Source organism: Melospiza melodia, chromosome 4, assembly GCF_035770615.1.
Source record: "Melospiza melodia melodia isolate bMelMel2 chromosome 4, bMelMel2.pri, whole genome shotgun sequence".
Classification (NCBI taxonomy): domain Eukaryota; kingdom Metazoa; phylum Chordata; class Aves; order Passeriformes; family Passerellidae; genus Melospiza; species Melospiza melodia.
Genome location: NC_086197.1, coordinates 55,502,638 through 55,636,948, shown reverse-complemented (window position 1 = coordinate 55,636,948; position 134,311 = coordinate 55,502,638). Strand labels below are relative to the sequence as shown.

Below are 134,311 nucleotides of genomic sequence, written 5' to 3'. Positions count from 1 at the left end.
CTGCAGAATCACCTCAGTATCTCCCTAGACATTTCAGCTCCACTGACCCTGTTTTGGAGGAGGTCATGAGCATATCTGAGCTCCTGCAAGTCTCACCAAAAATGCTGGTGGTAAAGGAAAGAAGTCTTGGTGTCCCTATGGACATGGGTTTGGTTTTGTCCATGGTCCTAGAGGCAGGAGCCATCTGGCCAACAGAACATGGCAGTGTTCTCTCTCTGAGGAGAGGGAACACCTGACCAAAGGTCTTCTGCAGCCAAACCCTTAATGTCTGCCAAACCCTTCTCAATCCCATAGGCTCCCCAGACTCCAAAGTGAGGCTTTCCTCCCTCACTTGCTCCTCTCCACTCCCATTACTGGTTCACCCAGCAGTGTAGACTCCTGATAGTTCACCCACAGGCCAAACTACTCCAGCCTAAAGTCCCCCCAGGCCCCCACAGACCCAGCTTGCCTCTCCCTGGGCAGGCCTTAACAGCAGGCAGGGCAGGCAGGGCAGGTGGGCACCATTTCATCCCATACACAAAGTAATGCCCCGATGGCAGACGTCCAACAGGGTCCGTCTGTCTCTGGGTGCAGCCTCTGATCCCTCCCCTTGCTGCAAGGACGGGGCTGTGGGGCCACCCCATCGTCTGCTTGAGGAACATGGATCTCATGCCGTCCCCAGGAACCCTTCCCACTGCTCATTCCCAGCGCCAGCCATGGCACAGCGACGCGTGGGTGCCCCTGCCATGCTCGGGGGGCACGGTGGGAGGCTGCGGGAGGAGAGGAGAGCCCAGCGGTCCCGGGGCGCCCGCCACGAGGTGGCACTGACACCACACACGGCAGGGCGTGGTGGCCGCAGGGCCCGTGCCCCAGGACTGCCAGGGACACCAGGGACAGCCAGGCCCCAGCGCCACGTGGGCCAGACGGAAGGGTGACAGTGGGGCCTGGCTCTGTGCGACCACACAGCCTCTGGCTGCCCAGGAGACACGGTCGCTGGTGGCTGGACACCTGTGGGGCAGCCAGAGGCACAGAGAGCTGCTGCTCCATCCCCCAACAGCACTGGGCACATCGACCATCGTCCTGCTCCCTGAGCAGCCCATTCCCAGCGTGTCAGACCTTTCTGAGCATTCTCCAGGACAGAGACCTGCCACCCAGCACCTCCCTTCTCCATCCCCTCCCTGTCAGCCCCTGCCAAAAAGGAAAATACTGTGCTAGCCACAAGCTCCCCAGGTGGAAAAGGCCAGGGCTGGAGAGAAAGGGCTGGCCAGCTCCCTGTGCGATGCTGTCAGGGGACCACAGCCTTCCTGATGCTGCTCATCAGCATCCCTCCCTAATTGCTACCCAGTGCCTAATGACAGTAATTAGGAAGAACGAAGCTGCCTGGGGACTGGAAGCGCTGACGGAGTTGGGGGAGACAGATGGTGTTCGCACTTAAAGAAAGATTGAAAAAAATTTCCACTCAGCTTCGATCAGCCTCCTTTTCCTTTGCTTAGTGTCAGGATCACTTCGGTCCACAGGCACACCAGGGAGAGGCAGAGATGTTGCCCTGGTCATTTTCCAGCACAATATCTGCGCGCACACACACACACACACACACACACGCAGAACCGCCGGTATTTTCGAATGCCGAGGGAGCTGTGGGAGGGGGCGCAGTGCCTGCCTGGGTACCTGGCACGGAGGGGATTTCCTCACTGCCTTTGTGGGCTGGCACTCTCCCCTGGGGCCGCCCCCACAGCTCCCGGCTTTGCTGGCTGTGATCAGTGAGCAGCTTCCCAGGGGTATCAAGTGAGGGAACAGCCCAAAACCACCTGAGTGGCTGTGGTGAGCAGACAGAAGCTCTCCTGGCAGAAAGAGCTGGCCGAGGGACAGCCCCACATTCTCCCCATCACTGTGGAGTGAAGACACAATACTGGGCTTTCCAGGGAGCACCCAAAACTGTACCTCAGCATCCAGAGCAGTTGGACAGGGACTGCAATGCACTCAGCTTTACCTGCCTGGAGAAACCTCACCTGCAGGAAACCCCACTGGCAGAAACCCCCCTCCAAACCCTTTCACAGAGCCCCTTCTGCCCAAGTCCTGGGGTGATGCCACCTCCCTCCAGAGCTACCTGCCAGACTGCAGCTGCACCTGTGCACAGAGATGATACTGGGCTGTGAGGGAAACCCCCTTCCTGCCCCTTAGCAGCTGTCCCAAATGCTCTCAGGACGCCCAGGACCTCCATTCCCCAGAGCACCCTGGGGATGCAGGGTCAGGGTAATGCTAGGTAGGGAAGAAGCTCAGCCTCATGGAGGAGGATGCTCAGCCCTGCACTATGGCATCAGCCTGGCCCCATTCAGGGGATGCTCCAAGGAAAGGCCCAAGGCAGGCATAGGGCAAACCTGCACATCCCCTGGGCCTTTGGGGGGGCAACTTCTCCTTCTCCCACAGCAAACGGGGTCATTCAAAACCCATTCTGCATCCTGGCCACAGCTAGCGAGGCGAGTGGAACCTTGCCGAGTGACACAAACCTCATGTGACACCTGAAGTGATCGGTGGTGACAGGCAGATTGTGCAGGGAGAGCCTCTGCACTCCTTTCAAGGTGCTGCTGTGACAGGGACTGACCCCTCTCTCTCACAGGGACACCTCCAAGGAATGCAGGGCTCTCCTCCTGCTGAGAAGCTGGCATTCCCAAAGGGCTGTGGAAGTGGACACAGGATGTGGAAGAACCCCAAAAGTAAGGATCCAGTTTTGGACCCCCCTCGAAAGGGTCATCTGGGCAGCAAGGTGGCTGGTGCCAGAGCTAAAGCACATGGTGCAGCCTGCCCTGCTCCAAGCTGCATTGCATCCTCCCCTCCCTCTCCTGCCATACATTATTTCTTCTTTTTTCCCTCTTTTTCTGAGCGTGGGGCTGTGATGAGAGCCCAGGGTGCAGCCACAGGGGTCCAGAGGGAGGAGGTCACCAGCAGTGGGGTGCTATGGGGACGGAGCCTCATGTCCTTCACTGTTGTCTCCAGTGTCAGCTGGCCACAGCTCCCTGGCTGCTGACAGGAGCTATTCTGAGCCCGGATCAATGGGCAAGTGTGGGGGTTTGGGTGACAGCCACGGGAGGCATGTTGGGAGGAGGGCTGCAGGCAGGGAAGAGCAGGTGGGATTTCTCAGGAGATTCCCCCATCTACCCCCGCAACACACACACTCTGCTGTCCTGTAAGGTTTCAGTGATGCAGATGTCTTTCTCATTTCCTTCCCTACGGGGGTTGCAGTCTGACTGGGTCCCACTACCCAGATGTCGCTTCCTGATTCGAGAAGCGCCGGCATTTTGTGGAGTGGCAAAACTCCAGGATGAAGGCACCTGCAGCCAAAAACTGCGGCCAAGACTGAGCTCAGGATGGCAATTTAAATAGGGTTTTATAGTGGGGGTGACACACAAAGGATCATCTTCCTCCCCCGCCAAAAATAATTGCCATTCTTATTCTGTGACAATAATAATATTTGGTAAGGCTGTTAATTCTTTGTGAAGTGAGGATAATTTTAAAGCTGGTGATTTAAATTCAGCACTGCAAAAGTTTTTGGATAATAATAATAATAAAAAAAGCTGTTTTCCTTAACTGAAAGGTTTGCCTTCTCCATTAGCATTTCCAGTGATGTCCAATAGTTTCCCATTAGCAAATTTGCAGATGATACCAAGTTGGAGGGGAATGTCAGTCTGCTGGAGGGCAGGAGGACTCTGCAAAGGGACATGGACAGACTGGATAGAGAGGCTGAATCCAACAGTATGAGGTTGAAAAAAACCAAGTGCTGGGTCCTGAACCTTGGCCACAACAACTCCCTGTGCACTACAGGCTGGGACCGAGTGGCTGGACAGGCAGAAAGGGACCTGGGTGTGTGGTTTGACATCTGGTTGAATATCCAGGTGTCTGAGTGGCCAAGAAGGCCAATGACGTCCTGGCCTGTATCAGGAATAGTGTGGCCAGCAGGACTAGGGAAGTGATCCTTCCCCTGTACTTCGCATTAGTTAGGCCACAGCTTGAGTCCTGTGTCCAGTTCTGGGCCCCTTAATTTAGAAACAATACTGGGATGCTGGAGTGTGTCCAGAGAAGGGCAATGAAGTCGGAGAAGGGGCTGAAGCACAAGTCCTGTGAGGAGCAGCTGAGGGAGCTGGGATTGTTTGGCCTGGAGAGGAGAATGCTCAGGGGTGACCTGATCACTCTCTTCAAATACCTGTAAGAAGGCCGTGGCCAGGTGAGGGTCGGTCTCTTCTCCCGGGCAACCAGCAACAAAACAAGAGGACACAATCTTAAGCTTCACCAGAGGAGGTTTAGGTTGGGCATTAAGCAGAATTTCTTCAGAAAAAAAGGTGATTGGGCATTGGAATGGGCTACCCAGGGAGGTGGTGGAGTCACCATCCCTGGAGGTGTTTAAGGAAAGACTGGAGGTGGCACTCAGTGCCACGGGCTGGCTGACATGGTGGCATTCGGTCACAGGTTGGACTCGACAATCTCAGAGGTCTTTTCCAACCTCATTCATTGGGTGATTCTGCGACAAGGACCTCAACCCTCGCAGAAGGGATCCAGTCTCCTTTCCTGGAGAAGAATGAGCACACGAGGGAGGCTGCAGCTGGTCACCCTCGCTGGCCTCTCATGGCCACCACTGCCCTCACTTGATGGTGGCCCTAGTTTATTTGCAATGTGAGCTGATAAAAACTTTTCCTTCCCCAAATGAGAGGGAGCATCATTTTGTCACTGGACAGTCCTGTCACTGTTTTGTCACTGACTGTCCATAGTCAAAAAGAACTGGAGCAGTGGATTGGAATGAGGGGGAAGGAGAGACCTGTTAACTCCCTCCCAAACCCCTTTCAGAGCCACAGCCTCGGCCTCTCTACCCCCTTAATACACTCCTGATGCATTCCCTTTTGTCTTTCTTCCTGTCCCTCACCACTAATATAAAAATTAAATCTATAAATGCTTCTGGGGTGACACATTTCCCAGTGTATTCCCAAGAGTGGTCTCTCTGGGTTTGCTCTTCAGCTCCTCAATTATTTATCTCTGCAAGGGAACAGGAAAACAAACTCAGCAAAGCAAACTTCATGCCCTGTAGTGACACCATGAGTTATTAAAAAATATAATAAAAATTCCCCAGTGAGTCATTTAAGAGGCACTTAAGCAGCTCCAACCACAGAGATGACAGTCATGACTAACTGTTTACAGCCAGCATTGGCTGGGGAGGGCCAGGGGCAGGACAGAATCTGGATCCCCTTATGGCATTTCCCAACAGGGATGTTGGGGGGAACCCTGCTGGTGGACAGTAAACATTAAATGTCCTCATTTGCAGTCTAAGGTAATTGCAAGCCCCCTGTAAGTTTCATATGTTCTGGGGTGGCAGAATGAGGTGATGCAGAGGATGTGGGGGATGTAGGGGATGTGGGAAGTAATAGAAACTGTGGTGGGATGCAGGGGATGAAAGAATGCAGGACCATTTGAGGGATGCAGAGCAACGTGCGGGATGTGGTAGAAGGTGAGGAATGTGGTCGGAGGTGAGGGATGCAGAGCACACAGAGGAATACAACAGACGCAGGGATGAAGATAGAGGGGACTGGGAGGATGCAGTGTAGAGGGATGTCCATCTACTTGGGCAGATTGTGCCAGAGGGCTGCTGGGAACCCTCTGCCCCAGCACTCCCCTGCCCCCCTGAGCCCCATTCCAGCTGCAATGCCAAACGGCCACAGGGGCAGCAGGGAAAGAGCCCCCTAAACACAACCTCCCTGTGCCAATGAGTGTCCACTGCAGCCAGTCGAGCACTGAGCCCATGCTCAGGAGAGACCTCCTTGACCTCTCCACCTGCTGCCTCTCTCATCATGGCCAGTCCCCTCTGCTCCTCAGCCACAGGGACCTGCTGGGGCACATCCAGTTCTCCTGCTCCCGGCCCAAAGAGCAGCGTGGCAATGCAGGAGATGGCTGAATGCTGTGCAGGGAGTGTGTACAGCCCAGCATGGGTGGGCTCCAGCAGAGAGAAACTGTGGGGGAACTGCTGGCCTTGGAGGTGTTGAAGAGGAGCTTATCTTGAGCTCATCCCTTGCTTTCAGCCCAAATCCAGAGCCCTCCACAGCTAAAATGCCCATGCCTCAATTGTGACGTGCTTTGAGCCCAGGTTTACGTGCGCTGTCACAGGGGCAGTGCTGAAGCCCGTCTTGCTTCAGGGCATCCTGAGATCCAGCTGGCGCTCCGGGAGCGCAGGCAGCAGGGTGGGTCCGTGCGGATCCCTGCTGTCCCCGCTGTGCCCAGGAGCCAGCAGGCAGCGAACGCTCACTTGGGCAGCGCTTAACCCCTCGCTCCGCTGCCCCGCAGCCCCGCACGGCCGGCTCGCTGCTCTGCCTGCATGCCGCTGGCACACCGGGCTCTGTGCAGCTTGAACGCCGGGAAAAGCAAAGGGCATAATTTTAGGAGAAGCGTGTGAAATGTGTTCTGGCAGATCAGCCGAAGAGCTCTCCAGCGCAAGGAAAGCATTAACATTTGCAAAAGGTCCTTGCAACAAAGCAACAAATTCCCAGCAGGCAAATCCAGATGTGGGGATGTCCGAGCCCTGGGATGCAGACGGGGATGGGACAGGTCCACTGGTTTGGGAATGGTTCAGGAGTGTCCTGGGAAGGAATGTGACACTGCAGGGTTGAAATGGTGGAGGCAATCAGAGTGGGAGGGACTGCTTGCTCCTGGCTGGGATTGACAGCACAGAGACGTACAAGGGGATGGATTTAGGCTTGGCTGGGACAGGATCTCCCCTGGGTCTGAGCTCCTTTTCTCCATCAGCCCCTCTCCCCCACACGATGGATTTGCAGAGAAAGGATGGGAAAAAAACCCTGAAGCCTGCAGCCTGTGATTCATCCTTACTATATTTGCACATATTATTAGAAAGATGAAAATATAGCCAGAGCTGGAATTACAGATTTAGTAAGCAGGACTGCCTATTTCAGCATATACTGCTTCTCCCAATGACTGTAACTCTACAGGGGACCAATTTACACCCTCACTAGCATTAAGGCATTGCCCTACACAGTCTACTTATATATCTGGGTAGATATATTCAGCAAGCAAGTCCTTCAGGGACAACAGTGTTTGGGTTCTGGTGCTGCCCACTCAGCATGCTATGCAACTGGCTGGTGCCCATAAACCTCTGCCTCAACCTCTGCCAGTCTCCTGCTAATACTCACCCAGATTTTGGGGATATATCAGTCCGTGAAACCCATAGGCAAGAGAGACTTGTTTGCTTGCTGTTTTGCAAGCCTTCTCCTTGGGATGAGCGAAGAGGGAGAAAGCCAGAGCTTGCCAGCTCTGTGCTGTAACTCCCCCCAAGCCCCCATCTTTTTATGAACAAAATATCAGCAAACTCCACAAGTTTGAACCCATGCCTGGCCCACACCCACCCTTGTCCCCAAGCCTGGCCAGTGGGCTTTGTGCCCAGCAGGTAGGGAAGGTGGCTGATACCTCCCTGTGACACCTCTCTGTGCTATCCCACGTGAGGAGATCTGGTGCCCCCTGTGAGCCTGGGCACAGCACTCTCCTGCATGGGTTGTTCTTCCTTGCTAACTTGTTAAATGCAATCAAGTGGATGGGTTATCTGCTGGAGTCCACTTGCTTGGTTTGAGACATTTTGGTCTGCTAATAAACCAGGTTGATTCAATATTCTTCTGTCTGCAAAAGATGTCTTTTAAGGTTTAGTAAGGCAGCAGGCAGCTGTGTGACCTGAAGAAGACCAAATAAAATATGAGGTACCAGGTGTGGTTGCTGGTCTCCAGCATCTTGCTAGCAAAAAGACTGTGTACTGGGCCCTCTCCAAGTGCAAAAGCTCCCAGGTATGCCAGTGTGGAGGGGCCAGGAAGGCAGCACTGGATCCCTGCTGCCGACCCAGAAAATTGTGTGTCTTTTCCCATGAGGTGGCAATGCAGTGTCTGGAGGAGTTTTTGCCAGGGAGGTGAGGAGGACTCCAGGATCTGTCTGCTCTGGCTTCAGTGGGACATAGTTCCGCAGGGATGTGACCCCAACAGGGTGAGCAGTGCAGTGACACAGATTTTGGCAGCAGTGCAGTGACCTGCATGGCTGAGGTCTGCAGGGAAGATTTCCTTGTGTGATGTTTTCCTCTTTTTGCTGGAAGCGAGGGAGAACCTCTGCTTCTGGGGTTTTTCCTGTTTGTTTGCTTGGTTTTTTTCTGATTGCTTCAGCCCTAAGAAAGGAAAGGGAGGTTGCCAGGGAGCTGACTCTAGGGACGGTGTGTGACAGGATGCTCTGAGCAGAGGAGACCCCACTGTGGTTGTGTTTGCTGTGAGAGACGCTGGAGACTCCACTTTTGGGATTGCAAAACACTGTGTGACCCCAGCCACTCACCAGAGAGGTGATGGCACCCCTATTTCTGTCCCTGGCCTCCTAGGGAACATGTGGGAGGTATTTTTATCATCCTGCCAGCTCCCTTAGTCCCCGGTGCTTGCTTTAAATGGGTCAACAGGGAATAAAGATGCAGCAGCCCTTGCTCCCTCGCTGTCTGTCTTGGAGCACATTTACTGGCAGCACTGACTCTTCCTCCTCTTGCACTCCATCCTGGGCAAGTGTTATGGAGACCCAGGAGAGAACTCCCTGGCCCAGGCAGTGTCAGCTGCAATTAACTCCTCATTAAAGGCAGGCCCACTGCAGAGCTGCTGCCAGGACAACAAGGGCTGTCTCCGGGACAGTGGCTGCCCTGATGGTGGCAGAGGCTGTGTGTTGGGGAGGACAGATGTGCAGCAGAAAGGGGCAGCAGGAAAACTGCATCCATCTCACTTGCCCCAGATGCACGGGTACAGGGTGGCAGGGATGGCTTTGGGGCATCGGGGCAAGTATGGCCCCTCTGAGCCATTTTGGGAAGGAGATGAGGTTCACTAGGACAGTCCATAAGGTTTACATCTGCTGCCAGCAAGGTCTTGGAGCAGATGCAACACTCGATGACATCATTTGACAGCAATGACCCCAAAGCCATGGTGATCTGCCTGGACAGTGCCAGCCACTGGTGTGACTCCCAGTGCTCACTGCCTCACACGTCTGTGCACCTCACGGTCATTGTGCCAACACAAGCTCCTATTTGGTGACCATCCTGGGAACTGTAGCAAAACTTGAAGGGTTTAGAACCAGGGCTCTGCCTGAGCACTCCGCTGGCTCCAGCCCCACTGTGCTGGTGCAGCCCAGCTGATTCTGGGCAGAGGGAGCAGTGATCCCTCTTCCAGAAGCAAATCTAGCTGGCCACCATTTAAACCATTTAAGATGGTTTGTTCCTGAAGGGTGACAAGAGAGCTTCACATCTGCTCCCTCCCGCCCGGCGTTGCAAGGGTGAGATTTCTGCTGCAGCCGCCTTTGTGGCCAACTCCCGGCTTAGAGGGGACAGCGCTCGACTTCAAGGTGACCTCAAGAGATGAGCATGGGGTGAGTGCATCACCCAGGGAGATTTGGGCCTAATCCTTGTGACATCTTATAGCCAGAGAGGGAGAAAAACAGCAGGAGACAAGCTGGGTGCGGGGAGGAGGGGGGCAGAGGGGGCAATGGCTGACAGAACCAGGCAGTCGCCTCCATCACATTTAAGGGAGTTCGTTTTCCTCCTGTCTCCTCAGATCTGTCCTCCTGCTGCACTTGCACAGAGCCACGCGGCTTTGCTGCCCTGGGGAAGAGGCGAAGGGAGGGGGACCTGCTCATCGGGAGATGTCCCAGAGAGGAGCCACAGCTCCAGGCACACTGTGCACAAGGGATTGCTCACCCTGGTGTGAGCCAGATGGAGAGCGAGGGGCTGGCAGCCTGCCTGGGACCCCCAGCACATGCAGGGGGAGCGGGGTGGGTGCCAGCCCACTTCTCCCACTCCAGGAGGAAAGCATCTTTGCTGCAGAACGAGACTGCAAAGCCCTCCCAGAATACCAGCAGCTCTCTCAGGGGGCCCTGGCACAGCGTTACCCTCAGGCACCTCAGGGCAGGAGCCAGGCCTGCAGAAAGCCAAAAACTGGCATAAAGATTGTGAGAGTAGAACAGAAAGGAGGAAAAAAGTGAAGATTTGGAACTTTTCTTATTTCATCTCAGGCTCCTGAGCCTCTAGGCTACGCTCATTTTACCTTTTCAAGTCTTTTCTCTGTGAGAAGGATGACTAGAAACCCACACCTTGCTGATGAAGGCAGAGCCCCACAGGCACTTTGGTGGGTGGGGAACCTGGCAGGGCCTTTGGAGCTCCAGCCCCTTTGATTTCTAAAGCTACAGAGCCTGCCTGGCAGGTCAGGGAGGGGAAAGTGGCATGAGAGTGGCAGTGAGGGCAGCATGGCCTGCAGTGGCATCCGTCCCCTGAGGTAAAGCTGGTGCAACGGGGAAATGTCTCTGGCGATGATGTGGAAGACAGCAGAAGGGCCACTCAGGTGTTGCTAATTTTCAAGACCGAGCTTTTTTTGTCTTAGCAATTCTGTTGCTCAGCAAGGCATGACATTTCCCTGCCACCACAACCCGGCCACCCCTTCTCCCACTGGTCCTGCTGCCCAGCAAGCTCCTATTCAGAGCTGAAGGACAATCTGGAAATGTGAGCCAAACATCTAAATGTGAGATCAATACTGAAACATCCCCTGCCCCTCCAAAGAGCCATTCGGTATCTCTGATGCACGTACTACCTTCACACTGCAGGATGGTGCAAGTGTCAGGGCTTTTTCCCCTTCTCCTGAAGTGTTGGAAGGACTTTACCTAGAGCAGCCTTGAGCTGTCAGTGTTCCCCATGAAACAGGGGCTCAGCCCTCACTCAAGAGGGACAAACTGAGGTAAGAGAGCTCCTGTTTGCAAATCTTTATCACTCTGCATCCTTCATGCTTCCCAAAATCAGAGGCCCGGGGTCTGGTCAGTCTCCTAGATGCCAAAGGAGCAGAAATCAGGAGATCTTCTGGCCATGCTGTGCTCAGTGACACATCTGCGCTAACGTGGACATGGCATGGACATGGCTCTCCATGCACTGATAGAGCAGAAACCCACTGCTGGTAGATGCCAAGAGTTTATTTTTCTCCTCATATTTGCAATTACCTCCACTAGTTGTTACAAATATTGGGAAGTTTTAAAAATGATCAAGGCAGCCACCTCCCTGCATTTACCCCCCTTGCTCCAGCAGCCACATCCCATCTCCAGCCAGGGCAGCACCATCATCATTCTCTGACTGCAAAAGGCTGATGGTACATCTTGAAACAGAGCATGAGGGGCAGAAAGCAAAGGATGAGGCCACGAGCAGCACCAGAGGGCAACCACACATTGTGTCACAAGGGCTCTTGTGACAAGATGAATATCCAGCAGTGAGAGGCTCAGTTGGGGGACATCAGGGACATCTGCCTCTGCCAGAACTGAGACTCTGAACTGGTCCTCCAAGAGGAGTGATGAGTGAGGATTAGTACCTGGGAGGCTTGAACACAGCTCTCCTCACTCGGTCACATGTCTTCCCTGCCCAAGTATCAGCCAACTCACAGGAATTTTCACAGGCCACTCCACCTGCACCCTGGTGCTGCACTTAGACAGCTGCAGAAGTGAGAGAAGACCTGTCACATCCCCCACCCTGATCCCTCTCTGCTGCTTTTGGCATGTTTTTAATGGTGCTTCTCTTGCTCCAGTCTGAGGCCTGTCTATAGCTACATACATCTCTCTGTCTGGATTTTCAGTTTTTCTCCTGTTCTGCTTAATTTACTCCTATTTCCCTCACTGTATATTATGCCCCTTACCCTGTCCTTTGTGGAGCTGCAGGTAGTTACTGAGTCCCTCATCCAGCCTCAGCACTTTGCAACCTCACACAGACCTTCAGAAATTATTTGTTGGGAGCCAATATCTTGCCTTTTTCCTTTTCCCTTTTTTTCCCCAAGATTTGCCATGGATCCTCCTGCATCCCTGGTCACAGGAGTTTTCAGTGTGCCCTGGTCCCTTGTTCCCCTTGGGGGAATTGGTGGGCGCACCCACCAGCTGTCCTTGTATTAGTCTCAAAGCTATTCACTAATTTGCTCTTCCTGTGTGGAAAACACAGAACCTTTTTCACCTAAAGCTCTGCTGCTGGTAGCATCTGTCCTGTCCTTGGGCTGGGCTTTGGGAGGCAGAAGGAAAATGACATCTCTGGTAGGAGCATCAAGGTGACTCCTGCTTGCTGCAGCGAGGCTGCTGCCGGCGTGGCACGGGGACAGTTCCTATGTGGGAAAGCTTGATTTTTAGTCTCCCAAAAGACAGAGGCTTATTGCACAACAAAATGTCATCAGGGTAATGGTAGGAGACCTGAAGCAAATCCCTGCCACTAATAGGATTGGGCCATCTTCAGCAGGTCTCACTCGCAAAGGCGGATCATGCCAAAATGAAGCTGGCTCAAAAGCCCAAGGCTCCCGGCGGGCAAGGGAGCTCTGCTCACAGCCAGCCCTCTGATAGCAAAGCCCTCTCCTTCCTCTTTAATCCACTGAAAAGAGACATCAAAGGACAAGTACATCCATCCTGGGACACTCTTGGGAAGCCAAGGGCACAGAGAGCCTGCAGCTTGCTGCTACAGAGGGGAAGAGGCAGCTAGGCACATACCAGTGCCTGTGGAAGGGCAGGTGGAGGAAAGTGATGGTCCCAAAGGCAGCACAGCTCGCTGCTCTGTGCAGAGGTGGTGTATGGGCATTGCACATCCACACCTCTGTGTTCTCTTTACCTTCTCACCCTTGTTCTCTTCCATTGGAAAAGCAAAACTGATTCTCTGGGCCTTCCCTGGTTTTAATTAAAAGTCTTCCCTGACCCATTCTGCTCAGAAGCCTTCCCTGGTCTAGCTGAAGCTCCTCTTTCTCAGGACACATCCCTGATTTTTTTTCTCCGCTTAGTATCTCAAGAAAGGGCAGGAGCCCAGCGGATTGGGAGCCTTTTGTAGAGCCAGCCCTTGCTGGAAAAGGGTTATCATGAGAGGAAGAGTGTGCTGAGCCCCTTCAAGTCTCTGCTGGAAGAGCCTGTCCCCTCACACAGGGAAGAGCTAGCAGAGCGGGAGGTGGATGTGCTCCTGCTGCCAATGTTCCACCAGTCATCCTCCGTTTCCATGTCAAAATGTTGGCCTTGTAGAAGCAAAGACTTCATCAACATTCATACCCCACCACAACCACATGCACAGTCACATCCACCTGGCCCAAACTTGTGCTGGGTGGGGGTCATGAGCCCCTCCACGTCTCCTGGTTCCAGGGGATGAGGAGATGAGGAGGGACAGCTGGTTTGCACAGAGGCATCCTGCCCTGCTGGCCGTGCCGTGCTGCCCTGCGGGCTCTGAGCCGCCCGCAGCACCTGAGTGTACCTGGCAGCCGGCCGGCACCTGTGCCAGAGCCTGCGCTTGGCACGGCCGCCCTTCCCGAGGAGAGGCTGTGCCCGCTGCTGCCGGTCTGACGCCGGGGCGGCACGCAGCACGCTGCTCCCGGCCATATGGCCTCCTCCTGCACACCCTGCCTCGGCCGCCGGAACAGGCACCCTAAATCCCCATCCCAGCAAACCCAACAGCTCACTGCCACCAGCACCTCAGGTACTCAAGCACGGGAGGGGAAACATGGGTCCCTTTTGCTGCCACGGTCTGGTTTTTATTGCTCCACAGTTGGCTAAAGCAGCTTGGGGCTGGCCCCGCTGCCTCCCGTCCTCCCTGCAGCAGACCCCCTTCACACCCAGCTGTTACACTGAGCCCTGAGGATGCCCTGTGCTGCAATGGCTGCTCTCATCCTTTCTCTCTTTGGCTGTGTTTTGCCCTAAATGATTGTCGTTTGAATCAGGAGGGGTGGTGAGGGGTGAGAGCAGAGGGCGTGAAGAGAGGGAGCATAGCCAGAGATGCCACTGCACTGCTGAGTAAGCTGGGCTGTGCATTACTGCTTCCGGGTATTATATGGCTTTTTAATGCTTGAAAAACTAGTAGAAACTTACTTTGAAGAGGAAAGGAGAAAATACTCAGGCTCCACCCAGGATAGCAGCAGGGACCTGCCACACAAGCCCAGCATAGAAGGTTTGAGGCTGGGGTGCTCCTGCTCAGCCTGCAGGCATCAGTGAGGGGACAGTTTTGGGTCAATGTCCCACTGACTGCCCTGAAGCTCAGATGAGTGCAAACAGGGCTGCAAAGGCTCTGCAGCCATCCTCAACACAACCTCCAGACTGCTCCAGCAAAACCCCTGGGCTAACGAGCTGATGGGTACCAAGTGCCTGCAAAGGGGGAGCATTTACCAGCAGGGTCTCCCAATTTAATCCTAAATGCAAAGTCCATATGCAGACAGCCTGGGGGGCTGGGGGTCACAGCAGATGCTCACGGACCTTTGTGCTGTATGTGGAGGCATGGCTGCCCTCTAACAGTGGCAGCTGAGGGAGCTCGGGCTTCCAGCCCAGATCCTGCTTGCCCATACTGCGACATAAATTAAAAATAAGCCCTTGCTTTGAGCTGATTTTCTCCTCATTCCTCTGGATGTCATTTGGATTCGAATCCAGCTGCGTTTGGGAAGCTGGAAGCTCACAAATCTCAACTTTTGAATGTTTGCAGTTATGATGGTAATGGTAAAGCACATATGCTTCTGTATTCTCTATAAGCCGTTATGAGGCACAGTTGTTCTTTTACAGCCATTTTACAGCCAGAGCATCAAGCACAGGCAGGAGAATAAAACCCTTGTGCACATTGTGCTGGAAATAGGGTGGATGGTGGCTGCTCTGGGCTCAGCCACCTCATCTCTGTGCCTCCCCCAGTGCATTTAACTATTCCCTGCTTTAGTTTTCCAATGCCAGTAGCCCAAGGTCTGATTTGGTTTCCCTAATCCAATGAGCCTATAATAATGTGAGGAGGGGAGTAGCATCTTATTGCACACTAGGCCAGCACTCGAGCCCAGGGATCCCTAATCACAGTCCAGGGGTCCCTTCTCCCAGTCCTAGACAATGGGTCTGAGAAAACTCAGAACTTACGAACAGGATGCTGATGGCCAAAGAAATTTCCCTCATAAAGACAAAGGCAAGGGGAGACTATTCCCTGGCTCTATCGCTGGCTGGAACAAAACCAGCTTCAGCAGCTAAAGTTTTGGAGAGAAGCACGTTTCTCTGATGTATCCTGGGGAATGGTGGGAGGTGTGGGGGGATGCACACACCCCGTGTACCCCCAGGGATAGTGGCAGGAGCTCTGCCCCTCCTCTGCCTCCAGGCAGGGGACGGTGTCGCAGCGCATGCTGGAAGCTCTTCCTGACAGTCTTCCTTCGCCTTCAGCTCTTCCTAGATGATGATGTCGGGTGTTAGCTGCTGATTTGCAAGCAAAACCCACTCTGGCAGCACTCCTCAGCACACAAACATGAGGCGCTGGAGCCCTCCTATTGCAGCACAGCCCTTCAAGATGGGGCATCATCCCACAGCAGCACTCTTTCCCTCATTCACCCCTTGGCCCTGAGCCCGGCTCAGTCCTACATGGTTAAAATCACTTTTCTGGGAGAGGGAAGTGTCTCTGATTCTCTGGGTGGGAGGGAGGGGGAGCTGGCTGGGTAGCTTTGGGGCTCCAAACATCCACTGCCAGCTTTTCTCAGGAGCTGACTGCACCCCAAATCCTTCCACATTCAGGAAGGCTCCCAGGGCTTTACTTCACACTGATGATGGTGATGGCTCCCTCCTCCTCCTGCTCCTCGGGCAAGAGCCTGGCAGCTCTGCTAGTCTTGCACCCCCATGATCAGCAGGGATCTGGGTCTGTCGGGCTCTCTGGCTGTGACAGAGAGGATCTTCTCCAGATCACCGTGCCCTGCCAGAAACAATCTGTTTACAGTGTCAGTGCTCGGCGCATCCCTCCTCGCTCGGTGTTGAACCGCCCGAATATCCTATTTCTGCAGGCACAGAGACACCCTTCTGTAGTCCGGGTGGCATTGTCACTACAGGGAATATTTCCATGACATCCTCCAAGGCTGGTGGTCAAAGTCTAACGGAGCTCTTCTCCCAAATCCCCATCCCTAGAAGTGTCCGTGGATGTTGCAAGCATGTTCTTTGATTTTTCTCCGGAGGTCCCTGCTGACCTGAATTTTCCTGCGGGTCCTGCCGCTGCTTGCCGGTGATGTGAGAGTGTAGGTGCCGAGCTGCAGGATTTCCCTCTCACAACCCCCTCCCTTTGGGGATGCAGCTAGAGGCCGGGTCACTTATTTGACAAAGATGAGCTGACGGCTCAGCGGGGCTGCGGGCTGCAGCCCCCGGTGCCAGCACCGCACGGAGCCAGGCCCGGCCGGCCCTGCGCGCCGGGGACGTGCCGGGCGGATGCTCCTCCAAACCGTGCCCTTGGCTTTGCTTTCCTTCTGGGTTGATGCACGCAGCTAGCGCCTGCGAGCGGCTCTTCCTCTCTCCTTCTCGCTCCCAGAGACCCTTTAATTCGGTTGCTTCACACTCAGTAAACACCCTCCTCCGCTCCTCAAAACCGTTCCCTTTCTCCCAGGTCACGCCAGGCAACCATTTTCCAGCAAACTCCCCGATTTTGGCCAGTTTTTCGCTCTGCCTGTTAACAGTCTGTTAAACCCTGCGGGCCCCCGGGGCGGCTCTGCTCGCACACACGTCGGGAGCGATCAGCCGGGGCCTGGGAAACGACTGCTGGCGTTACCTGGGCAGCCGCAAACTTTGCTTGCGCAGCTTCTCTCAAGGCCGATGCTGCTTTCGGCTATTAGAAGTAACGACCCCCATGTCTGCAACTTCCAGACGATGGGGCTTTTCATCAGAGAGTCCTCCGAGAGGCAGGGAAAGTGTGGCTTTTCCGCCTCACTACATTTTTATCTCTTTCAGGAAGCTCTGGAGGCTACAAGCTACCTTACCTAATGGATCTCTATTAGGCTGAGGCACTTGGGACCGATGGACACGTCCCGGGCTCCAGCTGCTCTCCTCATCCATGCTTTCAATGTCTTTGACTTTTGCCAGACTCCAGATGGGAAGCAACCGGGGGCCTGCAGGGCTCAGGCTTGGTGAATAGGGAAAGGATATTTTATCCTCTAAATCCATCCCCCAGAAAAACACACGAGTGTTTCACCCTCGATGGGGTGGGAAGTTTTTTGTGCAAAGCTCCAGCCTGAAACATCAGATTGCCATGATGCACAGGGAGGATGATGACAGTGCTTCATCCCATGTGAGACCCTCAGCCTGTCCCCAGTGGTGTGGCAGGTAAGGCATGGCTCCTGAGGACAGGCTGGTCCATGGGGCTTCAGTGTTGGCCTGAAGGAGGCATCTGCCAGAGGGAGGTGAGCCTCCCCAACCTGTTTAATCCCACCTCCATTAGTATAATCTTTTTGTATCACCACTTGCCTGGGGGCTGGGGTCTCCTGTGCCAGCACTATGCAGCCCAAGGGCAGCCACATCCCCCAGGTTAGAGTACAAACAGGGCAAGACAGAACAACGCATTATTCATCCTCTCAAAGAGCATGGAGGGAATGCATGTCCAAGAACACAGTGGTGATGCCAGATTTGCTGACCTTCCCTGCTACAGGATTTAGGTCTGTCTGGAGGTGATGAGGCTGCAGCCACAGCTCCCATATGTCACTGCCCCTCACCCCAGCCACCCTTGTTACAGGCTGTACAACGTGTTAGTGCTGGGCAAGGGGCCCAACAGCCCTTCAGTTCGCCCCATCCTGCTGTTATCACAATGGCCCCAGAGCAGGAAAAGGAAATCATGCCCTTTTGGGAAGAGGAGCTGGCGGTGAGGATGAATACCACCTTTGTGGGTGGCACCAGCCTGGGACCAGAGCAGTGGGTGCGCATTCCTCACAGAGTCTGAACTTCGAAGTCCAAACACATGGCCAGCCAGTGGCTAGTTGAAAATCATCCCGACTCTGCGGAGGATGACTTTCTAGGGGTGCCCCAGTAGCCCCCCACTTTGCCTATCCTACAGCCCCCCCGTAGACAGCTCCCCTTGGGGGATGCTCTGATGTTCACAAGGGACTGGGACTGCTGCTCTCCCTCCTTCTCTAAGCGTCCCCTTCGCTGAGGGGCTGCAGAAGGGCACCCCACCACTCCGGGGGCTCTGTTCCCTCAGCATACACCTCTCCTGTACCACCGAGCGCCCGCCTGCGGCCCCGCAGCTCCCGTCCGGGCGAGTGGGGGTCCCGCGGCGGGGCTTGGGGTGCTCGGGGGCGGGCGGGCAGCGCGGGACCGGTGCCACGCGTGTCCGGCCGCCCGCGGCTGCTGCCCGACGGGGAGGGCGGGTGTCCTGCCGCCCGGTGGCGGCGGGGAGCCTGGCAGAGGACTCGGTGAAGGACCTTCTCCGGTTTCCTCGGGAGGCTGTCAGGCGGCGGGGGAGCCGAGCCCCCTGCGCCTCGCTGGACGCGCCGGCTCCCTCCCCCTCTCCCCCGCACTCCTCCTCCTCCCGCTGCTGCTCCTCCTGCTCCTCCCGCCCTGGTGCGAAGGGCTTTTGCTGCTTTTCCATTCTCTCTCCTCCCTGTCGCCTCGGCGGAGCGCGGTGCCGGGAGGCGCGGGCAGAGCGCGGGGATGGGGCGGCCGCCGGCGCCCGACCCGCCCGCCCGCTCCCGCCGCCCGCCGCCGCGTCCCCTCCCCGGCCGGCGGGAGGCGGCGGCTCTCCCATGCCGCCCGCCTCGCCCCCTGCTCTGAATCTCTGCCTGTCGGCCGATCTGGAGAGAAACGGGGAAGGGGTACGTCCCCTCGCACTTTTATTTTTCACCCACTTCTTTTTTTCTACCCTTTTTTGCCTTCCCTCCATTACGCCCCCCTTCTCTCCAGCCCGTTTCTCCTCCATCGGGGCTCTTCGGCGGCCATGCGGCCGGTCCCGGGCGAGCGGCTCTAACTCGTCTCCTCGCCCGGATGGCCCCCCGGAGCCGCGGGCGCATGGAGCCGAGCTACGTCGTGGGTATCTGCTGCCTGGTGCTGCTGGAGCCGGGCCGGGTGTGGAGCGGCGAGCCCAGCACCGGGGGGCCCGGGGACAGCGGGAACAGCAGCCAGGCTCCGCCGCCGGAGACCACGGTCCCTGCGCCCACCGGAGCGGCACCACCGGGGGGGGACCGCTGCCGCGGGTACTACGACGTGATGGGGCAGTGGGACCCGCCGTTCAACTGCAACGCCGGCATCTACCAGTACTGCTGCGGGACCTGCGGGTACCGCTTCTGCTGCCAGTTCAAGCCCGGGCGGCTGGACCAGAGTGGCTGCTCCAACTACGACACCCCCAACTGGGTCAACACGGGCCAGCCGCCTGCCCGGGTGGACGAGACCCCCGAGGACCCCACTCGTGACAAGACCAACATGATCGTCTACATCATCTGCGGTGTGGTGGCCATCATGGTGCTGGTGGGCATCTTCACCAAGCTGGGCCTGGAGAAGGCACAGGGTCCCCAGACAGAGATGACCGTCTCCAGGTAAAGGGGTCCAGTGCCCCCACCTTCCCTGCTTCATCTCCCCAAGGGTGGCAGCTCATGTTCCTAGCTGATTGCATAGACTCCTTGGAACTGCCAAGGGGGTGAGGTGATCCCTAAAATCCCCGTCCAGCATGCTGAAACACCAGGGGGTGGGTTGGCTGTAGCCCACTAACCTAGTAGGGAGGGCTGGCAGCCAGGACAGCCTCCAGGAGAAGGGGTGGTTGTACACCCATCTCCTCTCAAAATGACCTGCTCTGTCTCTTGAGGAGGCATGTCCCTGGCTCAGGAGTGCCAACCCACCAGGCAGTGGGGTGGGTGACATGTGAGCTATAGGATGTGGCTTCCCCCCGCCCCCAACAAATGTGTGGTTCCCAATGTCCCAGGAAGGTGAGAGCAGGTCTGACTGTGTGTGGGGTGACTCTGGACTGCAGTCTCCTTGATCTCAGCCTTGCTTGCAGTGCTGGGGGAGACGAGGTGGCAATGACAGTTCCACCGTGGCTGCTGCGCCAGCTCTGTGTGCATGTGTGCACACACGTGTATGCGTGTGCCCGGGTGTGCCCTGGTCTCTGCTCTGTGCACCAGCGTGGGACACCGCCCTTGCAGGGGGTGTCCACACTCTTGTACCCTCTGGAGCACACCCTCCAGCGGAAAGTTGGGCAGCTTCTTCTTGGAGCCCATGCCCTGTGGCTCCAACCCCCGCTTTTCAGCCCACTTCTGGGGCTGAGCACAGGGCTGGCAGGGGGAAGGTCAAGGTGTCAGACACACCTGAGCACTGGAGACCCCCTGCGTCTCCTCCAACTCCTGTGCTGCTGCTGTGGCTGTCCTGCATCTTCCCCTCTCCCTCCTGCTGCCAATGCATGCTTCTCTCCCCATCCTGGGGCTCTACTTTGCATTTTCCTGGTGAGGACATCAAGCCTGGAGAGAAACACATTTTCATGCCATTTTGTTGAGGGATTTTAGCTTTTAAAAAAAGGAAAAGCAGGGCTGGTGGAAATTATTTCATCAGGACGATCAGGCAACTGTCCTGATTGCAACCCCCAGCACCAGCACCGTCTCTCCTTCCCCTGGAGCACCCTTTTCCCCCTGCCCATTTGGGACTTATGCAGCCACTGGGTGCTGCACCCCAAATCCAGACCCATCCTACTTCTTGCACCCACCCAAGGGAGCAGAGGCTGATCACCCCTGGTTGGAGGAGGGGTCATATACTGAGCCATGGAGGAGGGTCACAGGACCCTCCTGAGACACAGGAGGCAGTTTTGGGGGGATCCATGCTGTGCCCCCACCTTGGTAGGGAGTGTGGCTGTGTGCTGCTCCATGCCCACGCCTCCCCCCGTGTTGCCTGAGGAAGTGCTGGCACCTTGACAGGATCAATACGGCCTCCGCCAGCCTCCTGATCCCCTTCCACTCGCCTGCCGCCGTGTCTTTTTTTGGTCATTCCCCCCACCTCCTGGGAAGGAGATACTGTGCTCGGGGAGGGGTCAGATCAGACCCTGGGACACCCAGACCCGTGTCCTCATCCCCTGCCTTTGGGTATTGCCCTCTCCCACCACCAGACACTGGTGGGACTGCTGCCACTCACCAGGGGCTGTTTTCTGTGGGTAGCCTCAATTCTGCGCTGCTGGAGTCGGGTGATTCCCCTGGTTCCCCCCTCCCTCTGAACTCATGCAAGCCTCAATTTTCCCACTGAGTTTGGAGAGATAGGTGCCTATTCTCCATAAAGCCACAGATCTTTCGGGCACCAGCATACAAATCGGGAGAAGATGAGTTTTTCTCATCCACCTTTGAGAGGCAAAATCAGAAGGGCACCTCCATTACTGCAGAAGTCAGGAGAAGTCTTGCCCTCTTCTGTGCCCTGTGTCCTTCAGTGCAAGTTGTGAGCAGCTCGGGTTCCTCAGGGATGGTGACTGGAAAGCTGTGGCAGGGCAGGAGTGGTGCATCAGGTGCAGAGCCCCAGGAACCAGGCAAGACACCAGGCTGACATGACTTCCTAGGTGCTGGGCTGATGGAGACAGTGCCAAAGCCTGGGTACACAGCATCAGCATCCTGAAAGGGACACTGTCACCTCCATTCCACTGTGCCTGGGCAGCTGGGGGAATATGCTTCATCTTGGTGCCTCTGAGACAGCAGGGCTATTTCTACCTGCCTTGCCACTGAGCCCACGCATGGTCCGAGGCATGGGCAGTGCCACCTTGCCACTCTCCTGGCGCCTCAGGTAGGAGCTTCTCATTTGCTCCTTGGGCACCGCATCATGGCCTTGGGCCAGCTCCCTGTTGCACGGTTGTCTTGATTTCCATTCCTGTCCCTCCCTCCTGCCGGGGTTTTTCCGCTCCTGGGGAGCACTTTGTGCTGCCCTGGACAGCTCCCATTGCTGCTGCTTGCAGGTTTCTCGCTTGGGGGTTAAGGTCAACCACTTCTGCACCTCCAGATGTTGTTTGTCATGGTTCTGGTCCTGGTCCAAACCCAAGAAGAGTGACCAGGTGCAAAAAGTCCATTAGCTTTTCTCTGATGGAGACACCTGAGTCTGTGTCCAGCTTGTCCTGAGACCCCCACACCTTGGCCATCTCCAACATGTCTTTATCTCCTCATGGGTTTGGCTGCTGGTCCACCCAGGGAAGTGGGCGCTCAAGTGACTGCAGCTACCTGGTTTGTCTTCCCGTCCTCATCCGCCTTCCTCCTGCAGGACCTTATGGCAGCTCCTGCAATCCCCTCTCCTTCCTGCTCGGCTCATGCTTGGCATCTGTCCCCGGCACTCGCTTAGCCTGGCCAAACCCCGCGTTGAGTCAGGAACACCTGCCTGTGTTTTTCTTCAGTCCCCAAATCTCCGAGGACGTTGGGTCCTTGGGGGCCTCTGGGATCTGTCTGTGCCCATTACACTGAGAGCACGCACGTGCCCCAGACCTCCCCCACAAAACCTCCTGGGTGGGAATTGCAAATTGATAGCTGGTGTGAACAACCCTATGGGAAGAACTGGGCAAGGAGCAGCCTCCTAGGGAGTAGGGGGGATTCTGGAGAGGGGCAAAACAGCTGTTAGGAGCAGGTGCCCTGGCAGCTGCAGTAGGTGAGTGCTCAGCTCTGGCTTTTTACTCCTTGGGTCTCCCTGTGCTATTTGGGGTCCCCAAATTTGGCCCCACTGTTCCTCCAGCTGTGCTGGCTGTTTCTCTGGCAATGCTCAAGTCCAGGGCCGTGCCTGCAGTTGATGTCCATGGTAGCAGGTAGTGGTGAAGATGTAGAAAAAGTGTTTGCAGGCAGCATGGTGTGCTATCACATGCTGCCCTGGCTCTCTGGGGGATGAAAGAGGATCCAGCTCCAGTAGGGAGGGAGACCTGGAGGTCTGTCCCTAGACTGAACGTAATGTTTGGGGATGCTCATTTCCACTTTGCCCAAGTTCCAATACCCACCACTGCAATTCCCATTTTGCAAAGACACCTTGATAACCCCACACCTTCCTGAGCATCCCTGGGTGTACCAGCCCCACTGGGCAGGCGTCCCACAGTGCCTATGCCGCTCAGTGGCATGGATGGGCACCCCTGCCCTGGGCAGACACGCTATAAGCTGTGGGAAATGTCTCCCGCGGGAGGTGAAGATGAGGCTCTCACTGGGCACAGAGGTAGTGTGAGCAGCCAGGATGCTCACCTGTGGCTGCAGCGTGCTCTGTGCCTCCTGCAACGCTGCACCTCTGCTCCAAACCTCATCACGCCACTCATCCAGTGGCTGCCACCTTCTGTGTCCCCACCAAGGGTTCAGCTCATGGCAATGTCACTTGTCCCCATCAATTCATTATCTCTCCTCTCTCCTGGAGGCTGTGCTCCTGTCTCCCCGCATTGCTCCCTGTCCCCTTGACAGGACTTCCATACTCTTTCCTAGTGGGCTTGCCAGGTAGGGGGCTTGGGCTTCCCAAAAAGTGGGTCAGGCCCTGGGCTGGGCTGCTGTGCCAGGTCAGCATCCTGTTCCCACACAAGCACCTCGGGGATGGATCAGGAACACTGAGTGCTTCATGCATGGCTTCTGCTGCAAAGATCTCTTGGCCTCCATCATTATTGCTTCTGTATCTGCCTCTGTAGTTGGTATCAGGTCTTGTACTAGGCTAGTTTGCAGCATCCTTGTCACACCCTTAAGGAGAGCTAGGCTCACCGTGGTGGTGGCTGCATGCCTGTCCAGTTGATGTCCAAGCAAGCTGGGTGGCAAGCCACCTGCACACATGGCCTCATGTTCTCTGCATCCATGACCAGAGTGTGAATGGAGGCCTCAGCAGTTCCATTCATCAGGACTTTTTGCAAATGAGCAGTGCAGATCTGAAGCTACATCTGCTCTTTGTTCCCTTCCTCCATCTGCACTCCCAATCCATCTTGGTGCTGCAGACCACCAGGTGACCTAGGGAGATGTGGCTTGACCTTCTTCCCACCCCCGAGCCACAGAACCAGACTGAGGCTCAAAACCCCCAAGGTGATGTTCAGTGAGAGAACTCCTCCATAGTGTCACCTTCCACGTCCACCTTTCCTGCACTGCATCAGCTGGGGATAAGCCAGGGAAGGGGTGCAGTCCCTGAGAGCCCTACTGGCAGCCCTGGCCAGTGGTGCTACTCGTGGTGCAAGGGCAGGGTGAATCCAAGTGTTGCTGGTGCTGGGGACTCGTGTACTTCTCACCTTAGCAAAAGAGCTCATTAATTGCTGCTCCAGCCGTTGTTGTTAATTGTTTCTGTCCACACGCCCCAAGCGGCCAGCACGGAGGGCACGTTTGTGAGAAAGAGCATTGATGGATTTATGTGGAGAGAAGTCATAGATAAAGGATTGCTCAAGCTTCATAAATAGACCCGAGGAAAAGAAAAAATAATGTTAAAAATAGGTCAAATCGCATTGGACTTTCTGTTGAAACAAGCCTGTTTGAGCGCTGGCCCCGGGGACAGGCAAGAGCAGGCAGCGTCCAGTGGGGAGGGACTGGTGAGCAGTGCACCCCAGGGAAGGTGGGAGTTGACAGGCCAGCAGCTCCCCGAGTTGACAGCCCACACCCATGGCCTCGGGGGACCTGCCTCCGCCTGCCCTGCCTAGGCACAGCCCCTGCCTGCCTAGGCTTGTGCCCAGAGATTCTCTGACTGCAGCATCCATGGCCCGAACCCTGGTTGGGTCCGTCTGTTGCAGGAAGGTTCCTGGGAAGGTGCAGGTTTTGAACAGCTGCAGGATGGAAATGCCACAGTCTCCCCAGGGAGTCTAGTCAAGCATTTAACTACTCCTGCAGGAAAAAAAAAAAAAAGTTTCTTCTGTTTAAACAGTATTTCCCATTTCTGTTTGCACCTGTCACCTCTTGTCAGCTTGACACTGTCCTTGTTGCACCCTCCCTTCAGCTACTCATGTACATTGATAAGTTCCCCCAAAATCTTCTGTTCTCCAGGCCGAACAGTCTCCACTTTCTCAGCCTCTCCTCCATACAACAGATGCTCCAGTCCCATCTTTGTGTCCCTTCCCTGGGCTTCTCCTGTATCGAGCTGGAGCCAGCTCTCCAGAGATGTGGCCTTACCAGTGCCGAGCAGAGAGGAAGGATTGCCTTCCTAGGCCTGCTGGCAACACTTTGCCTAACGCAGACCAGGAAACCATTCAGCGCCTTTGTCCCAAGGGCACTCTGCTGGCTCATGGTCCACCAGGATCCCCAGGCCCTTTTCCGCCAAGCTGCCTTCCAGCTGGTCAGCTGCCAGGGTTTGTTCCTCGCTCGTTTTCAATTTCTTCAGCTCTATCGGGGTTCTCTTGGCCCATCTGGAGATTAAGTGATCCCAGAGGGATTGCTACACAAAGCTTCCCAAGAATGATGTGAAATTAACCCACAGGGCAAGTGACTCTTCCTTGTAGCTTTGCTCTTGCCCCTGCCCTGTTATGTTGACTGATTCCAAACTGGGAGGGAAAAGGCTTCCTCAGGTCCCCACAAGGATAAGCATCCTCCAGGTACAATTCATTGCTTTCTTCCTTGCTCTCACTGCTTTTCCCAGAAATTCTGAGCATCATGTTCATTAGGTTTTTGAGCACTCTGGTGCCATGAGCTGACACATCTACCAAGTCAGGATTATTCCCCCCTTCCTCTCCAATTTGCATTTATGCATGTTGAGTTTAATCTGCTGTTTTATCGTCCAACCACTCGCTAACCGTCAGCTCACGGTGCGCGTCTGTGAGCCAGCCAGAGCCTTCGAGGCGCAAGGCATGCTGACAGTGAGCTGGGGATTAGCGAGCCAAAAAAAGCCCTGAGTGGACACCCCTGCACTCTCGCAGTCATGGTCTCTGCAGGGGGAATGGTGTGTCTTCTCATCACAAAGCCCTACCCCAGCAAGAGGATCCCATCCTGTTCTGGGACTTGCTGCCAAAGGCTGCAGTGGCACGTGGCTAGGTCCTGCTCCAGCACTGCCAATGTGCTCCCTCTGTCACTGCTGTTGTACCCTCCTCTGGCACCGCCAGCACTGGTGTACCTTGTTCCAGCATTGCTGGTGTGCCCTGCTCGGGCACCACCAGCAGGCCTCGCTCTGGCATTGCCAGCGCGCTGTGGTGGGACTGCAGAATCTCTGCCCATGAATGTTAAACGAAATAGGGCTCTATGTTATGTAATGGTGTTTAATGTTTAATGCTGTTACTTACAAGGAGGGTGTTATGCACAGACAGCGCCTGCGCCAGAGGCTGCCACTAGTTTATTTCCTTCCCCAAAGGGGCACAAATGGCCTCTCTAATCCCTTCCTTGGGGTCTTCTCTGTTTCAAAGGGACCTGAGTGGAGGTGTTGCTTCCTCTCCCCTGTTCCACCAGGCTCTCGCTCCAGGGGAGGATCCCAGAGGCGTTGCTCCAGCTTCCATCAGATCAGTTTCCTCTGCCTCAGTTCATTGTTCCCTTGCAGCCTGCTCCAAACCATGCATCTCCCTCACCACTCTTAACCACTGATGGTCCCGGCTCTGGGAGGGCTCAGCCCCAGGCAGATCCCAATTAGCTGTTAGACTCGTTAGCCCAGGCTGCAAAAGCCTGGAGGCACTCTGGGTGCATTGCTCCCAGTGGCTCTTTCCTAGCCCCAGGCTGCCTAGCTCTGCCTTCAGAGTGGAGTTCAGGGCTGGGACGAATTAGGGGTCCCAGGGGAGCAGGATATTGTTCTAACAGCCCTTCACCCCCTCTCCAGGACACTGACAGATCTGCTGAAGCAGCCAGGCCACAGCCCCTCTGAGAACATGGACAGCCTCATGGGGGGTGTGCAGGTCCCACTGAGTGAGGGGCTGGCTCGGGGTCCCCCCAGAAACAGCACAGGTAAGGCACTGGTGTGGTGGGGAAAAATAAGTTCCTTTGAGTGAATAAAGGTAGTGGGAGGGCACAGCCTACAGCTGAGCCCCCACCCGTCTCTGCCCCTCCAGACAAGCCACCCCTGAACAACGCAGTGGCCATTGCCCCCTCACTGGGGCGGCCCCACAGCCATGGCAAACGCCTGCCGCTGGCCAGCAGCCTGGCCCTCTCAGCCCCGGACTACACTTCCTACACCACCCTCAAGGTTGGAGGTGAGTGCCGCTGCCGTGGGGGGTGGGATGGTGGCTGGGGGCGTGCACCCTGTTAACCCCAGAAACTAAGTGAGGAGGGGCATGGGGCCCACAAAGGGGCACAGGCAGGACAAGCATCCCAGTTTCCCAATGCTCCTGGGGTCACTGCTCACAGCAGAAAGCCTGCAGCTCCTCCACCACTCCACCAGCCAGCTGTGCCACCCAGCCAGTCAGTGCCCAGGGTCCTCCATGGATCCACTGTGCTTCCCAGTCAACCAGCACCCAGGATCCCAGAGAGCCCTCAAGCACTGCCCACCCCATCAGGGTTCAGGATCCACACGGACACTCTGCACTGCCCAGCAGTCGGTGCCCTGGGATCTCCCAACAGCACTGCCCAGCCAGTTTATTGCCAGCATCCCTCCCTCAGCACCCGGAATCCCTCCTACAGCCCCCTCCCAGCCTTCTCCACCACTGCCCCCTCCCTGCTCCCCCGTGCCAGCAGAAAGGGGTGTCCCTGCAGGGGTGACACTGCACTGTCCCCACAGAGAGCACCACCGAGGACTTCTACAGGCGGTTCGGGGGGCTGGAGCCACCCCCTGCCAGCACACTGACCTTCCCAGCCGAGGCCCCGGTGCTGGCCGAGGGCTGCCCCCTGCCCAAGGCCAAGGGCCCCAAGGTGCCAGGGGGTCTGGCCTTCCCGGGGGGCTGGGAGGGGGGCCCCCATCGCGGCCCCCGCCGGCCGGGCCTGGCCACCCTGCGCCCTGAGGGGCCACCCGAGGCCTTCGGCCCCTCCACCTCGCTGTACGGGCAGCACTCCCGGCACCTCGCCACCAACAGCAAGACCGAGGTCACCGTCTGACGGCCGGTGCCAGCGGGGACCGGGGCTGCCCCTCAAGGGGGAGCTGCGGCCATCGGGGGCAGCCCACCGGAGGAGGAGAACACCACAGGACTTACACACACTGCGACGCTGGCCAGAGCGGGAGACACGCCGTCCTTCCTGGCCCCAGGGATCGGCTCTGCCAGCTGCACTTCACCATCGAGGAGGCATTGGGGACTCATCCGGACAAATTTCAGGCGTTCTCAGCCCACGTCTGGAAGAGGCTGAGCCGGGGACACACTGGCCATACCCCGCTCAGGGGATGGGGGCCAGTGCTGGACAGACTGGGAACAGATCCTGCTGGGGCCAGGCACCTCCACCTGGCTCCTCTGACGAGGTGGGGGAAGAGCAATTGTCTCAAAGCAGCGCCCCCATGCTGCCTGCACAGCCCCAGCAGCCCCCTGCCCTCCCCAGCCTCCTCCCTGCCCCACTGCCCCAGCCTCCACCTTGTCAATAAATAACACATTAAACTGTATGGCCTTGGCCTGAATTGGCTGGGGAACTTCACACTCCTTACAAAACCTTCCCCCGGGGCAGCAGGGCTCAAAGCCCACTCCCCCACAGGGCCTGGGGAACCCTCTGCAATGGGGGATGTAGTGGGAACGCAGCTTAAAGGGCCAACTGCAAAACCCTTCAAGCAGCTGCACAAAAACCAGATCTCCTCTGTCTGAAGTTTAATGGTTCTGACAGAGTTTTACCAGGGGGAGCAGAGAAACAAAGAGATGGAGCGAAAGGACATTGTTCTAAAGCAAGGTCAGGTAACAGCCTTCCTCCCCTAGAGAAGCTCCTAAAATTGCAGGCTTCTGGCCCAGCTCCACCTTGCTTGGCTCTGCTCGAGCCATCATCCTCTTGAGCTGCTTCCAGAGGAGCATGGAGACACCACACTTGCTCCTCCAAGGGACTTTCACTGCAAACGGTGCCGTTCTGTTCTCTAGGTCATCCGGACAAAGGACTGACAGCTTCACGAGACGCCTCTGAGGTTTTATGTCTCTAAAGGACTTTTCAAGCTCACCTCTGCTTAAGAGCAGCTGCTGGGTGGGATGAATAGAGCTAAGAGAAAGAGGGCAGGTGGGAGGTGGTGATAACATTCATCTTTATTAGTTAACAGATGCTCAGAAGCCCTGGAACAGGGTTTTCAGACAGCAGGTATGTTCCCTGGGGAACTTCCCCACCACCAGTTGCATCTCATATCACAAAGCATCCCTACTCTGAACTCCATGTGGATAAATAGACTTTCTTCACATAATCCATAAAACAATTTCCTCCCACCCACAAACCAAAAAGTTACAGTATATACACACACATATAAAAAAAGTTGTAGGGACAGATGGACAGCAAATTTTTGAACAGTGTAGAAAAAACATGGCAAAGATCCCTCACTCTGGAGGGGGCAGAGACATACCAGCCATGCTAGGACCCTTGGTACTCCATGCTATTCACTACCTGGGTTTCAGCCCAACAGCTTCTCCCAGCTCCTGGCCCAGCCAGTACTCCCTGCAGCCCAGCCCCCAGGGCTCAGACTACCATAAGTGACAAAGTGAAACCTCAGCATCGCTGCTTTCCCAAAGCCTCACCTCCCATTTTACTGAAGCACAGAACTGCCCATGTGCTGCACGCAGACCTGGAGAAATGCAAGGTAACTCAGAGGTTGCCATAGGCAAGGAGTTTCTGTATTTTAGGAAAAAAACTCCTTGACAAGGAAGAAAGCATGAGAGCCACAGAGGAGGGGAAAAAAATCAGGAGGAGGCAATCTACTTCCCCAAAACAGGATCACCAGTAAGCTCGTGAACTTGGCAATGAGCAATCAAAATGTGTCCAAATCAAGAGCTGTTCTGCACACTTAGGGCACCTGCTCAAAGCTGAAGTTGCTGCCACCAGAGTGTCATCAGACACTCTTGAGAGCAACCTCTCCCCCTCAAACAATGCGCTCCCCCTCCAACCACTGACTCCAGGAAGCAAGGGACACCCCAGCCAGTAGGACAGTACTGGCTATTGCAGCTGGGTGTCCACCAGCTATTCCCCAAATAAAGTGGGGGAGACAGAAAAACACCTTCTGGTCCCCATGCTTTTGTCCACAGCTACAGACCACAATTCCTACTGGGAACAGGCTTTGCTGAGAGACAGGTTTCTCCTGGCCCCAGTTTCCATCTCCTTGAAGCCAGGCAACTCCAGAACTAGCATTACCTGTGTTCAATTACTGCAGCACATGAAATGGCCCTCCCAAATGCCAAAAGACCCTGTGCAAAGGGAAACCACAAGCCCCTATCTTTCTCCTCTTATTCTGAAGGAGCTCATGCCTCTCTGCAAGAACTGGACACATGTAAAAGCTTCTTGCAAAACAGTCCAAGTTTGCAGGAGCTGGGCAGTACAGGCTTGATTGGGACAGGATGGGTTTGGATGGCTGCCTGTATCTAAATGCTTTGAGCTGCCAACATGGAGAACATGCCGGCCATACACATGGCGGAACAGCAATGCCCACTTGCCAAATGCTGGTTTCCACTTATGCACATGTGAGAGGGCAACCACTCTGCACCTCTTCTTTGGAGAGATGCAACAGGAAAGGCAGAGAGAAAGAGGGCAAACCATTCTCTCCCTGTCCCAAATCCACCTCCCACTCCTGGAAAGTCACAGGCAATTCAACACCTGCAAGTCAAACTGCTCGGAATAACAACAGTAAGAAAGCTGGGAGACTTGCACCCTAAACCAGTGCCTCCCAAATCCTGCAGGAGTTGTGGAGGAGTTAGAGAAGGTAAGGAGAAACACCTGAAGACAAGTTCTGGGACTGGGAGTTGAGTAACATAAAAAAAAAACTGTTTCTAAAAATTGTTTCTGCGTCAACAAAAAGGCACCAGAGAAGTATTCACCCTTCATGCCAAGTGCAGGGCACTGCATGTCCGCCTCTGCTGCCACCCAGCACCAGATGACCAGGGATGCCAAGGTCTTCTATCAGGCTCTGCTTGTTGCAGTCTGCCACAAACCCACCCCCTGCTGAAAACTGGAGGCAGCTATCACAGGAAAAGATGCCTGAAGCAGAAGGGAAGGGAAATCTGCTGCATTGTTTCCCATGTTTTTGTAAAGCCACAAACATTCCTATAAAAAAACCTGTATAAAAACCGTAGAGAAATTTTCCAGGCAGTACTGGCCCCAAGCGATACTCCCAGAGCACCTAGGGAAGTTGGGTCTAGAGGGCTTCAGTTTCCTGACACACAACTCTAGGAAAGCTGGTGCCTTCCCCTCTCTTTTGGCCTTAGGCCCCAGCAGCCCCACAGGACAAGGCTTGAACAAATCCTCTGCCCTCCCCAGAGATTTCCTTTCTGCAGAGGTGTTTGGAAAGGGAACAAAATATCCCTGAGGACAGACACGGGATGTGCCACTTCTCTATGCCGTGGGCTTGTGGGCTTCTCTCCCAAGCAGGGATGGGTGATTTGTGTCGGGGCAGCGCTTCTCAACAGCCCCGGGCATAGTGACAAAAACCACAACTAGACAGATTCCTGCTGCAGTGCCTGAGAACAAGCAAGGAAGCTAGTAAAGCTAAACCTGGGGCAAGTTTAGAAAAAAAAAATCAAACCCAAAACCCTCCCTCCCTCTCCCACCCCATCCTGATCCCACCAGCACAGCCCTAACCTAGCACTTTTTCTAAGGTCCAGAAGGGAAGTCCAGGCCGATGCTCAACCAGGCTGTCTTTGCACAAAGGGAACCCCTGCCGGCATTAGGAGGCAGCGATGGCCGTGCCCCCACTGAGCTTGACGATCATCTGCTGGCAGTCGTTGCAGGAGCGCTTGTCCCCCACCTTCTCCAGGGTGCGGGCAGCCTCGGCCAGCAGCACCGCGCGCTGGCCCGGCGACGACAGGAAGGACAGGGGGAGGTGGCGGCAGGCCAGCAGGATGGCCGTGGCTCGCTCCCTTTGGCCCGGCAACGTGTCCAGTTCACCTAGGGGCAAACAGTGAAGAGAGAAAACTCAAAACAGAGCAACCACCTGCATGAGAAAACCCCACCACAGAGGCCGTCAACTGCTTCTCTGGCTGGCATTCCCTGGCTGACCCATGAGCAGGGGGCACCCTGAGGGCCTTTGGGCTAGCAGAGGAGAACACTGAGCTAGAGTCAGGTAGGAACTGCCAGTCTGGTCTTCTACAGAGGCAGTTCCTTTCAGCTCACTTCCTAGGGCTCAACCCAACATTGGCATTCATGCTTCCCATTCCCTTATATCCTTCATCTTTTGGCTCTTCTGTTTAGAATTCCCAGCTTCTGCCTTTGCACTGACTGCTCCACACCCCAGACTGCCAAGTTCTGTGCACCTGTAGCTTCATGAAGGCAAATGTTTTCCAGTCTGTTCGCCAACACCTCCAGCCCAGGGCTCGCAGCTCATGTTAGCTGGCTTGTAGAGAACATGGCAGAAGCATTGCCTTGAGCCACAGGCTGACGGCAGCTCATTATCCTGACACAGCAGGAGACACTGCAGGTTGTATCTATGCCCCCCACACCTTGCCCAAGCACTGCCCCCTCCCAGTCCCACATGCAGTGGGTCACTGCCTGGGCCCCAGGGCTGACCCTGTTTGCTGCTCTGGGGCGTGCGCCGCCTCAGGCTGTGCTCCAGCAGCTGGTGGGTGCGGGTCGGGCTGGCCCCTGCCATCAGGCGCACGGTGGCCTCGTGGAGGAAGACCTGGAAGGGAAGGCAGGATGGAAGATGAGAGGTGGGCTGGCACAGGGACGATGCTGTGGCTGAACTGTTATCCCTCAGCCACGACATTTCAAGAGCAGAGCACTGACACCTTGACAAAAACAGAGACCCATTTCCACGCTCCTCCCTCATCTTTCCACCTGTCTCTGGGGAATTTGCAGGTCAGGGCAACCATGAGGAAGGGGAAAAAAATTGACACCTAACTGTGAGTGGCCTGGAAAGGGGAAGGATTGAGAGCAGGGAACAGGGTAGAAAAATCTGAGAGCAAAATTTGGCACTGTGGTCCAGGCAGGATTCTCAACCTATGCTGCTAGTGCTTTGGTAACAGCATCAAACTTTGAAATCTAGAGTTTGGACAACACCAGGACAACTCTCACGTCCAAGTATTAGACTCTACTTCCTCTATAGAGGCTTAAAACTAGATGAACTGAAGAGAAGTGGGGAAATGCCAAGGAAAGCACCTGGGGCTCTACAGATGCAGAAGGCATTTGACCCTGCAGCCACTCAGCAGAGCCAACACGGCTGAGGAAGCTTCCTTCCACACTCCCTAGAGGTGTGAAGCCACCTTAATAGGATGCGATGGTTTTGGCAATACACATGTGCTGATGGTTTTCCATGCAGAAACTAAAGTGGATACTTCCCCACATGCACTGAACTCCCACAGGAGCCTCCGTCATCCCCCACCAACAGGAAGTACAGAGGCTGGTAGAAGAAGAGCATCCCACCCCAAGTATCCAAACCACGCAAGCTCAGATACACCCTGTGTTTCCAAGGGCACCAGCTTCCCATCACCCCAGGAAGGGCTACAGACAAGCCGGACGTGGAGCAGGCAGGGAGGCGAGCCATCACCTTGCGGTAGGCGGGTCTGAAGCTGTGGGCCAGCTTGCGCAGGCTGCCCAGGTCGCGCTGGAAGCCCGTCAGCTCGGGGGCCGAGGCGTGGTAGGTCTCCCCCAGCGCCTGGCTGGCGTTGGCCTGCTTCTGCCACAGGCTGGTGCGCAGCGAGAGCAGCAAGTCACAGGCCAGCAGCTGGATCATCTGCAAGAGCCAACATGCCCGGGCACAGGCTTTCAGTAACACATAGCATTGGGTGAGTAACAAACTACATGGCTGCTGACACAGCCCATGGGAGGGAACCACAGCACCTCCTGTGGGGTTCCTCTGCCCTCCCCGCTGTGTCACCCTACCACAAGGCACCAAAGGCAGCAGGCTTTTGCATTTTGCCCAAGTGGCATCTCTCGACCAAGACAAGGAAAGGTGCTAAGGGCACATTGTATCAATGTTACATGCCCTTGCCTGCACCTTTCACTGAGATCGATGCTAACAAACACAAACTGATCCCATGGAAACACAGCCTCCTGCAGAGGTGTTCCTGCCCAAAAAGTGACACTAACTAGGGGAAAAACAGCAAAGACAGCCATGCCACCTGCAGAGAAAAAAGAGGCAGTCACGGCACAGCCAACAGCGGCTGCCAAACCCCCTTTTCCCCATCTGCTGCTGCCCCCTAGCACCACTCCCGGCTCTGGGAGGGCTCTCTGCCTGTGCTGCTGAACAGAGAGTGCCTCTGTACTGCACTGCAGAAACATTGCACAGTCACTGCCACAACATGCAATGCAACTACAATGCACTACAGCTGCCACCCAGCAACGACGAAAGGGACCAGAATCACGTCCCATATGCCATGGAGGGAAGCTCCAGTTTTATGTAATCCTGGAAAGAAGAGAAACAAGCCCCACACAAACTCAGGAGTAGCACAGCAGTCACACTTCTGTGTCAGAGGATTCAAACATTCGTGAGTGTGGCCTGAAACAAGCAGACTTGACTTAGTGATGTCCTGTTTTACAGGTATCACCAACTTGACCTGGAGGAGAGAGATGGATGCTTTCCATCTATGCAGGGCCAAATTCAAACTGGTCAAAGCACCAGAAAGGGGTGACAGCTATTGGCACAGGAGGAGCGAGAGCTGACACCTTGCCCAGGGAGATGACACTGTACTTGTGGCTCTGCTCCCCCATATAGCAGAAACAGAACAATGGCAATGCCCTTTCCAAGGATAGGGAAGAAGCCTCCCCTCTAATCCCATGATCCACAGAGTGAATGGAGAATGTAGCTACAACAGAGAAGTAACACACCTGCAGCAAGACCAACCTTACAACCAAGACAGACCATGTGTTATCTCAGGGCTTACAATGCTTACATTGTTGAGGACAGTGCTGGACGTGCCACTGCTCATGTTGAGGCTGTTCCACAAGTGACTGCTGGCCCTCTCACAGTGACCCAGGGAGCTCTGCTGTCCATCTGCCTTTCCAGACAGAGAGGCCTGCATAGCTTTACACATGTAGAAGGTAGCTTTCACCAGGGCATTCCTGAAAGAGAAAGCAGGTTGCTTTCAAGCAATATCATGTCATGCTGCTACAGCATCAGCTTTCACTCTCCCACCTTCAAGAGATATCATCACTCCTTAGACAGAAAAAAGACGGCAATTGTTCCTCACCTACACAGACAGAACAGAGAAATAAGAGAAAGCTGGCAAAGATTCTTTAGTGCAAAAGAACAGAGATGGTGACACCATCCTTTCCATCATCACGTGAGTTTTGGTTGATTTTACAAGGTGGGAGACTGTGTAATTAGAACAAAGCCAAAAGACATCCCTAAAGAAGCAGTTATGACTGACTTCTAGTCCACAGCTTTCCTATCAGTATGCAAGCCTTGACCGACACGTGAACTACGGAGCACACTGGTACTTGCAAAGCACAAGAGACATGCAGCTCCAGAGCACAGGTAGGCGTGACTCCACAGAACAGCATTAGGGGAAGGGGTCACCCCTGTTTACAAGGAGCAGCAGTTTGAAAAGTGTATGAGGCCTACGCACTCTGACATCTCCAGGGACTTTGGCATGCGCTCCACTTCTGCAAAATGTGACCTCACAGCTGCATCGTCCCCTCTGAGCCAAGCGATGGCCATGGCCACGGCTGCCGACCACCACCGGCACACCACGTCGGGACCTGCAAAACAGAACCAGCGCCTGCAGCCCGGGAGAGCACCTGGCTCCCTCACACCTGGGGAAGTGGACAGGTATCACAGGCCCTTGGCAGTGCCTTCCTCTGGGATTGATGCTAATGAGCCCAAACTGATCCCATGGGAACTCAGCCACCCATGGGAATGCTGAAATGTGCTGCAAGAACACAAAAGAACTTGGCAGCATGCAGACACCCTACATCTGACTGCAAGCAGAGTTTTGGATGGCATGTTTGTACCTTGTCAACAAGAAAGTATCACACCATCTTGTCTAGAAATTTGTTGACTTCCTTCCTGACAATGATCTCCACTCACCACCCCAAAATAATAACTCCACTCATATATACACTCATGATTGGCACTGATCACCATTAAGACAGTACATTGGGTTCCCTATAGAATTGCTCTCATTATTTAACATCCCCTCAAAAACTTCCCAAAGCCTGCTTAGGGCAAAAGGATGTTCTGCAACTCTAACCTGCTTTTCAATTCTACGGCAAATACTGACCCAAGCACAGACTTCGCTTTTAAAAAATAATTATTTAGTTCTCCTACTATGTTTGCTCTATACATTTTAGGTACAGCAGTTAATCTGTGTCTAAAGCTGCACCAGCATCCCAGTGAGCTGCCAGGTGCTGTCTGTACCAACACCAAGCCAAACAAATACTGCATCACCCTGTTAGCAACCCAGCCCAAATGAACACATGGCTCAGAGGGATTCTGCAGCCCTTGCTGTCCCACTAAATATACACCAAGGGACCAAAACAAGCCTTCCCAATATATGCCCAGAGCTTGCATACAGCAGAGGCTGCAGGTCTCTGGAGATTGAGAAATATATCTTGACAGCCACTGTGAAAGTGGGGGCAACCCAGTTCAATAGGTAATTAAATTGAAAAAAACCCTTCCTGTACTTCAGCTGCAATGCTGCTGTGTTTGTTTACATGCTCCACCCTTCCTCTCGCTTTGCATTGCTAGGAGCAAGCTCTCAGGCAAGGGCACAGGGTTCAGATTGGAAATAAAATATTGCTCAACAATACAAATAGCAGCAGTCCCTGGCTGGGCACTCAGCATTATAACACAGAGCCAAAATTATAAGCCTTCTTAATCACTTTCTTCCACTCCGAGCTGTGGTACCACACTGGTGTGCAATCAGGACTCACTCCAAGGATTGCATTTCTCCTTGCCTAGAGTTTGAGAGGTGGTAGGGAGAGGAAATTTGTATTGGCAGTAAATCCTGCATCTGAAAGAGCTTCAGTTCTGCCAGACTTACCCAGGGCAGACTTGAGTACAGAATTGCTGGCAAAGGGTGGGGCTCCACTTCCCATTGAGTCCAAGAAGGAGTTAAGCAACTTCAGGTACTCCATGGCACCTGAGAATTCACTGAAACAAGGAACAAGGCAGATTTTTGCTATGCTGTCAAACAGAAAATACCAAGGCACTTCTCGTTCACAAGTCAAATTTAAACAGTGCTGAACCTTTAAGCCCACAGAAAGCTCAAGCTCTGCAAGTAAAACAACACTGGTGGACTGAAGAGACCACCCCATGATTAGAAGTGCAGAGCAATGCTCTGAGAGGAACAGCTTCACATCTCCCCTTTCATGACCACCAGCACAGAACTAGACTTAACCTCAAGGCTCATGTCAAACATAGACATACATTACAAGATGATTATAGGCTCCTTTTCAGTGACTGCCTCCAAAAGAGGCTGAATAAACTTCTCTGATTATTTGCATATATGCAAATATGTAAGAATGGAAGTGACAGCATGTTCTCAGTACTGGTCAGAGAAAATAGCATAGGCAGCAATGACCTAATTTAACTGGGACATGCTACAGATGAAGATCTTGAGCTCCCACCCCTAGAGTGGGACAAAAAAAGCTTGCTGTTGTACTAGATCTAGTCCTTCCCATGAGGAGACAGGACTCCCAAAGCATAGTGACAATCCACCTCTCTTCTACAAATCCTTTTACCTTCTCTCAACAGCAGCATCTGATCACCAGCAATTAAACCAAACTCTTCCTCATTCTCTGCCAGGAAACAGATTGGGAAAAAACCCAGAGCTACAGAATATTTTTCCTACAGAGGTAGGGAAACTGGATTATCTTCCCATCTGAGGCTTTTACCCACACTTTCTGGGGACAGGATCCTTACAGAGCTTCCCATATATGTATGTAACATTTGCCTAGCACAGCATATCTGGAGATCAGCAAGAAACAGTGCTGAATTACTAGCAAAGGCTGGGTTCCGGCTTCCTGCAGAGTCCAAGAGAAAGTTGGACACAGTTCAATACAAAAAGCTGCTGTTTCCCACCTATTTTCTCCTTTCATTTGGTCAAAGAGCTTAGAGACAATGACAATTATGTTCAACATCATCTTTCCTCCTCTTGCCACATGTCTGTTTGGTTCTTTACTGCAAGTAGATATCACACTCAGTCAGAAGAACACTCATGCACAAAGTAGCAAGCTGGTGGGTTCACTCTCTGACCTGCCAGACCTTCATGCTCTAAAAGCCCTGGACATAGGTCCTGGTTGAAAGACGAGGTAGGTGCACACTCATTTTTGTCCTCCTGAACATTAAACTTTGTCACAGCAGAGAAAGTGCCATCTATTTAGTTGAGCAATCAACCAGTATTACCCCAGCTAACACCAGAAATCCCCACCACTCCCAGGTTCACCTTTGACTTGAGAGGTTTTAATACCAAGAGGCACAGCTTGCTCTGCTAATAAACAGTGGTGGTCAGACTAGCATTGTCATTCCAAGCCTTTAGCAAGGACTAACCAAGCATTTTGCCCCACAGCACTGGGTCAGTGGTTATGAGCTCTGCCTCAGAGCCTGCTGCTGCGGCCAGCAGTGCCCAGTGGGCCACACATACTCACCATGACTCCTCCTCCTCTTGTCCTGCTACCTCTTTCCTAGTCTGAGGCTTCACAAGTGAATCCACTGCTCGCTCCAGCAGGTTCTCACAGAATGCCTGATGGACCTGTGCAATGGGATCCGCTAGAGAAGAAGGATACACCAAATCATTTAACTTGCATATTGCCCCAGACACCTCCCAATACACTCAGAAAGAATAATCAAAATGTAGGAAAGAACATGATGAAGAATAGTAGAAGGAAATTCTCAGGAAACTAATTGAATTATTTAGAGACTAAGTTTTAGGGCTTTTTTATCCTTTCAATCCCCTTGTAAAGCTGCAGCCTTTGACCAAAGATCCCTCTTGCACTTCAGCCTCTCAGCAGAACAGTGAAAACACTGCTCTGCAGATGATAAACCTTGGCCACGCCAAAGTCACTCCCCAGACATTCAGGGCCACCTTTGGATTGTGTTCCAGCAGGTAAAGACACAAGCAGTATGACACAGCACAGAATACAAAGGGTGGCAAGCCAGACCCTGCAGGCTGAGGAGGCATCTCAGCTTCTCATGCCCTCTCACCCATCAGAACCACAAGCAGGATAGGGATAAAAGAACACACTCTGAAACATGACACCTGCTTTTGCCCCAGACAAGAGTGGAGAGACTGCCTCAAAGCACTGGGATGCCCCACACTTGGGAAATGAGTGTCTCTCACCAGGATTCCTTTGCGTGCAGTACAGGCTCTCCTTTGCAGCAGACTTCACCATCCAGCTGCGCTCCACGAAAAACTTCTGTCCCAGGGGGTGGCACAGCCAACGCAACGAGTCAGGAATGGCACTGCGCTCCGAGCTGCACAGGCTCTGAGCCTGGCTGAGAAAGTAGCTCTGGTGAAAGGAGAGGACAAGATTGAGAACACTGAGGAAAGAGCAGCAACAACAAGGACAAAGATCGTATCATAACTGCAGGTCATATTGTAATTGTAGTGCTAGTAGATGCCCTCCCCAAGATACAGCAATGCCAGTTTCCGGGCTTTCCTAGATCTCTGCTTGAGGGTGTGATCAGGGAAGATAACACAACTCACCGCCAGGAAACCAAGCTTGCCTCCACAGCGGGTTTTCAAGCCAACTGCTGCCGTCAGGTGGATTTCTGCCATTGTGCTGGGTGGGATTTTTTCTTCTGCACACTCAGCCAGATTCACAGCACACAATGCCATGTGCAAGCCCGAGTAAGCTGAGCTGGAGGGAAGTTTACCTGTATCAGCAGGAGAAGGAAAAGTGTTAATTTTTAATCAGTAGTACCAGCTACTAAATACTACCATAATTTGCAGGGCTACTGTCCTAAAGAAACAATAAGAACCTGTTGATATGAGAAGCTTACACTGCTGTTGCTTCAGCTGCTCTTACAGAGTTTTTTTACTGCATGAACCAACAACTAAACCAAACAATAAGCCTCAACCAATAGCTGTTGCTACCAGCACTAGAAGTAAAAAGTGCACAAACGAGACAATCGACCAGTAAATGATGATGATGATGCAAAAAAAAGACCCTCAATGCTTCCTGACATAAAATTGAAAGTCAAAGCAACATGCATAAGATCAGAAACCAGTACTGAGTCCTTTTCCCTAAAAGACCTTCATGGCCTACAAAAAAAATTACACTCAACAATCTAAGAAATCCATAATTAATTAGTTAATCCAATTTTGAAATGCTGCAGGCGAAACTACAATTCTAAACAGCACTGAAATAAAACATTTGAAATCTCTGTCATATAATCCTGTCATCGACCAATGAACCTGTTGTGTTTTATTAAGTGGCTCCTAGAATTTGTCAGGCTAATTTCTAACAGCAGCCCTCCCGGAGGAGAGGGGCTGTAGTGCTCTCCACGAATGCTCCAGGATCAGCTGAGTCTCCTCATTCAGTAACACCAGACAGCACATCTGCCACCTCTGCTCCCACCTGTTATGTGGAGCTGATGGAGTTTGTGATATGCTAGGGCAGCATCCCGAGCGCTGGTCTTGGCCTCATCCTCGAACCCAGCGGTGGCCTCCCTCGCCCGCCACTGATGAGAAGTCCTCTTCAGCAGCCACCGCACCAGGGCCAGCTTCTGCAGGCTGTAGCGGATCACATTCCAGGACAGGCTGCAGGCCAAGTCCAGGCGGGAAGCTGGCAGCGCTCGCCCGAGTACTGACAGGCAAGTCTGCAGGTTTGACGCAGCTGCAGCAAAATCACCCTGCAAATGACACAACCAAAGGTTTAGCAACAAAAGTCACTACCAGAGACACTTTGGGACCTCCTTGGCACTGGGAGCAAGGCAAACTCATGTGCAAGTCCCTCTTCAGCAGAGGGACATCAACACAGAAACTGAAAACATAACAGCAGTTTACCCCAGCTTGAAATCTGGCCCTAAATACACTTTCTACACATGGTTCTGATCCTGTACTCTCTGAGAGACACATCAGCACGAGATGAAAAGAGCTTCCTGCTTTGTCAAACGCCATGGAAATTTCAGGGTCCCTCAACAATATGTTGTATATAATGTTATAATGTTGGAATGTTGGAGGACACAAGAGAGATGATGGACTTTGGACCCGGTTAACATAAGAGATTTGATAACAGGATACCTTGGCAAAAGCAAACGGAACTTTGAAAATTAGACTTACATTGCAAGAAGATTAAATCAAACAGGTTTACCAGAAAAAGAAAATCCCATTAAACTCTGCAAGCAAGAGATGATGTTATATGCATAACTTTGTGTATGTGATATTAACCTAATCATTGTAGTACACATTACTAGTCTCCCTGAAATAGTATATAAATGTTTGTATCCCACAATAAAATCGGATTCTGATCACCAAGTCAGTCTACACGTCCCTCTCCATCGCCAATATTATAATATAATGTTTCCTCAACAATAAAGAGGACTTCCAAGATGCTAGAAGATAGCAGACAGACATAGCAGAGGCCAGACTCTGGATAAAACCCAAGATGTTGCTGCCAAAAACTAATACAAGATGCAGTAGCTAGCAACAAGGACAGAAATTAGGAGCCTCTTCCTCTGCTTCCATGCCTCACTAACTTAGGCTGAGTAGGACAGTAATCTGCTCAGAACAACTTGGCAACAGCTTCTCTGAAATCACACAGGATGATCCACTCAAGGAATACACTATCTAGCAAGTGCCAAGCCACTGCCTCATTGGGAAACATTTACCCACAATCCCATCTAAAAGATGCATTTGATGCAAAACAACGAGTCAGCTTTACCCGTGCCAAATCCAGGTCCGCTTGCTTGCGGTGCCTCCAGAAGGTGACCGAGGACCTTGAGTGCAGCCGGGTCACCGGCTCTCCGTGCACGAGGAGCTTTATGAACACACTCAGTACAATCACTCCATTCACGAGCCACAGGATTAGGGTGGGCATCACCCAACCGAACCAACCAGCTGCATCTACAAAGGATGTCCCAAAAAGGAAAGTTAAAATCTAACCTGGACACCAAAAGCCTGGCAATACAACAAGGGCAGACTCCAAAGGGTGTCTTGCTATGCTTGCCACATGTTTAATCAGCTTTTGCAAAGAGTGCAGCTCAATCAGGAAACACCTATACCAACACCTCTTAACCCAAACTCCAACCCTCAACATTCCCAATTAAATGATTATTTTTACAATATTGTTGTATTAAAAAAAAGATCAGCACTTAGTTTTCCAAGAGCTGTCTTCTGATTTTTCTGTAAGACACACCCACAGGTACTCAATACTCCAGTATAATTTTCCAATCTTTTTAAATTTGCAAAGCAACACTGAGGAACCATATTTACCAGTCAGGAAGACAACTGCATGCCTACAGCATCCCCCCACCCTCTCCTAAGCTGAACTTTTAACTATGAATTTTAGGGAATGAGTGTATCAACAAGCCCAGTTGCAAGACTCCATAGCAACAGTGTAGTAATACTCAATCATGAAGTGACAAAAATCAGTCAGTTACTTTAAAACCAAATACAAAGTGAACATGCCTCAAAGACTGGTGAAGACAGGAAGACGCCCCTTACCCTGAACTACTTTTCAAGGGTCTATGCCAAAAACCCAAGCTGCTGGGCTACAAATAGGTGCCACCTCAATCTCACCACACTGAGCCATGGTTGGTTTACGCAAGAAGAACCCTGGATGTGAATTGGAGCCACATCCAAGCTGGCTCTCCTTCCATGCCCTGCACTGCAGTTGCTGCCCTTCCCCACCCACTAAACAAAGGTCGTACAACTCCCTGAGCACACAAAGCCATCCTGCTGAACCACAGCCACCCTTCACTTTGTGACCAGGTGGCTTTTAGGGGGACTGTAAGGCTGGACGTCCCCATGGCCCAAAGCATGCCAGCCCTTTACCTGAGTCGATGGCCAGCACGCTCCTGCCGGAGCCATGGCGCACCAGGCTGTCGGACTCGGGGCTCCCGCGCACCTCCAGGAGGGACGTCAGCGGATTGAAGGAAAGGCAAAGGAATGTGAGAGCACACAGGAGGATTCGAGAGCGATCCACCATACCAAGCGCCACAGGAGGAGAGTCAGGGTCATCTTTAACCTTCAAGGGAATAGGAAGGGAGAGAAAAAGGAGAGAAAACCCAGTGTTTACCATTCTGGAGCACAACAAATGTTTATGCCAAGGAAGGGATAGGGAAGAAGGAGAAACAGAACATGTATAAATTTGCTTTTGAGCTCCAGATAAGCAAGAACTAAGCTTTTCTTAGCTTAGTAAGATAAGGCTGAAATATTTGACTGCCTTCAACTTCCTTCTGTGTTCAGTCATGTCAAGTATTAACTGTAACTGTATCCCTGGGTTAGGCTAGGATTAACCTTTGCTGCCCTTACTCTTTCGAAGATCTCCCAGAAAACCCACTTCTGTGATATCCATAAAACAAACCCATAAGCCCAAGACAGCTAACAGCTTTTTGTTACTCTGATTACTTTTGGTCTCATTAACCACAACAGATGTTATCATCCATTTCCAAGTTCTCCTGCTTTACTCACTGGACATACATATGCTGGAAAGCCATGGGCTCCTTGGGTAATGAAGATGCACTTTAAATCCACAGAGACTGTACAGGGGCTGAAGGAGAAGTACAGTTCTTCCAGCAACTAAAGGTACAGCTCGGGTAATACAGTTCAGGAAATAGTCTCAGTAATTTAAAGAAAGACAGAACACAAAGATGCACCCTCCTCACCCTTACAAAGGATCTCTAAGCCCTGCAAATCTGCTTGCCAGATGTCTGCTGGTTCCACTCTTGAGAATAAGAACTCAAATTCTGGCTCTTCAATATCCTGAAGAAGATAGGTTATATTTGACAGTTCAAGTCACAACTACCTTTGCATCATCAAGGAGAGGGCTTCCTGGCTCTGAATCAATGGAATAGGGAGAGAAGCCAGCCGGAGATCCTGAATCAGACGCTGGAGGAGACATCAGCAGCACGTTCTGGTTGAAGTCATCAATCTTCAGGTCTACATCGTTGTCAACCAAACTGCTCAGGTCAATGCCCTTCAACAGCTCTGAAAAAAATCAGAGTGCATTATGGACATGTTACTCCATCCTGACTCCTGTCAGTAGCTCTCAGATTGGCTCAGTCATCTGGAGTAACACTGGCCACTATCCATACAACCTCTCTGAAGGATAAGCAACTGCAAGATAACATCCTACATCCATGCTGACTGCCTCCCATCTGCTACAGAGCCTCCACAACTTACTGTTTTTTTGGTTAGCCAGCTTCAGAACCATGTTCTCCTGCCTCAGCTTATGGTTAGCTTGCTGCAGGTATTTAATGTAGTCAATGGCTTTTCTCAGGACTCCAGACTTGTGCATCTGTAAGGAATTAAATGTACAAAAAGCAGTTTATATTAAGAGCATCAAAGGATCACTGCTGCCTGTAGGAATACCACAACCCTTTGTATTATGTGATGAAAAAATGGTATAAAGGACTCTCAGCAGCTGCAAAGGAGCCATTAGCAGAGCATGCTCTGTGGGCAGGGTATCAAAGATGGACAAGGATGAGGTCTCTCTAAGATCTTTTAAAAACAGTACAAGAGAACCTGATTAACATCCAAATAACAGTGGAGTTCACACTTAGGTTTCAGCCAGAAACAGTCCCTTGAAAGTACCACAGTTTGTAAATGAAGTGGATCAGTTCAGGGACAGAACAAGCTGCCTAATCACCGATAAATTCTGAGATTAAGTAGTTCCCTCCTTGCCTTACTCACTTGGCCATCTCCATGCAAATTCCTGCTTCCAGCAGCAGTGGGCAAGTTTATCTTCTAAACATAAGCCACAAGTACTATGAAGCCACTGCATAACATACATGTTTTCAAAAGCTTCCACTTCCAGCAATAGGAGGTGACTTCACTAGTGCACTTATTTGTGCAGTAGTCACAGGAGGTATCAAGAATACTACTGCCTGCCTCACCAGCATGAGGTAAAGCAAGTGGGAACAAACCCTGAATATGTGGTGCAAGAAAGCTTCCAATATTTGAGCAAGCAGGAGTTTTCACAGCTCAGTGTCTAAAGGAAATAAACTGGAAAGCTCTGTAAACCCTCATCCTTACTGCAGTCACATGGAAAAGGAAACAATTGAAGCAAGATCTTGTTTAGCTGAGCTATCAAAACGTCCACTTGGATATTCTACCTAGAGGGCCTATTTTAAGTTAGATCTAATTAATATAATAACAAATGCATTAGGTATAGCTTATTTTCAAGAAACAGTACCACTAGCATAGTAAAATTAGTATTTTACAGGTGACCCTTCCTGAAAACAATTTGGAACACAAGTGATTCTCACCAGCCTTACCCCAATACACGTGTGCATGCTACTAACAGCTGCATGTACCCAAATGCTTCATTTGGTAGAGCAAATGAGCACCTGCAGACTAGTATTTGTGACACCACATTTGCACTAATCTCCCATCTTTACCTTGGCATCTGTCCCCATGACCAGGTCCTTCAGCTCAATTATTTTGTCATTTATGGACGACCGGTAGCGCTTTTCAATGATGTTGTGAGTTGTTCTCCTCTCTCCTTCTTTGGGTGGTTCAGGTTGCTTGACACCCCCAGGAACTTGTTTAATAGGCACCTTTTCTTGTCCCACCATCACTGGCATTGTGGTCAAAATGGTCCCATTGCTCCCAACAAGGGTCTACAAAGACAAAGACCACACATACCAAGTGTCAAAAGCAATCAGCCAATTTAGATAAGGTTTATGATGGCAAAAGAAGGAGTAAACAGGAATCAGGAAAAGTTGGAACAGCTCAGAAAATGTGTGAGATGCCAAAATCCTTCAATCTTTCTTGGCTGGCACAAGCACTGGCACAGAAACACAGGAAAAATCTGTCACTCTGGCTCCCACACTGGTCACTGTGGAATAGGAACATCTCTTGTTCTCCAAGCACATCAACATTTCTGCCAGTACTACGCTCTGTTCATCCATTTAAATAGAGAAAGGGACTAAAGCTCCCCCTTGTTCCTACAATCTTTACACTCCAAGTGTCAAAATCCACCTTTTCTCTGGACAAATAATCATGAAAACAACAACAGCCTACACTGCTTCCACTGACACAACAATAATGCTGGAAAGGATCCAACTATGAAAAAACAACCTTTGGCTTAAGGAACACAGTTCAAATTGATTTGAATTTCATTAGATGAAAAAAAAAACAACAACCCATAAGCTATAAAAATGCCTTAATATGAGGAGCTAAGACTAATGAGTGATCTACAGCAGAATGGAAAGCTCAAACTTGGGCATCTAGATGTAGGACAGACCGTCTAAGCAAACCAAAGCAGTATGTACTCAGAAATAAAAAATTATGAATCCCACCAGAACAGCTGCACAGAGGGCTCCTAGGACAGCTGTAATGAAAGAAAGTTTAGACTGCTTAATCCAGCAAAGCAAGATTTAGAAAGGTACACGTGCTCTCTGAAGTACACCAAGGATCAGAGAAGCAAGTAGCTAGGGAGAGTAAGAGTTATTTCTGTCAAGAAAACAAACATAGTAACTAGCCTAGAACAGCTAGCCATGAGAATAAACTAGCAATGAGCAATTTCAGAAACAATTACAGCTGAAATAGTCTCCTAATTAGGATACAAAAAATTAATTCGGTTTCACTTCAAGCTGGAACTTGACAAATAAGTGAATTTAAGTCCTATACCTTTCCTTGGTTAATATCCACCTAATTTCAGTGTGTTCAAACATGCCTCATATAGACACAATCTCGTAAGCCTCAAGTTGTGTAAAAACGTCATCTAAAAGCAAGCAGATTATTGAAGATTTTAGCCTGGCTGCTAATAAGTATCTAAGAAGCCTACCATGCTATTGCAAAACAAGTCAAAATTTAGGTCCACACTGACAAGCTTATCTCCCCCAGTAAATATTTATACAAAGATATCTGTTCAGAACATACAAGATCATAATAAATGTTTCATTGGGGGCATAAATTTCTAAGACTTGATTAGAAGTGGAGGCCATGAAGTACAATTGCCACCTCCAATGAATATGACAAATCCTCCCTGCAATGCCTCTGAAAAGTAGTTTAATTAGTTGTCACAATTAATGTATTACTATTAGACACTACTGAGGGGCAAAAGGAAGTTCCACAGGTACTCTGAGCAAGTCAGCTTTTGGCTTCAAGTTAAAAACTAGACTGAGTTTTTAGGTCATATTCCTCATAGTACCAGAAAAAGTTAAACAGAAATGTGCCCTTGATCTTTGCTTACTGGCCATGGGAAGGCAGCCAAACAATACAATCTGTGTGCTTACCCTTGACAGAAACAGGGTATTACTTGCCCTGGACGTGTGTACAACAGCCCTCAAATCCCCCTCTTGTCTGTGCCACTGCAGAACACTAAAGCACAAATCTCTTCCTTGTGTTAATAGCAAAGGACAACAGCGAGGAGAGGGATGGAAGGACAGCCATAGGGTACCTGCAGAGCTGTGGTCTGAATGGGAGCAGTGAGTGCTGTCAGTGCTGGGTTCTGTACTGCAGCCATAACAGGATTGCCATCTGTTTTCAGGGTTGTCAACACCAGGGAATCCGTTTTTATGATCTGAGGTTGGACGAGAACCTAGGTTGAAAAGAGTTACAGGTGAAGAGGAGAGCAGGCTCAAATTTCCCTGCTGATCTCAGTAGCCAGAGGTAAGCACTGACAGAGCTTTAATAGCTTTACAACTTGGTGGCTGGCAAAAGAGCAAGGTATTTCTTTGACTTGTACCCTGCATCACCTGGATGCTTTCCAATACAAGCCCTGAGTAGGAGACACGCTGAACAGCAGTGGATAGAGCGGGGCAGAGGAACCACCAGGACAGTGGTTTTCAAATCAGTCACCAGAAGTAAACAAGTATATAAAAACACAAAAGAGCTGATGGAAAAGCTGCTTTCCCCTCTCCAGTTACACCTATAATTAGCTCTCTACATTAACTGTCTGAGTATTCAGTCTAACACAGCTAGGACAGTCTGCTCTGGCAAACACCCATAGTAGCTTCTCCTGCGATTTCACTGAAAGGATCTGTGCCTTTAACATCAAGCAGACCAAAATCCACTCTAGGTTATTTTGCTCTTATTTCTTTCAAATACCTTTTTGACTCTCTGAGAACACCAGAGATGGCATAATACAACTGAACCATAGTAACTTTGTCATACTGCGTCTCATAGACAAACATTTTTCTTAAATACAAAGATGCACAACAGTGAAAAAAAAATCACATGGCACAGTAAAACAGTAAAACAATTAAAAAAACACGACAGAAGAATTAAAAGAACACATTCTACTATCGACCAGTCTTTGTAAGATTTGTAAGGTAGAGGTGATGGACGCGCAAAGAAGGCAGCAAAAGTCAAAGAAAGTCTGTTCAAGTAAAGTTTCCAACTGGGTTTGGCAGTACCAAGTTAAAAAATAATTTTAGACTGCATTTAGTTACGGTTTTACTGAAAACAGTTGCTGAGCATTGCCCAGAAGTCACATCACATCTCACAACAGGAACTCTCACATATGACCTGCATGAAGTAAAATGCTTCTGGGACACAGGCTGGCTAGAACCTCTCAGGTTTCTAAACCTCTCAGGTCTAGAAACATTTGTGCAGAAGCAATCCCAGCCAGGATCACCAGCTCTACAGCTTCACCACTTCTCCCCAGACGAGCCAGGGGACCAGACACACAAAAGCACTTTCTTGTTCTACTGGATCCCCCCATCATGCTGCATTTTTACTTACTGGAACTTGCTGAACCTGTGGTGCAGCAACAGTCTGGACCGTGGCAGGCGTTAAGGTCTGGAGGGTGCCGTTGGCAGCCTGTGTCAGCACTCGCTGGGCCTGCACCGTCTGCACCTGCTGCTGGATTGTCACCGGCTGGACCTGCGAGGATGTCACCAGGCTCTGGACCTGAGGCTGGAGAACTGAAAAGCAGAAGCGATGTCAGAAATGGTCAAGAGACACACATCTCCCTCCTGGAGCCCGGAAATGCTCCTAGCATCACTCTTCTTCTTCCCACTGCTTCTTAGTAGGCAGCATTCATCTAACACATCCCACATGTTGGGAGACTTCCAGCTGCTTTGGTGCTTTCTGCAAGAGGACACTGCACCTAGAATAGCAGCTTTCCAGGAGGCAGAGGATCAGCTAAGAGAAAATAGAGCCAAAACTCTTTAGGCTGATAGCACAGCATTACACAGGCCATCCAAACTGCACTTTCCCACTCCCCCTGGTCTTGGTGGATCATGGAGCCTATCTGTCATGTAAAGAATCAAAACCTACTGAAGAGGATCAAATCATCCAGCATTCACAAAGGAAGATTGCTAAATATTCCTACAGGTGTGTCTGCTCAGTGCAAGCACTGAGCTCCATAGTTTGGTAGATAAAATGTGCCTTCATTCCAGACTGCTGTGTGGGACAGACTGGATCTGCCCAGTGTACTCATCAGTGGGAGGACAGGGTTGCCAACAATGATGTTTTAAGACATCTTTTCTCAAGCCTCCCAAGAGCCATAGGGCAGAAGGCCAGGCCAGAGGAGAAGAGCAAGACAACAATTATGGTAAGAGGTTGCACAAAAACACTTAAGATCTCATTCCTGACAATTTCTTATGCTCCCCAACTCCAAAGCCACACAGGTAGGAGAAAGGACACCCCACAGGCAGCATCACAAGAAAAGGATCATCAGGCTTGTCATGGCTGAGGATGCACTTGGAGTTTGAACACTGATGCCATTTACTGCAAGTGCACCAGGCACATCCACAGCCTGAGCATCCTGGAATCTCGTGTGCACCAGGCACACCCGTAGCCTGAGCACCTCAAGCACTACCTTGGAAGCTTGTAGCTGCATTCTGGTAGATGACTGGCTGCTGGATAATCCTGGTCTGGGGAGCAGAGCTGAAGGTTGGTGTGATCATGACGGCCTGCTGCTGGAGCTGAGGCTGCACCGAGGGCCGCGGCTGCAGGACCGGCGCCGAGCGAGGAGGGGCTGCAGGCGCCGTCTGCGCCGCTTTCACGGGCAGGCTCTGGAGCTGGGGGGATGCAGGGGGTGCAGGGAAGGTCTGCAGCTGCACCTGGCTGAAGGGCTGCTGCAACTGCGGCTCCAGGGTCCCGCTGCTGCTGCCACCGCCGCTGCTGCCCTGGAAGGTGCTGGACAAGGGATCCATAAACAGGTCCGTGAAGTCTCCTCCCTGGTTATTGACAAACTGCAGCATCTCTGCAAAACAGAAGAGAATCTGTCCAACACTATTCCGTCACCTGCATACTTTGACACCTGCCATTTATATCATGGAATTATGGTGTGTGCACAGAAGGGAGCTCTGGGTCCTTCAAAACCTTCAGAGAACATCACACCAATGTAACACCTCCAGAGAGACCAGGACGTGGCCAGCAGCAAAGCACTGCTGCTGCTGTTCAGGGCAAAAAGTAAGACCCTCCCTCAACACTTTCCAGACAACGAGATTCAAGCACAGACTAGAATTTAAAACCACCTCCAATATATATCTAAAATATTAGAGTCTTGTTCCATCACTCCTTCAGTCTAACCCTTGCAGAAGGAAAAAACCAAGCACCTCCACAGTTCCAGCACTAATCATTTTCCCACCCAACTTTTGGGAGCTTTCCTGTCTGTACTGCCCCACGGAGTATCTGGAAAAGGAAGAGACAGGATAAGAATTCTTCTTATCTCTCTTTTACTTATAAGCATAACAAAAATTCGGGAAAAACCATAAAAGGAAACACTACTTTATAAAACTGTACCAGGATAAATCCATGCATGTGTTTAAAACATCAGAATAACTTTTTCTGTTGGTTTTATGCCTGCAATCACTGCACAACAGGTTTTCTCCATCCCACCTTCTCCAGGATTTTATGAACCCACATCAAGAAGCTCCTACTGCAACACTATAAGCCTTTCCCCTAGAGGTGAACATTTCACAACCAAGAGATCATTGCTCACAAGCAGAGCTTCTTCTTCCCTCCATCTAATCCAACTAAATACCTTAAGACATGTGAATGCTTTCCCTGATCTGTGTGCAGACAGTGGCATGAGGAATCAGACATTCTTCCCCACCCCAGGACCTCTCCCTGCTGCACTGGTTTTTCCATGGTCTTCTGAAAGTCCTGTATCTTTTTTTCAGGAAGCATGAAAAGAGGGGACCCACAAACCTAAGAGAGATTATAACAAAATAATAAATATGGGTGTAGGAAGCAAAAAATAGGTCCTGGTGTAAGAAGCCCTTTGCTGTATTTTTTCCTATAAATAAGAAATCTTTCTCATTCACAAACCCCAAAGGATGTCATTGCTGTGATTTATGAAGCAGGTTTGAAGCAGTAAACTTTTGACAAGAAGTTTCCACGGATTATATCCCAGCAATAGGAGGGCTATTAATTTGTTCAGCACTCTGAAATGCCACCCACACATTATCCAATTAATTTGTCTGACACTCCTTTGGCTGAAACAGAGCAAAGGGATGAATCCTCCTCCAAGCCTCCTGCTCCCTCAACACACATTTCAACATATTTCTGTGATACTACCACTCTTCCCTTTGGATAGCAATCCCTCCACACCCTGACACACATTTAAGCACTGGCCATGACCACTGCTCTCAAGAACTGGAGTCTGTTGGAGGGAAGAGCTTGGGAGGAGATGTGTCCTCCTGACCTGTTCACAGCCTGACACTAAGTGGGGACGCACAGCTCCCCCAGCATGAGGTACAGCCAGCCTCAGGGACCAGCTGGACCAAACCCTTGTCTCCACTCTTCACTAGAGGAATGAAAGATTTTTTTTTTAATGCATTGCTTTAACTGGCTTTCACAAAACTGTTTCAAGATCAACATCTAGCTGGATATTAAACAGCTCTTCACATTCCAAGTGACTTCAGCTAAGCCCATCCCAAATATCCCTCACCATGATAAAATTGATAATCCAGACTATGTCCCAAACTCTGCATTTGATGGTTTTGCTATTTCACTATCAGACAACACCACTACAAGTAGGGAATAAACAAATCAGATGAGATTTGCTCCGGAAGAGTAAATTCCAGCATAAGAACAAAGTGTTAAGCACTGCTTTAAAGAATGTTGTGTTCAATGCAGCAGATTTAACAGATTACTTTAAAAATTACTACTGCTCTCACAAGTTAAATCACATCTTTATTACAGACTTAACTTTGACTAAATGCAAGAAGTCTTAAGCTTAATTTTTAAGAATTAAGACTGCCAGGAAGTCTGCCACTCTTAATTAAAACCCACCTCTTTTAAAGGACTCAAGAGTTTTCCTAATAACCACACACAAAAAATTAAAAGCAAGATAAATAGACAACACCCAAAATCTAAATCTCTGCTTTTTAAAACACCTTTGCCTACTCAGAAATCAGAATATCTACAATGACTGTGAGAAATCTCAGATGCTTCTGGAGCCATCAGTGATAAACCCAGTGTCACCAGAGCACTGGCACCGTCTGTGCCAGAGGTATCTCAGGCCCTAAAGCAGAGTGACCTTACTGCAGAACAAAATCCCAGCCCAACCCAAGGCTAAAAAATGTCAACAAGGTATTACAAAACCAAAACTGAGCCCACCAAGGGCTTCTGCCACTTTCATCTGCCCAGGGCCTCAATACCAGGCAGAAAGGCAAGGGCTGGGCTTCAGCTGCCTCTCCCAGGCAGTGGCTCAGCTCTCCAGCACAGAGGCTGCTCTTCCTCACACTCCTGGAGGTGCTGTGCTCTGAGAAAAAGAAAGCAGAGAGACCTTAACCTCAATAGAGAGAAACAACCTCTGTCCTGAACCCTGATGTGCTTTGACCTCCCAGAGACTCAGACCTTGAACTCCGATGCTGCCCAGCAGTGCCTGCCAGCAGGAGATGCCCATGGCTGGTGGAACAGCTTGTGCTGGGGCAAGAGGCAGAGCCTCTTGTGCCACTCTTGTGTCCTGTCTGGAAGCATGAACCCAGTGAGCAGTGACATCCCAGAGCACATCCACCACAAAAAACCAAAATCCACGCAACAGGCAGTGAGGAGCCCTATCAGTCTGAACAGGAGAGGAACACCCACAAGACGACTTAAAAACCAAATGAAAACTCATGGAACATTTCAAATCTTGAGATGAATCCATGCTGATGCACAAAAAAAAGCAGGATTGTCACGTATCCTTCCCCTGCCTTCCCCAGGAAAATCCACCCTGGAGGTGGGGAGGAAAGTGAAGCTCGTTTTCCTAAGTTACTCATGGCTCTGAATCACACCTCCCAGGGCACACCTCAGTTCAGAGCCATCGCTGGGTTTATCAATTCCTCTCAGCTTCCGTATGGAACCTGAGACCTCATTATGTGGTGCTCAAACAACAGCAAACACCTCCTCCAATGTGCACTGTCAAACTTCATGAGCAATAACCAAGCCTGTTGCACTCTCACAAGGTACATTCTTCTTTTACAACCAAAGAAAGAAAGGAGTATAAATTTCACCCCAAGCCATGTGGCAAATCAGTGTCAATTAGAAACCTAAAAATACTGGTAAAATTTCATCTCCCAGCTGCTAAAAAAGGATATTTTGGACACCACCAAAACTGAGCTCTGCTTGGGATTACAGCCCAGCAGAGCAGTGAGCTAAGGCAGGAGCTCATCTCCACCAGCCTACAGTATAGACCACACCGAGAAATGTCATTTTAAATGTGGCTTTGAGGAGCTGCTCGGTGTCGCCAAAAATACACATAAAATAGGCGTCACACGCAGGCGCTTCGTTTTGCTGCACTTCGGCGGAAAACAGGGGTTTTCTCACAGGTCTGTGCAGTGCCAGCGATGCAGTAAAGTTTCAAGATGACAGGGAAAATGGGAAATTTAGGCAGTTAGAGCTGTTTGGATGCAGGAGGGCTTGGAGGCTCGGCCTCCCACGGGCACTAGTGGAGGCACAGCCTCAGCCATCGTTTATCACCTACTTTAAAGTAGCCACGAGGAAACACGGGGGGACCGTGGGCAGCGGCGGGAGCAGGGGGACAGGGGCAGCGCTTTCCCCGACCCCTCCCCAGGCCGGCCACCGTGGAAGGGCGGGCTCGGCAGCTCAGACCCCCACGGCCTTCCTGCGGCTACGGCCTCCGCTCCGGGCGGGCGGCAGCCCCGCGAGAGTCGCTCAGAAGCGCTCCCCTGACAGGGCGGACACGCGTGGCCGCTCCCAGGCGGGCGCTGCCCGGCGGGACGGGCTCCGCTGCCCGCCTGCGCCCACCCGGGATGGTGGCACAGGGGGATGCCCGCTCCCCCCGTGCCCGTGGCAGCCCGTACCGCGTGGGAAGCGCCCTCACCCCGAACACTCCAGAAGCACGATCCAAGGACCGCCCGCCCACGCCTCCTGCCCCGGCAGCCGCGGGCCCGCGCGGGGACACCCGGGCGCTCCCCCCAACACGCGTGGGGAGCCCACGCGCGCCGTCTCCACCCCATCCCCCCGCTCCTTCCCGCAGCGCCTACCGTCGATGTCGCCCAGGGTGAGCTCGTCGCTCAGCTCAGTCAGGGTGTCCATGTTTTCGGCGGCCAGCTCGCCGCCCTCCATGGCGCAGGGCCCGCCGCCGCCCCGGGCGCTCAAGCGGAGGCTGTTGCCGCTGCCGGCGGGCGCCGCCGACCCCGCGCCATCTTGGGCCGGCCCGCGGCCCCGCCCCCGCGGCCCGGGCGCGCGCGCCCCCCGCGGTTTGTTGTCAATGAGACCAGGTCGGGCCCGGCCAATCGGCGGCCGCGGCGGCGCGTGGTGTGATGGCGCGTCAGCGATCAGCAGCTGCCATTAGCATAGCCCGCCCCGCCCCCGCGCGCTGAATATTCATGAGGGGGCGGGGCAGCGCCGCGCGTGGGAGCGCCGCCGACGCCGCCGCCCCCGGGAAACGCGGCCGGGGCAGGGCTCGCGTCCCGGGATGCCGCCAGGATGCGCGGCGGAACGGCCCGATGCAAGGCGGCGGTGGATAGAGCATGGGGCTTGTCCTTCCCTCCGCAGCGCCCACGGACCCTCGCCTCCTGAGGGGCCAGCTCGACGCTCTCTGGCGTACACCCGCTCCCACCAGGAACGGGAGCAAGAGCCACGATTCTTCTACTTAAAAAAAAATAATAAAGTCAATTTTATTCAAGAAAAACCAAATGCGCCCATTGCTACCCCCTCCCCTCATTGGAGGGACTTGGCTCTGCTGTTAAAAAATCCGGGACGTTTCCCTTTCCTCAAAGGCTGTGATGCTGCCAGCCCGACGCAGAGAACCGGCTCCTTGGGGAAAGCCCCTCTGCAAGAGCCCGCTCTGGTGCAAGGCCATCGCACAGGTGAGGTATCACAGCGTGGCTGTGCCGGGTCCTGGGCCAGCCCCTCAACTGTCCCCATGGCAGCCCAGACGCCCGTGGAAGGTTGCAGCCCCTCAAGCTGGCTCCCTCCCTACTTCAGCCCGGCTATTGCCACATGCCCTCGTCTGGCTGTCCCCTGACAAGGGGCTTCGGGGACTCATTCAGAGAGGATGAGCCCCAAAGGGAAAGGATGGGGCATGGGCTGCAGGACAGGCTCTCAGCAGCTCAGGCTGGTTCCCCAGCATCTTCAGCATCAGCTTGGCTTGCAGTACAGGCACCACTGGCTGCAAAGAGGCCAAGTACCGAAATTCCTCCTGTCCAAAAAATTCACCAGGCATTTGCCTCTCTGAGTGAACGACCTGCGGTGGCCCCGAGATGCCATCAGCCAGGAACAGCTGCTGCCATCGGCATTTTCAACTATGTCTGAACAATGAAACACACGTTGCTTGGTGGAACAGCCGCTGGGAAAAGGGAAGGTCCTCTCTGGCAGAGGTAGCAGCTGTGCAGAGACCAGGTAGAACCCAGTGGGGGGTGCCAATGAGATCACCCGTTTAGCTGAACGAAAAGCAAAACTGAGAGAAGCAGCATTGCTCATGAGGCTGTCTGGTGTGACGCACACCCCAGCCCACCCGTGTTGGAGGAGGCACCTTCAGCGTGGGGTGTGCTGCAGTGAGGAGGGATCCCCGGGCTCCACCAGAGGCGTGTCCCCCACACCCTACTTCCCCACAGGCAGCAACACCCTGACCAGGGGATGGCCCCAGTGCTGTCCTGTCTGTGCTTTACCTCCGTGGAAGGGGCACCCCATTTTAGCCCCTTTGGGCCAACCCACCGGCACCACCACGCAACCTCCACTGAACAAAAACAAAAGGCAACAAAACAAAACCCACAGCACAAATGGAAAGGGAACGGCCAGGCACCGGCCCAAAGCTGCCGAGAAGGGAGCAAGCCACTCTGTGTCCCAGTGGTGCCACCCCCACTGCAAGGCACAAGTCCCAGCCTGCTACAGCTCCGACTGTGAGCGGGAGATGCGTGGGCCCTTGCGGATCTCCTTCCGCTTCTCTTCCTTCTTCCTCCTCTTCTCCTCATCCCGCAGCGCCTTCTGAAAGGTGTCAGCACTGGGGAAAAACTGGGGGTTGACAGAAAGGAGTCAGCATTGGGGAGCACCCACAGCCTCCCAGAGGCACAACCCCTCCAGACCCACCAAAGCCAATGTACAAGCCTCGCAGTCCAGGGAGCTTTGAGCACAGATCAGCAAGCGACAAACAGAGTCTCAACTACGAGGCAGGTGGCCACAGAAGGCAAGAGAGGGCATCAGGTGCCCAAAGTAGAGCACAGACAGGGAATTCAGTGTTTGTGTTTCAGCCATGCTTAGTCAGTGACAGGGGCATTTGGCAACTTCCCACAAGCCAGCCATTCCATTCCCCAGCCAGCTGCCTGGAGCTGTGACACAGATGGGAAAGCCCATGAGACAATCTGGCAGCGTTGCCATCTTACCTCTGACTGGTCCGTTTTAAAGGGATTGCGGTAATCAGGCGATTTCTCACTGATTCCTAGCTCCTGAGCCATCTGCAGAGCAAAGGGGAGACCTCACTGGGGAGTGGTGCCTCCCACTCGCATCCCCCAGCTGTGTGACCGGGGTCCCCTACTCTCCCACCAGTCCCATCTACGCTCTCTGCGCTTCCCCCATCCCTCAGCTCAAGGACAGCCCCCAGACATGGTGGGGGCAGTGCCCCTCCCTTCCTTTTACCCCAAAACCCTCAGCTCCCCCAGCCCAGCAGCAGAGGGTGGTAACGGCAGGGGGGACAAGGAGCCATACCAGCCGCAGGACCTGGGAGTGGGGTCCCTGCTCGAACACACCCGTCAGGTTGCAGAAGCCGATGCCCCAGCGGATGAGGCTGTTCCAGTTGGAGTTGCGGTCGAAGTAGTGGTGCACAATCTTGGGGAAGCGCAGGACCACGTCCCCGAAGAAGGCAGTGTTCTCCACCACGTGGGAGTATGCTGTGGGGACAGCCACCAGCTCCATCAGCACAGGGTGAGGGCAAACCAGTAGGCTCCCCAGTATGAACTGGTCAGAGAGGCAGCAATGGCGTCCCCAACAGACAGGGAGCAGCCCAGGTCTGGTCTGGATACACAGGGGTTTTGTACCTACCCCAGCACCAATCCCAGGAAGAATGTCTGTGGTGCACCAGAACAGAAGAAAAAGGAGGAGGGTAAAAACCAGAGAGGACCTACCATCCTTTATCTTCTCATCCTGAGGGAAGGGCCCATCAGGAGGCACATCAGCAGCGATGAGCACAGCACGGGAGTCCTCCAGCACCTGCCAGAGTCCTTGATTAGTGTTTTGTCCTGCCCTGCACCCTGGAGGTGCTGCCACAGCTGCCTCACTTTGAAACCCCATGGCATCCTCCCTTCAGGTCCTAAGGTTCACCTGCCACACACTCCACAGAAGCCCCCAACCCTTCCCATTTCAGCCCACCCCTGTGGGCTCAGAGTGCAGCCTGCACTGTGGCTTACTTTGAAGAGTCCCTTGAGCATGATGTCAATGATTTTGTACTGCTGGTTGATGTCATTGAGCTCAATCAAGTTCTTCAGAGCATTCATCTGGTCCTTGCGCTTCACCTCAAACAGCTTCTTATCTGCACCACTGTCAAGGGCACTTCAGCATTCTCCCACCACACTGCTCTCTCCCTCCTCCAGCAGGTCCCTGGCACCATCCCAGCCCCACTATGAGGTGTCTGAGGGGCAGCACCTGAGCCAGGATGGAACACAGATTTCCAGTGAACCCCTTGCCCAAACACCTCAGCAGGGCCCTTAACAGTGCCAAGAGCTTGTGAGGAGCTCTCCACAATCCATGCTCTGACTGATGGGATGGAGGAGGAACATGGAGGAAGAACATGAACTGCCACCTTCCCCATGGGTCTCCACATATTCATCTTTTCATACTTTGCCTGTTCACCAGGGGATGCTGCTGTGTGCTAAGAAGGGTTTGCATTAGCCCATCATCTCCTCATGAGCAAAAAGTGCCTGTGGCACAGAGGAGACCAAGTGCCACAAGCCCAGGAGTCCTCTTCCACCATCCCAGTTGGTGATCCCAAAGCACTGAGAAGTGCAGGCGTGCTCTGCCTCCTGGCTGGCCATGCCACTTCCAAGAGCAGACTGGGAAATGTGCTCAGTGCTCAGCACAATGGAGCAGAAAGAACACCAGGCATCACTGCCATTTCTGCTCCGGCACCAAGCCAGGCACTTGGTTAACAAACCCAGGAGCTTGGCACAAGCCCATCTACAGAAGGACAAAGCAGCAACTTCCCAGTGCTTCTGGATCCTCTCTTTTCCACTTCCTTGTGCCCCTTTCCATGGTCTCTGACCCCTTCCCTGTGCATGTGCTCCCTCCAGCCTCCGTAGCCATTAGTGCACACGTAGTCATGAGGGGCAGGCTGCAGAGGATACAGATTTCCAAGCCAGAGTCTACTCTCTGTTTCTCCAGGTCTGTGAAGCTGCCCTGGGAGAGCAGCAAGGCCAGCAGAAAGGGACAGATGATGAGAAAATCCATGTTGGCCACTGCAGCCTGGAAGAGAAAAGACCAACAAAACCAAAGATCATTGAGGAGACTTACCAAAAGGAGAAGTCACACAAGCCGCTTGGGACCAATGGCACAGTGCCCTTGGCACCAGGGTCCTTGCCCATCTCTCCCTTGTCCCCATGAGGAGTCTGAGGCATACAGTGGCCAGAGCAGAGGCACATGGTGATGCTGCAGCCAGCCTGCTGCAAGTGAACCCCTGGTCTCCCTCTTCTCTTTACCTGCCTGCACTGCCAGCCCCAGGTATCTGACCCAGCACTGACCCAACAGAAAATTTAAGTCCTACCCCTTGTTCCAAAAATAACAGCTAGGTTTTTGCTGGGTTTGTGAGGCAGAGCAGCCCAACAGCCACCACAGCAGGTCTGGAAGAAAGAGCGGGATCACTGAGGGGTTGAAGTCCATCTCTCCTTCAAGTACCAGTGCAACCAGCTCAGCGACCTCCCCTCACCACTTGGGGTATTGGTACCCGGACCCTTTCCCTCACTACAAGCTGGGTGCCACCACACCAAAAAACCACAGTTGGGTGACTTGGTGGTAGCTTCCCCCTCCCTCCAAACAAGTCTCTTCCCAGACAGTGTCTGAGGCTTTGCAGGGATGCTCTTGGGCAAAGCTGCTCCTGACCACAAATGTCCCTCAGACAAATTCAATGGCTGGAGAAAAAGGTCCTTGAGAATGAGGATCCTCTTGGACAGTCTACGCCTGGAAAAGTCTATACCTGGAGCTGTTGCTTAGTCTATACTGAGCAACAGCTCAGTCCCCAGGCAGCAGAACTCAGGGTGGTCTGACCTCAGGCACAAGGTTTCTGTGGAGCTGAGCACAGGCCACTGGCAATTACAGAAGCAACAGCTCCTTCAGAGGCATCATCTGAGCCACCTCCTGCTCCCGAAGGAAAGGCAGATGTCTAAAGCCACAAGAGCTGACCTCACTGCCCTCTTGAGTCCAAGTTTGCCTGCCCAGCCAAACTTGTCTCTGCAATGCCCTAATACTGAAACAAAAGCAAATCCTTTCTTGTTCTTTTCTTGTTGCTTTTCTTTTTTTAAACAAATACAATTTCTTCAACTCCAAGCCCATGAAAGAGGCAAAGCAAGCAGCACCAGCAGTTGTTCAGCCCTGCAAGGATCAGCAGCAGCTCCCACCATGTACCTCCTGCTGAGGCCAAGCCAAGCATCTTCCCACCCCTGGCAAAGGCAGGGGAGCAGTGTCAGACAAACACGAGAAACCCATATTTTGCTGTTGTGCTTTGTAAAACGCTGCACCCCTGGAAAGGAACAGACCAGAGTAAATACAACCAGCATTATTGAAGAAGACATGGCTGCTCAGCAATGTGCCCTATTTTTCTGACACGGTGTGGAGCCGGGACAGCAGCACAAACCCCCATGCCACAAATCCCCATGCCAGAGGGTCTGTCCCCTCTTCCCACGGTGATGTGAGGCTTAAGCCATATTCCAGCCATCCTGAATGCCACAAAGCATACCAAGCCAAGGCTGTAAGGAAAATTCTCCAGCCCAGGCAAACAGATGTTCTATTGGACCTAACAGCCTGGTCTGCTTCCAAGAGACTGCTTCACCCTGCCAAAAACAGTGACCCAGGACCCAGGGCCTGGCTCAGTGAGGTGGCACAGGTCTCTCCTCTGCAGAGCCCTACAGGTGCGCAACACCTCCCAAGCTCTCAGGGAGGAGGAAGTGCAGCAATGCAAAAGCACATAGAGTGACTGCCCTGGGACCAAGCTCCTGTCTGCTCCTTGGATGATACATACCAACATAAGGATTAGGCTGGCAATTTGCCATGCTCATGGAGAACTGGAAAGAGAAACTGGAGGTAGCCAGTGGCCTCCAGACTAGGCTGGAAGGCAAAGAGCAGAAATGCTGCCCACAACAGCTCTGCCATGCTGCCTGTGGCAGCCCCAGCATGCCTGGTTAGGATAGGGGCTGCAGTATCCCCCATTTCCAACACTGGAGTTGGGTGGCTGGAGGATATTCCACAGGTGCAACAAAGGGGAAGACGAGCTGCAAAAAAACCCTGTTCCAGGCAGAGCAGAGCAAAGCACAGCTCTCAGCTGCAGCAGCTGCTGACCAGCCAGCTGCTGCAGCACAAGGGCCACCAGCCTGCCTGCCTGCTCACAACAGTGATGAGCTTCTTCAGAGACACAACAGCAGATGCTGGGGTAGGGATGGTCAATGTTTGCAATGCAAATGTATTCAGATCCTCCTACACCAGTCTTAAAGATTGTCCCATGGGACAAGGTCAGAAGTAGAGGACTGGAGAACCACTCCATACTGGAAGCCCATCACTTTTTCATCTGATCTGCTGGCACTCATTCTCACATCGGAGCTATTTATTTGCCATTGTCCATCAGGGCTGCAACACACTGGGGAAAATGAAGCAGGCCCAGTTGTTTCTCTCACCCACAGGGAACTTGGGGCTGCTGATGCCATGTAGGACCATCGCAGATTTATTTCCTTTCACTACTCTGGCAATTTCACCCCATTTTAACAGCAGAGGACATTCCTTCCTCTCTAGGCCACACTATGTAACGGCAGAGATGCCAAAGCTCCTTGCAGATGTTCCTCCATGCTTTCCCCACAAACTCTCATGTCTCCACACCCGCTGAGGGATGAGACACAAACACTGCAGAGCTGCTCCTCTCTTTCCTCCCTGCTCCTCCCTGAATTGATTTCTGCTAGAGACAGCTCTGCCTGATGCTCCCAGAGCAGTCCAGGGAGCCAGGGCCTGGCCTGATGCTACAGATGGAAAGGAGTTTCCACCAACATTGCCTTGCAGCCCTGGCCAGCTGGCTGTTTCAGCAGCAAGCCCACCAGTCTGTCTCACTGTCTACCAACCTCTTAATTTAGATGTGTTTTTCCAAAGACATGACAACAGATGCCATGTAATAGATGGTTAGTACTTCCCATTAAAATGTTTTCAATTACTTTATAAATTTTCTTGCAGGAGCCCCATCTGAAGCAAGCATCCCTGAGATTTATTCACTTAATGAGCTTGCAAGGCAGAGCCATGCTGCCATGCTTAGGTTCCCTGGAGAAACTTTTGCATGACCCCCCCACTTCCCCTCTGCAGGCACTGAAATGTAGGGGGAAGAGCATCATCCTTCACCAGGAGCATGCTGTGGCTAAACAAGGGATGAAAACTCCCAGCCCCGTGAACCCAATCCCGAGGCACTCCTCCAACAACCAGATGAGGATTAATCTTTTGTTACAGGTGAACCAAAAGCTTCAGAAGTGAAACACCTCTGCTCAGACTCCTCTAGGAGGACATATCTATATGGGGCTTACAGGACCAGCTGCTTCAGTTGAAACAGTACTGGCCATTTACACCTGCTCGTCTCCAAAGTCTCCCAGCCACCCAGCCCAGAAGCTCGCGTACCGCACGGTTTGGCAGCCCCGATTTCCTGCTGTGATTTCCAGCAGGAATGGGTCGGTTCCAGCCCACCCTCGCGCCGGAGGGGTTCAAGCAGCCCCCTGAGGGGCTCGGGCGGCCGCTGGCACAGGAGATGCGGATTCTCCCGCAAGCTCCGCTGAAAGTAAAGGCAATCACACGGGGACGGTGGAAAGGGGACTAGCCGAACCGTCCCCGGCCGCGCTGCGGGAAAGCCACCCGAGCCGTGTCAAGGGGACGCAGCAAGCGGCACCCGGGAGGACGCGAACCCTCGGGGGGGACGGCAGCTCCCGGGAGCCGCGGGGCGAGCGGGCGGCGATGGCAGGCAGAGCCCGTCCGGCACAGCCCCTTAACCCAGGCTCCAGAGAGGGGTCCCGGGGCCGCCCTGCCCGCCCCGCTCATCGGCCACCCCGGCTGCCCGGGAGGACGGGCCCCTGCCGGGTCTCGCTCAGGGTGCTCCGGCCACCTCCGCCCCGTCCCCCGGAGCGGCCCCAGCGCTGCTCCCGCCACTCCCTCCTGCCCCGCCACGGCCCCGCTGGGCCTCCCGGGGCGGGGATGGCTCCCGGGGGCGCGGCCGGTCCCCACCTGCGGGCCGGGTGCCGGGTGCGGGTGCCGGGTGCGGGTGCCGAGGCCGGCGCTCACGCCCGCCGCGCTGCCATGCTGCCGCTGCTGCCGCTGCCACCGCCGCTCCGCCCCGCCGTGTCACTTCCTGAGCCCCCGCCCCGCCCCGCCACCGGCACCGGCACCGGCGGGCACTTGGAGAGTCTGGCGGCAACGGGACAGCGGGGATGGGGCTGTAGTCGCAGGGGTCACTCGTGACCTGGAAGAAGTCTCCTCATCCCTATGGGACACGTATCTGCTTCCCCCGGGATCCTGGCTGAGCCCCCACCGCCCCTTCCAGCCCAGAGCAAAGGGACCATCCCGCAGCCCTATCAGCCACGATGAGTGAGCAGAGTACCTCTTCCACAACGCCCCTGTACGACATCATTTCCCCAGGCAGGACTGTATTTTGATACATGAAGGGCATCAACCAAGCCTTATCCCGCACAGAAGGGGAAACTGAGCCGTTTCAGTAACAGAACTTTTTAATTTCAACAAACCTTTTTCTAAAAATGAGCAACAAGTAACTTCCTTTGTCCTTCTTCTCCCTACTACTCACTGGGAAGGAATGACAGGATGGGGGTCTCCTCCTAGATTCTTGCTTTGTTCCTCTGCTCTGTGCACTGTATCTTCTCATTTCAATCTCCAATGTGTGACAGAGACACTGCCACGTTTCCCAGACATCTGTCATTGACAGCATGAGTGGAAACCAAAAGAAAGGCATACATGCGATGGGAATTCCCACATTTGACATATCACTGACAGGAGGTTTTCATTACTAAACCAACCCTCCCATGGAACCTCACTGTCAACATACATAAGAAACATCAACCTGAAGAAAAGTCAAAGCTCCATTTTGACCAGAGGATTTTGTCTTTCGTGTCTATAACAATATTATTCACATAGCCCCCTGCTTCACTTCAAATGCATCTAAGATCCTTCCTTCCTAACCACCAAGATTTGAAGGTTTCTTAATACATAAAAAAGTCAGAAATGAAAAGTAACTTCAGCAATGTAACAAAACCTCCCATCCAAATTCCTTCATCCCTGTACAGAGAAGCAACATGGAGAAATGGAGTGGAGAGGTACTTTGTGGGGCCCAATGGCCTCCACCAGTACAACTTGCCCTCTGATTGTTCCACAACAGAGCAGCAACATCACATTGGGGGTAAGCATGAGGACAAGCTACTCCTGACAGGACAAACACCTCACCCACCACGTACCCTACCCATGGCTGATGACAGTGCCCCACAGTGAAGGAAGTCCCCACACCCACAGGAAATCACTGCCACGTCCACTTCCATCACTGCTACACATCTGAGGCAATGCAGCGCAATGAAAACAGGAAGGCAGAAAAAGTTTGAGAAACAAACAAATACTGCGTCAGGTTCCCTCTTTCTCCACAAGGCATCTGGGAGTGGCCTCTGCCTCTATCCCCAGAGAAGAGGATTTAGTTCACAGTGGCAGACTAGGCCCAAACAGAATAAAATCTGCTAATTCCCCTCAGTGGTTCCCAAATGCTCTCTGCGTTTTGAAAGTGCCTGAGTCACATCTGGGTTTCCACTACTTCCTGGGCATCCTGGCACTAGATGGCATGCAAACAGAGATTAACTCATTGCTCATCCTCCAGGGAAATCAATACAGGGATTGTTACTGCTTTGAAGCCAGAGACTCCCAAGCCTGCCCCTCTTTCATCAGATCACCTCAGCTTTATAGATAAACACAAGCCCAGCACACAGAGCCTTCTTTAATTCCAATTGTCCACTCATTTCTGAAATGTCTTCTCAGATTAGGACATGATGAAGTCTTTCATCCCACAGTCAGCTGCAACAAGAGAAGGAGCAGCAAATCAAGTGTCCTTCCTACCTCTGTTACACCTGCCACACACATTAGTACCAAAGGATACACAATGTCCTGATGCTTTACACGCAGGGTCCTCTGTCCCAAGAGCCGATCCAGCAAGGTCTGAATGACCTCTGACTGTTCTGGCTCCACCTGGTAATGACTATTCTGAATCTGAGGGGTCAGAAAAAAAGAATGATTTCCAGAACAACATAAAACTGTTGGGCTTGTTCCTCCATACTCCCTCCCTCATCTCCAAACAGACCAGTGAGATCTTCAAAGGCCAAAGCAAACACCTAGGGACTCCATTCCCATTTTCCTAAGCAGTCACTGCTCTCTTACCTGAGAAAGGAAGAGGTGAAGAGCATGAGACGTGGCCTCAGGCAGCTCTGCTATGTTGGCTTCTGCTGCCTCCTGAATAATCTGGCTAATTTCTTTTTGAGAAATAATATTGCTGCTCTGATATCTCACAAACTTGAACAAAGGAAAAAATAGAGACATTAAATAGTGGAAGACCCACAGAGTGCAACAGTGACTCATCACTTGCAAAGACCTCTTCTGTGCACCATTACTGCAACACCTTAACCACAGGCCTGATTTTTATACCACTTCTAATGGAACCAGTGCAAATATCTATGTTGATGGGGCTCTGATTTATAGCCAGACTTATTTTGGTTTAAGCTGGGAAGGAACTAAAATAAATGAGGTAACCTTTTAAAACTGAAATAAGAACAGCAAATACTCACAGACCCAACTTATATTTGGAGGGGGAAGGTTCACTTTAATAACCCCTTCCTCTCATTTACTGCCATGAGGGCTTTATCTTCATTATTTCTGCTGGGTAGGATCACATTCCCCCTCTAGCCCACAGACCCCAGATACAGCAGGGTAGAATATGGCACTAACTCCCTGCCCTAAAAGTCAGGTCTGTAAGGTTGAGACAGGAGACAAGCTGCAATGCCAAGCAGCCAGCTTGCTCCCTGACTGGTAACAGCAGTTGCATGTTCTCTGCAAGTTTCTCCTCTCCTCCCCAGGGATACTAGATGATATAAATAAATGTTACCAACACCAGAAGAACGGGAGGTGCTCACTAACAGCAGTCAGTTTCTGCAGGGTGTGGAAGTTCACTTGAAACTATCATTATTAATAGAGGGCAGGAATACAGTCCCGGGCAAAGCCACAGCAGTATCAGAGACTGTGTTGCATAGCAAGTTAACTACCAAACACCAGCCTAGGTGCATTGTGCCAACATACTGGGAAAGATGGGGAACAGCCCACCCTTCTGCTGCTCACCAAAGTCATCAGCCTGAGAACTTCTGGCTGCAGAAAGGACTTCTGGCCCCCACTGAGTAGTGTGAAGAGCAGGAATCGGTGCCACGGCTGCGAAGCAATGTGCAGAGCTGGGAGAGAAGGAGAAGCCACTCAAAGACAGCTGTAAAACTGCCAAAGTGACAGGCTGAACCCAGCTAAGGACAGTCTTCAATACTGAGCCCAAGTTTTCTCTCCTAGAACCCATGCTGTGAAACACTAAAGGGTTATTTTTCACTGCTCTTACTTGCTTTTTAATTGGTCACTCTCTGGGCAAGAGTTCAGTCAAGAGGACAAAAGCTTAATAGCTTTTCAAAGAAGAAAACACATATTGTCCATCTTTGTGCTGGTACAGGAAGAGAAACCTTCTCCTGGGGTGTATGTCATAAAACAGAGAGAGAGTATCTTTAGCCTGGGGTTTTAAAAATAATACCCTCCAGTTTCAATCTGAGGACAACTCTCCTGACCTCAGTTTTTATTTAGCTGCAGAATACCCTTTGGGTAATGAAGAAAGCCCTATAACAGAAGCTGAACAAACTGAGGCTGGATCTACATCAGACAGTGGACTATGGGGACCAGCCAGGCTGATGGTGGCAATGCAGTCAGTAGAGAAAATGCTCTCACTAAAGAACAAACATGATAACGTAACATGTATTAGGTAAGGCCATAAGTCTATGATGGCATGAGGTCTTTCACTGAATGCTGAAATTAAAATGTTATTACCTTGTATTTAGTAGAGGTTAGGAGCATGGGATAGACAAATAAATCAACTGATATAACTTTTTATACTATAGCAACTCACCAGAGTGTAGAAAAGGTCTATTTTCCACTGGCAGTCACATAACCTCCCTATTGCCACTACAAGAATATTTTCCATAGAAAAACAACACTGAAAAATAATGTCAAATATTTTGGGGATATCTTTCATCTGGGGTAAATGAGAAAGTACCAGCACTGTGCATGACCCTACTCTGCACATTTGGAAATATCTCTGGACCAAAAGAGGGTTTTAGAAAGCCTCAAGTGAGTCAACTCCTAGAGGCAGAGTCCAAGTGTTCTTGCATCTTTCAGCCAAATAAAGCTTGACCCTCATTCTGCTTGAAATAAGGAGACTTGTTATTGTTGTTCTGAATTTCAGCACCACAGCAGCCAAAGTGACAGGTTCAGCTGTTGCTGCAGCAGCATTTCATTAGTTTAATCCCAAATTAGCAAAGCCTCCCCATAACTTTTTTTTTTTTTTTTAATTCAGCCTTTTAATAGCCTCTCTTCTGGGGAATGACTGGCTGTCATTCATCTGCAGTATTACATCTTTATCCAACCACTTCCTCTCTCCCACCAGTGTCCCTTTTGCCTGGTGTTCATTCACTCCATTCCCTCCTCCATTGGTGTTTAAACAAACGAAGTAAACAGGTCAGGGTACAGAGAACTTTCTGGTTTAAGAACAGAGCCAGCACCTGAACTTCATGGCAGGAGGCTGACAATAGCAGAAGGGTCTATTTTTCCCCCCCAACAATGTACATGGTACAAATGTACAATGCAGTGATATTATCTTATACTGAAAACATGGTACACATTAGGTCTGACATGCACTCTGGAAACCAAGGTCAGAATTCACCCTGGAAATCCAGAATTTCTATTTTCCATTCCCTAAGGCTGCCTAATATCCTGTTCTTCCTTCCCTTCCTTCAAGACCAAACCATGACCAACACCGTCCTTTTGTAAGACACATCATGTTCAGATCCTCCCTCCCTCCCTCCCTCCCATATGTTTATGGTCTAAAGGTTTGATACAATTGGCCTGAAGGTCAAAGACTGTTCCTATACTCCTTCCATTCCCAAGCCTTTCCCTCTTACAGGGTTGGAGAACTACTTTTTGCCTTCTGGAAAGCATCTTGGTGTCCAGAGCCAAAGTTCATGCAGGGGAGCCAGGCACTGTGATCTCATCCCACAAAGCACAATATTAACTTTAGGCACACAAATAATTTTTCTTATTTGGTATAAACTCATCACACATTTTCTCCAGAGTGCTACTGGATAAAGAACTAAGAGCTCAAAATCACTGCAGGAGGGGAACTAGGAGAAGAAAGAACATGAAGACTTTACCAACATCCTGGTTCTTCACATACAGGTATTCCACTAAGGTTTCTAGGCAGGCAACCACTGCCTGAGAGAGCAGCAAGTCTTTCTGGAATACCAAGAGAAAAAAAAAAGAAAAAAAAAAAAAAAAAAAGTCAACAGCTATTGCAAGAGGAAAATTCGTAAAGTGCCAGGATCAGAAGAGTATGCAGCACAGGAAAATAACACCTTTCATCTCCTTCAAGGAATGCAATGTGCTGCAAATTATCTGTCACATCAAGGAGCCAGACAGAGCTACAACTACTTATTTTGAGACTAAAAATAATAAGTAACAGCCTCCAAAGAATAAAGACAGGAGCCCAACACAGCTTAAGTGTTAAATGGAAACTGATGTACTACCCCTGGAGCCCAGAATCACTTGAGCAAGTTAAATGTATGCTGATGCACTCACTACCCCCAGAAGCACCTTGTCAGGGGCATGGGGAATGGACTGGGATTTGTTATACATTTCCCACATCTGTCCCTATGGACGTGGCATCCCTGCAGAGAAAGAGATGGGAAGACAGAAATTGTCATTAGTACACAGAATTTCAGCTACCCAGTTGAGCAGCAGGGAGTACTGCATAGCTTGATTTACCTTCTCTCTCACTGCACTGTGCTGCAGCAAGAGCATTTTCCCTCCTCCTCATCACATATCTGTATGGGGTTGAAAATGCAGACAGAAGAAAAAGCAAGCAGGCAGCCCCTTTGATTCTGCAGCAGGGTGGTTTCTCCTCAGGTTACTGTTCCTGCTTGAAGCCCAACACTACTGTTGTTCCAAAAGTCACATTTTACATACCTGCAACTGGACATGCACCAGAAGGTTCTGCAGACTGACAACAAGTGAGAAGACCTGCTGCATGGCAAGGGGGTGCAGGGCAGTGCCCTGCAGTGATGATGGCTGTGGTTGAGCAGCATTTGGGGCTGTGTTTTGGCCAACAATCACCAGCAAGGAGGAGGAGAAGTTCTGTCGCAGGACAGCTCTCAGGAACTGCATGATGCTCACTAGACAGGGAGATGCTTATTAGTGTATGTCAGTGTTTTTCTCTGCTCTACCCTGTGTGTTGGTGCTTGTGCAACAGCATGGGAGAGGGTGATGAGAGAATATGTGAGCTTAATAGCCCACCGTAGTTGTCTGGCAGCTGCTGACAGCTGTAGACAGGAATGGCAACATGAGTTTCTTTGTAAATCTCCTTCTTTGAGACACTAACACAGTTCACACTCAGTTCCAGATGTCACTACCAACCTCCAAGGAAGATCTGTCCAACTACAGAACTTCCCTTTTCCCCTTCTCACCACCAGTTACACATTTACAACGTCAAATGGACCAAAGTTTCCAGATTCCCTCCAGCACCCCCACCATTCCATTCCATTCCATTCCATTCCATTCCATTCCATTCCATTCCATTCCATTCCATTCCATTCCATTCCATTCCATTCCACAGTCACTAGTTCTCCCCTGCTGCTTGTATCATGGTACTAGTGGCTGCTTTCAAACAAATCCCCCTAACAGATGTAAATACCTAACAGCAGGATTGGCTTCTTATTCCTGAAGATGACTGTATTCAGGACTTCTGTAAGGTCTACAGAGAGTGTCTGGTGAACCTAGAAGAGAATTAAATAGAAGAGAATAAGTGGTGCTGGTTTGGAGCAGATAGAAAGCTCCATTATGTACTCCCAGTTCTTAGACAGTATCCCATGATGACCACTGAAAACCAAGGGAACAGAAGGGAGTTACATCATTGGACCCTCATGTTTCTCTCACCACTAGCCTGAGCTGCACAGCTTCCAAACCACAGCCTACCTTGTCTGTCTTGTTCTCACTACTCCCTGCAGGACCTCTGGCATGTGGCTGTCAGCCTGCCAAGCACATGAAGTGGCAGAAACAGCCACCACCAAGGTGGCTCTACCTCAGCCACAGAGCCAGGCAGCAGGACTGAAGAGCCAGGCAGCCAAAAACCAGCAGTGGCCAGAAGCTGTCCTTGCCTGCTGCAGCTGGGGCCTGCTGAGAGCCCAGGGACAGGAACTATTGCATGGGTGTAAGTGGCAGAGGAATTTAGGGACTTGGGAACTCGGTGAAATAGGAGTGGTGGGTTGAGAGGGAAATCTGCAATACATTGTTTCCTTCACAGAACAGCCATTCAAGAGCAAGGGCATGAAGACTCAGAGAACCCCAGAAGGGTTCAAACTCTTCAACAAGCCAGAGAGTTGACATGGGAAGGCAGGCAAAAGGATCACAGGACTGATTCCTTTAAATACTCTTCTGAAGAGAGAAATATTCCACAGAGAACTAGGAGCAGCTCCTGCAACATGGTGGCAGTGGCTACTCATCTTAGAACCGACAATAGCCTGCCACCCATGAGCCCTGTTTATTCACAGGGTAAAGCCAGCAGCAGCAACACAGTTAAGATGTAAGTTGGCTATGGCCAGACAAATCCTCACTATTAACATCAGCCTGAGATGCATGTGGCCATTTCTTGAAGCCACTGTTCTCCTCTAAAAACTGTAGGCTCAGGGAGACAGCCTGTCATCAGCTCACATTCACAGCCACAAAGGTGCTCTTATGAGTCTCCAGGATGCTTTGTGCAGCTCCAGCTACCCTGAACAGCAGAAAGAAGCAAGAGAAGTGACTCTTCTGCTTCCTCCTCTTCAACAGAAGATTAGAAACACTGACAATTAGAAATGCTGAAGATTAGAAACATTGAAGCAGTCTTGAAGCATTTCAATTTCCCAGCTGTATCTGCAGTTTCTGTCCTCATCTCTGGTGCGAAAGCATTTCTGGGTTGTATATCATAGCACAACAAGCCAGTGGTATTGATAAAATCCAGCAACAGGCTTATAAGCTGCTAAATGATTGCACTTCAAGGATCAATAGGAGCTGAGAGCATCAGTCCCACAAGATGAAGCTCAATACTTGACACTTGACACTAGAATGTCGTTTGGGACTGGCACAGCACCAGACACAGCCCTGACGTGGAAACTGAGAAGGCAGGCTGTACTTAGCAGCTCTCAGAGCAGGGCCAGGCTGCATTCCCACAGCTGACAGCCTGTACAAGTACCATGCTCTGAGCCCTAAGCAGAGGCTGCATGCTGACAAAGTAATGAGTGCAGACCTGGTCTGGGCTGGTCTTCTGGAAAACATCTTCCCTCAGCATTAGAAATCCAACCCTTGCTTTTCTGTGCACATGCATGCGTGTCCTTAATGTGATTTCATCATCTGCAAACAGGTGTTCCAACTCCCAAAGAGCATACTCTGCTGGGCATAACTGCAAGAGCAGAGCTCACAACTCATTACATGCTCTCTAACTCCATACCAAGAGAGGTCTGGGTAGGTACTTCAAAAGGAAACGTTTTCCTTTGTATTGACATTGGAAAATGCTTCCTTCAAAGTTGTAATTCTATTAATAGCTGACAACTCCAGCTTAGATGTCTTGTTGGACTGCAAAGCATCAAATACAATGACAGCTGCCCACATTCATAAGAGCTTGCTAATATTGAACACTTACTTGCCAATAATAGGTTCTATCTCACTATTGATCATTTTAGTAACAAAAAAGCAGTTTACAACATGGGAGCTGTGCCTTTCACCCCTAGTCTTCCCTTGAGAAAGGTTTTAAAATATATTTTGCTCTGTCCTGAAGAGGAAAATAATTTGGATCAGGAAAGCTGGGTATGCACTTCTCCCCACAGGATTTGCACCTCTCTTTAACTCTTCAATGATTCGTGTCTCAGACCTTCTGGGACATGCTAACTTCCAGTCCTGCTAGAGAGGTGCAGCAGGGAATAACTTGTGGACAATAACAAAAGAGAAATCAACACAATCATATTACAGGCCAAAGCAAAACACTTTCATATATATATATATATATATATATATATATATGTATATATATATATACACACACACTTACACACATATTTGTTTTTAAGGTTTATCCATGTGCTGACCCTGAACACTGGAGGGGTTTAGAGTGGTTCTAACCTCAGTATTGTAGCGATGCTGATAAAGCAAAAGGGATGCCACCAACAGCCATCCAGAGCACAGCAAGGCATCTTCAGATGACAAGGAGGCAGGTCTGGAAGGAGGGGACCACAGCCAGGTGCATTCCAAAACCTTCTGCAGGAGTTCCAGCAAGGACACATTGGAGAGCAGCACAGCTACTGCTGCACGAGAGAAACAAATTCAGAGAGGGTGATGGGATGGCACAGGTTAAACAACCTTGACAAGCACAACAGAAGTGCAGAGCACACCCCTGCTGCAGTGAGGTAGCCCAGCTGCCACAGCTCATCTGAGTGAGGCTGTCCAGCTACTGGTATTCATCTCCCAGAACACAAGCAATTCCCAGCCAGCTAATCAACTAACAACACAGTAGGAAAGTCAATTAGAGCTTTTCCCTAGCATTGTTTAATTTTTTTGAACTATGACAATACCAGGATATTTCAAGCTAGTCACTAAAGGCCCACTGCTGTGTTTATGAACAAGAAAAATACAGTGATTCTGTCTTTCAGCAGCCAATTCTTGAATCATGAGAAGGCAGCAAAACCAAACCAAACCCCTCAACTTAAAAAACCTCATCCAAAGTATGAAATGGTCTTTAATTATAATTCTGTGTCTGAGTGGGGGAAACATCCACCTTACCTGCTAAGACAGTTAGAATACAGTCTCTGTCAAGCTACATCCTCACTGAAATTAACTTAGCAATCAATACAATCCTTCCTCACCTCTCTGTTGACTACAAGGTGTTGTCTGATGAAGGCTCCAGTACAGAAAATTCAAGGATGGCTGCAGGAGGTCAGTGTCCCTTGGCCTGCATTTCCCACAGAGATTACAGACTGGAAACAAAAGAACAGGTGTAACAAGGACACCAACTTAACAGAGCACCTCAGCAAATGAAAGAAGTCAGTCAGTGGGGAGGGAATTCAGACAAAGTGAAAATAAACACAGCATAGCACAGACAAAGCAACAGGTGTTTGCTCTACAGTGTTTGCTTTAGAGTGGACAGCGCAGTGAAGGATGAGTGCAGAAGGGGGAGAGGAATTGAAAAAGGTACATTAGAGTGCATATATCACATTGGGCAGTAATGAATCCAAGAGCAATGGACTTTAGGTCACCTGTTTCCACAGAGAAAAACCTGCAGTGTGAGTTATCTGCTTCCACAGTGTGAGTTTGATCCCAGTACTAGAACAAGCATAAACAACCATGTGACTGTCTCTCATGGCAACCAGACCGGGGAAAGCCATGGAGAGCTGTGCTCCCCCACTCTCACCAATTTGCTCACACCAGGAGTAAAATGTCATGTTTGTTGTAAGCACCAAACTTAGCAACAATGTTTAGTAAGAGTTAGGGAGGGAAATCCAGGACTGCAGGGCTCAGCAAAACTGTCATTGGAGATCTTCTGGAGAGCTTAAAACCTGAGTAAGCAATTCTCAGAACACACACATCAACATGCCCCTTCTATCTAAGAGGCCTCATTAGAGAAGTGTCCTGCACATCCACCCCTAGAGAACACAGCTGGGAGGCCAAGGGGGGAATAAATGGGGTGTCTGAGGTAGGGAGAGAGCTGTGGGGAAAAAGAACAAAGCAGAAAGCAAGAGCAAAAGAGGCTTGAGGCTCCTGGGAGAAGCTGAGCTGTGTTCCAAAATCACAGCAGCTAAAAAGGCTGGGATAAAGAGTCTGTGGTTCCTCCAGACCCCCAGTTCCCTTGGCTAATGAATATCTGAGAAATGCCACGTCTTTACAAGGGCAACACAGGCAGCTCTGAGATATGAAACATTTCAAATTGAAGGGGCTAGTCCTTCAAAGTCTGCTGGAGAAACCAATTTGTCAGAGCGGGGAAGAGATGAGAGGATGAATCAGCTGAACTTTCCTCCTATAATCTTTTCTTTTTTTCACAGCTATATGAACCTCCAATAGCCAAGTAAGAAGGCAGAAGCCACCAAGTAAGGATCACCAGACAAGGCAGCAGGTTATGGTATGGTAAATACAGCCTGCTCTTCTGTCTTTGGGGTGGAGTGGGCAAGCCCTGCAGTTGGTTGGGAGCCATATACTCTGAATCCACATTCCAAGGAAAGCCCAGTTTCACTAGACTGCTGGTTCCTGATAGCTGATTAACAGGACAAGACTGTAGCCTGAGCCCCATCAGACTATAATAGCAAGGATGGACAGGAATGAGTCAGGAAGCACAGCAGCCATGTGGTCACATGCCAAACCAACGACAGCCACTGACCCTGAAATCTTGTCATGGTCAGGGGAATACTCTGGCCACCTTGTGAGGTTTCAGAGAAAAAAAATTATTGTAAAAGCAAGAGGAAGAGAACCTGGGCCTTGTTAACTGAGTTAGTTACCACAACTCTTTACAATGCTCTGGCTATGAAAGCATCTCAAAGCAACCATTACCATAATGCAAGGTCAATCTTCTCTCAAAGGACAAGGAGCAAGCCCCTAATCATCTTATGGAACAATTAACAAACACTTCCCTGGGAGAAGATGAATGCACATACTCACCCTGGTGAAGCAGCTTGAAGTCTGTGCTGTCCAGCTCCCTTATGCCCTTGCTCCGTAGCTGCACCAGGAAAAGAAGGCTCAGCAAAACAGGCAGGTTCCTGTTGGCTAAGAAGGGCACAGACAGCTCAGCTTGTCAGTGAACTCCAAACTGTTGTACCTTAAAGTATGTCAGGAATTGTTAATTTTCTGGCTGCAGGATAAGGACACACACACACACACACACACAGAGCCCCAATGTTTTTCTCATCTCTACAGTCCCCTCTGGACCAGGTCCCCTTTCTGTCACTCTGGCTTGGCCTGAGACACACCTGAATCCTGCCTACACCATTTTAGGAGCAACTAAAGAAGGGGGACAAAAGATCATTCATACCCTTCATGAGCCATGTAGGGAGAATGTTCCTCACACTTTGAAATTGATCCTGCTAATAAACTACAAGTCATTAGCCCTTTCTAGACTGCTCCCTTCCTGCCCACTTGACCATTGCTGTTAGTTTTGACAGCAGCCCAGCTGCACAGCATTTGCTCTCCTCCATCTAGTGAGACTGCAAAAATGCTGTCCATCCCATCCTACAAGGAAGGGCAGAGACAGAAGTGAGAACCTCACACATTGGGCCTGTATGTAAGGAAAATGGGGCTATTTAGACCACCAACCCCACAGAGCAATCTTCGCCCTATTATTCACTTTTTCACAGTGCTGTAAACAGGTTAAGATTTTGTACTGTGTACAGCCATACCTACAGCAAGCAACTATCATCTCCAGTAAATGTTTCCACAAAGGCACATGAGTTTTCAGTTTTGAGGAGAAAACACTTATGGGTGTCTTTAATGTTAACATATTCCTGATGGAGTCCCACTGTTGGGCCTCCTTCTTGTCTAAAAGCAGGCTACTGTTTGAATAGGGATGCAGATCCCCTGGACTTAACTACCCCAGGCCTCACAGAGCTGCCTGTGTGCTGGGAGACATGGAAGTCTGTCTCCAGAGTACATCTGGTGTTTGACTTTCTGCATGGGTTGCCAGGATGTCACTTAACAAGTTCAAGATGCAATACAAAGAAGAGCTACACATATGAGCGGCAGCAGAAGGGCTCAAATCTTGCAAAAGCCCTTTTTGTCCTACCTCCATCACCAGTGGTTTGGAGGAATAGGTGTGACTCCCTATAGGAAATGGACACTTTTCCTCCCCACAGCTCCTGGCATCCCTAGATCAGCAGCAGAGGGATATGCAAGTTCAAATGTGCACAACTCCAAACAAGATCAGACTTAGCAGATCTTGTAGCCTCATGCTCTACCATGCCCCTCTTTCAATGCCCCTCCTCCAGCCTACTGACTTTGCTGGAGGTAAAGCAAAAACACTTTCCATCCCAACTGCTACCCAACAAAACATTCCAAACACAGCAGAGCTGTTAAAAGCATCAGTGGCCCCCTCAGGAACAAATAAAAGTTGTGCTAAGTCTCTACCCTGAAAGAGCCAAGGACATCCTAGCACTGCTCCCTCTTTCAGTTCAAGCTCACAGACTGGTTTGCACAGCACCTTTCTTATGGGGACAACAGTTCCAAAATCCCAGACAGGGCTAGTAAGGAAAACAGGGACTTCCCTCAGTCACAGCTTTGCTCCCTTTGAGAGACTTAACAGAGTTATAAGATCTGGTGATACCACAGTCCCTGTTTGGGGATCAATACCATGAATGATTCAACACTTGCTCCTGATTTCTGTGTCCTGGGAACTGTGTATCCTCAGGCACACCCAGCTGTTTTGCACAAAGAAGAGGCAAAAAGGAGGATGTCTTTCAGCCACCACTTGGGCCCCTATTAAGCAGGAAGATTTACCAGCACAGCTCTCCATTTGAACACTAACAGCAGTATAAAAGAACCTTGCTTTGGTTTAACAATCACAGTTTGAAGCCAGAACAACCTAAATTAGAAAAAAGGCTCTTACTTCAAAATGAATCTCTGAAAAAGGAAATTAAATTAGTACAGTTCTGTCCATTTCCCCATGCAGGTAAGTACTGAAGCTACATCAGCAGTTCAGAACCACTTTATCCCAGACTGTGTCCCTACAGCTAGTTGATCTTACAGCAAGACCAAATCACAGAGGTGGGGTCACCTTGTAGGGTGGCTGAGCTGCTCTCCACCAGCAGCTGTTGCAGAATCTGTAAAAATCTGCTCCGAAGGAGGTCACAGACAAGCACATCCTCATTTCTTTCCAGAAAGGTCCTTAGAGTCATCAACACCTTCCAAGCCACTTCCACAGAGCTTGAGCAGACCAGGTCCTGCAAAGGAAGAAACAAACACATTATCTTTCTACCCTGATTAGGCAGAAGTCACCACTGTTTAATACCATTATGGTAATCTGGTGCCTTGGGAAACAGCCTAATAAAGCACCATTAAGATTAAGTATCTCCTGATTAAATAGAGAACTGAATAAAGCAGAAGGAATGATGTCTGTTAGGCACCTCTGAGTAATACCCCATTTAAAGAATGATTTGGATCTGTGAGTGTAAGGGTAACATATATTTAAGGTCACAGTTTTAGACAAGGGAGAACCAAACAAGAGAACAGAATCTCTGGTACCTCTGCTCTCCATGTTGTTTTGAAAAATCAGCTTGCATATTGAAGATGCTTGTCTAAAATCAAGCTTATGAGTCAGTCCATAGTTCCCAACTTTCAAAAGGCTGGCAGCCTTTTATGTGTAGTAGTAACATAACTAAACTGCATGAAACATAGGTAAGCTGGGCAAGCAATCAATCACAGGAAAGGGGAGAGTCATGTACACAGCTCACAAGCCTGCCTCTCGACTACAGGGCTTTTTCTGGAGTCTCTGAGCTGAATCCCACAGCCAGTAGGCTTAATTTGGGCATAGTCTTCATGTTGAGGTACATAACATTAAATTGCACAGCATGTACAGAGGCAGTTGTATAAATATCAGACAGAACATGCCTGGTAGTGCTGACATAATATAACCATCTCAACACATGTTAGGCCAGCACTACCTTTCCTCTCTTCCTGCAGTAGTCCTGGCTACTGCATTGCAATGGTAGAGTTGAAGAGGTAAACAGGAAACTGGTCTCAGCAACTGAGCCTACAGCCTGCCTGGACAGCTTGCTGCCTCCCCCAGCTGCCTTCCCCTACCACACAGCAGTAATGCATCCAGGCTTTGATGATGCAGAGAAAATGGCTGTGGGACCCCGTACCCAAGGAAAGCAAAGAAGGAAAGAACAGGCTGTCTGTGCCAGAAAAAGCTCCCTAGTTCTGAGATGAGTTCCTGTCTCTAGCAGAGACTTTCACAAACAAAGGGCAGGGAGATGTCGGCACAATCATCTCTGCTGACATAGATGTGCTTCATATGAAGTTCTGGAATGTAATCTAATGTCTCTGCTCTTTGAGAGAGCACCTAAGACCTGGGGCATGGAGAAGACAAGTGGGACAGTGTGTCATCATGACTACATTCACCCCCAGATGAGCACACAGAGCAAAAAATGACACGAGGCAACGGCCACAGCCTCTCTGGTCCTGGCAAATGCACCATTGTGTTAATCAGTTCCTTCCTACCCAGAAGCCCAAGGTCTCAGATGAAGTCACTAACCATCTGTTATATCTAATCCAGGCAATTATTTAAAGCAGATAAGCAAAGAAGTCATCCTTGGAAGGACATTCATTCTTGTTTCACTGTACCATGCAGAGGCCTTTTCAGCCCACTAGTGCATTCTGAGGCTTAGGTTATCCATCTCATAAGTTTTCTTTCCATATGACAGTATATTTAGCCCTGCATATTGCACTGTTTTATTAGTCCATCTAAATTCAGATTGATTATGCTCTTCCACAACTGAAAGGTGAATTGTCAAAGCCTGTGACTTATTACAACTTATTTTAAAGACTGGAACAGAGCTAATTGAATTTATTTCTGCAAGAACATATGGCAAGACAGAGAAGGGAAAGCAGGAATGTTGTACAATTCAGGGAAGGGAGACGCCATTTATGTTTTGCTTATTGACAGACCTGCTTCAGTTTATGGAGTGACAGGTTCCAGAACTACTGCCAAAGGTAACAGAGTGGACAAGCCTCATGGGACACTTCACTTCCTTAATTTGTCCTGATAGGTGAACTCATTGCTCACTTTTACTAATGCTCTGCAATGTATCAAATGCCTGGATGCTGTTACCTACCCTGCAATATCATCCCAACTGTGAAAGAACTGCCCCACCTGAGAAGCCTCCCGGCAGTCATTTCAGTAATATCAGATATTAAAATTTAGCCATAGCCTCTTAGATCAGAACAAACATGTTCTGTAATGCCCAGTGGACGTCCACTCAGAGTTAAGCCTTGCTTCCTCTTACTTCTTTACCATCTGCTGACATGGGTTTGCCTTCTCAATGATAGTTAGTTTTAATTTCTCTAAGGGACTGGAGAAGAAATATCACAGTTCTTAGCTTTTGCCCTTACAAGCAAATCTCATGTTCTTCTGTGGAAAAGTTAGCAAATATTTACTATATGACTGGCTCAACAGTCATGGGACAAGAGACCACTGATGGGGAGGGGTGATGGGAAGGTGAGAGCAGTGGAAGTGAGAAAAGGCCTCTAAGCAGCCATCAGAACACAACTGTGTCATGAGTACATGGGTTAATAAAGCTCATCGCACCAGCTATAGGCAAACACACTAGCCTGCTACTTCAAGACCCCTTTCTCTCCTGAACTGATTAATTTTCCCTGCCACAAGACTATTATTTTATCTTTTAAGAGCAATAAAACATGTTATTTGCTGTCCTAAAAACTCAAGAGTACTTCAAAATTCTCTGACAAGAGTCTCCAGTTAAAACGAGGCAAAATGAAAACCTCAATCAAACAGAAAGCTGTGCCCTCAAGACCTGTTCTCTGCACACTGCTTTTTCACAGTTCTTGTTCATTATACCCTTCTCATCTATGAGTAGCAAAGCTTTGCTCCCAGATTTGCAAGACAGCTTCTTTAAAGGCTGGCAGTGAAGAATCTGAAGTACCCAGCTGTGTATCTGGATAGAGGAAGGAATGGGATTTTTCATGACATACATCAGCATAACTCTTCGGATCCTTGTCCAGCCAGCTCAGAGAATCTCTTCCTGTCACAGTGGATGGATGACAGAGAAAGAGATAACACACATTCAAGGTCCCATTTCCCACATAAGGCTTCCCTGGCAGGTGGAAGTCTGTGTACACACACATGGCCCCTTCTATCAAAATCCTTGGTTTCATAACATCACTAAAAGCTTTAAGAACCGAAAAGCCCCCAAAATCAGGGCCAAGATAGCAGCCTGTCCTTGTGAAAGCCACATACCAGTAAAATAAGCAAAATGCTGGAATTGCTCTTCAGAATGGGAAGCAATGGATTGGCACTGTTCAGCTGATCTGATGAGCCAAGATCAGATTCTTCAACCTCAGTCTGCTTGCAGTCTTCCCAGGAAAACCAGAGTTGGAGGACTTGGTGTCCAAATCTCCCCATGAGCTCAGGGTAGCGCAGGAAGAATTTCAGCAGGAGAGGACAATGGACATAGACCAAGCTCAGATCTGGAAGATTATCCAGGATCCTTCTTATGGTAGACAAAGACCTCTGGTAAAGAGGGAAAGGGGAAGTGAGACTGAGAACAAAATAACCACTAATACTGAATATAAAGCATCTGAAGTGATGAGACTTTACTGCAAGAAACAGTCACACTGCCTTTTCAGTAGACAATCAAACACATCAGTTAAACATCATTTTGTGAAGCCCATTTGCATCACAAAGGCTAAGAAACCTGTAGGCTTTATACAGAGCTCAAAGCTGTGCAGCAGCAAAGAGCCATATGGGAACACTAGAAAGCCTGCTGCAGAGGCTGGAGATGTGTTTGGGAGCCTGAGCTATGAAATTCAATATATTCTGTGTGTGAATTCACAGCCTATCCAACGCAGTTACACTTCCCACACATACACAAGTTTATTCTGTCATATCTATATTCCCCTGTGGATTTACATAGTTAACTTTCCAGGGTGTAGATGCACTGCACAGTCTTCACTCATTCACTGCTCACCACCTATGCCAAAATACTTTCTACAAGAAGGTTGATGTAAGTGGGGAGAAACCTTAGCTTCAACAAAAAGGCTCCAAGAGGTAGGAATGAAATCTTTTACCACATCCAGGGCTTTGCTTTTGTCCTGACAGACAGCAAGGAGGTAAAGTGCAGCTCTGAGTATGTGTGGAGGGAGACAGTCTCCATGGTCCTGTGCTGACAGGAGAAAATTTCTTACAGCTAGAAATAATTCTGCATCTGGAACAAACCTGCATTGAAGGAGATTGGAGTAGAAACAGTAACAATAGATATGCCTTACACACCAATTCATGGCCACTTGCTTTGCTTTGTATAGTCTTGGCTCACCTGTCCCCAAAGCTGTAGGCAAAGTGTAAGAGCAGTACAAAACAGTGCTGGTGGCTGCAAAGAGACTGATCCAAAAAGAAAGGCTCAGGGGTTTCAGACAGGAGGAGAAGGCTTTCAGCAATGGTGTAGTTTAACTGAGGCAGACCCTTCTGCAGGAGCTCAGACATCTCCTGCTCTAGAAATAAAAACATAAGGAAATGATGAGCAATGTCTATGGAATAACTCCACAGTCTGCATACACCAAGCACACCTCTGTGATTTGGCATCAATAGTGGTGTGAAACCTGATTTAACAGAACTGGCTTTAAGGATGAAAAGACACTTTAAGGATGAAAAAACACAATCTGTTTGAGATTCTGAGCCCTTTGCTGATGCTGCCTGTATGGCAACCAACCACTGCTAATGGGAAAAGTGGCTTTTCTGATGTAGGAACTTTCACCTCATTTGTTTGGGACTTACCTATTATGGAAAGTTACAGTTACAGGAAGGCTTTATAGAGTATGCCAGAGGGAAAAAATTACCTTAATCTGCAGATATGCCACTTGACTGTGGCAAGTAATTTTGTTTCAATTAAGCATGCACAGCTGTGCTAATAAATGCCCCCATGTAAACAAAACCATAGGTAGATGAAATGCATTCTTTCAGGTAGTGTTCCAAACTCTTCAAAAGGCATTTTCTCAGCGTTTTCTGTGCTGGTCCTTACTGGACCAGCTTAAAAACAAGCTGGGAAAAAAAATCCCTCAGTCAAGCTTTGTGTGTCCTGCCTTCCCTTCTCCTTTGTCCTTTTCTATTTTTTTTCACCTGTTGCCCAAACAGAGGGTGGCAGGGCCTCAAACTAAATTAAGCAATTTTTCTCTTTCCCCAAACTTGCCCTCCTGAGAAGAAGTTCTCATCTTCTCTGTGGCTGAGTAAAGGTTCAGGCACAAGCTGCAGAGGAAGCTGGAACAGGTGTGATTCAGGACAGGATTACTGTGAAGAAGAACAGAAAGAGACAGTAAAGGAGGCTAGAAATATTCTGATATCACACACTGTCTGCCAGAACCTCATTTTACTGAATGATCACATACAAACACCTGCCCCATCACAAGAAGACTCTAGGAGCCAGCCTAGGCTTCCAGGAAAATTAAGAGTTCCCCATGGACTGTCAGCTCACAGATGTGGGGGTGTGTGCAGTGACAACAGTGAACACGTTCATACCTTGGGCCCATGTGAATACAGTGGGGTACTCCCACAGCCATCACACCTTGTCTACACAGAGAGTCCTATAAGGACAGGACCCTAACACTGCAGGGAATGGGAGATGTTTAAGGGCAGCTCACAATACAACGATTCCGCTGGCAAATGACACTTGGATTTTTTAGCAATGACACTGCCAGGGATGAACACTGAAGAATGCCAAAATAGCAACTAAAAGGGTGAGAACAGCTATTTCCAGGCATTTCTTTCTCTCCAACCATTTCCTTGCAGAACAGGACATAAGCAGACATCTGTAACACACCATCCTTGGCACAGCACAGGGCTCTATTCAGAAACCTGGATCACTCCCACCACACACCTGTGCATTCACAGGCACAAATGCCCTCACTCGAAGTTCCACACTAGTAAACTGGACTAGGAGTGCTCTGTGTTTTGTTTACTTTTTAAATGAGGTACAGTCACAGGAAAGAGGAGGTGAAACATCTCTGCAGACCCACAGAGAGTCTCTCCAAATACTCCTCAACCTAGAAATCATGGCCTCTACTACAGGAGATCTTTTACAATACCTGCTACTGAAGCTATCCTCCTTCCCCCCATTTCTAATATATTATCACACCATGAGGAACAACAACAGTCATAGTAAATGCTTAGGAAGCCAGAGCTCAGATGGAACTGATGCTAGTGGTACTTCTCTTCAGAACACCCACTGATCTGACTGCTCCAAAGTCAGGCTGCTCTATCTGTGCAACTCACGACAGAGCACAGAATTCTCACAATGCCGTGTAAATCCATCCACCCCCTACCAAACTGCTTCTCCCTTCTCCCACATCAAGCTCTTCCATTGTCAGTAACCATTTGCATTTTTCAGTAAGACACAACCATTCCTGAGTCTCTCATCTTGCCTAATCAGGTGTATTAGATAAGGCATGATCTACTTTCCCATCTGGAAATTTTAGGCTCACTAACAATGCACACATCACAATACCTCTGTACAGAGCAAAATCTGGCCTTCAGCTCCAGTGTCAGTCGGATGAAGGACGAGGATGCTAGGCAGAAAGCAAGACAGAGATGTCAAAGGAGCACAGAACATGTATGATAAGAAAAAGAGTAGGCAGGTCCCATAATCACCCCCACACATCTCCATACAAGCCTGGTGAAGAGGGCAGGCCATCTCAGTAAGAATATACATATTAGGCTGCCTCTCAGAAAGTAAACTACTCCAAGTTTGTGTGTGAGGAGAGTATCTGAGGTTACTTTGTTTTCTCAGGAGGAGAAGTGAAGATTTGCCCATTTCACATGTTTAGAACAGAGGAATTGTCTACATCACCTCTTTGATGTGTGAAGGCATACATAGACTAAACTAGGATTTCTACACAGGAAAATCCCACCAACAATTCCAGCATAATCCCTGTCTACAGGAACAGCCAATTCAATTCTGAATTATTCCAGAGGGAAGGATAAAGCTAACACAACATTCTTATCCAAAATGAAACCTCTACCATCATCATTGCTAGACCAAATAACTTTTCCATCCTGCTGAACACAACTATGCACTCTATTCTTATTCTATAATATAATAAGAATATTCTGTAATAGAATCCTCCACATGAAGCCTCAATGTTAGGCTCGTTGCCTCAGAAATATGCAGTAGCAGCAAGTTCCACCAGTTAAGAGCACAGAGAACATGATCCCACAATACCCTCCTACCCAGCTTCTTGGAGAACTTATTCCTCATGCTTGGCACCACTGTAAAGAGGGTACTGAGTGCTGAGATGAAAACCTCTGTCACTGATGGGCTGACAGCCCTTTCCAGATAGCTCTGTGGGAAGATAAATACATCAGGTGCACAAGATGCTATAAACACTGAAGGCAGCAGCTTCCTTCCAGCCTCCTGCCTGCCCAGAAAGTCAGGTTTCTAAATCCAAACAAATGGAGTAGCAATTCTTTAACGAAAATGCCTGGCAGCAGAGCAGGCTCACAGAGCACTTTGAACACAACTAACTCCCCTGCCAGCGCTATGAGCTGTGCTGGTAACTCTGCAAGACATCCCACCAGATAAGAAACTTCTCCTGGACTCCAGCAGGCAACCAGTTAGGCCCTCATGCACAGTGACTGACCCTACTGCCCACATTGCCCTGGGAGTTACTGCTCTCACAGGTCAGATGGATGATTCTCCTATACAACACAGGACATATGTTTAAGTGCAGCTGACCTCAGCAACACTTAACACCTGTGCCTCAGTGTTTCACTGAGCAGTGGCAAACACAGGCATTTGAGCTCTCTACAGAATCCAACCATGAACTGTTTAGAACAGAATGACTCAACTCACTCTTGTTGAAGGTCACTGGACAATTTTCTCACAGTCCATTAATTTTTACCCAAGTTCAATGAGCAAGAAACAGAACACTGACTCCAGCTTTGCCAAACTGGACATGCACTGCACCCTCCTGTTAGGGAGGAAAACAGCAGTGCCACTGCAGCTGCCTACCAAGAGATTGGTTAAGAAAACACCAACCAAAACATCTCCAAGCTCCTAACTGCACGAATCCATACACCAGTGCCCACTACAAAGCACAAACAAACTTTATTAAATGTTAGGAACCACAACAAAAGTCCCATTCTTTTGACAATTCTGCTTGAAGTGTCTTAGGGACAGGCCTGTATGGAGCACTAAAGCACTCATGAGTCTCCACAGCTACTTTTTAAATCATGTCACAGGCCTTACTGAGGAACAATGTTCAATACTGCCCATGCTGACTGGGCAGCCTCATCAGTACCTTCTGGGAAGAAGCACAGAAATGAAATTGCACGTGCAAATCACGGCAGTTCTCTGGGACACAGGCAAGTTTTGAAAAAGTGGCAGAAGGGGAAACAACAGCTCAAGCACCCTTCATTTTCTGACACATCTGGAGCTGCAATGGATCCCACAGCATGGTAGGTAGGCTATGGGATGGCACAGCCTGAAGAAAGACACCGACATCCACATGGAAACTTTATGAATTTTTGCACCCTCTGAGAGCATATACTGTCATTTGCATGAACTATGCAATTCCATATTTGGCTGTGAAAAAATGGCAAATGCCACAGCTGTTCTTGGTTTACTTGACACGTCCTCTTCCCCAAAAAACCATTTGTGCAACCCACTCTTGGTGCCTGACAGCACCTTTCCAGGTACCCACGGAACAGACCAAGTTCAAAAGAAATCCTACCATGACCATGGGGATGCAGAGACTGTCACAAATCCTCAACAGGAACTCAGAGAAGTTGCTTAGTGTGTCTTTGCTCTCAGAGTTGGGGGCAGTGAAAGCATTCTCCTGGGCCATGAAGTCACCCTGGAATTCCACTGCTAACCTACAAACACACAGTGGATAACAGAGGGAAGAGGAAACCTCCTCACTCTGTAAAGGAAGCCAGGAGATACTACATTTTAATCACAATTTTCACCATAAAGGACCCACAAACACTCAATGGGTTGGAAACAGAGAAATCTGGCAATCACATTCAGTTACCTTTTGAGTGAAGCTATTAAAAGTCATCAAGGTTGCACAACAGTACACACTGGGAAAGGAAGACTTAGTTTCTGTGAAGAAAGCATGTGCTGTGGGAAGATCAGGTGTGGCAAGACTGGTTTTCAGCCATACCAGAGTGCCTGATGCACAATACAGCAAACCTTATGAAAATCAGCCAAGGGACCATTCAGCTGATATAAAATCCATGACAGAACCTGCGTGCCCTCTAACACAACCCCGAGACTCTGGGTCAGTGCAGAAAGGCATGTCTGATTCTGACTGAATTATCTCAGCCAACCCAAGTGATGCAAGGCAAAAACTAATTTGGCCAGACCACCCTAAAAGCTGATCCTGATTCATTCTGATTCATGCACAAACTCATCTACCACTGTCTGATGTGCAGTTAAGGGTGCCAAACAGCTCTGATCCAGCAGAAAAGGTAAAGTTGGTGCCTATAAACCCACTTCCAGTAACACGTCACAGACATGAGCAAATCCAAGGCCAGCATCTGGAGCAGATATGCATTTGTTAAATGGTTAATCCCCTCTGGCAGTGAAACGACATAGCATCGCATAAGAATCTAGTTTCACACATATCTTCCAATAGTTCTTACACTATCAGCAGCTTTGGTGAATTTTCAAGCAGCCCCCTCAAAGCCCAAAGACATGAAATAAACTGATAGGTCCCAGGCAACTTTCATGGGAGACATATTCAGGTGTCACAAAATTTTCGCTATTAATACATACCCCTGACTCTGCTGTTTCACTGACCAGTGCCATGCACTGAACTCACCTGTGATATTTCTGTGGTGGGGCTGGGTGGAGGAACATAGTCACAAGGACAGAAGAATGGACAGACATGGACACACAACACCCACCCACCTTCCTGACTTGTCCTCACCTGCAAGCATTTCTGAAACTTTCCAGGGTATTGAGCAAGAACTGACCCTGTCTCTGAGGAACTCTCCCAAGATTTCTGTTTGCTGAGTGACTCTGAGACATTGAGAACAGGACATCACCCTGTTAAAGGAGAGAAGTCTTTAAAATCTTATGTCCACTTTCAGAAAAAAAACCAGCCTTCTCCTCTGACACCAGCAGTAGGAGGAACAGCACATTGCACTTCACTCCTTCACACCACAATTTTTATACTACTGTGCTTTCCCCAGAGAGGGCTGAGTTAAACAGCTTGTGTGCTCTTCCTAGGGAGGACAGAGTTACAGAGCTATTAATTCTGCACTGCCATCTCTTTAGAGTCTGTATTACCATGATTTGATCTAATCTGAGTTTTAAGCATTTCAGCTAATGGAGCTTTAAATTCTTCTGAGAAAACTTAGTGTTTTTAAAAATTTTCTTTTTTCTTTCTTCCAAATACTGTTCAGACAACACAGAATAGTTCTTCTCCTTGCTTAGCAATGAAATCTTAGAAGTTCTTCTACTTTGGCTCAGAGTTTTCAGCAGCTACCCATGTACTAATTCTTGTTCCCACACAGCATCCCACTGAGTTAAGCCTGAAGCCAACTGAAGCGTCAGAGTTAATCATTTGCCCAAACTGGGAACAACTTGGAACTCAAAATCTGCCTTTAAGCCTTAACCTGTTGTGGTGGTCTTCTCCATAATACCAGAGGAGGGGGCACAGCTAAACACTGGTGCCTGACAGTTCAGAATTCCTTCTCCATTTCATGCTGAGATACCTTGGCAGAGGTATCATCATTTCCCCTTTTCTCCCTTTAAACACAGCCTGCATATCCTCACTATCTAATTTCCTTCCTGTGAAGCTCTTAATTCTGAAAGGGACACCCAGCTCTGTGTGTGTGGAAACTGACTGGCCAATGGGACAGAAAGCACTTCTGCCTTCTTCAGGCAGAGAAGGCCAATATCTAGTACCATAGAACTTGGGTCTAAAAAATGTTCATCGTGGATTTGGAGTTCTGCTACTCCTTTGAGGATTGAGGTGTTCTCCCCACTACTGGCACGAAATCTAAACCTACATGGCTCTAAGCCTACAGCAAGAAGGGCTCAGCCCTTGTCCTTTCATTAGCCATCTGCAGCTGGGGCTCTTCTCAGAAGTGCAGAGGTGCCAGCAGCACACCACACTAACCACAGATGCCAGGAACAGAAAAGGGTTTATAGTTCAAATAGTGGCTAACAACTCCCTTGCTGAGGGATCACAGTGCATATATGGTGACACTCTTGATCTGAATGTAGAACAAGAAATATTCATTGCTGAAAAAATAGATTGACCAATGCAAGGTGAGGGTGGGAAGAAGGGGAAGTTCAAATGGCTTTGGAGTACTGGACACATAAAGAGAGTAGCATGCTCAAGCAGTGCCCCACAAAACTTCACTGATTTAGAAGGATATCATTCACCAGCATCCACCTTCACCTGCTTCAAAGTCTGGTACCATCTCAAGGCAAGAGGATCAAAAGAAACAGCAGAGAACCAAACATCCACGGGGGATGTAAGCAAGGGGATGAAACACATATAAAACATCAACATAGGAAGATCATCACTGTCCTGCTCAGTTCTACCAACAACCAACAGCTTTTGACTTACTGCATGCCTCTTACTACTCTGTGGTAGGGAAAGGTCAGCACATCGCTTCAGCACTGCCTCCAGAAGCTTCTGCAGTTCTTCATATGGGACTGGAGGGGAGCTCAGATGGTCCTTCCTTAACACGTGAAGACAAAGACAAGATGCACAGTCCCTGCAGGGGACATTCCACTAGGAAGGCAACACCATCAGAAATAACTGCTCTTCTGATGGAAATATGCCACTGCCACTTCTCTCCAGCAGAGCACAGTAAGGTCACAATATCTGAATAGTGTCTTCAGCCACACATAAACCCAAACACACCCCAAGTGCTCTGTCTGCTCTCACCACAGTCAGCAAGCCCATGACTGTTCACAGTCTTATATTTATTATTCTTATCAATCTGGATGGGGCACAGAGTGACAAAGCCACAGCAGCTGCTGTACAAGCCTGCCTGGAACACTAGGTCCTTCCTGAAATTACTTGCTGCCTGCCACAGCTTCATTACTCTGGCAGCTTTCCTGAGGTGGGTGGGAAGCTGGCTCTGCTGTACCCACGCCTGCCTCAGCCACAAGTCCCACTGCAGAGCACGTTCACCCACACAGCCACGGGGGAACTGCAAAGCCCAAGATGGTATCAACAGATCTATCTGAAGAAAAGTCTGCAAATACATTCCTGTCTACCTCAGGAAAGCAGCCACAGCTTTCACAGCCTCCACTGCCACCTCCAGCACTGGGCAGTTCACTGTCTCCATCAAAACATCAATGGCTTCTATGCATACACCTCGGTTGGTGAACAATTTGATTTCCACTGGTTGCCTGTGAAGACAAAACAAAGCAAGCAAGGAGAATGTTGTCAGAGGTAGGTAACTGCAGTGCCCTTCCCTCATTTCAGCAAATGGACAGCTGAGCCATGAGATTGCAGCCATGTTTTTCAGTTCTGAGAGCCAGCTGCTCTCAACGAGGTACTCTCACACTTGAGCAGGTAGAGGGTTTGCTATAAAGAGGAAATTTCAGCCAATCTAAAGCACTACCATGACAAAACATCCACAACCTGGATAACTGTGTGACTACTCGAGAACACTGTCACGAAAAGCACAAGAAAAATAAGCCTTGCAAAATATAGTGACCTCTGTGCCTTGGACTCCATGTTCAGGCCATCTGCTCTGGCATTTGTCAGTTCATCTAGCAACTTATATTTTTAAGTATACAAGCAAACATCACTGTCCTAGAGGATAATGCCACGAGAATAGCTTCTCTCACTGCACTCCTAATGCCAGATGCTGCCAGGGCAGGAACCTTCACAAACTTGAAAAGTAAACAGGAGAATAAACACAATCCAACTGCCTTGACAATCCTCCTCAACAGTGAGCATTTTGGCCATCTGTGGCCCAACACCTTTGAGCATTCAGCATGAGAGCATGGAGGGACAACAGGCCATTAATCCCATTATTGGACAGAGCTGTGTAAATGGCAGACTGTGTTCATTTGGCTCCTGGCAAGTCAGGTACAGCTGGGGAGGCAGGGGGAACACAGTTACATGCACACAAGAGGCACAAACAACCTGCCAGAGGGTCCCTCCAAAGTGAAGCAAGAAAAGCAGCTCAGCATGACAGGAGCCAGATTTGGGAGCCAAAACTATTCCCTGTTATTCAATTTTCACAGTCATGCCTAACTGAAGAAAGCCCAGAGTACATGCTCTCATGCACAAATGGGAAAGCAAAGTGAACTTCAGTAGAAATTACACTAGTAGGCCAGTTATATGGCAAAAAGGGAACAGAAGAAGAACCACTCTTTTTAGTCACTCAGTGGGATGGAACCCAGCTTCGCAGCCACCTCACATTCTGCTGTGAGAAAAAACTGTGAGGTGGGCATGGCAAGGAAAAGGACTTGTGGAACTCAGGCATCAGGAGCCATGCCACAAGTGAGGCACTGAACTTCCAAGTTGCTTCTACTCACACTGGGTAATTCCATTAATCCTCTGTATCTCCTTTCTTTAATCACTGACCTTCTGAAGTAAAACACATCAGGAAGAAAAAAGTCTTCACTGACTCATGCAGGGAAGAAGGGATGGAGGAGTATTGCTGACTCATTCAAGCAGCACAAACCCACTTCCAAGATGGTGCACTGTGATATCTTTGGGGCCTGGGGGGAAAGTGTGAAGGGCAGCACCCTTCCAGCTTCCTGCAACCTCTCATCTTTGGGCCCCAAACTGCACCTGCCACTTTGATTATGCTGGGAGAGACAAGGGTCACTCCGGGGAGAGCTACCCAACATTCCTGACATACTGCCAAGGGGAGCAGTACCTCCTGCATGGACCTCACCAGAATGTGTGGCTCACTTACACAAATGAATCCAGCTGCAAGCTAAAACCAAGATGAGAGGTTCCAGCACAAGATCCCTTTCCCCATTATGATATAATTTTAAATAAAACATGATTTCTAAGGCAAAGCTCAGAGAAACAGAATGGGTGTACGAGAAAATGAGAGCAACTGCACAGAGTGTTCTCTTTGTTTTACAAGCATAAATGCTGTAATTAATGTTCCCCATATCCCAGTTTCTCTTTTTGACAGATCCCACACTGGCATCACCACACTGTTCTAGCACTGTTGCTTTTTCTTCTCCTTTTTACCCTGCCACTTGCTACAAAATTGACTATGACATTTCCAAAATTCTGCTCAAGGGCTCTCTTGGGGGATCTAAGTGACAAAAACGAGACTCTGTCACTAGCATGACAGGATAGGAACAAGATCATAAAGGCAAGAACAGGAAGCACAGAAGAAAAACAAGCCAGTATATATTATTTCTCAGCAGAAAACAAGAGGAAAAAAGTGACAGAAGACATTAATATTTCAGCCTAGAATTTGTTTTTGCAGTTTGAATTTAGCTCAGATGATGATAGAAGACCAGAGGCCATGGAATTTGCATACTTTGTTTTGTCATAGAGGCACACTTAGCAGGAGCTGGCCTGCTCACAAATGCCTGGACCTTCCTGGCCTTGTCTCCTGCTCTGTCTACAGCTGAAAAGAGATTTAACCTCCCTAACTGTCAAGGAAGCAGGACGAGGAAGATTTAGTGGTGGATATAAGCACAAACAGGACAAGCTGGGAGGTTTGGAAAAAACCATCAGGCCTTTCTTTGCAAGAATAAAGGAGATGAGATTGTTCAGCATCATCTTTTAAACACAAAAATTCTTGTGTGTAGATATCTGGTCTTGGAAGAAATTCTTAAAAGCAAAAGCCTCACAGTCTCTATTTTGGAGTACCAAACTCTGCCTGCAAGTCTGACAAGGCTCCCTTACCGTTTCAGTATTTCAGTGAAGAGCAGGAGCCCTTGTTTGTGCAACTCCACATTGTTCAGCAGCAGGACACCTTGGAGACTCCTCACCAGAGATTCAATGCCTGTACACGTTAAGAAAAGTCACAGAGAGGCTTTTAATGTTCCAGATTCCAGAATGGAAGCAAAATTAATTTTTAAAAGGAAGAAAGATTTGAACAATTATTCTTGTGAGCTACTGAGAGAAACAACTGTCCAAAACTGTTGAATGTTCACTTATCTTTCTCATAACATGCCTCAACCTTCACTGCTGGAGATAAGTCCCAAAGAACAGAAGGAATTTAACCATTTTTCCTAAATCCACTCTTGTCATATCCACAGAAATACTTCATAGTAACTCAGAGAGTGTCAATCATGATAACTGGTAATTATAATGAATTAGTGGTCATCAGAAACTCATGGGGACAATGACACTATAAATTCAAGCTATGCTGGACATCACAAACATGCCTGATAGGTACTTATTTTCAGTCCTTTATCCATCCTGACTGGAAATTGTGGTTGTGTGTAAAGTGCTGGAATTCAGCTGGAGGCACAAGAATGACTGCAGTCACTGTGCCAGCAAGGTTGATGACTCACCATACACAGTGTGACACTTGGAGAAGAAAAGGCGCTCTTCAGTCAGGAGGAGTAGGCAGCAGTACACTGACCAGATGAGGATTTCACTTTTGCACAAGAGACACTCAAAGAGAAACTCTGCAAACATACACACACAAATAAGGTCACTCTGGTAAGAAGCAGGCTGCTCACAGCATGGCACAGCTGCTCCTAGAACAGAGCAGAGGAAGGAGGAGGAAACGAGGAGACATAGAAACAGCCACAGGGAGAAGGGCTGAACCATGAAATGGCAGGAATGGAGAACACAGTAGATGCTCAGGGGCATGCTAATCTTCAAAAAGAGGTGACTGGAGAGCAGAGACCCATGGGCAGGCATCTTCCCAGCACAAACTCAGTAGGAAGGAGCCGAATTGTGGATCTAGCCTTTGGCACAAATGAAAAGCCACAAAGCAAGCTTTATCACAGATGCAGTGACCTTTTTTTCCTCATGACTTTTACATCTCCCAAATAATTTGTATCATGAAAGTATTTCTGTCTTTTGAGATTACAGAGAAATAATAAGCCATCTCCCATAGCTGCATTCTAAAGCTAAATCCTAGACCAAAATCTGAGCAAACTTACAATATTTAGTGGAATGAAATAAATGGAAACCAGTTTGCTTAAACTTGTATCTAAGGTCCTGCAAGAAGGACCTCGACCTGAAGTACTTGGCCAAATTCACTCCTAAAATCACCTGGTACAAAATGGCCACCACATTATGCCATCAGTGGATTTCATGGAGCCAGCCTGATTCCTAAACCAAACAGCCAGGGGCAGATTTGATACCGGGGAATGAACAATAAGATGCTACTGCATTTGTTCACCTGGGACATCTGCATGGATAAAAGCAGGAGCATATCTGCTAGGAGAGTGAACCAGCACTGCAGCCATACAGTGAGAACTCGCTGCCTGTAACATCTCATCTCTGGTTAACAAGAGCTGTTGGGAAGCAAACGTCAAAAGGAGAAAGGAAGTCAGCTATACAGCTGGGAGTAGGACACAGCTTGTTCTACTTTTTAAAATTTAAAACATAAATTAAGGTCTCTCTTTCGGCATTTATTTCACAGATTAAACCTGCTAAGGTAAGATAAAACACTGAACCAAAGAGACTCAAAAAGGCACATGAGAACTACAACAGAGTAGATCATGAGTAAGAATAGTTCTGCCCCCAGGCTTAGTCATGCTGGTGCTGCATGTGCTGTATCAGACCTCAAGTGTAAATGAGTAAGATCAGCTAAGGCCAGAAGTAAAATTTTCCCCATTCCAGGATGCAGGCATGAACAAGAAGGTGATCAACAGAGGTACCCCTATTGCTGGTTGGGGTACTATGTACAAATTACAAAGGGGATGGGACAAGCATTAATACACAGACCATTGTTCTACTTGTCCTTTTTACTTCTTACATAATTTTTCTGCTGACAAATCTTATAGCTACTATTTAACTCTAATCACAATTCTGCAGTCTCTAAAGCTTACCTTTTCCAGCTTTCCCAAAACCCTCTGATTTTAAACATTCCCACATCCCCATTTCTCAGTGCAGCCTCTGTTGCTGGTGTTGGTAACAGAACACTCTGCTTTTTTATATATACAGTGCCTCAGACAAAGGTTCATTACAGGCCAGCAAATTATTTATGTGCACCAACAATTCACTACAACTTCAGCAATCACCTTTTTGAGAACAAGTGGCAGTGGATTTTCCCCTTCTAAAAAGTTAGGGTTCTCAGTCTCCTCCTCTGTCTTTGCATTATTCATAAGAATAGATACAAAATGGTCAGATTTCAGCAGCTCCTTTAGCAAGCCTGCAAAAGGAAGAGCAAGAATGAGCACCATATCGAGCAGCACAGTGAGGATTATATTAACACGCAAGTATTTACAGACTAAGACTTGTTGCCAACTTCTTCCCCTCTCCTGGAGGGCCCCACCCCCAATTTAGGGAGCTTCTTCTCATCGTGTCCCCAGATGCTGCCATGACCCCCATGTCTGGCAACCCCTTGTTGCTGATACTTTTTGCTGGTCTGATCTGCTCTCTGTTCCTTCTCAGAGTCACATATGTACAGGGTGCATCTCAAGAGCTCCCTACTTGCATTATCTTCTGTTAGTAAGCACACCTTAAACTGTTTCCTGGGAGAGCTCTTGACCTGCATTCTTCTCCAAGCAGTCAGTTACCCCCAATGACATTTTCCCTAGAGCACTTCCCAGAGAACAGGCATTTATCTTCCCCTTCTATTTCCACAGGCTCTTACAGAAACAGCTGTGTTCAGCTGAAGGATACCCACACTCCAAAAAACTCCCTCAGAATAGCAGTATAGATCACTGCTACAGGTAATGATGAAAATCATCAGTACACATCAGTACAAATTCACAAGGGTGTTGTCTCAGCTACAGAATTCTACTTTCAAAGGAATCATAATCTGTTTCTAGTAGTTGAGTAGATAAGCTGAGGAGCAATCCATAAGAAGGAGCAATTCCTGCTTGCCTCCTTCTAGAAAAATTAATTCCCTGGATGGTTTACAAACAAGTGATGTCAGAAAGGCTGAAATTGTGCTCCCCAGCAACAGCTGAAACCTGCAGTTGGAAGGAAAACTGCAAGAAAGTGCCACTTCCACATTAGCTCTATATCTAATTAACATAATTAACATTTTTTAGACTCCATCCCACTGCTCTACAAAACCCACCAGCCCAGGCACAGTATTTGCATTCAGACATTTTGAGGGATGATCAGGCCATAGCACAAGCTCTGAAGAGACTGAAGATTAGTCAGTGCTGGGCAATATGAGGCATCAGGGAACACAGGGGTCTGGGGGCGCTCAGCAGCAGGTCTGGGCCACTTCACTGGAGTAACAGAAGGGACTGATGGCTTTGGACAAGGAGCATAAAGATCCTCTACTGAACAATCCACACTAGAGCATCTAAACCAGCCAAGGATTTCTTCCTCATTCTAAGCCTTCCCTTGCACCTTGCAGTTTCTCTCAGCAATGCCTTACCCAAACAATTAACCTGCAGCTCCTTTGTCTGGGCACTCCCCAGAGTATTCAAGAAGACACCACACAGCCTTTCTTCAAAGTGTCCTGAGAGACGTTCTGTGCCAGCAGGAGAGGAGTACAGCTTGCCATACAAGTAGCAGACAGCAGCTTTTATACTTTCATTTGGGTATGTCAAGCCCATCAGCAGATGATCCACTAAATTATCTAGCATGAGGAACAGGAACAGCAAACATTCACTGACATTTTAAAAGCACCAACCTACTTCCCTTGAAAACGTACAAAAGCCTACTGGGCAGACTGGTGTGTGCAGGTTAACGAAAGCCACAGTCAGGTGATGTGCTCAGCACCATCTGTCCCTCTGAGCAGAGGTACAGTAATCAACAGCCACCAGAGCTCACTGTTCAACATATGAAGATCCACCATCCCAGCTCCCTCCACAAACAGTTCAGCTTGCTCACCAGACCCCCAAGCACTGGATCAAGATAAAAAAAAACCTAAGTGTATGTTGCCTGTGAGGCAGACCCACAACCCCAGTTTGCAGAGGCTGCTTTTGCCTGGCTAAAAGCATGATTATAAAAGCTGCTATGAAGGTTCTGACCTGTATCTCAGGAGGCCTGAATGCCACTCTGACTTCTGGACAGGCTTCTTTTGTGACCTTCATGAACTCGTCATGGGGACAGGGGAGTGCATGCATGTGTACTAGGGCTGTGAATGCCACCCTTCAGTGGGACATGACACACTACTCACTGTGCTTTACCACCAGTATTTCAGCAAAGCCTGGGATGGCATCTGCCAGCTTGCCCAAGAGAGAAAATGTGGGCAGGCTGCTTCTCATGGTATTTGCTTTGCACAGCTGTAGAGGAGACAGAGAAGGAAAATGTTTCACTGATGAGGACACAGTCCAAAGGCAGAAATGCACCCAAACCAGCAACTTCTCAGTGATGCATAATCTTCCAGAACAGGATCTTTTCCAAAGATGGGCCTTCTTCACCACTTGGGATAAAGCACAGGGAAACCCCAAATACCACACCAAGTCTCCAAAATGTCTTTAAATTAATTCAAGGAATTGCTTGCTTGTTGTTCCTTTTCCTCTTTCTCCCCTCCAACTCTTACATGAGCAGACTAATTTCTCACCACTTTTGCTACTTCTCTTTTTTTTGTACCCTGTGGGACCACCATAAACTTAGGAATGAGGAGAATGAGAGCCTATAGCACAGGTTGGGAAAGCTCCTCATATAACTGAACAGTGAAGTAGGAAAAGAAGCATCTGAGGAAACCACACAGCTGCATAAGAGTATTATGAAGCCCTGTGGCTGCAAGGCATCATGAGAACAATATAAAAACTCCATGGTAAAAACTAACCTTGCCAACATCACAGCTGGGAACTGGCATTAGGACATCCTAGATCAGAGGGGATGGAGCTTTGAGCAACCTGGTCTAGCAGAAGGTGTCCCTGACCATGTCAGGAGGGTTGGAATTAGATGATTTTTAAGGTTCCTTCCAACCCAAACCATTCTATGATTCTGTGACCCCACTGCTACATCCCAGTCTTCCAGGGCCACTCATTCCTCAACCTCTGAAAGACTGGAGGAAAGGTTAAGAGAACTCATCTTCACTGACCTCCTTCTGACTTTCATCCAAAATGCAGTATAAGTACTGTTCTGACTTCAGCTCCACAACAAGCCTCACCAGAACTAGGCAGAGAAAACAGGATCAGTAACACACACACAAGAGCACTCACAATCCATCTTCCATGGGGCTTTAGCAGACCAGTGAGCAAAGAGCTCAGAAATGAAATGAGCCCAGACGTGCTGAGAGAGCAGGGTTACAGCAGCAGTCCCAGCACTATTACCTCTGATAGCCCAGCTCAGGCTCTCTGAGGCATCATTCCAGCAGTCCTGCTTCAGCTGCACTACAAACCATGCATGGAAATGAGCCGCAAGTGACAAACTGAGCCTCAGGACAGCAAGTAAACATAAGGAATCAGGAAAGGAAGGGGGGGGGGGAAAAGCCTAGCTTAAAAGCATAAAAAATTATGGTAATTGAATAGACCAGGCTTCCTACAGTATGAAAACTGGCCTTTAAAAATGCATCCTTCCAGAGAAGATATCAGAACTGAAGCTGCTGAGGATCCTTAGATTCACACTCAGAACTCCCCCTTCAGCTGCTACTGTCCCTAAGATAAGTGAAGTCTATCAGCCATTCCTCCCCACTGCAGATGTCCCACACACCTGACCAGAAAGGACAGTGCCAGTCACCAGAGTGCTGCTGGTCACTTCCTCAGCCCCAAGCAAGGGCTGTTACTATTAAGATCTTTAACAGCTCTGTACTAATAAGAGGAATCAGCAAGAAATTATGTTTTCCAGGCAGTGGCAACACATCACCTGGGGCTTCCCTAACCAAATCTCAAGGGAGTTGCCTGGTGCTGGCAGGCCTGTGCCTCCACACATAGACCAGCAGGCCAGCTGCAGCAAGCAAAGTTCTTCTTCCATTACTTTCAGAACTGGCACCTGAATGTTCAGCTGATAAAATTTTGGCAAGAGCCCTATACTGAGACACTGCACACATTTCTACACAGGGTTTGGTAAGGCAGTCTTGGATGTAGCTTGCTGTCATGGCATGACTCATTTGGAAAACCTACACTTTTGATTCGTATCCTAGGAAAGCATTCTAAAAAGAAATACCAGGGACTTTTGGGCTCACCATTTCTTGGTATACCCAAGGCAATACTAGACCTGCTTCAGCTATAGAGCTACACATCTCAGCAGAAGCATGTCTGAGACAGGTGATTTATGGGTGGTTTAATAGCCCTTTCTTGCCCTAAACTCTCAGAAACTTAAAACACTTTCAACACTTAGGCAACACTAATTTAAAATTGCTCTGTTAGATAGCATCCATCTCTCAACAGACTGGTAACATGACAGAAAGACTTCTCCGCTTTTCAACCCCATCTCAAGCAAGTGTCTGGAAACTAAAATCCCTCTGGAAGAAGTTTGTAATAACTCCTTTTACCTTTCATGGCTGGTCATGGAATGCATCACTGCATTGCTGATATCTCTAGACTCAGCAGAGCTGCCCAGGGTTAACTGGACTGCAGAGATTCCTTTGTCAGCCCTGCAGACATTTCCTTCAGTTTTCAAATGAGGGACTGCTCACAAAGAGGAATCTACAGCCTGCACAGCAAAATCACAAATACCCTCTACTCCTGAGGAGAAAGCAGTAAATCCCATAGACTTCCATTTGCTTTGACAATTTGGTCAGGTCTAAAGATGCCAAAGTTGAGGCACTGTTACTCATCTGATAATAAATTCATGGCACACACAGACCTGTGAGAGAAAATGTTAAATATTTTAAAATGCACACACTCCCCTGCCCCCAGTATTGGAGCAGACCATCATTTTTGATGCATGGATGTCGATGGTCTTCCCTTTTGAAGCTGTGTCAAAGCTGAGCATCTCACTATAGGTATCAGACAAGCCACACTGTCCCCTTCACAAACTGCCAGGAATTGAGATGTGGATTTGTCACTCACCTTCAACTAATAGGTTCAGGGCACTGCTCTCTTCCACAGAATGCAACATCCCTGCAAGGCAAACCACAACAGGTCATGGAACTCATTCCTGTTTCTGATCATCAGTGCTGTAATTCCTTCTTGTTAAAAGGAGCTGGGGTTTTTTTCAGAACTGTTTTCTTTTCCCTGCTTCACATAACACCAGCCTGACTTTGTCAGATAAGGGTGGATACTCTCCAGGAATATGGCAAAAGGTGCCTCCATAAGCAGGACACAAGGACATGAGACACTTGGTTCTCTTGCAAATTTTTTATGTTTTATAGTTGAAGTCAATGGCTCCACCTATGTCAGGGAATATGTAACTGCAGCCACCACCACATCTGTGTGTATGCAGTATCACACATCTGAAACAACACCCTGGAATGACAGAAGTGGGTTTTGTCCTTTGTGTGCTTTGTGTCCTCCATTCTTACCAGTTACTATGATCAGTCTTCTCCCTCCACAGTACTGACAACCCTGAAACCAAACCTGAACACCAGGTTTAAATCATCCAGAAACTATTCCAACATTAAATCGAACCCAAAGGCATCACTTCACAAGTTAATTTTACAATGAGCATAAGAGTGGATATATCAAAACAAACTCTACTACACCCCAGCAGACAAGAAACTCCACCTCCCAGCCCCTTCCAACCCATAGCATCAGGCATTTGGTTTGGATCCCCACTTCTGCCACACTAAATCACTTGTTTTAACATATCCAATCAAACTACCTCCCCTCTGAAGTCTCCATGATGTCTCAGAATTTTGACCAACTAAAGCAATGTTATGACAGGTGAAGAAATTACTTATTCCATGCCTCATCTGCTCAGTCCTTAATAACTCTTTAGAAAAGATTTGTATACATTATTGAACATTACAATATTAGCTGCATTAAATTCAGGCTTATCTGAAACACACCACCTCATAAGTAACACTCCACATTTCACCTCTCTTAACCCTCTTTCTTCTGCCTGTGCTTATTGCAATATTCTCTCTCCAAATGTATTTTCCTGAATTCACTATTAATACTTCCTCCACAGCACTGCTCAAACTTCTGGGGAGGTTCCCCTTACACTCTTGCACCAAATGCTCCTTGGTTCAGCCAAGTTCTATCGAAAATGAACACACCATTGTTTGTAGCTCCAAGCTTAGTCTGGGATTCCAACTGCTCTAAGAGTTACACCAAGTACAGTACAACCCAAAGCTTCCTCAAACCACCCAATCATAAAAAGAATTCTCTTCTCAGAGAATTATTAAAGCAGACAAGAGCACTGAAATGCAAGCACAGCATCCCTGTCTTCTGGGGTATTTTGTGTTAGGGCCATACAGTGTAGGGCTCAATCGGCCACAATCATCATCTTTTCCAGTACTCTAAAGGATTATGTGTGACACACTATTAAAAAAAATTGTGCAATTAAAAGAATAAGAACTGCATAAAGTTCTGTTTCTAATAAAGCTGCTTCCAAGATGTGCCCAACACAATCTATGGGCAATCAACTCTTTGAACAATTCAGTGTGTCAAGGCAGGGAGAGGGTCTTGTATGTTACTTTTCCCCAACCAACAATAATTATCTGTGATGTGCAAATGAGATGGTGGAATTGAAGGAATCTGGTATATTTGAGCTTTGAAGGCATTCTGATTTCTACCCTCCACCTTTCCCTTCCTGCCTTACTGTTCCCTGGTTTAGACCATTATTTCTTCTCCATCAAGATTTTAGATGTTTCAAAGACATTTCCCTGCTATGCAAACAGAAACCAGTAAGAGAAGTTCAAGACCACAGAGACTTACTGGAAAGACACTTTCTGACATCCTGCCGAACACTATTTTGCCGAGGCTGACTCACTAGAGAGAAGCAGGTTTTAGTTATACAGCAACAAAGATTTCTACAGATGTGAAGTGATGGTGTAAAAAAAGCCCACTACATAGATTTGTGCTTTGCACATTTGATATTAAATCCTGTAACACCTTTTTATGCTCACACTTTGATTTCTGCATGAATCTTCATATAACTCCAGAGGCATTAGACCAGAATGGAGAGCATTCAGGGAAGAGTAAAATGCCAAGCACTCCCTATTCTCCAGAAGGACTTTAGAGATACGTCAACATACTTTGAAAAATCGCAAAAGAGTTATGAACATGCCAATCCTGCACCCTGGGGAATGAGAAAATTAATTAACCTATTCTAAATCAGTGACAGCCAGTTTTCTGCTGGGAGTAATTACACAACAGTACGGTGGAAGTATGGAGGTAGGCACCTCAATGTTCTTCTGCTCTTTTTTTTTGCTTCAAATGTGGGGAAACTTCACATGTATTCAACAAAAGGTAACTACCTCCTCCCTGCGGCTGCACCAGGCCTCAGAGAGCTCTTACCAAAGAGAGTTCCTATCAAATGCATGCACACCCTCTCGTCTGGTGCCAGCAGCTGGACGACCGGCAGCGCCTGCCAGGCCAGGGCATCCTGGAGCCGGGACAGGACGTGCTTCTTGCGCACCAACTAGGATCAAACACAGCAGCGCGTCAGGCCCCCGGCCCGCGCCCCGCGCTGCTCCCACCGCCCTGAGGGGAAAAGGGCCACCAGGGCGCGGCCGCCGAGGGGACAGGGCTGGCCAAGGGCCACAGCGGCCGGGCCCGGCCCCCAGCTGAGCGCCGGAGAGCGGCAGCCCCGCCGCTCAGGGGGCTCCGCGGCCCAGCCGCACACGGGAAGGGGCGGCGGGGCAGGCGCTGCCCACCGAGGCGCTGCCGTCGCCCAGGGTCTCCACGGCGCAGGCGAGGCAGAGGGGCGGGCGCAGCGGCAGCGCCCAGCGCGGCCCGTGACCGCCGCACGGCCCCGCCGCCATCGGCGCTGCCGGGGCTGCCGTGCAGCTCCGCCCCCCTGGGGACGGCGGCTCCGCCCCGGGGTCGCCCCGGCACCGCCTCCCTTCCGGCGGCCGCGGCACCGTTCCCGCCTCTTCCCTCACAGCGCGCTCGGGCCGACTGCAGCCACCGCGCCGCGGCCATGGTGAGTGGCGTCTGACCCCCGTCTCCTCTTCCTCCTCCTTCTTCTTCTCCTTCTCCTCCTCCTATTCTCCCTTCTCCTCTCCCTGCTCCTCTTCCTCCTGCCCACTCCCACCAGCCTGGGGTAGAGGGCGGCCGCTCTCCGGCTCCGCGGCGGGCAGCACGTGGAGGCCGTGCGGGCGGGGCTGCGGCCGCTTGCGGGGCAGGAGGCCCGGGGGGCTGGCGGTGCTGGGGACACCCGGTAACGGGGGATTCTCTGTGCCTGGGGTCACCCCCGCGCCGTGCTGGGAGCCGCAGAGGCCGCGGTTCTGCCAGCGCCAGTCGCTAACACCGCTTGTGACCTCGCTGCTGTGCCACCCCGCTGCCCATGTTAACGTTAGAAGCCACTTGTGGTTTGCAGAAATAACCCTGATGCATGCTCTTCTGGTGATTGTTTCAAATTTTTTGTTGGTCTTTTAATTTGCACTGTTACGGTGCATTGAAGTGTTTCATTTTCTGTAGTCTTTGTGGTATAAAACGCCTGAGACTGCTTCATAAGTGCACTGCTTTGTAAGATGTAGATTGTGAGTAGATACACTCTTTACTTTGATGTAAAGCATATCTTTCTTATTTTTCCCCTTTACTTTGATACAAGAAGAATCCTTACTCTTTTAGGAGTAAAATGCAATGATGTTTCTTCTGTATGGGCAGAGCAGATTAGACACAACTTCAGAAATCAGTATATGTGGTGGACATGATGCCTGCGCAGTGCTGATCGAACCAAAGCCTCCTTTGCTCCTATTGTGACATTCTTTACTTTTTCCTTTAGAGTGAGGCAGAAGTGAATCCCAAAGCTTACCCGCTGGCTGATGCACAGCTCACCAAAACGCTGCTGGACCTTGTGCAGCAATCCTGCAACTATAAGCAGCTACGCAAGGGAGCCAATGAAGGTGAGACTTGCACGCTGAAAAGTGTGCTACAAGTCACAACAAGGATTTTGTGAGATACCATGGGTAGAGATTCTTTTCTCTGTAGCTGTGATCACTCATTTTATATAGGTCTGGCTATTGCAGGTGTGTGTCTCCTTTCTCCTCCTTCAAGCCTGCTTTAACAAGATTCAGGGACAGAACTAAGCTGTAATCTTTTTGACATTTATATGTAGTTCTGGTAGATTCCCAAACTGTGTTCCTGGTGTATAGTTTCTGGGGTTACCAGATGCCTAACCAGTTCAGAACCATAAGATTTGGGTTTGAAGATACCTCTAGTGCAAACTGCTCACAACCTCCCTTCACAGTTGCTTGGGGCTTCACCTAGTCAAACTTGTAAAAAAACCCAGAATTCCTAAGGACAGAAACTCAGCAATCTCTTAGAACCCATGTCTCATGCACTACATCTCTTCCCACTGAAGCCACTTCCAGCACTTCCTGAAGTTGTTTAACATTAGATGTGTTTTCCAGAATGACCCAGACTGACTCCAGTTTCTTTTACAGCCACCAAAACACTGAACAGAGGGATAGCAGAGTTCATTGTGATGGCAGCAGATGCAGAGCCCTTGGAGATCATCCTGCACCTCCCTCTTCTGTGCGAGGACAAGAACGTCCCGTACGTGTTCGTGCGCTCCAAGCAAGCCCTGGGCCGCGCGTGCGGCGTTTCCCGGCCCGTCATCGCCTGCTCCATCACCATCAAGGAGGGCTCACAGCTAAAGCCTCAGATCCAGTCTGTACAGCAAGCCATAGAAAGACTCTTGGTCTAACTGCCCATGAGAGTGTGTGTGTGAAATAGAAAGTGCAAATTAGGGGAAATTAATGTTTAGCTTCAGTTGAGACGATAGTTTTGATATCAACGTTTCATTTTAAAATGCCACATTTTTGTTTAATAATGGCTTAATTCTTAGTGTTTCCGCCTCCTATCCCCCCACTTTTCTATTATTCCACTCCAACATTTTCATTCTCATTGTATTACTTCTTGAAAAGTGACTGTACAACTGTGTTTCCTGTTTTATGTTTGAAAGAAGGACAGAAAAAACAAAGTCCTCCCCTCGTCTTCCTGTCTGCCTGCCTGCCTGCTCAGGGCTTTTTTAACCCACCCATCAGCTTTCTCTGTGGGGCAGTATTTCTGCCAAGCTTAAGCCTCCGGCAGCTGTGAGTAACTCTGCATTTCTGAACGGTTGAGGCTACTGAGGAAAAGGTTCCCCATGTTCAGGCTGCTGGAGTCAGTAAGTAATGGAGCAGCACAGGCAGGTATAAAGCAGGCAGCAGCTACTGTGTAGCAGCAGATAGAGCCAAGAGCAGCACAGCCCTTGTTCTTGAAACCAGACAAGAGACTTCTCTTAAAGATGCATGGCAAGCAGAAATCTTATGGCAGTACGCAAGGGGAAGAACTCTCTTAATTTGATTATTTTTAAATACTGACTTTTTAAGAAAAAATAAAAACGCTGCAAAGCTAAATAGAATTGTCATTCCCTAGGTGAAGTATTTGCAACTAACTGGAATGTTTCTGCTTGTAAAGCTGACCTGCTCACAGGTTGCCTAAAGGCTATTGCAGTGCAGTAATTTGTTCTCTTTCAGCTTCCTTTGCATGGACTGTTACCACTGAGGTTGGGCTTCCTAGAAAAGTTAAGCACAAAACACATGGCAGAGAGCAGCCTGTTGTGGCTGATGAGTACCCTACATCTGACTGTTAATTATAAAAAGTGCCATGCTTTTTAACTACTGCACTCTATAGTCCCCTGACTGAAGATGCCAAGGAAACAGAGAACAAATCATTTTTCAGATAAATTAATACATGTCTCAAGAAGAGAATGCTGTATCATCTCATGTCCTGGAAAAGCAGCATGGAGCACCAACAGCAGTCTGGATCAGTGGTGGTTTTATGGACCTAGTTTTAGTTAAATACATATTGTATAATAAATGCACTTCTGCTCTGATCAGAAGTTTAAACTCCTGTGTTGGAATATCAAACCTGTTTTCTATTGCAGGACGCCTAAGCAAAATAGTGTGGAAACTCCATTGGGTGCAATAGCAGAATGGAAAATAAAATTTTCTGTAATGTTTCCACAGAGGCACTAACTTCATACCTTTCATAAGTACATCCCAAGCAGATGAAGTGAGCTTATGAAAGACTGAAGACATCATGTTTGTATATTTTAGTAAATGGCTGATACCAGCAATCCTTGCTGAGATGAATTTGATCCAGATACTTCAGAATCCTTTCATTTGTATGAGGTTTAGAAGGGCTCCTGTTCCCTTCTACTGATGCTGACTGTTGAGCTAGTTGTGTTAAGAGCTACAGCTTTGCCAGGGATTTGCCCTGCTGTACCAAGACAGATGATGTAAGAGAAAGCACACAAGGAGCAGAAATAAAGGATACTTGAGCAAGCAAAACTGTCTTTTTCTGCTCTGAAGCACTCCATCACCATCCCTTTTAAACTTCTGCTTAATGTGATAGCCTGCTATTAAAAAGAACAAAAAAAAAAAAAAAAAAAGCCAGGAGGCAGATCTAATAACCTAGAACAAACATGCCACAATCATCCAAAGCCTGGCACATAGTGTGCCTGAGGGTTAGCAAGGCAAGAGAGATGTTAACAAGGCTACTTGCAGAATTCAATTCACAGGCTTACAGAGAGGATAGTCTCACTATTCCACTCTTCAAGCCTTGCTAAGACAAGCATTTAGAGTAACTTCATTGCCCAAGGGCAAAATAAATTGAGTGCTTAGGCAAATCTTTATTAAAAATAACTAATCCAGGCTGATTGGAAGTGTAACAGGTAACGTAGTTTCAGTGCTGCAGAGCTCAGTGCAGGCTAGCTGCCCTCTGGGGGAATTGTGGAGGTAGAAGTGAGCAGCATGCTGGCACAGCTAGGACAATCAGTGCCAGAAGGGTGGTCACAGCTGGCTCCACATGTGCCACACTACACATGGTGACAGGACAGTTTGTGGGCCACACACAGGAATCTCTAGACACTAAAAACATAAGCAGACCAAAATGGACACTGCAGGTATCCAATGTTTATGTCCTGTAAAATGTTAAAAGTTTCACTAAACAATTAGTAATTTCCTAAAGCAAAAACAACAACTGTTTATTTGTTTTAGGTATCTTGCACTGCAAGACAGGTGGGGCATGCCAGGGATGGAAGTCTAAAACCCAAAACACCCAGCTGCAGCGTTCTTAAGTATGACTAAAAAAGTAAAAATACTGTATGTAACAAGGGCTCTCTCCATAACTTGCTATTCTTCTATTTTAAAAGCCCATGTTTGAGTACAGAAGCCTGCACAATAGTCTGACTCATTCACTTAGAGAGGTAGAAAAGCTCTTTGCCATCTCAGTAATTTAACTGGGATAAATGCTTGCAGCCTTCCGGGGAACACAATTTGTTTTCCATTTTTAAACCAGCTTCTGCTATTACCATTTAAAAATGGAAGACCTGTGTGTGCAGATTTAAGTGCCAGCTTTTTGCCCAAGGGATTGGACACTGCTTCCCAGTAATGATTTTTTTCTTTTAAGATCTGCTGGTAATACTTGTAATGGTGATGGCAGAAAAGAACCCAATTGGATTACTAGTACTGATACTGGCTGTTTTGGAGAGTAACACATATTTATACCCTCTGTTAGGACACAGACTCAATCTGCTGCTTGGATTCATGTGGTGCCATTAACACAGATCATTGTGTTTTCTTACACTGAAGTGAGTTCTGCTGTCTTTATGATACTGAGATGGCACAGTCGGTGTTGCAAAGGAAAAGATCCAAACTTTTATTAAGAAACCAGCAAGGCACAACTCTGTCCATGTGCAGTGGGTGAGGTGACCTGAATTCACAGGGAATTTAGTTCTGCCTTTACCTACTGTCAACAGAATCCAACTTTGCAGAGATGTTTCACAACTAAGTAAAAAGTTTCTCCACTGCTACAGAGCAACACTTAGTTGCCATCTCTTTCATAGCAAGATTAAGTAGACACAGCACCCACATAAGACAATCAAGATTCTAAGCAGACAGAAGTAAACCAGGGCCACACTCTCCAGCTTAGTGCTCATTAAAGTATTCAGTTAAAGAATCTACAAGCTCCTGCTTCTTGCTTCCACCCCTCAACCCCAAAATCCTGCATGCATCCTTCAGGATAGGTACAGTGAGCTTGCCTAGAGTGCCCTTCTGCACATGACACCGCAGCTCATCTTCTGAGACTTCGACCTTGGGCCTCTTCTCAGTTTGACCATCAGAAGCTAGAAAGATACATTTTAGATCACAAAGATTTTAAAAATTAGAAAGACATCAATGCCTCTTACACATACCACAGTTAATGGCCATTAGCACACGGTACTTTAACAGCCACAACTCACAGACCTAGTTTTCATGTTTTCTTTTAAGAAACAGGTAACTTAGTCACTATGTAAGTCATGCAGTATTTCATTGAAAGGAGTGATCTTAACTGAAGTATGAAATTGTGTTCTGATGAAAGCATCACCCTCCAAATGAAACTTTTAAGGGATTCTCATTGAGACAGCAGAATGTAATGATTCCACAGGGAGCTCAGCTGACACTCACTTTATGCAGTCTTTCATAGACTCCCAAATTACACATGGACTTCAGCATTGCTTACACATTTAGCCATTAAGATGCCCATCTTGGACTTGCTCAACAGTCCATGCATAAAAGTCTCACCAAGACAAACTGAAAGCATAAGTGATTTCACTATTCTGTTGTAAATCAGAAAGTTGCTAAAATTATATGTACATATTCTGCAGTCATTTACCCACGTTACTTCTTATACTTCACCCTGCATTTTGTCACTCCAGCAACTCTCCAACTGGACACCACAATATTCTCTGCTCTCTAAGAAGCAATACTGGATATAATACTTCATTGTGGAGATTAGCAGAGTTGTTGCACAAGCAGCTACTTTAAACTATGAGACAAACTGAAAACACAGGAGCTTCTTAACAGAATACAGACATTGTATTTTGTGTCTGCACCACCACTACTTACCTTGTTTTCTCTTTACAGCCTTCGCATCAGGATTGTAGTCAGGGGGATAAACCAGCTGCTTAAACTCATCCACCAGGTTGCCCAGCCTGTGGCTCATCTGTTCAGACTTTGGCACTGGCAAAAGATAAAGATTTGCCCTCTCAGAAACAGTTGATCACAAGAAAGCCTGCAAGGCGATCCCTGTTGCCAGATGAACTATCAGCTCACCTGGTGGGAAAAATACAATGCTTATTCTACAAAACCATTAGTGTATGGAACCACACAATACTTGATTTTGTACAATCATGTTAAACATTCATCAAGAAGGGACTCACAAAATATGAACCAGCTTAGGTATGCCAACTGCCCTCTGAATTGGGATGTAACACCAGTTCATCAAGTGTTCAGCTGTAACTTTAGGGTTTATGACCATGAGAGAGACCCTTGGGACTGAAGAACATGTGCACAAAGGAGAATTAAAACATGTTAATGATTTTGGGGAAATGATTACCACATGTATGTTTCTTCTGAGAAAACCCACATAAACATCTTTTTCTGTACTAGAGATGCATGATTTTGGTGGTGATATCCTTCATGCATCCAGGACTGTAATAAAGAACACCTGCTTCTTAAAGCTGCATTGGTGCTAACAAGTCTGACTGTTTTTCAATAACATCACCAGACACAACTGTGCTTCTGTAATAACTAGTCCACAAGTGTCCTGCAAGCATGCAAAAATGCAAATACTTGTGTTATGATACTCCCAAATGAGAAATTTACAACTCTTGGTAATATCAGGAGTTTGGACATCTGGAATGCTGCGTTTATTTCTGGGCTCCCCGGTACAGGAGAGATATGGAGCTCCTGGAAAGGGTCCAGCAGAGGACAACAAAGATGATTAAAGGACTGGAACAGCTTCCTTATGAGGAAAGTCTGAAGGAACTGTTCAGCCTCCAGAAGAGATGACTGAGAGGGGAACCTCATCTAAGTATCTGAAGGGAAGGTGCCAAGAGTATAGTGCCAGGCTCCAGGTGGTGCCAAGCAACAGGACAAGAGGCAACATGCAGACACTGAAGCACAGGAAGAGCCATCTGAACAGGGGGAAAACCTTTCCTGGGAAGGTGACTGAGCACTGAAACAGGTTAGCCACAGAGGTTGTAGAGTATCCCTTGCTGGAAAAATAATTTAAGAACTCCGTGGAACGTACCCTGTGCAATGTGCTGAAGGACAACCCTGCTTGGGCAGGGGGGTTGGACCAGATGACCCACTGTGGTCCCTGCCCTCCTGACCCGCTCTGTGGTTATACAATTCACTTACAGTTAAACTCTCCCCCTCACTAGGTGGCAGCACTGCCCCCAGCAGAATAATTCCCTTCATTCACTCCATTTATCACACTGAAATATTAATGAGAATCTTGAACAGAAGAATTTCAGAGAAAATATTTCTCACCACAGGAAAAAGGTGATTCAATTTTAATTCTGGATAGTAAAGTGAGCAATTTTTTTCTTTACCTTTTAAGTGACAGCAATAGAAAATAAGGTTTCAATATTTCAGAATGGACCCATCCAGAATCCTGCAAAGTGAAACTGCACACAACTGAAATATTTCTTAAAATACATTTAGGTTTGTAGTAGCACATATTTGACTCATAACAAAGTCACAAGTCCCCAACCTGCCTCCCTTCAGACCCGCCAACAGCTCTCACTTGTAAGATCCTCAGCTTGTTCTGGTTCCACCATATCCAGCGCCAAAGCCTCCAAATTCCTGAAGTGCTGCTGCAAAACTGGGTTCTCAAAGCTGTCAGCCCTGTCAAGAATCCCCCAAAATGTCAATGCATGCTGCCAGGAAGACAGACAAAACACAAGATCTACCACCAACTTATGTGAGAATAAAACTTCCCTCTTTCCCACACAACAATCCATCACATCAGAACTGCTTTTCCTCTTCGCAATTTACCTGCTGAACCACTATCCTGTCATGTATCAACCCCATAAGAATGGTGTGTGAGAGTTAGAAAGTTGTATGAAGCAAAAGGAGATAGTGATATTATACTTTATGTACAGTTATGGTGGCTTCCACATATCTAGGGAAAAAATCTCCCATGAAAGTACTTGAGAGCATTTATCCCAGCTGTAATGAAAAAAAGACCTAGTTCTTCTTTCTGAAGTGCTCTAATTTAAATGATCTGGGTCTGATCTGCTGTAGAGTGGCAGAGCCACAATAAAATGTGATACCTCTGCAACAAATGACAACAGCCCAGAGAACAAGAGCAATTCTACAAAGAACACCAGAACGTGCTACATAAAGCATTGTGGTGCCTGGGTATCCAGAATGATTAAGAATAAAGTTTGGACAAAGCTACTGCAAAGAGAAGCAATTTCTATCAAAATACATCAAAATCTGATCTCAGGAATACCACAGCTGAACAACATGTGCAACAAAACAAGCAATGGTTGTGTTTTCTCCCCCATGCCACCCCCTGCACCCTATTTATCTCCAGGTACCTGTATTTGAACCTCAGCTTCTGAATTATTTCCTTCATTTTGTCCACCTGCTCTTGGCTGGCTGGCACATTGTCTGTAACATCAACATTACGTTTGTCATCTGCATAGGGTAGAAAAATCATGTGGAAACCTACACAGAAGAGAGGGAGGAAGACAACAATTACACAGAAGAAGGGTCTCAAAATAATTTATAGAAAAACCAAGATGCTTATTATCTAGGTCTGATGACTCCAAACTACCTACCTGTTTTGTTGTTAACAACAGCAGTCCATAATACTTCCAAGTGCCTACAGCAGGACACTCAATCCCAATCTCAACGTTTGTAACCAACATCACTAATGGCTTTGTGAAAGACATTCAGACTATATTCATAGCTACCAGTTGGATACCAGAGCCTTGCTTTATGTGCAGGAGATCAACCAGTCCAGCTCTCCCACAGGGTCTGAGCTTGAGAAAGATTTGTTTGAAAATCAAGATATTGCCCACATTATTCTGAAATTATTTACTTTGTACACAAGCAGTGTTACTTCCCTACTTTACATTCTCCCAGAAGATGTTTTTGCACTTGAAGAGGTGAGAAAATGCAGAACAGCAGAAATCTGCTTCCTAATCATTCCCCATTCGTCTGACGTGGTATGAATCTCATTATATGTGAGATTATTTATTTAATACTTTACAATCTATTCAAGGATACAACATAATTCAAGAAAAGACATTGTCTATTCTTCAAACAGGGAAAAAAAGGCTTTTCATTTCTACAGCAGTTATTTGAATCTGCAAAAAATAGGTAGAAGGCAGGGAAAACACTAGCCAGGTCATACCTGAGCAAGCACTGATGCAATTGGGGCTTTAAAAATAGATTCAACATCAGATGCTTACACTGACAAAACTGAAGAAAAGGAATGTTGGAAAGCATTTTCCCCAGTTTTAAAGGGAGGTAGCACTAGGAATATTTTCCCTCAATAGAGGATGCCATTACACTGACTGCATCCAATCATGCAGGGAAAGGCAGCATCCCCTCCCATACCTGGAGGGGCTATCTGCACTTTCTGCTCATCCAGCTCTTCCTCCTGGGGAACCAGGGCCACAAAGCGAGGAGGGACGTTGCGGCGAGGGGTGTACCTGCACAGCATCATCACCTCCCTCTCCAAGCACTTCATCAGGAGGGCATTAAATAGAGTTGTACTCCCTGCAAAGCAAAGAGGGGACTGGTTAGACTGACAGCTTTGCTCCTTTGCTCTGCAATATAGCCCTAGATATAACTCTGGGACTTCTTGGAAATGCTTGCATTATTGTGGAGGTAAAAAGCAAATTCTGGAAGGGAGAAGACTCAAAATGGACAATGTTAGTGAGTCTCTCCTGACTAGCAGTGAGACTTCTGGTGGAAGAAGTGAAATCACTACCATCTGAGAGATTGAATACTGTGAAATTTTCTCTACAAAGTCTATTTTTGTTTGGTGGGACATCACAATAGAAGCAGACCACAGACCTTTTGTGGAAGTAACACACTAAGAATTCAGACTTCAGTACTCTTCCTGAGGCACATATTTACCTCAGGTATACTTCACCACACATGGTGGTCAGGGAAAGACTGACATAAATAACATGGTTGAGCCAAGAAACTGCAGTTAGAGAAGCAAGCATAAAGGTTTTTCTTTAATCAGACACTGCAAAGCCTTTGGTCATAACTCAGCGCTCTTTATCCACTGCTAAAGGGGGAGCTAAAGGTTTTTTCTTACTACTGCAGATTGGGATATATTTCTAAATAAACAGATGTATGTATACATATAAAAAGGCAAAAATAAGCAGTTCTAAATGACCTTGCCTTCTCTCTTTACAAGCCTGTAAAGTGCTGTTAACTCAACTGTACTTCCTGAGTATCATGTTTCCACTCCTACTGATATGGACTTAAAAACAGCAATTATCTCCCCTGGTTTGGGGTTTAGGTTTTTCTTTTTTTTGTTGCTGGTTGGTTTTGTTTGGGCTTTTTTAACCATCTTTACCTTCTTGTCAGGTACTAGGATCCTTCATTTTCACGAATGGCTAAAACAAGTACTTTGTGACTACATCTGCCTGGTTTAATTGGCTGCTTGTCATGATGGATAAACATGAAGCACAATTGGCTGCTCTGCTATAGAAGAAAACAAGACATATCTGCAGCTGAGAGGGGCAGTAACAGTTAATTCAGTTCTTCTTAACATTGGCAAATTGTTAAATTAGACAAAGCTTTTACCCAGCCACACGATGGATCAGCAGTTACACTAATGCAAGGTGACAAATCTTCTCCTGCCATCTTTGCTTACCTCTCACCAGGGACTCCTCAGGATAGATGAACTGGGAGGGCCTGACATGGTGGTGCTGTTTTAGCATTGAAAGTGGTTTGAAGCCAATCAGAACCAAACCTGGAGAATCAAACTGTTTTAATTCTTCCGTCTCCTCTTTCTCCAGCACAATCTGTCGGTTTCCATATGTCTAAACCAGGGAAGAGCAGATGATAGGGCTGCCAGCATAAAAAAAAATGAGGACCAGGAGGCAGGACAGGGCAGGAAGTGCAGGAAGAGGATGCAATTGCTGTGTTGCACTATTTAAAAGAAGGGTATAGACAAGACAGTGCAAACCCTCATGAGTAGTGCACACTGAACTGGCAAGTGCAGTCTGGGACCATTATCCCAAGGGAAATTCTACCTGAACATAAGCAAAATGCACTTTTCTAAAGAAATGGCTAAGCCCTGATACAGAGAGGCTGTCACATCTCATCTCTGGAGTTCTTCAGAGGTGTCCCAAAAAGCCCTGAGCAACCTGATCTGGTTTCACTCTGGGCCAGGTTATACCAGACTTTTTCAGAGGTCCTGTCCAATTGTAAACTTGCTTCAGTCAGCTACCTGCTCCTGACAGAAACAGTGACTGAGAAACAATATTTCTGTAGCACCACCCATGCCTCACAAAATCAAAATCATATTATAGTCGGGTTGCTGAAGGTAAACATCAAGGTTTAATGCTCAGCTTTCTGTTTATCTCCTATAGTTTATTTCAATAAACTAATATCCACTATAAATAGACTAAATACTTCATTTTAAGACAATAACTTTAAGAACTACCAACATGGAAGAAGACACAAAGCACACTTGTGACAGGATACCTAGCAAGCACATAACCTATTCTGAAATAAAGCTGTGCTTGTAACAATGTGACACTCAATTTACATCAGCCAAACCATCAAGTGGGAAGGCAAAACAAAGAAAAATTTATACAAAAACCTCCAAAGGAAACATGCCTTTTGTTTGGAAAACAGCTCCAACTCCCCTGTGATTCATACTTGTATGTTTAACAAAATGGACCAAATCTGTTCCCAACAAACCAAAAGCTGGCAGCAGCGGCAATGGCCCAGGGTCACACAAGGTCAGGCTCTGACAGCGGCGTTCTGCCTTACAGAAAGAAACTACCTGTGTTCCTGACAGCACTCCCACCAGCAGCTATGCCTTCCCATGACAGCCATGCCAGGGAGACAACTCATCCTCACCCTGCAGAGCTCTCAACACACCAGCCTGTCCCCAGGTGCATACACATGCAAATATTTCTGTATCTCATCTTGAAAGTGCAATACAAACAAAAGCAGCAAGGGAATTGGCATCTCCCTCACACATCAGAGACAAGAAAAAGCAGGTACATAATCAAAAAGTTACCTGAGCCCTTTTAGTGTCACTGGGCAGGAGCAGGCTGCCTGTTTTTCCACTAAACATCCTTGTTTTGGTTTTAACAGGTTCATTAGTTTCCCGATAAAGCTTCACTGGATGTGGTTTATAAGCTTTTTGAATAAGGTTGTAAACACCAACAGAAAGGGCCACATCTTTGCCCAGATGCAGATTTAGCCTGTGTAAAAAAGCAGATACAGACTTGAGATTCCTGAAAAATCACAACTGCAGAAGAAAATCACTCCCTCATATAAGTTATTTCCTTTGACCTCCTGTTCTCCTCCCCCAAAATCACATATATCTTGGGAAATATACGATCAGTTGAGTCATAATCTCACTTGAATAAAAATATTTTTGCAATATCATCATTCCTCATCATAAAAGTCATCTAAACAGAGGCAATTTACTATATTTCTTTGACCTTTTTCTTTTCACTGAAGGGCAGCTATGCTCAAACAGAGCACAGGACAAGTCCCCATCTGGGTACCCCAATAATGCCTATTGTAATGTCCATGAATTCTCACAGCTGTTTGCACAGAAGGCAAAATTCTCCCCCCAAAAAATCACTAAGACAAACAATAACAAGATTTAAGAAAAAATATAAATCAGATGTTAGAGAAAAAATTACATGTACAAGTTTAAAAATAGAGGTAATCTTCAAGTTATGGGAGCAGAACAGTGAGTTACTACAAATGCAACTTCCTCTCTTGTAAAAGGTATCACCGGGATACCTTTTTGGGAAAGGTTTGGGATTCCTCCTCCCCAGCTATTAGAAAACTTAAGGAACATTGCCAGAAAAGAAAATAAGGCTGCAAGCAGGAGCAAGAATGCCAGTGACAACAGCTCAGGTTGGGATACCTTATAAATATTTACTGGGAAAAAGAAAGTACGTCTTGGAAGTTCATTCCCTTACTGTGCTTCCACAGCATTCTGCTATGAACTCACTCCCTAAAAAAGCAACTGTTATAGAGCATGTGGTTCCAAAAATACTTTCTATCTGCTTTGTCAAGATCCCTGTAATCTTTCTTAAGTACCTCTAATCTTTTAGTAGGAGATTAGAAATATCAAGGCTGTGTGAATCCATGCCAAGTAGCTAGACAGACTGGCAACATAGAACTACTTAATAACAGGAAAAAATACCTAGCATTCACATTCAGATGCATTTTTTAAAGTTAGTGTTGGCAAGAAAAGCCTAATTTCAATCAGATTTCACTATACACCAATTTTTATGTTGTAGCTTTTTAAGTAAGTGGACTTGGCAATTACATAATTTTTTAACAAATTATCATTTCTGGCCAAGCTCAATACAGGAGGTACCACACAGAGGAAACAAGAGGTCCACTCTGCTCTTCTCATCCACAAATATCCTTGGAAACAACAGAAGAAACACCAATCGTAGACTAAAGAATTAAGATTGAGGAATGTAAGCACTTTAAAGTGCCTTTAAAGACCAATCATTCCAGAAGAGGAAAGTGAGATGCAGTCTGAAAATAACATCAGGTGCCCCTGCTGAATGAAAGATGTATCATAAGTAGGCACAGACCTGACTAAAGCCCTTTTCTTTGTCTCCTTTGCTCGTACTTTCTTCATGAGATGTTCCAGTTTCTCTGACTCTCTAGGCTGGATCCCAAGGTCCTCATCCTCTGCTACATTTATAATATCCCTGTAGAACAAAGAGATATCGAACCCACCAGGCTTCTTCAAGTGCATCAGGTCCAAGATGATACCTAGAAACAATGGAAGAGATAAGAGCAGGATAAAAAACTGCTTTTTTCTTGCATCAGCATGTATCTCAGCACTCTCAAATTTCTCTATCTAAACAGATAATTTAAGTAAGAATAAGCTCCAAACTGTCATCTGTACCAGATGTGAAACATTCTGGAGAAAGGGAATATTAACTTCAGTCAAAACAATGCAGAATAGAAAATGTTTCCTCTCTAATTAAGAATGCAGACAGCAATGAAAGCTCCTATAAAATATAATCTTACCTCAGGCATAGAGGGGGGTAACAAGTTCAGAAAATCCCCCTTCCTTTAATTATAGGGGCTAATGAATTAAGTAAGCTTCACAGCTTCTAGATCCAGGACATCTCCTGAATTCCAACATTACTGGTTATCTCAGCTACATACTCGAACTAATGCTGTCTACTCTCTGAGCCCAGGCTGATGTCCTTCAGCTAATTCAAAATAGAACCATTAAAGTAATTTTCCTTTTGTGTTAACTTGGTGTTATTATTCCCTTCCTAGAAAATGGTACAATAATAAAGAAAAGTTTATTTTCTTCGCCCTGTCATGTCCCCATTTATGCTATCAAACTAGAAAGAGATCCTAGAAAACAAGTGCTAGCTATTGAATACCAGATCAGAAAACATCTATTCTAATTAAGATTAGATACCAAATTTCTAGTTTAGGAACTTTCAGAAACATTCCCCAGTTCCAATGATTTTACATCTTTTTCCATCACAAACCAGCAACGCAGTTAACATCTGCTGCAAAGATCCATCACGTTTACTGTGTCTAAAATGAAAAGGGGAAAGAATGACCTGTGTCTCTCAGATCACCAGCTCTGGTCCTGGCCAGCTTGGCTTTAGCACTGTCATTGGCATGTGGGTGATCCTCGTTGGTGAAGAGCATGATCCTCTTGTGGCTCAGCCTGACACGGACATCACTGAAGAGGTTGGAGCAGGCCCAGAGCGCCTCACCCAGGGAATAGTCAGCGCTGTGGCCAAAGCTCTCCCGGAACAGGGCCCGGCCTTCCTCTCCCCTGTACTGGTCCAGCTCCAGAACACGCTTCGCACCTGGGGGCAACAGCATCCACAGGCATTGGGAATTCTGCCAGAAGCACCATGAGCTCTTCTGAGTATGCACCAGGGGTCCCCTAGAGCTGACAGCCAAGGAATGCTCCCAGGCACCTCTGTGGCAATGTGCAGAGGGGTAGGACGGTCGGGACGGACGAAGACGAGACATCTCTGCAGCCAGGTGATGGAACTTGGGGTTTATTGCAAAGGGCCTGGGTGCAGGGCCCTGCTGGGGGCTGCCAGCCACAGCTCAGAGCAGGCCCGAGAGAGGAGAGGGGTAGAGAGGATGAGAGAGAGATGTGGGGGCCTGAATATATGTATTGTTATGGAGAGAGTCCCTGTTAAGATCTATGTATTGTAAGATCTATGTATTAAATAAGTGGGTCCTTATGGAGAGAGTCCCTGTAAGATCTGTGTGGGTCCTAGTTACTCCAAATGAGCTACAGCTGTGAAGTCCTTAGTTGGGCAGCAGCTGTAGCTCGTGAAGGTAACTGGAATAAATAGGGGTGGGTCGAGAGCCTGGGAGGAGCCCCTGAGAAGACACACGAAGGACTGTGCTGCAGAGAAGAATAGCTTGGTACAGTATGGGACTTGAGAAATATGGAATACAACAAGATAACGAGAGAGAGGATGAGAGGGTAAGAAACTGAGCTTCCCATTGCAACACAATAAATCTTCTTTTGTGTTGAAATATTGTAATTCTCATTAACCAATCTAGCACAATATACAAATCCTACAGCATTTACATGTAGGCTATAAGAATCATTTCATTACCATACTGTGTTACATTTTAAACCCTAAAAACAACTCTTTGGACCCCTTCTGCCAAGACAGTAGGGTCTGCTCTGACCTGTGGACCTGTCTGTAAGCAGAGGGTCTTGCTTCATCAAAAGGGGATTACCTTCAGTCTGGCCATGCCATTGTTTTCCAGTTGTTCAGTAACTAAGGTATCTCAAAGCTTGCTTTCATTTCAATCTTGCTTATAGTTTCTATATTCTCAAAATCTTTCCCCAGGCAATCATTTATAAGGCTTTCCTTTTTATTTATAAGGCTTTCTTGTTTCATCTTCTCCAACAGCAATGTCCTTTCAACACCTGGCTGAGAAAACTGTCCAGCATGGTCTAACATCTGCAATATCATTAGCCACTTACCAGTGAAAGCACCTGCTAGGGCAAGAGGACACAAAATGCCCTGGCACCAATGTGGGCTCTTTCTGTGGGAAAAGACAGGAATCAAAGTACTGCAAACCCCCTGCACTGAATGCCAAGTGCTCAGCTGCAAAGGCAGCAAACTGCACCTGCTGCAGAGGCACAGCAGACTGCTGCACCACCACAGAAAAGAGAGAGCCTGAAATGCATCCTGCATCTCCACAGCGTGCTGGGAAGGTGGAGAGCTCCTCCTCCTCCTTCCTTGCCCCTCATATCAGAGAGGATGCACACAGAGGTGAGATGAAGCCCACAGATCACCACACTGAGCACAGCAACATTCAGGTCAGTTGTCCACAGCCTTGCTGCAGCTCTGAGGATTATTTCACCCCAGCTAGGACTCCTTTAGCCACCTGTCTAACAGCAGGTTCTGTTCTCTCCTGTTACTCTACAATGGGAGACAAACTTTCATTTTTCAGCCACTGCATCCTGCAGAGCTTCTTCCTTTGTCCTTCACTTAAGCTCTATAGCACTTGAAACACATTTTCATTTGAAAATGTTTTCCTCTGCCTTTACTATTTTATTTTCATCTCCTCATCTGTCCTTTAACGTAAATCTTCATAATTCTGTACTCCATAATGATCACCTACAGCATCTCTTCCTTCTCCAGGGGCAGCAAATACACAACTCTACTCCTTTTGAACTGATGCCTTAAGTTTTAGCTTTCATATTTTCTAGATTCTGTACTGCCTTAGTGTGTAACTTTGAGCTTCATATAAAGTGTTAGCAAGTTCTCTTCACAGGGCAGTTAGACAAAGCAATCCTTTTCCAGCCCCAGAACCAAGGACACTTGCAGCTTCAGGCCCAAAAAGTGTAAACAGCAGCAAATTGAGAAGAGCAGTCTGGGAGGATGGAACTTCATAAGCTGAAGCTGTAATTGGACAATTAACCCCAATATGTAAATGGACCAAAACTTATAGAAGTGTGAAACCTCGAGACTGAGGATCCATCTTGGGTGGAGCCACAGCCAGGCTCTTGTACTGCCCAAGGTGTATTCTTTGAAGGCCTTTTAATAAATACCTGCTTTATTGCTTTAACACTGTCTAGCCTCTGTTCCAGGTAGCCTCAGAAGGCATCAGACCAACACCCACCTTTCATCTGTGCTGTTTTTATCCTCACGGTGAGGCTACTGCCTCTAACATGGGAGAAAGGACAAGCAGGGAAGAGGAGGAAAGTGGAAATACAAGACCTATAAGGCACTGTCTGCCAGAAAAGGGAGAAGAACCTAAGGCAGTCCTATCAGGTCTCTGTTGTAATAAATTCTGAAAATAGGACAAGGCTCAATTCTTTCAGGAGAAGCCCCTGTGCCGTTAAACCTGCACCCCCTAGTAAAGGAAATTAAATCAAACATCCTCAGAGACAAAGGCTGTATTAAAAGTTGTAGACAAAATTCCCCCAGAAGACTCTCAACTGCCAGACAATCTGTCACCACTAGCATGTATTCTTTGCACTTCTCCTGCTGCCTTTGCAATTCAGCAACCAGCACTTGCTATCAAGCAGATGGTATGTAATCTCAAAGAATGAAAGAGCGAGATTCAAGAACTGCAGAACTTATTATGGAAATAAGAGATGGAACACCCCAAACAGGCTACCATATTGAGCCACCTGCTCTAGCTGACACTGCCTGAGCAGGAGGGCTGGACAAGATGACCTCCAAAATCCCATCCAACCTCAGCTATTCTGTGACATTCTCCATCAGCTGGAATCCATGGTGCCTTAACATGGACACACACTTTTCTGGTGGACATTTTAGAGTTCTGTTGAGATACTCTAAGGTATCAGCAGACAGCAAGTGAAGCCACCACATTAAAATATAAGAAAAGGCATAGAAAAGGATCTGAACCAACTCTAAGAGAAAATGCTAGGCTCTCATGAAGTTTCTAAGCTTTCAATAAATATCTAAATCTATCCCCACCACCAAGAGTAGATTTCAGTAAGAACTTACCTGATAGCTCTCTGATTTTAGAGAGACCAGTTACTGACAATGCTACTACACCAATTTCCTTGCTCTCTTTTTACAAAATCTTCATACCACTTTACCTGGATTGTCCAGCTCCTGGAGAACATAAATGTGCTTGAAATCTACCGAATTCTTGTTGTTTTCTGTACCATAGAACACAACGCTCAACAGGTCCCTGTCACTGCTGATAATTTTGCTGGTATACACATTCCGGATGCACTGAAAAAAACGCACCCAGGTCAAAATTACAAGAAAATAGTTTTCAGAAAGGAGTGTGAAAGTCTTGTCTTAGCAGTTTATCCATCCCTACCTGGATGGTCATGTCGAAAGGAGTCTCTGCCTCCCCGTGGGATTCGAACATGGCCTTGGAGGCATCCACCAAGAAGATGAGGCTGTCCCGGCCCGAAAACCTCTGCTCCGCTACCGAACGGGGGAAACAGTTTTAGCAGCGGCCCCTCCACCCGTGGAGCCTGGAAAGCAGGCTGCCTTCCGTGAGGGGATGGGGGGCCCTTACCGACAGCCTCAGGCCCTTCCTCCTCTTCCTGCTGCTGCTCCTCCTCCTCCTCCAGCCCCTCGCCCCGGTAGAACGAGCCCCAGCCCGCCATGGCCCGCGCCGCACGGCCCCGCTCACGCTCAGCCGACCGATCGCTCCGCCCCCGCAACCACTCTGACCAATGGCGAGAGCGGAAATGGCCCGGGTCCCGCCCATCCCGGGGCATTTGTCCCTCCTCTCCACGCGGATTGGCTACAGTGGGGTAGCGAAGAGCGGGAACTCCTCACGCGCTGCTCACGGCTCCGAGCCTCAGCCAATGACGGCGGGACTTGTCCGTCCCCGCCTCCCCGGCTGTAGCTCCGCCCCCGGCGCTGTCGCGCAGTGACGGGGCGGCCCGGAGGGCGCGGGGCGGCCGCGCATGCGCCCGGGGAGGGTGGCCCCTTCCTCCCCGCCTGTCACCTCTCGGCTGGTGCCGCTGTGCCGGGGACCGGCACCGGGGCCGCCCTTTCCTCCCGTTCCCTTGTCTCCCGGAGGGAAGGGCCTTCCAGCCTTGTCTGCAAGGGTTCCGGCTGCCGCCCGGCGGCCGCCCCCGCGTCACCGTCCCCATGGAGGAGCCGCTGGCGCTGCACCCCGTGAAGCTCTATGTGTACGACCTGTCCAAGGGCATGGCCCGGCGCCTCAGCCACCTCATGCTGGGTAAGAGCACGGAGGGACCCGGGGCCGCACCGGCCGCCGCCTCCCGGGGGCTCCCGTTCCGCCACCGACCACCGCGGCCCGGCTTTGCCGCGCCGGAAAACGGGGCCGAAGTCGCCGCCTCCCGCCCCGGGGATGGCGGTCCCCGCCCGGTATCGTTCCTCTGAGGGAGCGGCCCGCCGGGAAAGGCTCCCTGAGGGCGCTCCGGGCGGCGGCGGTGTCCGGCGGGTGCAGCGCGGCTCGGGATGCGCGGGGCTTGCCCGGCGGCTCTGTGCCTGGGGACGCTGCGGGGTTTGGCTGCGGCATTCCGGACCCCGCTGTCTTCGGGACGAGTCTGTCAGTGCGGCAGATGCAGCTGCTCTGGGTCCAGCCTGCTCTCCCGCAGCCGCCCGTTGTCGCTGCGCGGGTGTATTTCCTAACGGCACGGTAAAAGTGTTCCCTGGCCCCTGCAGGGAGGCACGGCGCGGCTCCCGAGCCCGGCTGATGTGCGGCCGGAAGGCTGAGCTGAGGAAAGGCGCCTGCTGTTTACAAGGTTATGGAGCTCGAACGGCTCCATGTTGTGGTGAGGCCGGGCTGGGCTGGCGACGTGCAGCTATCCTCCCTCTCCTTCAGAGGGTTTGGAGGAGTCTGCTGGATGTGTTGTCGAGATTGTGTGCGTTTCCAGCCGAACCTGAAACTTGGGATGGAAAGGAAACAGGTTTTGCTTAAAGTTTTGGAAGCATGAGTTAGGAATGCAACAGGAGAGTGTTTTATACCTGTTATGAACAGATTCTGACCCGTGTCAGACCAGCAGTCTGTGTGGGTTGAGACTTCTCAACAGACTCAGTGTCTGAACAGATGGCTCTGTGTAATCTTGTTTTACAGTTTGTTGGCATTCACTTTGCTCATCTGCCCTATGAGGAGATTCTTGTGATTTCCTGCAAGCTTAAAATGAAAGTCCAAAGCATGAGGTTTCATGAAGGTCAACGATAGATTTGCAAAGTTAGGAAGAAAATAGTACAGGGATCATGTGTTTTGTGCTCTGTTAGTCATTTAGCAGCAACCACTTTGGGAGATGTGTGTTTCCTGCACTGGATAACCTCAAAACTTTTTATGTGGTCAGAATTGCTTCTACTGTAGCCCGTAGGGAAATAGCTTTTTGCCTATCAGGTGAAATAGCCATGTTTTATCATGTGCGAAGAGTTAAAAATCTTGAGATTACATGGGTGCATGATTTACCTGTAACTGAGTTGAGTAGAGTATAACTACTCTTATATCAAAGTGTTGGTCCAAGCAAAGACTGTAACAGAGGTAAGTTGCCACTATAATTATCTCCATGCCAATCTCCACACAGATCAAGCAAAGGCTTTTTAGTTCCCTTTTTACCTACAAAGTCAGTCTTGGCATCTTGTAGCTTTCTGAATGTCCACCTGAAAACACATAGCACATTACTTCATTTTGATGCTTTCTAATCTATTCAGACAACTTGGAAACTTTTGTGCTTGTGATATAGTTTGGTGGTAAATTTTGGGAATCTGAGCAGTGAAAAGGAAAGCTTAAAAACCTGAACACTTCTGGGTAGAAGGGGAAGTGCTGCTTGCTAGTACTGCCTGGTAACTGTGTTCAGATGTGTTTGTGGAATGTGGCCAACTAGGCCCGCGTGGTCACAGTGACAATGCAGACTGCAGAACATTTGAGATGGTGCATCCTGTGACATGATTGTCTGTAAAACAAATCATTCTTTCTTTTTTTTTTTTTTTCCTTCCTTCCTTCAAGTTGTGTCTTCTATGCATTCACACTCATCTCTGTTTCAGATGATTTTGGAAACCTCCCCAAGAGCCAAGTGATTGAGAGAATACTCCTCTTACCTCATGCATAGACCCTTTTTTCCCTGAAGAACAACAAAAAAACCTCTTCTTACTTCTCTGTATATCAGCCCTCAGGTGGTCAATATTAATTCTTTCTTTAGTGATGTTCAGAAACTGTAGGTCCTCGAGGAAGGTCACAAAAATCAAAGAAGAAGGCATTTCTTAAAGGATTTACACTTGGCATCTCTACTTACAGTATTCTCTTCATCAATGCCAAGTTTGAAACAATGCTTTTGCTTTCAGTCATAATCCTGTAATGTTGCCTAAATTGAAATACATTGTTTTAGAAAGAAAAAAATAAATACCGTAATTGATTGTGCTAAAATAAATTTCTGTCAGGCTTAAAAACAGCAGCTCAGGTCCCCTTGCCAGAGGGGCATGAATCCTGTCTTGTGAGGCTGACCACTGCAAGGGCATCACTGCACTGTGTCTGCTGTTGTGCTGGTAGGGTCCAGAGGTACTGGGGGCTGTGTCAGCACAGCCTTCAGGGGTCAGCTCTCACTGCCAAATTTACACTGACTTGTTCAGTACCATTTCTCTCTGTTGTTGTTCAGTGAATCTGGAAGGCAGAGATGTTTAGCACCGTTCATAGCAGGCTTTAGAGTGACTTGGTCTTGTCCCTTGGACAGTCTTTGTTTTTCTTGGCCAGTTTACTCTTTCTCTACCCAGACTACTTTTCTAAGTAAGTATTCTTCTTACTTTTCTGTAAGCTTTCTGTAATTTAGTGACTATTCCTATTCTGAAGGATACATGACCAAAAATTGTAGTTCACTTGCCTTTGGTATCAGAAGCAGCACATTTAATTTTTATGTTGCTTTACATTACATCTTCTCAATAGCTACTGTTGGTCCTCTCTCCCCCACTCTCAGTCTGTGACTACATTTGTCTGTTCAAATATTTGTTATAATAATGAGAAATGTTGACCTGAATGCAGTAAGCTTTCTGTTGCCAAGACAGAAAACATAATCCACCTGATTCTGTGGAGGCTAAAGAGGAAAAGAGAATAGTTCAGCTTGCAGTGCTGATTTTGAAATAGACCTCCAAAGGCAGAGAAGTCTTTAAGGGAGATTAAAATCCTATTGCATCATAGGCTTAAAAAAAATATCTACCAGCTCAAAGTTCTCCTGTCCTGTAACTGAGGTTATTGCTTTTGTGACTCACAGAGTGAGCTGGGAGCTTGGTTAACCACAGCAGCCTTGGCTCAGTGTAGTGTAAATTAATGTTGAGTGGACTGGGAGTATGTTTTGGTTGAAATTTTTAAGTGGTGCATTCAGCTGTAGGGATTTAACAGCCCAGAGGGAATTGGAGCGAAAGGTAACTGCTGAAAGGAGGTGCCTTCTGCTTGGTTCTATTTTCCCAGGCCAGCACATTTCTCTGCTTCTCCTCCATCTGTTCTGAACAGTTTTGAATTGCTTCAGCATGATATTCTATCAGCTTTGCTCCCAGCATTTGCTGGGGATTTCATGAAAATGGCATGTGTTACCCTCCCCCAATATAGCCTACTTCTGCCTCTCTCTAGGCACCTCAAGGAGAAGGGAATTGAAGCAGGCTCCTCCCTCTCTGTTAGGTTTTCTTTTTTGCTTTGGTTGAGCACGCTGGGTAGCACATAGAAGAGAGTGCTTGCCTAATTAGAGTAATTTTCAATTCATAAAAGGCAGGAATCTTAATGGATTGTCCTAGGGAAATGACAACAATATGCAAAGCAGTGCACTGCTAGGAACACTTATGTTGGTTGACCAAATTGTATTACTTCCGATTCCACAGGAGAACAGTTCACCACTTTTTTTTAGAGTCTTTTATGGTCTTCTGGAGTTTGCATAGCCATTGCAGACCACAAATATACTCTTAAAGATACTGAGCTTCCTATTATGTCTTTACAGCTCAAAACAGGTGTAGATCTTGCACTGAGGGCTGGATGGCCTGAACTCCAAATGGGGTAAACTAAGGGCCCATCTGCATCTTCCTTCCTTCACGTCTCAGAACTCCTCTGCCCTTCAGTATAATAATTTGCATTAATATACAAATGCCACTTTCGTTTGATATTTAAAATGCACAGGAATAATCAACATTGTTTGGCCCTCAAGATTAATAAATTACTGTGACTATAAAAAAGATTGGTGAGCATCTAATCTCCCTTGTGCTTGGCCTTCCAGACAAATCTAAGCATGGAAGTAATCCAGTTTGATTGTATTCTAAAATTATATGGGCTTGCTTCTTCTTTCAAAATACCCCTGTATCTAAACAATTACAGTCTCCTGAATTGATTTTACAAGAAACTAATCTAACTACTTCATTCTCCCTGTTCCTGTGACTAAGCTGAGGGTCCTGGAATTGTTTATGTTTTATTTTTCTCATAGGTTTCTGGCTATTATATCTGGTTCTGGTGTTAATGTAAACACCATTAAAATATTTGAGCTATGAATGGTATAAAGAAAATAAAACAGTAAATATAAAAGCTTGTTTACTTGCTATTTACTCCACCTTATTGAAAGAAATTGAATCTTTGAAATGCTTAAGCACACAGATTTATGCTGAACTGGGATCACCCCCCCAGGTTCTTGTGAGTATTTTCAGGAAAGAGCCACAGAAGCACATCAGCAAGGGAAAAATAAAAAAATAAATAAACAAACAAAACCATCTCCAAACCATCTCCAAACGTGGTGATCATATTTCCAAAGACTGACAGGCTATCCCCTGAAACTCTCACAAATATAATGCAGTAGCTTTTCATGTCCATGTTCATGGTCTGTGATGAAAACAAGGTACCTTGACTTGCATTAGCTTGGAATGGATGCAGATCAATTAAGCTGATTTGCTTCACATTTACTTCAGGCTGAGCTGGCACATGGGCAGTTTCTGTGGGAGGGCTGATACCTGATAGCCTGGCTGTGTGCAGTAAATGTTGTGTGATTAAATGTGTACATCTAAATTTGCAATGACCTTTCCTGTTCAACAGCCCCTGACCCTTGAAATATTTAAACTAGTTAGCATCTTGCTGTTTCCCTGTTTTACCTGGATAACAAAATCACAGAAGAGGTAAGGTTTGAAGGGACCACAGTGGGTTATCTGGTCCATCCTCCCTGCACAAGCAGGGTCATCTCAGGCACATTGCACAGGTTTGTGTCCACATGGTTCCTGAGTATCTTCGGTGAGAGAAACTCCACAACCTCTCTGGGCCACTATTCCAGGGTGTTATCACCTGTACAGTAAAGAAGTTCTCCTCATGTTCAGATGGCTCTTCCTGTGCCTCAGTTTCTGCCCATTCCCTCTTGTCCTATTCCTTGTCACCAATGAGAAGAGCCTGTATCCATCCTCTGAATAACCCTTCCTTCAGATACAGTAAGTGCCCAAAAGAGCATCATCCCATCAGGACATTCCCGTTCTGCATTTTGAGCATGTGCATCCTTTGGATTAGCTTTACTGTAGGTATGAGCAAAGAGTAATGCCTGCAATTTAATGCTGCGAGAGCTTTTGGAAATGACTGAGAGAATCTCTACACAGTAACAGACAGCCTCAAGTTATGAGTAAATGGTTTGGTTTTGGTGGCAGCACCAGCACACAGCTCTACCCACATTGCAGTGACCATAGGGGTTTGGAGTTTTGTGGCAAGCAGTGGAAGAACAGGAAATGCGATGATATCTGCCAGTATCCTGGATTGTGTTTGCAATCCCTTCTTACAGTCCACTCAATTGACTATGGGATGTCAGCTCTATTGCACTGTAGGACTATTTGGGGAAGTTCATGGCAACCTTGAGCTTCTGGCTTTCAAGTGGACAGGGCTGCCAGAAGCAGCTTTATTGGAAAGTGTTGCTGCAAGGCCCAGATACAACTTGTGTCTTAGCACTCACAGCAATGCTGTAGCCTTGCTTGGTCTTGCTGTTGGGGCTGTTGTGTGTATCAAGCCTTCAGAGACTCTGGGCAAAATATTTTGTGTGTAGTGAGCAATGTCAAGCAGAAGGCAAATATAGCTCATTAGTGCATGCTGCCCTGCCTACTCTGCCTTAGCTTATCAGGGGTGGCAGTCGTGGTGAGCTGTCACCTGTTCTGTGCAGTGACTGAGCCTGGGAGAAAGGGCAAGAAGAGTCATAGAGGAGGGTTCCCACCAGAGGCAGAACTTGAGGAGGAAGATGGTTGTGTCCATGAATGTCTGTACATAACCTCTTACATGGCAGACAAGCAACACTGAGATTCTTGCTGAGCAGCAGGAAAGGGAGCTGCCCGAGTTCCTCAGAAACCGGTGGCCATTGATTTATTCCTCTGTGGCTCAGTCTGAGTTGAAATGACAGCAGCCAGCTGTGAAACCTGGAGTACTGCAGCAGCTTAGCAAAAGTTCTCAGTCTTGGATGGCTCTGTTTGATGCGTACGTGGCCAATAATGGCAGGTTTCTTAGGCATGGGATTCCCCCAGCAGGGCTGTCACTGAAGACACTTGCACTGCCTCTCACCAGACACAGTCCATCAGTGGAAGAAAGCGATTATATTTTGTCTGCAGCAGGCTGGAGAGCTACCACAGATGCCTTATTGCCAGCAGTGCTGCAGATCTAGTTTGTGTTTTCCACAATGCCAGCTTGGTTAATGATTTTTAGGAGCCAAGGAAAAATAGTGGGTCTGCAGCTTCATTAAGATTTTCAAATCAGTGTTGGCACAAACCAGCCAAGCTGAGCAGCATCAGACAGACCTGCCTTGTGAAGATAGGCAGCTTCACTTGCCAAAAGCTGTTCTGCTACTGCCCTGGCAGTTTCTGCCTTTGGACTGCTACAAACTTCATGTGTAACAGTAGAGACTGGACTGCAGTCCAAAACAAAGTCCAATTCCTGAATTCTGCTTGGGTTTTGTACATACAGACAATTACTTTGGTGAAAAGGGACCTCTAGAAGTCCTGCTTAAGATAGAGCCAACAAGAGCAAATTCTTTAGGGCCCTGGACAGCAGAGTTCTAAGTATCTTCAAGGATTGAAAACCCATATGCTTTCTGGTCTCCTGCTCCCGAGTTTGACCACCTTCATGACAAATGTTTTCCCTGCTTCCTACTGAATTGTGAATTTCCCATTTTCCAGCTAGCACCTGTTGCCTTGCACTGTGCCTATCTGAGCAAGGGTCCCCTTTCATCCATACCTGTTGGGTACTTGTAGACAGGAATACAGACTCTTGGCTTTCTCTTCTTGAGGATGAACACACCAGTTTTCTCAGCTCTTCTTCAGTACAGTAAGTGCTCCAGCCTGGTATGTCAGTGTCTTTTATACTCTGGTGATCCAAAAGTGGACACAGCACTCCAGATGTGGTCTCACAAGTGTCACATTGAGGACAGAATCACTTCCCTTGAGCTGTGGGCTGCAACCTTGCTAGAGCAGCCCATTGTGTAGCTTTTGCTGCAGTGGTATTTTCAGGTAGGTGTTGTAATTGCATGAGCAGGTCCTGGCAGCACCTGTGACATTGTCAATATCTACCATAGCTCTTCAACCTGCATTCAGTATCCAGGTACAAAGTGCCAACTCTCTGGAAAGTATTTTGTTATTGTCTGCTGCAGGTGTGTGTGAAAGTAAATATACTAAGATGTTCTCTTTCAATTTAGCATGCAAAGGACGGGCACAATTCTAATATGTGCTGCCTTTGAAATGGTTTGTTTCTCTGGTCTGAAGGATAAAGTTCAAGTTTCTAGTGAAAAAGTTATTTATCATGAGCAAATGTGTAATAATTTGTTAATAGATACACAGAATGCTAACTGGGCAAAGCCAAAGGGTAGAGCCACCCCGAGGCCAGTGCTGCCTGTGGTGCTGAGCCTGCAGGGCCAATGGGATGCAGAGCTGGCAGCTCTGGAGCCTGAGGTGACACCTCTCCTGGGGAACATGTGGAGCAAAGGCCAAAGGATCACAAAGCACAGCAGTGGGACAAGCTAAGGGGCCAGCAGATGCTTCTGAGGTACTGCAACACAGTGTTCTGGTTCTGTCATGGCCTCTCTCTCTTGGCCTTCATCCTACTCCAAGCCCACATTTCTGTGCAATGGGTTGACAGGGAATGTGGTTGCTGCCTGGCTGTGACTCACGGGAGTGACAGATCAGTCCTCCTGCTTCAAAGCTACACGTGCTCACTTCAGCTGATGTCTCTGTTGTCACAACAGCCTTTTCCCTGCCTCTGCTCTTCCATGACCCTCACCTGAAGCAGGTACCTATTTTGCTTCAGACTGAGTGGAAAAAAATGTGTTGGTGATTGCTTTTTCTTGTGGCCAGAGGAGTACTCAGTCTAGTGCTTGGGTTCAAGAGAATACCAAATGTTGGTATGCACAAAGTTTTTCTGTTCCAAATCTGCTTTTTGGGGGTTCTGCACTTTGTTCAGGAAAAGAAATTATAACACATCTCCCCCAGCATGCACCCCTACAAGCTCCCAAAGGGAGGGTACCAGGGACCAAGCCTTTTGGTTATGATAGATAAAATAATTGAGCCTAGAGCAGTAAAAGCTGGTGACCTTTTGAGGTGTAATGGGTTTAATCTTGAGATCCTACCATGAACAACAGAGAGGTTTAGGTCTCCTGCTTCTAGGGAACTGGAAACACATTTTAAAAGGGACCTTTTCTCTGAGACCCAGTTATATTATCAGTGTGGTGGTGCCTGAAGCAAGTCTTTGTTGCTTTGTTCTGGAAAACACACAGCTTTATAACTTGTGTAAATTTCAATGCTGTACTTCTCTACCTCAGTTCCCACTTAAACTAATTTTTAAGGGCAGGGGTTGGGAGGGAAAAGAGGAAATCATGGAATACATTATAGAGGCTACCACCACTGCTCATATGTTTAAGTCAGACCTCTCATCAGCTACTGAAAAAGAGAACTGAATACACTCTGCTGGCCAGCTGTTATGAAATCTGATAAATTCAACTCTTCTGCTCCTGATTGAAGACTCTAATTTTAGGAAAATGTTTTCTTGGTCTGTAGAAAAACACCTAAGGAAGGTAAGCATCAGAAGGATAGCATTACTACCTCTGCCTGTCAGGAGGGATTAAGTACAGAGGGTGTGGGGATTAAGTAGTTAATTTGAAATTTTAAAAGCAGCTGTGGATTAAATCTTTTGTGTTGCTCTCATGGTGAAATAATAAGCATGGTTCCTAAGTGATTGATGGAAAGTAGGCTGCAATCTGGAAAATACATTGCTAATAACTCTTCTTTTCTCTGCATACAGGGAAACAGCTGGATGGCATCTGGTAAGTGACTAGATTTAAACTGCATAATGTGGGTAAAATACTGGTGTAGGGAGTATTTTCACTATGCAGTTATATATGCTTCAGAGCTTCAGAACATTTTGTGGTGGAAGAGAGAGCAAGGCACTTTTTGCTGCTGAATAGAGATTGGCAGTAGGATTATGTACAGTCAGGTGCTAGTTAAACCACTCTGTTCAAAGCTCAGTGGACCCCATGGAATAGGGTGTTGTTAGCAGCTGTTGTGTTTTTGTGCACCTCTGTACTTTTTCAAGGGTAAGATGGTGTCCTTGTCCCAAGCACTTTGTCTTATAATTCCAGGCATGACTAAACATGATAGGAAAAGAGTAGGTGGGAAGAAGGTATTACAGAATCAAGTCTTCTGCCATATAAGAGCAGTATCTACATTCAGTCACAAAAAAACCCCTTAATTTCCTATAATTCATATCAAGAATTTTGATATCACACAAAGAGGGTTTGTTTGGTTTCATTTTAGAGGCAAGAAAACCCCTAAACCCTTGTCCATCCATTTTCCTCTCCTCTGATCTGTCTCCAGTGGCTGTGTGACCATTTTCTCAGGCGGTGAGAAGTCTCTCTCAGGGTGGTAGCAGGTCTAGTTGTGTCTCTGAGGGCTGACCTCACCCTCAGCCCGTTAGCTGAGAGAGGCTCATGCCTGGGCTCTTAGCTAAACCTGTTCTTTCCTAACTGCTTGCAGGATTACAGTAGGCTTGATAATCATTGCTTCCATATCCATTCATGTCCCAGCAGATCCTATTCCCACTCACAGAAACACATTGACCTTTTCTTTCAGTTATTCCCTTCATTATGTCCTTCAGCTCATCAATTTATCAGTGATTTATCTGCTAGGCTATTTACTTTTTTCCTTGATTACAACTTTTTTGTTTTGTTTTCTATGGCAGGCACACCTCCATAATAGTCCATAAGGATGAATTCTTCTATGGCAGTGGAGGGATCTCCAGCTGTGCACCTGTAAGTTAAACTTAATTTTCTGATATTTTTTTGTAAAGTTACCTGATCAGAATTGCTTGTGTTACTGCCTTTTAGAAAAGCAGCAAAAGACTTCGAAATTTAGACAGATGCTGAAGCCAGCTGCTTGTCATGGTTTCCCAGGGAACTGAGGGTGAGGGGAGCATGGACAGTGGGTTTAAGCCCAACTCAGTTCAGGCTGGGGGCTGCTTCTTCTGGTAGAGCCTATCTATGCAGAACACCTTTTGCAACTGCTTTGCCAGAGTGACACCTTGTCCAATTCTGTATCATTAAGTGTTACATGCAGACTTTTTTAAGAGTGAAAAAAAGCCCCAAACCACAATGTTTTCTCAGACCTTTCTGTTCTTAGAGAGGTAAAATGGTTGGGCTGTGCTTCTAAAGGAGAGTTTTGCCATAGCTTAGAGCTTTCAGCCCAAAGAGCCAAATATACCAGCTGAAATGGAAGTTTCATGTTCCTTCTCATTCTCTTGAGTGCAGAACAAGGGAGGCCAACAGGGCTTTTTGCTTGATAAACATCCCAAAAGCTCCTCCTTGGGATGTTGATAAACATCCCAAAAGCTCCTTCTTTTGTGCCTGCACGGACCATAACAGCTTTATTCAGTAGACTGCTCCAAGAGAATTCAGCCTGATCATTTGATCAGTATCTTCTGGCTGTTCATTTTTACAGGGAGGGACACTTCTTGGCCCTCCAGACACAGTTGTTGATCTGGGGAACACTGAAGTCACTGAAGAAATTTTCCTGGAATACCTTTCCTCTTTGGGGGAATCTGCATTCCGGTAAGTAACAGCCTGTACTGGAAAACCTGTGTACCAAAAAGGTGCAGAATGGAGGAAGGTGTTATGAAACCAGTCCAGCTCCCAGAGCTTCTGTCTGCTTACTCTCTCATGTGGTGCTCTGCACATATGGACTGGACTGATGCACCAATACACACAAGGAGCTACCTTCTAGGCTGGGAAAGCATTCTGCTGGGAATTCTTTAACACTGCTTTTTTTAAAATCCAATAATGCCTAAAATGTTTTTGAGAGAATCACCAGAGAAAATGAAATCTCTCAGTAAATAGCAGTTTGCCCTGTGAGTCATAGGTAGTCACTGTAGTGAAGCTGCCAATTTTCACAAGAGTAGAAGCAAGGTCTTGACTGGTAAAGGGTCTGCACTGCTTCTCACAAGAGTAGGAAACCACAACATTTAGTGTTCTGGCTGTCTTTCAGAGTCAATATTGCTGTGATTTCTCGTTACTGCTACTGTGGTTTTAATTGAAGAAACCTGACCTCACCTGTTCTCCCAAAAATGATTGCATTAAAGTAAGGGATATGGAGAGATGTCATTTTCCACCCTGATTCAATTGAATTTGAGGGTGAATTGATGTCTGTATTTTACCTATTTGCCTTAGAATTCTTTGGGGTGGGGGGACGAAGTGCTCATGTAAGATTCTTCATTAAGGGTGTAAGTTTTTTTCTACTTGTATGATTTATTGCTGAATCTGTGGGTTTTTTTGTTTCAATTTCTTTTCTGTGGCACAGAGGAGAGTCTTATAACCTCTTTGAACATAACTGCAACACCTTCAGTAATGAAGTGGCACAGTTTCTGACAGGAAAAAAAATCCCTTCCTATATCACTGACCTTCCATCTGAAGTTCTCTCCACGTGAGTATGGATGCCCCTCCTCTCTGTAGCTGCCTCATGCTAATGCTTAAGCATTTGACAGAGCCAGCAGTACCAGTTCCTGATGGATCTGTCTGAGAACCAGCATGAGATTAAGGAGAGGATGCAATTTTCTTTACATCAACACTTGCAACACTCTATGACAAGTGCTAACTGGCACTGGTGTCCCAAAAAAAGGAGGAGAAGGATGTTCTTCTGCCTTTAACTTAAACTAGCTGTTTTGTGATGGTCTCTTATATAGAGAAAGTTTCAGATGACAGTGTAAGGGGTTCTTTCCCTCTTAGACAGCCAGTATCTGTTAAAAGTCATTTCTCTAAGCACCATAATTGCAGAGGTGTCACTTTGCTTGTGAAGAGGCAGGGGAGATACAATTTTAAAATTAATGCTGCAGTTTTAAAGCCAGGATCGGGTGGAAAAAGAGGATATGGAAAAAAAAGAAATTTAGAATTTCCTGCTTGATAATTCAGATATTGTTTTTGTTTGTTTTTTTTTTTTTTTTAACTCTCAGCTAGTGAGGATCCCAGTAGGAGGATGTGAGCTCCATCATTTATGTCTTACTTCTTCTAACAGTGGTGTAGCACATTATTTGTGAGACATGGGTCTTCTACCCTGGACTCTTAGAACTTCAGATCTCTCAAAATCAAATAATGTCTGTAACAGAGGGAGTCTTACTGAAAGACAAGCCAGGTGCTACAGATTGCAACAGAAATTATTCTGGGAGTGTTGAACCACTGTCTTTTAAGTAAGCTAGAGGCTATTCTTTTGGCAGGCCTCAATATTGATGTACTTAATAGAACACTGCCATTGCATAACAAGGATTTTGTTTGCACACTTAAGTAGAATGAATTGCTGAGAGCTGGTTTCAGACAGTGTTACATTAGCAGTCTAGGCATGTTAGGACTCAGAACTACCTTATCTGATGATTATATGATATAAAATAATGTTTAAGTTTCTTAGTTATTGAACAGTAAACTAATAGGTTAAATTAGTGTCTTTTAGTTTGTAGTGGAACTCTTTTCTTCAAATTCGCTTCTAGAATGTTGGTTTGATTGCACTCTAGGAAGTGAGTGCACTTCAGTGGTAAATGTGAGTTGTTGACCAAGTAAACTCTTTGAGATGTTTATTTCTTTACCTTCCTAGACCTTTTGGACAAGCTCTAAGGCCCCTCCTGGACTCCATCCAGATCCAGCCACCCGGAGGCAATACCTTCAGCAGACATAATGGACAGAGCTAACAGGAGTGACCCAGTGTGCCCAGCCTCACCAGGCCTCTTCCTTTTTAAACAAGAATCTACCAGATTTCTATTTTATAATTTCTCATGAGAATTAACTCTAAAGAAGTTACAAGACAAGTTTTAAAATTTCCTGAGGAGAGAATTTATCAGGGTGCATGTAAGACAATGCTACCAAAAATATTGCCATAATTTCTAATAGTATTATACTAATTTATAAAGGCTGTCTTGTCCGAGTAGGCTGACACTTTCCATGTAACTCCTGTGCTGGTAAGTTGAAATTCATTCCATGAGCATTCAATGGCCCATTACACAACTTGAAGTAAGTAAGGGGATGTCCTGGCCATCCCTTGCATCTCTGTCATGTCACCGCCTCTGTTGTGAGGGTATTTGCTGGAAGTCTAGCAAAAAAAGCAGAGCAAGTATTGGTAGCCTAGGAAGTGAAGGTGTCCCAGGATTAGTCTTCATATTTCACTGACATTTGCTCAAAGGAAGAGCTGATATGATTAGAATATCTGCAGTGGTACAGGTGTATGGGAAAGGTGATGAAGCTGAACCATGTGTCAGTGTCACAGTCAGAAGTGAAATTCAGTGGGACTTGCTGTGGTAGAAGGGAACCTGGAGCCTTGTCATTCCAGATCCAAGAGTTATGGGAAAGAACCAGCTGAAAGAAGAGAATCTCATGAGCAGAAGTGGTA

The 134,311-nt window shown here is 48.3% G+C and overlaps 6 protein-coding genes across 13 annotated transcripts; 3 read left to right on the top strand and 3 right to left on the bottom strand.

The window, feature by feature from the left end:
- Nucleotides 1-18,476: 18,476 nt before the first annotated feature.
- Nucleotides 18,477-28,119, top strand: SHISA8 (shisa family member 8). The gene is made up of 4 exons (XM_063154644.1): nt 18,477-19,295; nt 26,431-26,555; nt 26,660-26,800; nt 27,325-28,119. Exons 1-4 carry the CDS (start codon nt 18,748-18,750, stop codon nt 27,636-27,638), a joined length of 1,128 nt encoding a protein of 375 aa, XP_063010714.1. The 5' UTR covers nt 18,477-18,747; the 3' UTR covers nt 27,639-28,119.
- Nucleotides 28,120-28,732: 613 nt separating this feature from the next.
- On the bottom strand, nt 28,733-54,257 carry SREBF2 (sterol regulatory element binding transcription factor 2). Its single transcript, XM_063154643.1, has 19 exons — nt 54,136-54,257; nt 49,515-49,901; nt 48,434-48,615; nt 47,148-47,288; nt 45,142-45,363; nt 43,925-44,039; nt 43,548-43,729; nt 42,575-42,767; nt 41,463-41,644; nt 40,158-40,431; nt 39,284-39,453; nt 38,918-39,086; nt 38,226-38,346; nt 36,620-36,729; nt 35,204-35,336; nt 34,529-34,697; nt 33,184-33,369; nt 32,205-32,316; nt 28,733-31,586 (listed from the first exon to the last, which is right to left on the bottom strand). The coding sequence occupies exons 1-19, from the start codon at nt 54,215-54,217 to the stop codon at nt 31,366-31,368; spliced, it is 3,351 nt and encodes a 1,116-aa protein (XP_063010713.1). The 5' UTR covers nt 54,218-54,257; the 3' UTR covers nt 28,733-31,365.
- Nucleotides 54,258-54,746: 489 nt separating this feature from the next.
- LOC134417425 (coiled-coil domain-containing protein 134-like) lies at nt 54,747-100,916 on the bottom strand. Of its 7 annotated transcripts, XM_063154635.1 has the most exons (34): nt 100,774-100,916; nt 98,383-98,433; nt 96,471-96,544; nt 95,598-95,703; nt 94,851-95,054; nt 93,535-93,665; nt 92,691-92,805; nt 91,849-91,965; nt 91,235-91,334; nt 88,618-88,752; nt 87,959-88,073; nt 86,306-86,424; nt 85,106-85,247; nt 83,604-83,715; nt 82,882-82,942; nt 81,571-81,668; nt 80,701-80,875; nt 80,456-80,603; nt 79,626-79,898; nt 76,425-76,590; nt 74,321-74,425; nt 72,538-72,648; nt 71,798-71,979; nt 69,339-69,420; nt 68,615-68,820; nt 67,804-67,885; nt 65,687-65,793; nt 64,736-64,867; nt 58,429-58,546; nt 57,496-57,617; nt 57,214-57,298; nt 56,798-56,979; nt 56,476-56,547; nt 54,747-56,107 (listed from the first exon to the last, which is right to left on the bottom strand). In XM_063154635.1, exons 1-34 carry the CDS (start codon nt 100,796-100,798, stop codon nt 55,982-55,984), a joined length of 4,179 nt encoding a protein of 1,392 aa, XP_063010705.1. In that variant the 5' UTR covers nt 100,799-100,916; the 3' UTR covers nt 54,747-55,981. The 7 variants fall into 7 exon arrangements, with proteins under 7 accessions (XP_063010705.1, XP_063010707.1, XP_063010708.1 ...); XM_063154637.1 differs by lacking the exon at nt 96,471-96,544 and having other exon boundaries at nt 100,774-100,910; XM_063154638.1 differs by lacking the exons at nt 95,598-95,703; nt 96,471-96,544; nt 98,383-98,433; nt 100,774-100,916 and adding an exon at nt 95,449-95,578.
- A 396-nt stretch (nt 100,917-101,312) lies between these two features.
- On the top strand, nt 101,313-104,759 carry SNU13 (small nuclear ribonucleoprotein 13). The gene is made up of 3 exons (XM_063154634.1): nt 101,313-101,401; nt 102,206-102,326; nt 102,867-104,759. Exons 1-3 carry the CDS (start codon nt 101,399-101,401, stop codon nt 103,127-103,129), a joined length of 387 nt encoding a protein of 128 aa, XP_063010704.1. The 5' UTR covers nt 101,313-101,398; the 3' UTR covers nt 103,130-104,759.
- A 1,345-nt stretch (nt 104,760-106,104) lies between these two features.
- XRCC6 (X-ray repair cross complementing 6) lies at nt 106,105-120,149 on the bottom strand. Of its 2 annotated transcripts, XM_063154632.1 has the most exons (12): nt 120,009-120,149; nt 119,805-119,914; nt 119,575-119,713; nt 116,075-116,329; nt 115,076-115,259; nt 113,524-113,710; nt 112,144-112,312; nt 110,868-111,029; nt 109,841-109,970; nt 109,042-109,142; nt 107,358-107,471; nt 106,105-106,594 (listed from the first exon to the last, which is right to left on the bottom strand). In XM_063154632.1, exons 1-12 carry the CDS (start codon nt 120,097-120,099, stop codon nt 106,398-106,400), a joined length of 1,839 nt encoding a protein of 612 aa, XP_063010702.1. In that variant the 5' UTR covers nt 120,100-120,149; the 3' UTR covers nt 106,105-106,397. The 2 variants fall into 2 exon arrangements, with proteins under 2 accessions (XP_063010702.1, XP_063010703.1); XM_063154633.1 differs by lacking the exon at nt 116,075-116,329.
- A 238-nt stretch (nt 120,150-120,387) lies between these two features.
- Nucleotides 120,388-133,849, top strand: DESI1 (desumoylating isopeptidase 1). The gene is given in 7 exon segments (XM_063154631.1): nt 120,388-120,509; nt 120,511-120,683; nt 129,696-129,717; nt 130,632-130,701; nt 131,387-131,496; nt 132,242-132,364; nt 133,523-133,849. Coding segments are annotated over 7 exon segments (696 nt in total). The 5' UTR covers nt 120,388-120,405; the 3' UTR covers nt 133,617-133,849.
- The last annotated feature ends 462 nt before the right edge of the window (nt 133,850-134,311 follow it).

Coding starts and splice junctions, on each gene's coding strand:
- SHISA8 (XM_063154644.1), top strand. CDS start 18,748: ATGGCCCCCCGGAGCCGCGGGCGCATGGAGCCGAGCTACGTCGTGGGT. Junction 19,296..26,430: donor ACAGAGATGACCGTCTCCAG/GTAAAGGGGTCC, acceptor CCCCCTCTCCAG/GACACTGACAGATCTGCTGA. Junction 26,556..26,659: donor TCCCCCCAGAAACAGCACAG/GTAAGGCACTGG, acceptor CTGCCCCTCCAG/ACAAGCCACCCCTGAACAAC.
- SREBF2 (XM_063154643.1), bottom strand. CDS start 54,217: ATGGAGGGCGGCGAGCTGGCCGCCGAAAACATGGACACCCTGACTGAG. Junction 42,768..43,547: donor CTCTCCTTGATGATGCAAAG/GTAGTTGTGACT, acceptor ATTCCCTTGAAG/GTTAAAGATGACCCTGACTC. Junction 32,317..33,183: donor TCAGACCCGCCTACCGCAAG/GTGATGGCTCGC, acceptor CTTCCCTTCCAG/GTCTTCCTCCACGAGGCCAC.
- LOC134417425 (XM_063154635.1), bottom strand. CDS start 100,798: ATGCATTTGATAGGAACTCTCTTTG. Junction 98,434..100,773: donor TTTGATAGGAACTCTCTTTG/GTAAGAGCTCTC, acceptor TTTGCCTTGCAG/GGATGTTGCATTCTGTGGAA. Junction 95,704..96,470: donor TGGATGAAAGTCAGAAGGAG/GTCAGTGAAGAT, acceptor TCTCCTCTACAG/CTGTGCAAAGCAAATACCAT.
- SNU13 (XM_063154634.1), top strand. Junction 102,327..102,866: donor ACGCAAGGGAGCCAATGAAG/GTGAGACTTGCA, acceptor TTTCTTTTACAG/CCACCAAAACACTGAACAGA.
- XRCC6 (XM_063154632.1), bottom strand. CDS start 120,099: ATGGCGGGCTGGGGCTCGTTCTACCGGGGCGAGGGGCTGGAGGAGGAG. Junction 115,260..116,074: donor TGGTGATCTGAGAGACACAG/GTCATTCTTTCC, acceptor CATTGTTTCTAG/GTATCATCTTGGACCTGATG. Junction 107,472..109,041: donor ACAAGCTGAGGATCTTACAA/GTGAGAGCTGTT, acceptor ATCTTTTGCCAG/TGCCAAAGTCTGAACAGATG.